At 44.5% G+C, this 144,179-nt stretch overlaps 1 pseudogene across 1 annotated transcript; it reads left to right on the top strand.

Annotated features, from left to right (window-relative positions):
• Positions 1–135,735: 135,735 nt before the first annotated feature.
• Positions 135,736–135,965, top strand: LOC307066191 (protein CEBPZOS-like; annotated as a pseudogene). The gene has a single exon. The product of its transcript is annotated as a protein CEBPZOS-like (transcript).
• The last annotated feature ends 8,214 nt before the right edge of the window (positions 135,966–144,179 follow it).

Below are 144,179 nucleotides of genomic sequence, written 5' to 3' on the forward strand. Positions count from 1 at the left end.
TTCTTTTTTTTTAAATGATGTAAAACAGTATTTGCTTTTATTTTTTTCATGTGCCAGGTTTGATTCTTTTAATTTACATACCTTCATTTGTTCCATAAAAGTAAAAAGCAAGCCTTCTTTCTGGTTGTTTGTTTTGTCATCATTCACAATGAGTAAGAATTTACAGAATCAGTATTTGGTTTGGTCCTCTAACTGGGAGAAGGTCATTTAAAAAAAATTTTAACATTATATCAATTTACTATCATTTTATTATATTATTTTTAATTAAAATAACAGACTTTCTTCTTGAAAAGTGAAAATTACCCATTCCCCATAGCACGTTCCATAGACTAAAGGGCAAATATCCAATTAAGGTCATTTTTTTGATAGATAGACATGGGAAGTAAAATTGATATGCAGGAGATGGGTAAATGTGATAATGTGGTCTTGAAAGTCTGTGAACTTTGGACAATTCCATTTACGTCTCTTCTTGGGACAGCAGAAAGTCCCTTTGGACAAATTCTTATAGGAGGGCATTTATTACAGTATCTGTTGTTGTAGTTTGTAGTGTATCCCCACGATTTGACACTTTGGGGCAGAAAATAGCGAGGTGTCAGAAGCCTCTTCTTACTCATACTGTGAACGCTCGGGTGTGTGCTAACAAACCCCCAGTGAAGATGGAATACATTAGCTCAGTCTTGGGATACCGTTCAAAGCGGCTTTCTAAAACCCAAAATGTTGGTGTTCTTTAAAGTTGCTGTTTTATTGTTTTTATTTTTAATTATAAAAATATTAGGTAAACAACAAGGTCCTACTGTATAGCACACGGAATTCTATTCAATATCCTGGGATAAACCACAATGGAGGAAAATACAAAAAAGAATGTATACATATGTATAACGGAATCACTTTGCTGTACAGCCGAAATGAACACAACATTGTAAATCAACAGTACTTCAAAAAAAAAAAAGTTTTAGGTGTTTTTCATATAAAGAAAATGAATTCCCCTTTAATGTTCCAAGGTAATGGTAAGAGACTTCCTGTATGTTTTTCTACATCTTTCTTTCTGCCTCTACATCTGCCTCCTGGCCTGGTGTGGTCTTTCTTTCTTTCTTTCTTTCTTTCTTTCTTTCTTTCTTTCTTTCTTTCTTTCTTTCTTTCTTCCTTTCTTCCTTTCTTTCTAACATCTTTATTGGAGTCTAATTGCTTCACAATGGTGTGTTAGTTTCTACTTTACAACAAAGTGAATCAGCTATACATATACATATATCCCCATATCTCTTCCCTCTTGCGTCTCCCTCCCTCCCGCCCTCCCTATCCCACCCCTCTAGGTGGTCACAAAGCACCGAGCTGATCTCCCTGTGCTATGCGGCTGCTTCCCACTGGCTATCGGTCTTACATTTGGTAGTGTATATATGTCCATGCCACTCTCTCACTTTGTCCCAGCTTACCCTTCCCCCTCTCCGTGACCTCAAGTCCATTCTCTAGTAGGTCTGTGTCTTTATTCCTGTCCTGCCCCTAGGTTCTTCCTGACTATTTTTTTTTTTAGATTCCATATATATGTGTTAACATACAATATTTGTTTTTCTCTTTCTGACTTACTTCACTCTGTATGACAGACTCTAGGTCCATCCACCTCACTACAAATAACTCAATTTCGTTTCTTTTTATGGCTGAGTAATATTCCATTGTATAGGGCTTCCCTGGTGGTGCAGTGGTTGAGAGTCCGCCTGCCGATGCAGGGGACACGGGTTCGTGCCCCGGTCTGGGAAGATCCCACATGCCACGGAGCGGCTGGGCCCGTGAGCCATGGCCTCTGAGCCTGCACGTCCGGAGGCTGTGCTCAACAATGGAAGAGGCCACAACAGTGAGAGGCCCGCATACTGCAAAAAAAAAAAAAAAAAAAAAAAAATTCCATTGTATATATGTGCCACATCTTCTTTATCCATTCATCTGTTGATGGACACTTAGGTTGCTTCTATGTCCTGGCTATTGTAAATAGAGCTGCAATAAACATTGTGGTACATGACTCATTTTGAATTATGGTTTTCTCAGGGTATATTCCCAGTAGTGGGATTGCTGGGTCGTATGGTAGTTCTATTTTGAGTTTTTTAAGGAACCTCCATACTATTTTCCATTGTGGCTGTATCAATTTACATTCCCACCAACAGTGCAAGAGGGTTCCCTTTCTAATTATTTACTTAAAACTGCTCCAAAGCCTGTTTCTAGCTTTGCACACCCCTTGCAGGTCCCTACATGCTGTTTTGAGCCTGTGTCATTTCATAGGGAACCATGGACAGGTTTCCTTTAACCTTCTTCATTTACGCTATCAGACAATTCTTTTTTTTTTTTAATTTCCATTTAATTTTTTAAAATTTATTTTACTGAAGACTGAAGTGATGCCATTTGCAGTGACATGGACGGACCTATAGAGCATCATACTAAGTGAAGTGAGTCAGACAGTTCTTATTACATGCCTACTATGTTCCAGTCCAGTGCTTCCTAAATTTCCAGACAATTACATCCACTGAGTGTCAATCCTGACCTGTTGAAACCATTCCATCCTCACTCACCCACTTGGAAATGTCTACAGGGTGGACTGGATCGCAATGCACATCAGCATCTGAGGTCTATTACAACTCAGTGCCCCAACCAAAACTTTTCATTAAACCCTTCTTTTGGGGGAAGCAATGCCTCCCCGAATTAACTTACAGAATGCCTGTTTGCTGAAAGCCTGTTCTCCAAGCGATCAAAATTTTAAAACATCCTAATTTGGTGTTTTAACCCAGGGTTTTTCTTAGCAAGTCAATCTGAAACATTTCACTTATTGGAATCAATTTCACTTAACAAATATTTGTGGGCATTTACTATCAGGTGCATTTCTAAGTGTTGAGATTAAAATAGTAAGACAGCAGACGTTCCCGTCCTTATGGAGCTCCCAGCCAAGTAGAGGAAACAGGCAAGAAGCGCATGCATAAATATAGAATACATGAGTGGTGTAGGTACTACATTAGGTGGTCATGAAAACATGTAGTGTGAGGTAGTGGGGAGAGGCAGACAATAAATAGTATAAAGTAACAAAACAGATGATGTAGCATAACATAATGATATATGACATAATGTCATATGTAACAATATAGTGTATAATAATTCAATGCAGGGGACTTCCCTGGCGGTCCAGTGGTTAAGACTCCACACTTCCAATATAGGGGCTGAGGGTTTGATCCCTGGTTGGGGAACTAAGATCCCACATGCCGCGCAGCCAAAAATAAACCAATAAATAAATAATAATAATTCAATGCATAATGTAATATAATGTAATTCATAATATAGTATAATATACTACAATGGAATATGTTTTATGTAATGTTATAATACATACTGATACAATGTATAAGGTAGCAGAATATAAAGTAATATGATATATGTAATATAATAACATAATACAATACAATGCAATAACATAGTATATAATAATGTAACAGCGTGATGAAATACGCCAGGTATCCAGAGAAGTAAAGCAGGCTGAGGGGTAGAGAGTGAGGTGCAGCACCATTGACGTGCGTGGCCAGGCGGCAACTGAGCTGAGACCTTTCGGGTGTGGTTCAGCCTCGAGAAGAGCAAAAGGAACAGCAGGTACGGAGGCTCTACATGGAGATTTCCAAGAGATGGGAGGGAGTCCAGTGCCGCAGGAGTGGATTAAATGAGGTGGATGGTCAGGGAGCCGCCCCAGACCCCTTGGGGTCTCGGGGGCACATGGGAGGGGTCTGGATTGTATCCTGAGCAGGCAGAGTTCGGATTCTGGTCTGAGCGCTGTGAGAACCTTCCTATGGTGTAACTCAGGGTGGGGATGCCTTACTTGCCTTTTGAGAAGGCAGCTCTGGCTGCAGTGCGGAGGGTCACTTGCCGGGGAGAGGATGCAAGTGTGCGAGCAGTTGTGAGGCTCCTGCAGTGGCCCAGGGGAGAGGTGGTGGCCCCTTGGGCTGGGATGGCAGCTCCTCCTTGGAGGAAGTGAGCGCTGGTTGGAACCCAGATATTTTGAAAGGAAAAGCCAACAAGACGGGCTATCGGTTGCCCTTGGGGGTAGAAGGAGAGAAGACAAGTCAGCGATGACTCCTGGGCAGGAGACCCAACAACGGGATGAGTGGGGTTGCTATTTACTGGGGTGGGAAGATCAGGGGGAAGAGCAGTGTGGGTTCGTCAGCTGGGCTGCGGTAACGAGATACCCCAGGCTGGGGGGCTCAAACCACAGACATTGATTTCTCACAGTCGTGGAGGCTGGGAGGCCAAGATCAAGGTGGCAGCAGATGCAGTTCATCCGGGAGCTCTCTTCCTGGCTTGCAGATGGCTGCCTTCCTGCTGTGTCCTCCCGTGGTAGAGAGAGAGAGCGAGCGAGCCCTGGCGCCTCTCTGTCTTCTTGTGAGGACAGTAATCCCATGGGGAGGACCCCAGCCTCACGACCACATCTAACCCTAATTACTTCCCAGAGGCCACACCTCCCAACACTGCCACACAGGGGCTTAGGGCTTCAACCAGCGAACTCGGGAGGGTTGGGCGGCACACAAACATTGAGTCCACAGCGCAGGGCTGGGAGGAGGTCAAGAGTCCCGTTTTGATTATATCCGTGTTGAAGTGTCTATGGGATACCCAAGTGGACATCGTAAGTGATGATAAGGTGGTTGTGAGCGTGTGGACCTCAGCGGAGGGCTGGGATCAGGAGGCAAGTTTGCGAGTGTTCGTTTCCTAGGGCAACAATTTACCCCACACTTGATGCCTTGAAACAACAGAAATGCATTTTCTCAGAGTTCCGAGGCCAGAAGCCCCAGATCAAGGTGTCAGCAGGGGCGTTGGGTCCTTCTGGAGGCTCCACCTGGCGCCCCTCTCTTAGCTTCTGGCATTTGCCCCCACACTGTTCCATCCGTGGGCTTGTAGCTGCACCACTCCAGTCCCTGCCTCCATCACCGCAAGGCACTCATCTCTGTGTGTCCTGGGTCTGTATGTCCCCTTTTCTTACAAGGACACCCGTTATTGGAGTTAGGCGTCCACCCTACTCTAGGACGACCTCATCTGAACTAATCACATCTGCAGAGACCCTGTTTCCAAATAAGGTCACGTTCTGAGGTTCAAGCTGGACATGAGTTTGGGGGTGGGGGGAGGACCCTACTCAACTCAGTACGGTGAGTAATGGGCATAGGCTTAATACTGGAAATGATTGGTCTGGGGAGACCACCCGGTGAGTGGGGGTAGGTAGAGAAGAGACGAGAGTAGAGGATGAGCCCCACACACCCCTACAGGTTGAGGGAGTGAACAGGAGGAGGGCGGGTGAAGAAGACAAGGAGCAGAGAGGTGCTCCTTGTCTCGGGGGGAAGCTGGAGACGCCAGGGTCGGGAACCCAGGGAGGGGGGCGGTTCCACATCATCACGCGTGGTCATGAGATTGGATGGGATAAAGACGGAGAACCAACACTGGTTTCGGGCAACTGAAGGGTCCTGGTGAATTTGACAAGAGTGAGTCACGTAGGCTGGAGGAAAGAGCCTCGTACCAGTGGGTTCAGGAGAGAATGTGCAGGCAGGAGTGGAAAGATGCTTTGGGGTCAGGAGATGGTGCAGAAGCCAGAGAGGGATTCAGGGTCTAGAGAGCACTTGTTTGTTTAAGACGGGAGCTATCGCATCACGTCTGCATGCTAGTGGAAATGACTTAGTGCCGAGGAGGACAGGGCACGGTCCATACAGAAGAGAAAAGATGTGGAAGCAACGACCCCAAGCAAAGGCGACAAGCAAAGGATGCAACATTTCAGGGAGGCGGAGGGGGCGCGGGGGGCGGGGTGGTAGCTGGAAAGGGAGTTTGCTGAGTCGGTGATCTGCAGAATTATGCATTCACTGTCAACTAATTTCTATTAAATATTTATGAACATGACATCGAACTGTGCCACATGGCACGAGTCAACCTCAAGGGTAATTTTTTTTTTCCCTTTGCTGTTTCGGTTTCACTTCGATCGAAACTAATTTCGGTTTTGCCCTAGTTTTTGTTTCAGTTGGGCAGGTTTATCTCAGCCTCGTAGCCTGATCTGCAGATCCAGCTCAATCACCCATCAGATGCGGGCGTGATTCTCAATTGAGCCACAGAACCCCTCTCAAATGTTTAAAACATGTCAAAAATTTATGTGATCGTGCTGGGTAAAACATCTGTATATTAAGAGAATTTCAAACGGCAAAGACAGTCACAAAAATAAGTTGGATGATAGAAACCTGTTCTCTCCTTTATAACACCCTTGACATCCCAGACCCAAGGAATACTGTTGGTTGAATCACAGAGATTCTTATTTTAAAATATAAAAATCCTCAGAACACACTAAACTTTCATTTGGCCAAGGCGAAACAGCTGTAGCCAATGTAAATATGAACTCAAACTCCACTACCCTAAAAACGAAACTAAAACCTCAAATCATTCAAAGGTCACAACCATCCCCAGAAGCTCTCTTCCAAGTGAGATTGCTGTACGGTCAGAAAGAGTTCAAAGAAACACACGTTTTGTTGTTGTCGTTAAGTAGATAAAGCTGATAAATTTGGCCATTTTAGGGAATTAGCCATGCAGCAAAAATGGTCATTTGGAGAACTGATTTTCAGTCAGTCTGAAACGTGAGATCTGGTAGAGTAAAAATAACATGTCCCATAGCTGTGCTTTAGTTTTATAATTGTCTTTAAAACGTCCAGATGCATCTTCTCATACATTCTTCTCTATGTGTGATGTATTTCACTGTAAGATAAGGAAAGAAATTCCCATGGCTCATAAGGAACGGAAACGGGATTTGAATTCAAGTTGTTTGGGAAGAAGCTGGTGGGCGTCGAAACAGGAGATTTAGAATTAAAAAAAAAAAAAATTCTCCTTACCAGATGCTATCTCTGCCATGGAATCCTGCCCCAGGGTACAGACAAGTTGTCATTCCAACAATACACACAGTGCAGCGAAGTCAGGCAAAGGAATGAAGTTCTTGAACACACAGCCCTGTGCTTCCCCCTTTGCCCTGCAGCAAACAGACTTAATACATCATCCATTTGCCGACACTAGCCATGCAACATTTTTTTCTTTCAGCTTTTTTCTTTGTAATTTTTGTAAACCTTTTCTTTTCTTTCTTACTTTTTTTAAAACAGAAACTTGTGTTTGTTTTTGTTTACTCATGGGCTACCTACAATCTTCTCAAATTAATTGATAGACCCTTTGTATTGCATAAAAGGAAAAGCATCACGTTTTGTTTCTTCTGGTTCTGGTTACAAAGGTTAAGAACTTTCTAAACAGAATCTGATTTTATTCTTTAATAGGGAGGTGTTTCGTCTCACAGGATGGCCACCTGAAAAAAAGACAGTTAATACACAAGAGTTGGTAAAATTTGATTATTGATTCTTAAAATCTGATAACTCCAGTTGTGTTCCTCTGTTTAGGACTTCTGATAGTGTGTGTGTGTATATATATATCCCCTTGATTTTTTGGCTTTTATAAACCGTTCAAATATTTGGGGACCTATTTTTTTGTATCTAGAAACAGGAAGAACTTTCAAGACTCCCCATGTCTGTGCCATGGGGCCCCCTGTGAATTGTACTAGCAAGTTCCAAATGAAGGTATGGAGAAAACACCAAAAGAAAGTAGCTCAGCCTTTTTTATTCAAAGGCAATTAATTGGCTCTATGTGTAAATAGATTTATTCTAGACTTTTGTGCTTCCGCTTTTAATTTCGGAATAAACGCAAGCTTGTTGTAACAGAACAACAAAATAGAGGTGTCTGAAAACCATGCTGTATCCCTGCCCCCTCCACCACTATCCCCTGATGCAACAGTATGAAAAATGTTTTGCATTTCCTTTTTCTTCCTGTAGAATCACACACCAGCCTCATTTTATGATCAGTTTTATCCCAGTTCTTTGCCAACACTAATCTTATACGGATCAAAACTAATAAATTTTTTTTGTTGTTTTGTTTTTTTGGTAAATAATCACCGACCGCCCAGCATAAAAGTTTTCCATGTTAAATGTTTCCTTCCAGGTTTTAATTTGTATCTTCACATGGTTACAGTAACTGCTGACATTTACAGAGTGATTATCATGAAACAGGCACTGTGCTAAGCACTAACAGGCGTTCTTTTATTTATTCTTCCAAAAAAAAATTGCTGGAGGTAGATTTACTCTCCTTTCATAGACGAAGAAGCTGAGATTCTGAGGCATGAAATGACTTAACCCAGTCACACAGCTAAAATACAGCAGAGTTGGGATTCAAACCCTGATTTGCCTGTACGGACGCAAAATGGAGTGTTTTGGCTGTGCTGTTTCAGTTTGTTTCAACTTTTGTTTTTCTTAATAATACCTCATAAGCATGTTTCCATTTTTTAAATACTCTGTTAATTTCTTCATTAAAACAAGTATTGATTGGGAATTCCCTGGCAGCCCAGTGGTTAGGACTCTGAGCTTTCCCTGCCGAGGGCCTGGGTTCAATCCCTGGTCGGGGAACTAAGATCCCACAAGCTGCGTGGTGAGGCCAAAAACAAAATTATTGACTACAGGACTACTCTCTGCTAGGTATGAAATCTAATCAACACAATGGCTACGTGGCTATTGAGGGGACCCGAATACGCCACCCCAAAACATGCCTCTTTGGCATATGGATTATTCTGAGTTTAAAGCCATTGAGAACCAGCAGAAGCAGGAAAATCTCCTAAATCAGGGCACGAGTTTTCCTGTCTCCCTCTGCATAGCTCATATTAAGATGTCTCCCTCTTGATAGCTCTTATCAACAGAGGAGACTTCAACCTAAATCTACATAACATAAGGACCTACTACTGTCTAGCTCAGGGAACTCTACTCAGTACTCTGTAATGGTCTACATGGGAAAAGAATCTAAAAAAGAGTGAACATATGTATAACTGATCCACTTTGCTGTACACCTGAAACTAACACAATATTGTAAATCAACTATACTCCAATAAAAATTAACTTTAAAAAAATCTACGTAACAACCTTACTAAACAACCCTTGTCTGCGATACTTTCCCTGGTCACCTTGGCCATAACTAGTTCCGCCCCACCCCCCACCCCTGCCAGAAGCCCCAAACCTCTTTTCCTTTGTTGGTATTTAAACCCAGGTTCTAACCCTCCTCTGGGTTACCCATCCATTCCCCGTGCTTCTATGTGTACACGCACGATGCACTGCTCTTAAACGTCTGTTCGTTTTCCTCTTGTTAACCTGCCTTTGGCCAGTCTCATTTACAAAGCCCCAGCTGTAGGTGGGAACCTAACGCGGGTAGCAGAAGGATTTTTCCCTCCCCTATACTATAGAGCGTAGGCCCCTCTGATTTTGGACACTCAGTATTCTCAGTGCTCTGGGGGTGCACCATCCAACACGGCAACCACGTGCCCCGCGTGGTTCTTGGGCACTTGACCTGTGGATTATCAGACTTGAAATAGGCTCCACCATAAATACAAAATGCACATTAGATCCAAAGACGTATCATGACAAAAATAATGTAAGGAACCTCAGTAATGTCTTTTATGGTGATGACATATTGAAATTATACTCCTTTGGAGACGTTGGGTGAAATAAAATGTATTCTTTAAATTAATCTGACCTGTTTACCTTTATATGCATACATATTTTCTCAGCTGCACCGCGTGGCATGCGGGATCTTAGTTCCCTGAACAGGGATGGAACCCATGCCCCCTGCAGTGAAAGTGCAGAGTCTTAACCACTGGACCACAAGGGAATTCCCTACTTTTACTTTTTTTAAAAATGTAACTACTAGAAAATTTAAAATTTAGATGTGGGGTTGGCATTATATTTCTTTTGGAAAGCCGTGCTATGACTTCTGACTTCTGTTACATTTTTCTCCTCAGAAAAAAAAATCCTGTGGAGTTTTTTTGTTTTGGGGGCGGTTTTTGCTATGGGGGGATATCGCTATAGAATTGGGATTTTCTCTAAAAAGTTAGAGGAAATAGCCCACCAACGTGTAACACTCACCACAGTGTGTGAGAACTCCAGGTTCACAGCCTTCTTGCCTACGTAAGGTTTCCTACTGTTTTTCGGGTTTGAAGTACTTCCGGGGGGAGATAGAGTTGATGTTTGTGGGAGAACAATTCAGTGGTTTTTAGTAGATTCACAGAGCTGTGCAGCCATCAGCAGAATCCGTTTTTTAAAATTTTTTTAATTTTTATTTTTGGCCTCTCTGTGCGGCTTGTGGAATCTTAGCTCCCAGACCAGGGACCAAACCTGGGCTCTCGGCAGTGAAAGTGCCAAGTCCTAACCACTGGACCACCAGGGAACTCCCACCAGAATGCATTTTAGAATATCGTCATTGCTAAAAAGAGAAACTCCATACCTTTAGCTGTCACCGATTATCCTTCTACCCTCCCGCCCTCGGCAGCCACTAATCCACTTTCTGTCTCTGTAGGTTGGCCAATTCTGGACCTTTCATACAAATGGTTTCATATAATATGGCATCCTCTGGGACTGGCTTCTTTTCGGACTTAGTGTGATGCTTTTGAGGTTCATCCACATTGTAACGTGTGTCAGAACTTCGTTACTTTATATGGCTGAATAATATCCCATTGTGTGGATAGACCACATTTTGTTCATGCATTCATCCGTTGATGGACATATGGGTTGTTTCCACCTTTTGGTTATCGTGGATAATGCTGCGAGTGTGCATGGACCAATTTTTTGTTTGAACACCCGTTTTCAATTATTTTGGGTGTTTACTTTTTAGTGAGACAGAGAATGAGGAACACACACACACACACACACACACACATGCATGCACACACACACACACCTTGTCTGTGAAAACTAGGACCCGAAAATTAATTGGGTTAGGTTCTGAGAGGTAATACCCATGCGTGCCCAGTTTATTTGCTAACCTACTTTGTACTGGCTGTGGATACAACAGTGAACAAGACAGAGAAGGGACCCAGCCCCAGGAAGCAGACCTTTCAATGGAGAAGGTCAAGGATAACGGTGTGGCCGTGAGGAATGTGACTTAAGACAGTGATGAGGACGGTGAAGGAACTGCACTGTGGCTGAGGGGGGCGGGGCGGGGCATGGGTGTGGGGTCAGCGATGGTCTCTCTGGGTTGTGACTGACCCCTGGGGTGAGGCTTGAGTGCTGAGGAGGCAGGGATGTGTGTGTGTGTGTCTGTTTCTGTGTGTCACTGTGTGTGTGTGTGTTTGTGTGTGTGTTTCTGTGTATCTCTGTGTGTGTGTCTGTGTCTCTGTGTGTGTCTGCATGTCCGTGTCTGTGTGTGTCTCTGTGTGTGTTTGTGTGTCCGTGTCCGTGTGTTTGTGTGTCCCTGTCTGTGTGTGTTTGTGTGTGTGTGTGTCTGTGTGCATCTCTGTTGTGTCTGCATGTCCGTGTCTGTGTGTGTTCGTGTGTCTGTGTGTTTGTGTCTCTGCATGTCCATGTTTGTGTGTGTATCTCTGTGTGTGTCTGCATGTCCGTGTCTGTGTGTGTCTCTGTGTTTGTGTGTCCGTGTCTGTGTGTGTGTGTGTGTCTGTGTGTGTCTGCATGTCCGTGTCTGTGTGTGTCTCTGTGTGTGTTTGTGTGTCCGTGTCTGTGTGTGTGTGTGTCTCTGTGTGTGTTTGCATGTCCGTGTGTTTGTGTGTCCCTGTCTGTGTGTGTTTGTGTGTGTGTGTGTCTGTGTGTGTCTCTGTTGTGCCTGCATGTCCGTGTCTGTGTGTGTTTGTGTGTCTGTGTGTGTTTGTGTCTCTGTGTGTGTCTGCATGTCCATGTCTGTGTGTGTATCTCTGTGTGTGTCTGCATGTCCGTGTCTGTGTGTGTGTCTCTGTGTGTGTTTGTGTGTCCCTGTCCGTGTGTGCTCTGGGGGAGAGCACTTCGCAGGTGTGTCACGCAGGGCCCCGTAGGCCTCGGGAAAGAGGATGTTCTCAGCCCTAAAGCAATGGGGACCTCCTGGTCCAGCTTCCCTTCAGAAGCCTGCTGCTCCCACGGGTGGGGTACAGGGGAGGGCAGAATCGGGGCTGCTGTCACCTTCAGGAGAAGAGAGGCTGGTGTCCGGGAGGATGAGGCGCTCACAGATGCCGGTGAGCTGAGGACAGGGGAGCGGCAGGCCCCGAGCCCTCGTGTCTTCGGGGTGTGGAGCTGTGGAGGGGCTTAGCGGGGCTCCCTGAGGCTATGCCCTCACCCCAGCTGCTGCCCCTCCCTCTCTGGGGTGGCGGGGAGTGGGGCAGGGAGGCAGGGGGACAGGGGCCCTGAGCAGGCTAAGCTGGGGAGGAGGGAGGAGGCTTGTGAAAACAATCCTCCCCTGGCGCAGCCATCCTGCCCCAGCAGCCATCTCCACCCTCCCCAGCCCCCACCCTCACCCCAGCGTTCCTCCCGTCTCAATGCAGCAGGGGTCCCCGCAGCTGCCAGCTGGAACCTCACACTGCACGGCCCTAGTCAGGTCTGAGTGTTACTTTGGGGCGCTGTGACTCCCACCTGGAAAACAGCTTTGCCCCTGGGGGGCCTCTGGCTCAGCCTTCCCATCTCTGCCCCCTTGTAGCCACTCACGGGCAACACCCCGCGGCAAGCTCTCCCGCCACCCGCCCCGCCCCGCCCCGCCCATTCCCTCCTGCTCGCTGTCCCACTACCCAGCACCCCTGCTGCCAAATCCAGCTGCAAGTTCCCTGCCCTCGTGTCCTACTCAGCTTCTCAGTGTTGGAAAAACCTCACCACCCGCCCTGGTTAGAGAACTCTTCACAGCTTTACATCTTTCTTCTGTGACCCCTTCCTCCTCATCCTCCCAGCTCCTTGTGTAACCGAAAGTGGCGTCAGGCCGCTCACTGCTCAAAAGCCAATAAAGAGGCCAGGTTGGTGGAAAGGAAGTTTGCTTTATTCTGGATGCCGGGTTGTTTCCATTTTCTTTGAGGCAAATTCTCGGAATGGCAGCTTATGTCATGGCCACAGTCTGGTCATCATATAATTAACTTCTTCTACCTGGTGGGGTTTCAGTATCTATAAGACAACTCACAGGATATGGCTCAGAATATTATCTATAGCCCTTGAGGAGGAACTAAAGGTCCTTGACTTTGCTTAATGACTAAACTATTATTATTTGGTCTCCGTCTGTTTTCCTTTGTTTCTGCGTTTTCTCACTTATCTGATTAAACTTATTCTTTGGCTTAAGTTTTTTCACACGCAAAAGGCAGGCCGAGGACATGGGGGGATGGGAAGGACCATAGGGTGCTGCTCCGTTTCACTTGGGCCTCCTTGCTCATGGACCTGGGCTGGTTCCTTCTGCTTGACCTGACCTCTCTGAAAGGCTGTGTCCTGGACCTTCCACACCCTCTCCTCATGGCATTTCATTTGGCCCTGCGGCTCTGTGTGCCACCCATATGCCCCGTCTCCCCATATTGACATCCTACATGCTCCCCCATCTCACCTATCCACCCACCGACTTGACAACCTGATTTCTGTCAAGTGTGTGACCCTGCAGTGGCCAGCCTCCAAGGTGGTCCCCGAATAGCCTTGCCCTCTGCATTCCTGTGCTCATGTGGTCTCCTCCTCCCTGATCTTTGGGACCGTGGGATCCTGTGAAAGCAACAGTGCATGACTTCTGGGGCTGGGACGTAAAGTGCTCAGCTGCATCTGCTTTGGTTTCCTGGAGCACTTGCTCTGAAGGAAGCCGGCCGCCAGCTCATGAGGACACGCACGCAGATCCAGGAAGAAGCCCAGGTGGACAGGAGCGGAGCTTTCCCTCCCAAAGTGAGCGCTACCTTGACAGGGGGCAAGCCACCTTGGAAGCAGATCCCCCAGCCCATCAAGCCGTCTGATAACCGCAGTCTCACGAGGCATCTTTGACCGACCCACAGAAACTTTATTGTTCCAAACCACCAAGTTTTGGGGAATTCGTTTTGCTGTAATGCGTAGCTAATACACAGACCTACCACTTGTAAAGTGGAACTCTTGCATCCTCACCAACCCCCAACCAAAACTGCAAATCCACCCGACATCCACATCAAAGTGCATCTGATTTATCTGCCATAAACCCAGTTTCTCCAGTCAGGAACCTATGATTGTTTTTTTTCAATTAATTTTTATTGGAGTATAGTTGCTTTACAATGTTGTGTTAGTTTCTACTGTACCGCAAAGTGAATCAGCTATACGAATACGTATATCCCCTCTTTTTTGGATTTCCTTTTCATTTAGGTCACCACAGAGCACTGAGTAGAATTCCCTGTGCTATACAGTAGGTTCTCATTAGTTATCTATTTTATACATGGTATCAGTAGTGTGTATATGTCAACCCCAATCTCCCAATTTCTTCCCTTTTATTTTATTTTATTTTTTAAATAAATTTATTTATTTATATATTTTGGGCTGTGTTGGGTCTTCATTGCTGTGCTCAGGCGTTCTCTAGTTGTGGCGAGTGGGGGTTACTCTTCGTTACAGTATGCGGGCTTCTCATTGCAGTGGCTTCTCTTGTTGTGGAGCACGGGCTCTAGTCACACAGTCTTCAGTAGTTGCAGCACGCGGGCTCAGTAGTTGTGGCTCATGGGCTCTAGAGCATGGGCTCAGTAGTTGTGGCGCATGGGCTTCGTTGCTCCGCGGCATGTGGGATCTTCCCAGTCAGGCCTCGAACCCATGTCCCCTGCATTGGCAGGCGGTTTCTTAACCACTGTGACACCAGGGAAGCCCCCTTTTATTTTAAGTTGGCGTTATGTTGTGTAGCTCTTATCCCTTCACTGAAGGTGAATCACAACATGACAGTGTATGGATTTACCCTCTTTCATATGCCCAGTTTCCTCGTGAAGACATTTAGATTGGTTCTAGGTTTCAGTATTGCAAATGAGGCTGCATGTCCCCAGGCTGCACCTGTCACACAGGTGACACTCAAATAAGATTTATCAAATTTGGGTACGTTGCAATGAACACTCTTCTCCGTGTCACCTTGCCCAACTGGGGGGAGTTTCTCTAGGGAATGGTCTCAGCATGAAATTGCTGATGGGGGTTGGGAATGCACTCTTTTTTTGTTGTTGTCTTTAATTTTTAATTCAAGTACAGTTGATTTACAATGTTGCATTAGTTTCAGGTGTACAGCAAAGTGATTTAGCTATTTACATATATATATATATATATTCTTTTTCAGATTCTTTTCCCAAATAGGTTATTATAAAATATTGAGTATAGTTCCACATGCTATATAGAGTAGGTCCTTGTGGATTATCTATTTTATACATAGTAGTGTGTATCTGTTAATCCCAAACTCCTAATTTATCCCTCCCCCCTGCCACCTTTCCCCTTTTGGTAACCGTACGTTTGTTTTCTAGGTCTGTGAGTCTATTTCTCTTTTGTAAGTAAGTTCATTTGTGTCATTTTTTTAGATTCCATGTGTAAGTGATATCATATGATATTTGTCTCCATCTGACCTACTTCACTTAGTATGATAATCTCTAGATCCATCCATGTTGCTGTAAATGGCTTTATTTCATTCTTTTTTATGGCTGAATAGTATTCTATTGTGTATACATGTACCACATCTTCTTTATCCATTCTTCTGTTGATGGGCACTTAGTTCGCTTCCATGTCCTGGCTATTGTGAATAGTGCTGCTGTGAACACTGGGGTGTGTGTGGGAATGCACTCTTTCACCTTTCTAGATATTGTCAAAGTGCACTGTCAAGTGGTAGTTTCTTTGTGCCTGTTTCTCCCACTGAAATGGAAGTTTCTGGAACACAGTAAACTTGTCTTTCTTCCTAGCCCCCCCCCCACTGTATTTGTCTGTTTCACAGAGTTCTTGGTGCACAGAGCTGCTCAATAATACTTGTAATCCTGTGCTGTCCAATATGGGAGCCACCAGCCACATGTGGCCAGTGAGCCCTGGAAATGTGGCCAGTGCCACGTGTTGAAATGATCATACCATGAATAGGTTGGTTTAAATGAAATAAACCATTAAATTTATTTTTACCCGTTTCTTTTTACACTTTTAAATGTGATGACTAGAAAAATTTTAATTATGCATGTAGCTTGCACTACATTTCTATTGGACAGCTCTAGATTATGTATAAGTGAATGAATAAAAGAAAGAATGGATGGATGAATGTACGATTTTGCCTCGAAATTGGGATTCGGGTCTGTATTGGTGGTTCTCAAGCAAGGGAGACTTTGCTTCTCTAGAGGATACTTGGCAATGTCTGGAGACGTTTTTCTTGTCACAACTGGGGAGGTGGGTGCCACTAGCATATGCTGGGTGAGACCAGGGATGCTGCTCAACAGCCTGTAATGCACAGGACAGCCCTCCCCCACAAAGAATCATCTGGCAGTCAACGTCAATAGCATGAACATTGAGAAACTGCTGTGTAAAGGCTTATATCCTGATTTTTCTCCCATTAAATATATCATGATACTAAATGTTCTTCAAAAACAAATTTTCTTTTTAAAGGAAGGCACTTACTTTTTCTGACAGTAAAACACTACCTCATATTCACACTTAGTGTTCTTGTGCATGGTTATATATACTTTTTGCCCCCAATCTTCTTGACCTCATGTTGCATTGGTGCCCTACAGACATGTCATACTGTAAATATTCTTGTAGTCCAGAAGTGGGCTTGTATGTGTTTAGCTCTGTCTGTCCTTAACTCTGATACGTATTGTTCTATGTTCTCCAGAAAGGCTTGTGCCAACCACACATATACCCACCAGTAGCCTAAGGCTTTTTCTGTTTCTCCACGTCTCAGCAACTCTGGGTGTTGCTGCTTTTTTCATCTTTCTCAGTCTGATGGGAGTAAACAACATCTCATTTTGGATTAGATGTCCAGTTTTGGGTCCCAAGTAAGGAGGTGTTTTTCAACATTTGACTTTTCTTCCCTCCTTCCTTCTCCATCTCCTCCTCCTATTTCTTCTCCTACTTCTTCTCTTTCTCTCCCTCCATATCCTTTGCCTACATTTCTTCTATTTTGAGGTTCTTTTTTCCCCCTTTTGGACCTCTTCACACTCTGAGTTCCTTGTGCCTGTGTAGATATGCTTTGAATATATATTTTGTGACATTTTTGCTCAGTTGTTCATTAAGTCTTATTCATGAAGGAGTTTCCCCATTTCTAATTTTTCAGTTTGGGGAGACAGACTTATTAATATTTTCTTTTATATTCGCTGGCTTCTTTGTTAAGTTTAATGGGACGTTCCTGCATCCCACAATTATAAGAATACATATTCACCTATTTTATCTCATGCTGAGGTGAGCAAAGGAGCTCTTTACCTGCTCTAAATACTTCCTTCCATCCTCAACTTAGACATACATGCCATGTCCTTCAAGAACCAGTTGCTAAAAGCAAGATCTGGGGGCTTCCCTGGTGGTGCAGTGGTTAGGAATCTGCCTACCAGTGCAGGGGACACGAGTTTGAGCACTGGTCTGGGAAGATTCCACATGCCACAGAGCAACGAAGCCCGTGCCCCGCAACTACTGAGCCCACGTGCCGCAACTACTGAGCCCGCGTGCCACAATTACTGAAGCCCTCACCCCTAGAGCCCATGCTCCACAACAAGAAAAGCCACCGCAATGCGAAGGCTGTGCACCGCAACGAAGAGTAGCCCCTGCTCACCACAACTAGAGAAAGCCCATGTGCAGCAATGAAGACCCAATGCATCCATAAATAAATAAATAAAAGCAAGATCTGGACCAAAAACTGAACACAAAAGGAGGTTCCATTAGAGGTGATGATTTCTCAGAAAAAGCAAATCATCTCTGAACACTAGCCGTTAGGATGTCAGCTTGGTCCCAGTTGCCAAATAAAATGCCAGGGCAGCCACCCACCATGGAATTTCCCCTGATTAATGACCTACAAATGCCAGGCTCAAGTCCAAGCTCCATATACATCGACATCCAACTCAGGACAGGAACCGTTTTCCCAGAAACTGCACAAATGCCCAGTATTCTGGAGACGTCCATTTCTAAACCATAAAAATACTTAACATTAGCCATCTGTTTATAGATTATATCCCTGGGTCATGTTCATAACTGGGTTTTCTCTGGCTTTCTGGGGTGAAAAATCTTGTGTCCTTGTTTTGAGATGAGTTGAGTGTTTCTTCCAAATGCCCTTGGTGGCCCATGGTCCACTGTTTTCCTTATGGATGATGGTTTTAAATGTTGGCACATAACGGCAATCTACTTCCAGGTGTGTTTGTTGAGCTAAGGTACATAAACATTGGGATAATAACTCTAACAGTGTGTACATTTTCACTCCTATTCCTCTGTACCTCACTTTATAAATCCCTAAATACATGCATTCAAAGGAGTTGTTTGCTTTCTTTCCAAGGGCCGTCTTGTGTAACAGCGAACATCATTGTGCAAACACCCCTGCAAGGCAGGTCCCTGAGCCGCCCAGCCTCCAATCTTGCCCCCCTTAAGCCCCTTCTGTGTGGAAATTCCAGAGTTCCCTCTATTTGTAGTTCCTCCGAGCTGGGTGTGCATCTGCAGAGCAATGGCATCTGCTGAGGTGTCCTTATGTGGGGACATGATCCGATTTTCCTTTCACACATCTACTCCTTTGTTTTGACATTTGATTCTCCAGTTTATTATTATAATTTATGATATAAGTGTCTCATTGAAGAACCTCTATAATTTTTTTCTATTATTTTTAAAATTCTTTTCCCATTTAGTTTATTACAGAATATTGAGCAGAGTTCCCTGTGCTATACAGTAGGCCCTTGTTGGTTATCTATTTTAAATATAGCACTCTATACATGTCAGTCCCAAACTCCAACTTCTCCAAAGAAGACGTGCAGATGGCCAAGAGGCACATGAAAAGATGTTCCACATCGCTAATTATTACAGAAATGCAAATCAAAACTACAATGAGATGTCACCTCACACCAGTCAGAATGGCCGTGATCAAAAAAAATCTTCAAACAATAAATGCTGGAGAGGGTGTGGAGAAAAAGGAACCCTCCTACACTGTTGGTGGGAATGTAAATTGGTTACAGCCACTATAGAGAATAGTATGGAGGTTCCTTAAAAAACTAAAAATAGAGCTACCATATGATCCAGCAATATGACTCCTGGGCATATATCCTGAGAAAAACATAATCCGAAAGGATACATGCACCCCAATGTTCACTGCTGCGCTATTTACAATAGCCAGGACATGGATGCAAGCTAAGTGTCCATTGATGTATCTACTCTGATGCTTGTGAGGAACATAAACTGAAGACCAGGGATGGTGGATGCAGGAAACCAATGAAGAGATGGCTGGGGACACAGGAGAGAGAGGACAGAGGTGTGGCTGAGATGGGACCATCGGGAAGATGGAAAGATGTGTCCATGGTGAGGTTCTACTGGAGCACGGCCACACCCATCTATTACTATCGTCCACGGCTGCTTTCATGCCCCAGTGGCAGAAGTGAGTGGTAGTTGAGTCAGAGACCATATGGCCCCAAAGCCTGAAATATTTACGATGTGACACTTTGCAGGAAAAGTTGCCCCAGCCCACGAGTCGAGTCTAATGATTCAGAACTCTGCGTGGACCCAGCTTTGAGGAAAATTCCACAGAGCCCCTTCCCACATAGCTGGTACCCCCAAATTCCTCTAAAGAGAGAATCTGGGGTCCCTATAGCTTGGAGACTGTTCTGAGGAGGGTGGAGTTTATCCTAAGAGCAACAGGAATCAGCTGAAAAGCCCAGCGGGTGGTGGTTTGGCCAGATTTTCTTTGAGAAGGAAGAAGAGTTAGGGTTGTTTCTGCAGTCGCTTAATAGAAAGATAAATAGGGTGGGATGATGAAAACCCTATTTCTGAGGCAGAGTCAGCAAGATTTGGGGAGCATTTGGCTTCAGGGCCGTGAAGAGGGGAAGTTAGCATTGATGTTCCAGTTTTTTTCGAGGAGACATGAGGGACCGTTCTCAGGCATGGTGAGTGAAATAAAATAGATTACTAGGACTTCCCTGGTGGTGCAGTGGTTAAGAATCCGCCTGCCAATGCAGGGGACATGGGTTTGAGCCCTGGTCCGGGAAGATCCCACACGCCATGGAGCAGCTAAGCCCATGCACCACAACTACTGAGCCTGCACTCTAGAGCTCGCGAGCCACAACTACTGAAGCCCGAGTGCCTAGAGCACGTACTCTGCAACAAGAGAAGCCACCGCAATGAGAAGTCCATGCACTGCAACAAAGAGTAGTGCCCGCTCGCTGCAACTAGAGAAAGCCCGTGTGCAGCAATGAAGACCCAATGCAGCCAAAGTAAAATATAAATAAATAAATAAATTTATATTAAAAAAATATATTACTAGCATTCATTTTAACTTCCTTTTTTTTTTCTCAAAAACATGGGTACTAGAAAATTTTAACTTATATACACAGCTCGAATTATATTTCTATTAGACAGCACTGGTCTAAGTAGAATCATGACCTGACTTTCTGATCCACTAGGTTTTTTGTAAATGATGCGCCCAAGTGTGAAATGTGTGGAGTTTGAAGTTGTGTTTTATAATTTTTTGGAGGTGGAATTCACATACCATAAAATTAACTATTTTAAAGGGAACCATTCAGTGGTATCTGGTGCTTTCACAATGTTGTACAACAACCACCTCTATCCACAACCAAGATATTTACCCCAAAAGGAAACCCTAAACCCACTAAGCAGTCATTCCCCATCCCCCCCACTTTCTCCCAGCCCCTGGCATTTGAGTGTATGAGGAGCTTAGCAGGAGGTTTGGGATGGAAAGAAATTGGAGGCATCAGTAAGCAGATGTGAGTGTGGCAGGGAGAGTGCAGAGAGTGAATATCCCTGGGCTTAATGTGGACAGAATTCCAGAGACCGGAGAACTCCATGTTAAGGTCTTTCATTAATAATGGGATAATAACAGGGAAAATATTACCAACCCCGATAGGTGTCCATCAGTAGTACAGACCAATGGTTCTCAAGCTTGAGGGAGCATCAGATGCACTGGTGGGTCCATGAAAGTCCGAGGAGAGGCCCCCCAAATTGGATTTCTAACAAGTTCCTAGATGCTGCTGCTGCTGGTGGCCCAGGGGGCTATGCTCCATTGTATAGACAGATGACAGTTGGTCCATATTTCACTCATCCTCCCCATTTATCCCTCCATCCTCCCCATTCATTGCCCACCTTTGCCCCAGGAGAAATAAATTCTCCAAATCATGCTTTTTTCACGTGGCTAGGATTTTTTAGTCGACAAGAAACTGCTCTGAGGGAATTCCCTGGCGGTCCAGTGGTTAGGACTCAGCACTTCCACTGCAGGGGGTGAGGGTTTGATCCCAGGTTGGGGAACTAAGATTCTGCAAGCCGCATGGCTCACCCAAAAGAACAAAAAACAAAACAAAACAAAAAAACCCAAAAAAGCAAAAAAAAAAAAAAAAAAAAAGAAAGAAAGAAACTGCTCTGAAAAGAAAAAAGAAATGATCGTTATGCTATGTGATAGAGGTGTTAGTTAACAGGACAGTGGTGATCCTATTGTAATCTATAAATGTATCAAATCGAAATGTTCCATGCCTTAAACCTACACAGTGTTACATTTCAATTCTATCTGAATGGAAATTTAAAAAAAAATTTATGTCAAAAAACCCAAAAGCTGCTCTGGAATCCAGAAACAGCTGGTCTCGAATGAAATCGGTTCTGCAGAGGGAGTCTGGGAGGATCCACAGCTTGGGGGATGGTGAGCATCAGGCCTCCGGAACTCTTCCCCATACCCCACCAGGCAATTTCATTAGCCGGAGCTCTGCTTTGTTCTCTCTGCGTACCTGCAGTTACAGCGGCAGGCTTATCGGTTGCCATGGAAACTGCCGGCTGGGTTGGGAGGGGAGAGAGCGGTGGAACAGGCAGAGAGCTTCCGAGGCTGGAATTTTCCAGGCTCTAGAGGTAAACATGTACGGGTTTAAGAAAAACGCCAGCATATAGTTGTCACGTCTATATGCTTCTTGAGGGAGGGAACAACAAATCTAATTACGCTAGTAGAAAAAAATTCTCCACGGAAGGTTAGAAATCCCCGGAGTGGACATCAGATTGCAGCAGACATTCTCTCCTTAAAGCTGCCCTTGTTAATTGAATTATGGCTGGTAGAACTCTAAACAATAACCAAGAGCTGTAAACACTCAAAGAAAGAAGATCGATGGATGGACCTAGAGGTGATCATACTGAGTGAAGTAAGCCAGATGGAGAAAGACAAATATATGATATCGCTTATATGTAGACTCAATAAAATGACACAAATGAGCTTATTTACAAAACAGAAATAGACCCACAGGCATAGAAAACAAACTGATGGTTACCAAAGGGGAAAAAGGGGGTGAGAGAGGTAAATTAGGAGGTTGGGATTAACATATACACCCTAATATACAAAACAGATAATCAACAAGGTCCTACTGTATAGCACAGGGAACTATGCTCAATATTTTGTAATAACCTATAAGGGAAAAGAATCAAAAAAGAATATATATATATATATATATATATATATATATATATACATATAAATATATACACACACATATATATGTATAACTGAATCACTTTGCTGTACACCTGAAACTAACACAACATTGTAAATCAACTCTACTTCAATTTAAAAAAGAAAAAGAAGAAAAGGGGGGGAAAAAACAAAGAAAGAAGATTGTTTCAAACAAGTGCAATGGGGAAAGTCATTGGGAAAGGTGATTGACAGCTGCCATTGGTGGCATCATGGCATCGTCTTGGGACTTCTTTTCCTTATGCAGTAATCATGTTCCTGACGTATATTCATATGGAAACTTGGCTTTGGTTCATTCATTCAGATGGCTGTATAGTATGTGAATACACTTTGTTTTGTTTTATATATCCATTCTTTTCTTGGCACACATCTTTGTCAGATAAATAACTGTTGCAATGTTCATTCTGGCATTTTCTCATTGCTCACATGTGGAGAGTTTCTCCAGGATGTTTGTCCGGGAAGGGAATTAGTGACTAATGGGAAATTCATGGTTTCAACCTATCTATACAGTACCAAATTGCTGTCCCCTTGGGTAGTTTGTTTTCTGTTTCTCCCATTAAAAGGAAGCCCCAAGAGTGCAGAGACTTTTTCTGTCTTTGGTCTCCATGATGTTCCTGGGATCTTTCAGAATACCAGGTATATAGTAAATACTCAATACAGTTTCTAGACAAATGGTGAATATGTAAATAATGAATGTGTGAATTATTTTTTGCCCAAAATTGGGATATGTGAGTTTTAATTTTTTTCATATAACATGCTCTCATGATATTAAGTATTCTTGAAAAAGTTGTTTTTAAAGAGCTTACTCCAGACATCCTTGGGGATATGTTATATGTACTTGTTTTTAATTTTTTGCATTCAGAGTCAATGCTGTCATAACCCCCATGTGGCTGGGTGCTTTTGTGGGGATTTAGATGAGCAGGGACAGATTCCCACAAGTGGAATTATTGGATCAAAGGATATGTGCATTTTAAACTTGTATAATTCTTGCCAAAACGTCTGCTGGGAAGGATGAACTAAACTGCTCTCTCCCAAGGCCAGCCTGTGAAGATGTCCATTCCTTCATTCTCTTGTCATCCTTGGGTGGTATCAATCCTTTCATCTTTATTTGCCTGATAAGGAAGAAAATGATGTCTCATTTTGGTTTCAACGTCTGGATTTGGGGACATAAGAGAGGTGTTATTGAAAATTCGACCCGGAGTAGATCCAGGCTTAGTGGGGTCTGAAGTTTGACAATTTTGGGGGTGGGGAGTCTCTTTGAGGAAGAGAATACAAAAATGACAAATACGAAAACTTGATACACAAGTGAAAATGTACTCAGGATGAGTATAGAAACAACAAAACCACTCAACATGCAACGAGATGGCTCAAATACCATAACGTTATCACAAAGTCAAAAGTGACATAAAGTGTTTTATTAATTAACTGCCTGACACACCTCTGGAAGGCTTTTCTCCTAGGTATTTTGTTTGTTTGTTTGTCTTGGCTACATACTTGTCCATTACCTCTTTTTATGAAAATAATTTTGCTCTAGAGTGGTTAAACAAAAGAGACAACAGCTGTATGATCCCACTTATATGAGGTCCCTAGAGCCGTCAAGTTCAGAGACAGGAAGAAGAATGGTGGTTACTAGGGGGTGGAAGTAAGGGGGAATGGGGAGTTGGTGTCTAAAGGCTACAGAGTTTTTGTTTTGCAAGATGAGAAGGTTCTGGAGGTTGGCTGCACAACAATGTGAATGTACCTTAACACTGCACAACTGTACACTAAAAAGTGGCTAAAATGGTTAACCTTATGTGATGTGTATTCTACCACAATTTAAAAATTTTTTAAGTGGGATGAACCCCAAAAAGAAAATACGTAACAGTTGCAACACATGGAGACAGTCAGCAACCTCAGACCCTGTAAAGGCAGCGCTTTCTCTGCGGAGATTAAAGGGAATGAGTGGCATAGGATACATTCCTGCAGATTTGCAGATTTATCAGTGTTTGTAAAGGGAGTTGCTGCTTTCTGCTTTCAAATTTCTGAACAGCTGCAACTGTCACATACCGACCAAGAATGCTGTTCGCGGTGGATCACAGCCGCTCAGAACTTGTTTGACTTTGTTGAATAACATCTCAAAGAGATGGCTTGCAGCAGGCAGAAACGCTCCCCACAAAGTGTCTCATAGGTCTCCCCATGATAACAAACCCAAGTCATCAACGTCTGAACAGTCCCCACTACATTCAGCGCAGAATCGTAAAAGTATAGTCGTTATTTGGCATCTGGCCTGGAGCGTTTGATTTGCCGCTTTGTTTTGTAAACATTTTCCCCATTATTTAAATTAATTCTTTACATAGAGTTCTGTTTAAATAAAGCACATTTGTTTTCTCACTTTGATTTCCACCCCCCCAAGTGCACAAGATGAGTATAATAATAACTCCCATGAAATTCATTTAAAGAGTTATTTGAAAAGTAAATAATCCTTCTTGTCTGGTCTAGTGCATTTGTGTTTGAATAATGTATCATCTGAGTAAACACAGCCTTCTGTGCTCTATGTAGAGTCTTTGTCACGTTGCTGGGCTTGCTATATATTTACCTCGTTTGAAAACCCGTTTGATGCAAGTAATGCTGTTCTGGTTGAAAACCATTTACAAACAAAACGATATGCAAACTTTAGTGTTCAGAAAAGCTAGCCTGGATCTCATAATAGACTATGTATTGTCACTGCATATTCAGTGGATTCTTTGTAACTATTACTGAGATCATGCTTTGGGGGGAAAACACCCAAAACCAGTTTTTCAACCATGTTGAACGGAATATCACTCATTACAACAGGTCATAATGAAAGCTCATGGTCCTTATTAAAATGAGCAAATTCTATTGAAATGAAAATCCTGCCGACCTCTTTGCCCATTTTTTGGTGACCCACAAATTATGGTTTTTATTTGCTATTATTTCCATTTTTCCTTCTGCTTTTAATTTCCTGTTTGGAAGAGTCCTGTGTTCTGGTAATGAGGGAAAAAATGCCTTCTGCAGTTGTTTTCATTACATCTATCTTTTTGGCTGTCATAACTCTGTTTCTTATCACTATGATTTTTGTCTAACAGCATTTTTAGTTATCTTCATATTTTGAAGCCCCTGCCAGACTTCTTTCTTTCAGACTGCAACTTGGCTTCCATGAACATACTTCATTTTCTGGTGTATTTGAATTCTGATGTGATTGATAATTCTGGAAAAAAAAATAGAATATATATATATATGTATACAAATATGATCTGAAATTAAATCATACCCAAGAGCAGTTCAAATGCTTTTTTAAATTGCCATTATGTTGTATTGGGTGGTGCTGAAAAACTGTGCAATCAGATTACTGTTTCCCTAGAGCAATTGATGGAAGGACTGATGAATGAATGTGTACAGGAGTTGGGTCACTGAAGCATTTCCTTCCTCAGTTCACTTCTCTGCTTCGGAGGGAATTTTATGTGACATTTTGGCTAGAACCACCAGGCTTCCTTAGGACCAGATGTGTCAGACACACATCTATACATCTTCACAAACGGTCTTACTTGCTGTCTGTCCATCAGGTTTGACCCAAGGAAAACAGGGATTCTGCTAAAATCTATATCACAATTTCCCAAACTGTTATCACCATAAACACTGCCCTAAGGAGTTAATTGGTGACAGGGAATGATTTGTGTCTTGGCTAGGTGTTAGTGACAACTGAATCCTCCACTTACAAATTTACACTTCTCCACAGACCAGCTTCCGCTTTGTACATTTCAAACCTTATTTCTTCCCCACAGTTCTCAAATTTCTGGCGCCCTGCACTACAAGACACGTTTGTAGCATGAGAAGCATCTTCACAAACTGATGTAGGGTTAGCAATTCTCCTGGAGCTATTCTTACACCAGGATGGTAACTAATAACTCTATAGTTATTTATCTATAACTATATATTATTATATATGATATATATAAACATATGCAGTTACATAGATATAACCTTATCTATAGCCTTATATGTATGTGTATATATAACCTTATAACAACAAATAACACAGAAATAGGGTTGCCTGATAAAATTTGAATTTCAGATAAGCAATGAATCCTTTTTTAGTATAAGTGCATATACTATATGTCTCAACTATTGCATGAGACATACTTGTACTAAAAGTTATCCATTGGGGCTTCCCTGGTGGCGCAGTGGTTGAGAGTCCGCCTGCCGATGCAGGGGACACGGGTTCGTGCCCCGGTCCGGGAAGATCCCACATGCCGCGGAGCGGCTGGGCCCGTGAGCCATGGCCGCTGGGCCTGTGCGTCCGGAGCCTGTACTCCGCAACGGGAGAGGCCACAACAGTGAGAGGCCCACATACCGCAAAAAAAAAAAAAAAAAAAAAAGTTATCCATTGTTTATCTGAAATCCAAATTTAACTGCATATCCTGTATTTTTATTTGCTAAATCTTGCAGCCCTGCACATACATATATTCCACTAAATCTGCCCCCACTCAACTTGCCTTTAGTCTCAAAAATGCCCAGGACCACTTCAATTCCATCCAGTCTGAGGGTTCTTTTCAGGAAGGAGACATCAAACTAGAAACAAATGGTGATTTCAACCAATTACAGTTAAAATATCTCACTTCTGCTGCCTTTACAGAAACACCTTGCTAGGCTTTTGGAAGGGGCAAAAGAGGAAGCTTGAAGCTTAACCTTCATTGGAAATCTACATACTGTGAACAGACATTTCAAGTGACCCCACCTTTTGCCTATTTTGCTGTTTGTAGTGGGTCATATGGTGTCCTCCACAAAATTCATGTCCACCTAGAACCTTAGAATGTGACCTCATTTGGAAATAGGGTCTTTGCAGATGTCGTTAACTAAGTGTCTCAAGATGAAATAATCCTGGATTTATGATCGGCCCTGGATCCAGAGACTGGGGTACTTAGGAGAGAAAAGAGAAGGAGGTTTGGAGACACAGAGACCCAGAGGAGCAGATGGCATGAAAATGGGGGCAGAGATTGGAAAGACACGTGTGTAGGACAAGGAACGCTGGGAGGATTCTCCCCTGGAGCCTCTGGAGTGAGCATGGTCCTGCTGGTCCCTTGATTTTGGACTTGTGGCCTCCAGAGCTGTGAGAGATCAACTTCTGTTATTTTAAGCAACACAGTCAGTGGTCATTTGTTACGGCAGCCTTGCAAAACTAAGACAGAGTACCTGTTTCTTATTGATCTGTCACTGAAATGTATATAACTAGCAATTAGTGCTAGGGATTCGATTGTCAGACGTGCTGGGAAAAGTTTTACCTAGTGAGCCATTTAAACACTTCTCATGGTGACTGTGTAGGTTTCCCAGAGCTGCCCTAACAAAGCACCACAGACCAGGTGTCTTAAACTCCAGAAACATTTTATCTCCCGGTTCTGGAGGCTGCAAGTCCGAGATCAAGGTGTCAGCAGGGCCGGTTCCTTCTGATGCCCTGAGGGAAGATTCCTTCCAGGGCTCTGCCCTTGGCTTATCGATGGCTGTCATCTTCCTGTGTCTTTTCACGGCCTTCTTTCTGTACCTGTCTATCTGCAGATCTCCTCTTCAGATCTCTCTGTTCTTTTTCCCTTGGCGGGGCAGGAATTTTGCTGTACCTGTCTGTCTCCAAATCTCTTCTTTGTCAGGACTCCAGTCATATTGGATTAGGGTCCACCCTATGATCTTATTTTAATTCGGTTACCTCTGCAAAGACCCCCCCTCTCCAAATAGGGTCACATTCTGAGGTCCTGGAGGTGAGGATAGGTGATGCTAATTATCACTGGAACTTGTGGGAGGTTTGTGATCTCTAACGGGGTGTGCCGAGACCCCACAGAAGCCAGTTTTGTTTCCTTTTGCAAAGACCCTGTCTGATGATGCAGGTTTTTTCATATACGTATGCTGTGCCTGAGACATCACCTGGGGACTGTCTGCTGGACCCTTCCCCCAGGCCACCCCATCCCCCAGCCAGGCTATGTTGTTTTAGTTGCTTTGCTCTGTTCATCCCTCAAGAGCTTTCTCACTGCAAGGGGCTGGCTCCAGCTGTTACCATGGAAACTGTAACTGGGCAGAAGAGCAGGGCTGTGGAGATGGAGATAGAGCCGCAGAGTCTGGGATTTTCTGGCCTCTAAAGGTGAACACATGTGGCTTCAAAAACGTCTCCACACACTCTAGACCTGGGGTGTCCAACATGGTAGTCACTAGCCATCTGCGCGGCTAACCAGACACTTGAAATGTGTCTTGGTCCCAAATATCATATGATATCCCTTACATGTGGAATCTAAAAAAATGGTACAAATGAACTTATTTACAAAACAGAAATAGAGTCACAGAAGTAAAAAACAAACTTATGGTTACCGGGGGGAAAGGAGAGGGAGGATAAATTGGGAGATTGGGATTGACACATACACACTACTATATATAAAATGGATAACCAATAAGGACCTATTGTATAGCACAGGGAAGTCTACTCAATACTCTGTAATGACCTATATGGGAAAAGAATCTAAAAAAGAGTGGATATATGTATATGTATAACAGATCCACTTTGCTGTACAACAGAAACTAATACAACATTGTAAATCAACTATACTCAAATAAAATTCTTTATTTTTTTTAAAAAGAAATGTGTCTGGGTCAAATTGAGATGTACTGTCATTGCAAAACACTCAATGGATTTCAAGAAATTAGTACAAAAAATTTTCTAATACCTTGTTCAATACATTTTATTGATCAGTTTCGCCTATTTTATCATTTTTTATTTTTGATGAAAGCGGTCACTAGAAAATGTAGTTACATATATGGCTTGAATTGGGGTCTGTTATGTTTCTATTGGACAGAGCTCTTTTGGAGTATATGTAAGTGAATGAATGAATAAAATATCTTTGGTCAAAACTGGAATTATCATATACTGTTTTCCATCTTGCTTTCTTTCTCAAACAATTTATTTCTTAAATAGGTAATTAAATATCTTAGTGGAAGAGTTTATAGATATAATTTTCAGTAGTGAATTAAAGTGGGAATTAATTACAATTTTCCAACCCTGGCATTAAAATACCATTTATATTTTTAAAAAGGAGCCACCTGCTCCTGACTGTAAAACTCTCTGTTGTTGCGGCAGTTGACACCCTTGTGGGTTCATCCTACGCACCGGCTTCTAATGTCGTAATAGCCCCCGCATAGACAGGCAGACCTTCCCGATTTTCATGTTGACCAGATTCCCAGAAACAGGATTGCTGAGTCAAAGGGCATCCCCAAACACCTGACGCTTTGAGAGACCTGTTGCTGGAATGCTCCCACAAAGGCTGTGCCCACCAGCACCTATTCCCACCGGCCTGATCTAAAGGGGTCTATTTACCCTCCACTCTTGCCAGGTCTGGGTGTCATTGCTTTGTTCATCTTTGTCAGAGCAATGACATTTCATTTTGGTTTTGACTTCTATGTTTCTTTTTTTCACTTTTTTATTTCTTCCCATTTTATTGAGATATAATTGACATATAGCACTGTATAAGTTTAACGTGTACAGGACAATGATTAAACTAGCATACCTCATGAAATGATGACCACAGTAATTTAATGAACATCCATCATCCAATATAGATACAAAATTAAAGCAGCTGAAAAAAAAATTTTCCCTTGTGATGAGAAACACAACACACAGCAGTGTTATTTATATTTATTATGTTGCACATTACATCCCTAGTACTTATTTATCTTATAACTGGAAGTCTGTACTTTTTGACAACCTGTGTCCAATTCCCCTTCACCCACCCTTCACCTCTGGTAACCACAAATCTGATCTCTTTTTCTCCTGAGTTTGTTTGTGTGCTTTTGAAGCATAACTGACCTACAACAACACCATGTTAGTTCCTGTTACACAAAATAGTGATTCGATAACTCTATATATTTCAAAATGATCACCATGCCAAGTCTAGTTACCATTTGTCACCATACAAAGATATTACGTAACTAATTGTGGTAGAATAACCATAATATAACATTTACCCTCTTAACCATTTTTAAGTGTACAGTTCGGTGGCATTAAGTACATTCACATTGCTCTGCTGCCATCACCACCATCCATCTCCAGAACTCTCTTCATCTTGCTAAACAGAAACTCTGTGCTTATTAAACAATAACTCCCCATCTCCCCTCCCCCAGCCCCTGGCAACCACCATTCTTCTTTCTGTCTCTATGTGAATTCAACTACTCTAGATACCTCATATAAATGGAATGCTACAGTATTTGTCTTTTTTTTTTGACTGGCTTATTTCACTGAGCATAATGTCTCCAGGAGTCCTGTACAATGTGGTATGTGTCAGAATTTCCTTCCTTTTTAAGGCTAAATAATATTTCATGTATATAGTACATTTTGTTTATCCCTTCATCCGTTGATAGACACTTAGGTTACTTCCCCCTTTTTGGCTGTTGTAAATATTGACTCCCAGTTTTGCATTACAAGGAAATTGGAACACCGTTTCATGTTTCTCTCGAAATGTTTGCATTTTCTCTTTCAAGAGCTGCCCGTTCAGGTCCCTTTCCTGCCTTCCTATTTTGATGTTCAACTTTTCCATCTTGACCCATTAGCCATCTTTGGGTATTAGCAGTGGAATCCCTTCAATTTTATGTGATGCAGTGATTTCACCCAGTTGGTTATGTTGATGAAAAATTAATCAATAGTCGATCTAAGGAAGAAATGAAACATTTTATTCGAGCCAACCTGATGATTATAACCCAGGAGACAACCTCTCAGGAAGCTCTGAGAACTGTTCCAAAGAGGTAATAGGGGGTGGCCAATGCTTATGGGATTTTGGAAAACAGGTATGTGCAACCAAGCACACATCTCAGGAGAAGGTTGCAGCTAGTCACGAGGAACAGATATCTCAGCTAACAACTTTAGTGCTTTTCCAAGTATTATGAGAAGATGCAAGAATGTGGGTTCATAAACTCTCCTGAAAACATCTAACTGAGGGCCTGTGCTGTCAGTTTTCTCAGAGCACAAAGTGCCTCATGCTGATCTTCACCCTGGATTCCTTTCAGGGTGTGCTGTAGGTCAGCGACTGCCGTGGCTCATGACTTGTTGTTTGTAGAGCTCAGTGGTGGGCAGCATTCTTTATTTCACAGTCACTTCCCTTTCGGTCTTAATTTCAACCAAGGCTTAGAAGGCGTTTTGTGACCAGTTTGTCCCCAGGGTGGTAGGAATGCTCATTCCCAGGTCTAGAGAGGATTTCGATGATAGGCCACTCAATGTGCTGTTACTGGACTAGGCCCTGTTAACAGTAGACAAAAGCCTGTGGACCACCTGTCTTATGTGGTCCAGGTTCCCTCTTGTTGTTTCTTCCCATATCTAGGGTTACTATATATTACAATCCTTGATCTTACAGAACTATATGTTTGGTCCATCGTTTCAAGTTGCCTCATCATCATTAATTTTATCAGAGGCTCAGTCACACATTTGGTAATGTAAAAAAGAATAATTTTGTAAAATAGGCAGAATACAAGTAATATAGCTAGTGACACTAATAAGGTCACAAGTAAGTATTTGAGCTAAGATCTTCTGTTAGATGTGGCTCAGTATCTCCCCAGGTCATCTGACCAGTCTGTTCTGTACCAATTGCTATCTTTATGGGAAATGATATATTGGCCTTGTACATAACATTCTCCAATGTCTGCACATACAAGGCAAGTGGTGGCTCATCTTGACCCCTTACAGGGCTGAGAAAGGAATGTTATCTTCTAAGGAGTCACATGGCTGGCTCCAGAAGGAGAAAAATTGATCCTCATGGTTGAGCAGGTATTTCTGCCTTTGGGGAGGTCAGGTTAACACATAACAAAGATGCACAATGCATCTTAGTGGGAAGGCAGGAGGCCAAAGGTCAGAGAAAAAGCTTTATGTTTACATCTTTCTTGCCTTGCCTTACTTAAAATGTGAGTTTTTATTGCATCAGTCATTAAACCTTATTTGTGATAGGGGTTTTCGTGTTCTTGCATTTTTGGTGTTTATGGAATCAGGTTAAATACTTTCTTTTTGTGTTTGTTGAAGTTTGGATTTTCTTGAATAAGTTGTCTCCCACCCCACGATTACAAAAAATATCCTCCTGTTTGTTTGTTTGTTTTGTTTTTTGCCTGACTAAGGACTGAACCCATGACCCCTACAGTGGAAGCTCGGAGTCCTAACCACTGGACCGCCAGTGAAGTCCCTCTCCTGTACTGTACTGTGCTGGGCTCAGAAAAGAACCCTCTCCCTGTTCAGAAACAGTCCCCCCGCCAACACCCAGAAACTCTAGCCTTTATTAAGGATCCTGGATCTCAATGTTACAGGAGGGATTTGGGCCAGATCTGAATTCAGTTGGGAGACACATGTCTAATTGGTAACTTACAGTTACCAATAAACTCTGGAAAAGAAGGAGTTTGGATGTTGCTTCCTGGCCCAATCCTCATTATATTTTAGTTCAAAGGCTCACCGTGGTTCATTAGCTCAGTGCTCGGCTAGAAACCAAAAAATACATACATTGCGTCCTTAGCAGGAAGTGGTTGGATTTCTTGGAAACAACTCAACGCTGACCTCTGTTCTAAAGACATGGGTTTCCAAATCATGAAAATATTTAACACTAGCCATCTCCTTTCCAGACCATATCCTTTCATGTTCTTCTTTCTTCACTTTTCCCTTAGTTTTCTGGGGCGAAACCCCAGCCTCCTCATTTTCTGATGGACTGGGGGCCTTGTTGGGTCCTGGCCCCAACACAACTGGTGCTTGTGGGCACACACTGCAGATTTTTATACACAATAGCCATCTGGTTCCAGATATGCTTGGTTAAACCAAATTACACAATGCATGGCAGTCATGGCTGGGTCAATGAGAAGAATTTCACTTGTGTTCCTTTGTATACACACACATAAATGTATGCACATATATTCAAAGAAAGCGCTTGCATTTTCCTAAAAGCATCCTGTGAGAGAGCGCATTCCCCCACCACTTCTCCAGCTCTGCTTTGGTAGAATTTCTGGAGGAGTGCCAGCTGCTTGCATACCGTGGTAGGGAGCTGAGTGTTTGCTTATTGAGCAAAGGGATTCCACCAACGTGATTTAAGCAGAGATACGGTCATACTTTCCTTTGGGACATGTTATATCTTGGGGTGGGAAAAGGAGAGGAAACATTTATATTTATGCGTGTGTGTGTGTGTGTGTGTGTGTGTGTGTGTCCAATAACTGGTCAAAGAGAATGAATATATTTAGGGCTCTGGACTTCAGTGACCAAATTTTCTTCCATAAACAAGACAGCCCAGTGAAAAACATTGGTTATATTTTGCTGCATTTTCCAGTCTTTTTTCTATGCACATCTCCACATGAAGTTTTACATGAGATTGACGTGGTTCTTTATTTTCAGTCTAACATCTCTCTTGTTTAAGCATGAGCATTTTCTCATGCCATGAAATCTACTTTAAAGTATGACTTTAGGGGAATTCCCTGGCGGCCCAGTGATTAGGACTTGGCACCTTCACTGCTGGGGCCAGGGTTCAGTCCCTGGTAGGGCAACTAAGATTCAACTAGCTGCGCAGCACAGCCATAAACAAACAAAGAAACAAAAAACAACAAAGAAAATATGACTTTATTTTGAGAGAGAAAAAGAGCTTGGTTTTTTGTTTCTTCCCTCTCCCCCCTTGGAAATTTCATTACCTTATTTTATTGTGGTTAGAACACTTGAGATCAGCCCTATTTTTTTTTTTTTTTTTTCTGTACGCGGGCCTCTCACTGTTGTGGCTTCTCCCGTTGCGGAGCACAGGCTCCGGACGCGCAGGCTCAGCGGCCATGGCTCACGGGCCCAGCCGCTCCGCGGCATGTGGGATCCTCCCGGACCAGGGCACGAACCCGTATCCCCTGCATCGACAGGCGGACTCTCAACCACTGCGCCACCAGGGAAGCCCTGAGATCAGCCCTCTTAACACATTTTTAAGTGCACAATACAATGTTGTTGACTGCAGGTACAATGTTGCACAGTAGACACCTAGAGTTTATTCATCTTGCTTGACTGAAATGGACAGCTTCTGGTTAGAAAAATGCTGCCTGGTCATTGGATTTACCGTCCTGGTGGGGATATTTTGCAGACCCACCAAAACAAGGCTGCTCAAATCTCCGTTATATAGACACTGCCAGTACATTTGGGCGGGTTCTCGTTGAGGATAAATTCTCAGACATGGAATTGAAGAGTGGGTCAAAGAAATGAAATTTCGTGCAAACTCCCAGTCCATCCCTGGACTGGGAGTTTGGGATTGGTAGATGCAAATTATTACATTTAGAATGGACAAACAGCAAGGTACTACTGTATAGCACAGGGAACTATATCCAATCTCCTGGGAAAACCATAATGGAAAAAAATGTTTTTTTAAAAAAAGAATGTGTATATATATAACTGAGTCACTTTGCTGTACAGCAGAGATTGGCATAACATGGTAAATCAACTATACTTCAATTAAAAAATAAATAAAATACAAAAAAATAAAGCTTTTTATTTTTAAAAAATTGAATCATACAGGAGCAAGAAGAGTGCAGTGAACACCTACCTATCTGCTCAACACTTTGCTTCAACACCTGTGAACCTGTAGTCGCATATGTTTTAGCCATATATACGTGTCTATTTCAAAGTTCATCATTTTGTCTAAACATTGCAGCATCTCACTCCTAAGTACTTCAGAGAATAAGAGCAGCCCCCTGTATGACCCCCAATACCATTTTCCCACCTAAGAAATTGTCATGCCCTATATGAATGAATGAAATGAACACATATAATATTCTGCTCCATCATTTAGAAGAGGACATGCCTGGATGCTGGCTTTTTACTTAAAGTTTTTAGTTTGAGATGATTATAGATTCACAAGCAGTTTTAAAAATTTTTTTATTTTATATTGGAGCATAGTTGATTAACAATGTTGTGCTAGTTTCAGGTGTACAGCGAAGTGATTCAGTTATACATGTACAGGTACCTATTCTTGTTTGAATTCTTTTCACATTTAGGTTATTACAGAATATTTAGTAGAGTTCCCTGTGCTGTCCAGTAGGTCCTTGTTGGTTATCTATGTTAAATACAGCAGTTACGTTCACAAGCAGTTTTAAAAACCCATGTACACTTTACCCAGATTCTCCCAATGGTGACATCTTGCCAAACCATAGTACAATATCACAACCAGAATACTGACACAGATACAATCCAGCTGTCTAATTCATATTTTCTCACTTCTTGTGTGTGTGTGTGTGTGTGTGTGTGTATTTAGGTGTATGCGATTTATCATACACGCAGTCTCCTACATCTGCCGCCCCATGTGAGATGTGGGTCAAAGTTAATTTCTCTGCCCGTGGATGTCCGATTGCTTCTGCACCATTTGTTGAAAAAGCTTCACTTCCTGTACTGGATCATTCTTGTGCCTTTGTCAAAAATCAGCTGGGATCCAGACAATGGAATATTATTCAGCACTAAAAAGAAATGAGCTATCCAGCCGTGCAAAGACATGGAGAAACCTTAAAAAATTCATATTCCTAATGAGAGAAGCCAATCGGACAAGGTTACGTGCTGTAGGATTCCCACTACTTGATATTCTGGAAAAGGCCAAACTATGGGGACAATAAACAGATCGGTGGTTGCCAGGGGTTGGGGGGAGGGAGGGCTGAACAGGTGAAACTGTTGTGCATAACACTATAATGATGGATACAAGTTGTTATGAATTTGTCCAAAACCATATAAAGTACAACACCAAGAATGAACCACAATGTAACCCACGGACTTCAGGTGATAATGACGGTGTCCCTGTAGGTTCGTTGATTGCAACAAATGTAACCCTCTGGTGGGGGATGTGAGTGCTGGAGGGGGCTTTTGGGTACGTGGGGACAGGGGGTGTGGGAAATCTATATCTTCTGCTCAATTTTTCCGTGAACCTAAAACTGCTATAAAAAATAAAGTCTATAAAAAAATCAATTGGGCATGTTTGCGTGTGGCATGGTTTTTTAACCCAGTTTTCCCCTTATGCCTATTTCCTAAAGGGTATAAGCTTGAGTGTCTGTCTCAGGGCTGAGTCACAGTTATTACTCAATGACCTATTTTCTTTTAGATTCTTTCTATCATCAGTTACTCTAAAGCTGTGGTTCTCAAAGTGTGTTCCTTAGGCTAGCTGCATGGGTATCACTTGGGAACTGGTTAGAAACGCATGTTCTATTGGTCTTACCCCAACCTACTGATTCAGAAATTCTGGGATGGGACCCACCACTCTGAGCATGAACAAGCCCCTCTAGGGGGTTCTGATGCCCTCAGGTTTGAGAACTGCTGGTCTAGATAATAGCCTTTCTCTACTGGGTTCCTCATGTGAGTCATAGAATTCTGCAAATGGTATTTCAATCACTATTTCTCAATTCTCCCAAGGATGTTACTTGCCTAAAAGCATTCTAGGTGCAAAAAGAAAAGCCAATTGGTTACATCCAATGGACAGAAAATCAGAGGAGAAAAAAGTAAAGGACTGTTTCATAGAAAAAGAGATCAGATTTGTGGTAATTGGGGGTAGGGAGTGCAGAGGAGGAATTGGATGAAGGTGGTCAAAAGGTATAAATCCCAGTTATAAGATAAATAAGTACTAGGGATGTAGTGTACACATGATCAATATAATTAACACTGCTGTATGTTATATATGAAAGTTAAGAAAAGTAAATCCTGGGAATTCCCTGGCCATCCAGCGGTTAGAACTCCCCGCTTTCACTGCCGAGGATGTGGGTTCAATCCCTGGTCAGGGAACTAAAGTCCCACAAGTCGTGCAGTGTGGCCAAAAAAAAATTAATTAATTAAATTAATTTTTTTTTTTTTTTTTTGCGGTATGTGGGCCTCTCACTGTTGTGGCCGCTCCCGTTGCGGAGCACAGGCTCCAGACACACAGGCCCAGCGGCCATGGCTCACGGGCCCAGCCGCTCCGCGGCATGTGGGATCTTCCCAGACCGGGGCACGAACCCGTTTCCCCTGCATCGGCAGGCAGACTCTCAACCACTGCGCCACCGGGGAAGCCCTAAATTAAATTTTTTTAAAAAGGAAAGTAAATCCTAAGAGTTCTTATCACAAGGAAAATATATTTTTTCTTTTTCTTTTATTTTATGTCCATATGAGATGATGGATGTTCACTAAACTTATTGTGATAATCACTCCATGATGTTTGTGAGTCAAATCATGATGATGTCCAGCTTAAACTTATACAGTGCTGGATGTCAGTTATATCTCAATAAAACTGGAAGAAAAAAATTAAAACAAAAGAAAGTAAAAGAGAGTCATCCGTGGCATAAGATATGTTCTAGAGACAAGACTCATTTTATTGTCCACAAAGAGATGGATTTTGAAATCCATGGAGCTGGAAGTTTAAACACACATGTGGTGTGGAACATGGATGGAATTCAAGAGAGAGGTCTGGGTTGGGAAGAGAGACATGGGGTGGGGAGAGGATGACCTTGTTAGGTGAGAGTAAAGAGAGAGGGAAGGGCCAAGGACTTTGGTTGAAGTTTGGTGGAACTCAACATGAGCGTCTTTCCTACCCAATAGGAAGGTGTGACATGATCGGGGAATATTATAAACCCAGAGTCGTTCCCCAGTGGAGTACGTCAGTGCTTCACCACCCTTATGGTGCCCATCAGTCACCTGGGAGACCTTGCAAAAATTCGGATTCTGACTCAGTGCATGTATTAGTCAGCTCAGGCTGCTGTAACGAAACACCACAGATGGGGTGCTGACACAACACACTTATTTTCTCCCAGTTCTGGAGGCTGGAAGTCTAAGACCATGGTGCCAGCAGGCTTGGTTTCTGGTGAAGACTCTCTCCTTGGCTTAAAGAGGTTGTCTTCTTGCTGTGTCCTCATGGCCTTTCCTCTGTGTGTGTGCTTCGTCAGGGGGAGAGAGAGAGAGAGGTCTCTGGTCTCTTCTTATAAGGCCACCATCCTTTTGGATTAGGGCCCCACCTTTATGACCTTATTTAAACTTAATTACCTCCTTCAACACATGAATTTTGGAGGACACAACTCAGTCCATAACAGAAGTTCTGGGGTGAGGACCTGAGATCTTGCATTTCTACAAAGCCCCCAGGGGCTGCCCAAGCTGCTGGTCTGTGGACCACAACTGAGCAGTAAGGTCCATAAGGTAAGGTAGTCAGGGTTAAGATTGGTCATTCTTGAAATGTTAGGTATGGACCACTTGAAGCATCCTCTGGGAGCCTGTTAGAAATGCAAATTCTCAGGCTCCACCCAGATGTAACTGCATTGGGAACTCCAGGTGACTCTGATGCACACTTAAGCCACATATCTCTCAACCCCACCCTTCATTTCCCACCTTAACCTCAGAGAATCAAATTCCCCCAAGTCATGATTTTTTCCTTGTGGATGGTGTTTCCAGCCATCGAGAAGCTGAAAATGAGGATGCAGACATGGTTTCAGATGAAGTCGATTCTGAACAAGGGATTTTGGCACCCACCCCTGTTGGGGGTACAGTGGGTTCCAGCCCACCCTGAAGTCCTCAGCTTTTTCCCACTGGAATATTTCATGGTCAGGAGCTCTGCTCTGTGCAGCAGGTGAGAGAAGCAGGCTCAAGCTGTTGTCATAGAAACCACAGCTCCAAGGTGGGGCTGGGGGGGCTGAGGAAAGAGCTTCTGACACTGGAATTTTCCAAGCCCTGCAAAAACAAATACCTGCAGGATCAAAAAAAAAACCATCCGGGCACAGAGTTGTGGCATCATCTATGCCTTTTTGAAGGACGGATAAGTGTATCCCACCCGGCCCCCCACCATAAGTCTATCTGTACATAATAGAAAGTTCTCATTCCAGAGCAGACATCAGTTAAGCATCAGATTCTTTTTTTTTTTTTTTTTTTTTTTTTTTTTTTTTTTTGCAGTACGCGGGCCTCTCACTGTTGTGGCCTCCCCCATTGCGGAGCACAGGCTCCGGACGCGCAGGCTCAGCGGCCATGGCTCACGGGCCCAACCGCTCCGCAGCATGTGGGACCCTCCCGGACCGGGGCACGAACCCGTGTCCCCAGCATCGGCAGGTGGACTCTCAACCACTGCGCCACCAGGGAAGCCCAAGCATCAGATTCTAAGCAACTGCTCATTTAGTTCTGGTTATTTCAAGTCAGTGAGTGGATAACAAAGAAATAGGAAGGAGAAAGGAAAGATGGTACTCTCAGATGATGGTAGAGCAATGAAGAAATTAAACCAAACCATGACATAACAGTGACCGTCTTTGGGGTGTTATACCAATAGTGTCATGTGTATGAGGTCTATGGCAGCCTCCTGATGGCCTGTGGGGTGTCAGACCAATGGTGTCATGGGTATGAGGTCTATGGCAGCCTCCTGATGGTCTGTGGGGTGTTATACCAATGGTGTCATGGGCATGAGATCTATGGCAGCCTCCTGATGGCCTGTGGGGTGTCAGACCAATGGTGTCATGGGTATGAGGTCTATGGCAGCCTCCTGATGGTCTGTGGGGTGTTATACCAATAGTGTCATGTGTATGAGGTCTATGGCAGCCTCCTGATGGCCTGTGGGGTGTCAGACCAATGGTGTCATGGGTATGAGGTCTATGGCAGCCTCCTGATGGCCTGTGGGGTGTCAGACCAATGGTGTCATGGGTATGAGGTCTATGGCAGCCTCCTGATGGTCTGTGGGGTGTTATACCAATGGTGTTATGGGTATGAGGTCTATGGCAGCCTCCTGATGGCCTGTGGGGTGTCAGACCAATGGTGTCATGGGTATGAGGTCTATGGCAGCCTCCTGATGGTCTGTGGGGTGTCAGACCAATGGTGTCATGGGTATGAGGTCTATGGCAGCCTCCTGATGGCCTGTGGGGTGTCAGACCAATGGTGTCATGGGTATGAGGTCTATGGCAGCCTCCTGATGGCCTGTGGGGTGTCAGACCAATGGTGTCATGGGTATGAGATCTATGGCAGCATCTTACAGTTTGCTGCCCCGATCAGTATCCTATTCTTGAGATTTATCCATGTCGCTTCAGGTGACGTTTGCTGCAGTGTGGTAATCACCATGTGACTACATCATCATTCATTTATTTATTCTCCTCTTGATGGGTGTTTGGGCTGCTCCCCATCCTGATTTTTTAATCTTTTATTTGCAGTATCCACAAATCACAGTCATTCCTAATATCTTGCACAGTGCCTGATGCAAACATATATTGAATGAAAGAATGTTGCAAGTAATATACTTTTATCATTGCCTTGCCCACGGGGTGGAGAATTTCTCCAGTTCAAATAGATATGGGTGGAGCCATAGGGAAAACACAAATTCTGTTTTTAATAGTGCCAAATTTCTGTCTAAGGAAGTATTTTCTTTGTTTTCTCTTGGCAGCTCCATAATCAAGGACCTGCCTTGCTTTTGTTCTTCAAAGTATCCCCAGCAACTGGTGCAAAGTAAATCCTCAGTTGGTGTATCTCAAATATGGGTGAGTAACTGAATGGATTATTTTTCTTAAAATTGGCATCGAGGTGTCTAGACATCTATTTATCCTACCATTTCATTGAACATGTTACCATGACATTAAATGTTCCTCAAGAAACGAGATCTCTTTTAGGAGGAAAGAGTTTATTTCATTTTGATGATCACGTGTTGTATCATGATTGCAGATTAATACCTTTGTGCGTGCGTCGTATACACTTGTTGCCAACTTCTTGCTGTCACAGACAAAGACAAAGCTGATAACCGCTCTGTAGATTTCTGAATATTTGTGAATGTTCGTGGACATTCGATTCCCAGAAATAGACTTGCTAGGTCAAAGCACACACACTTTTTAGACTGTGGAACCTATCACCAAGCACATACTCAGCCACCAGCATTTGAGAATGTCCACTTCCCTGCAACCTTCCTAACTTTATTATTCTTTTTTCAGCCTTGTCACTTCAAAATATCACCTTCCCTAAACCTTTTGATTCAGGTGTCTGTTCTGATATTAAAAGTGTAATGGCATATCTTTTTTGTGTTTATTGCACATGCAAATTTCCTCCTGTAAATAGTTGATTCACATTCTTTGCCCGTTTTTCTATTTTGGTGTTCAGCTTTTCCTCTGACTTGACCCTTCATGTATTAGTGAAATAAAGTCCTTGACTATGATCTCTATCTCTACATATTTGACCTGGGATGACCATTTCAGTCTTATTTATGGTGGAGGTTCCCCTCATACGTACGGTTTCAATTCTTGTGGAGTCAGATTTATAGGATTGTTGTTATTGTATGCTCATTGACTTTTTGCTGTGTTTAGTAAATCCTCCTTCATCCCATAGCTTCAAAAACATTCCCTTCTGTTTCCTTGCCATGACTATGAAATGGAAGCTATGAGTCCTCTCCCCTGCCCCAAACACTGCTTTCCCTAGTCAGACAAAACTCTAGGGCCGAACTGTTCAGGGGAATAGCCACTGGTCACTTGTGGCTATTAAGCATTTTATTTTGTTATCATTTTGTTTTTCTTTTTGGCCGCACCACACGGCATGTGGGATCTTAGTTCCCCGACCTAGGATCGAACTCTGGGCCACGGCAGTGGAAATGTGGAGTCTTAACCACTGGACCCCCAGGGAAGTCCCTACTAAGCATTTTAAACGTGGCTGGACTGAACTGAGATATGCCACACGGTGGGTTTCAAGACTTGGTATGGGGCTTCCCTGGTGGCGCAGTGGTTGAGAGTCCGCCTGCCGATGCAGGGGACACGGGTTCGTGCCCCGGTCCGGGAAGATCCCACATGCCGCGGAGCAGCTAGGCCCGTGAGCCATGGCTGCTGAGCCTGCGCGTCCGGAGCCTGTGCTCCACAACGGGAGAGGTCACAACAGTGAGAGGCCCGCGTACCAAAAAAAATTAAAAAAAAAAAAAAAAAAAAAAAGACTTGGTATGAAAATAAGGATGTAAAATATCTCATCAACAATTTTTACATCCATTACGCGTTGAAACAATAGCATTTTTTGATATACTGGGCTAAATGCAATGTATTAGTAAAATCAATCCCACCCATTTTTCAACAGGGAATAGAAAACAAAGATGGTGAATGGTAATGGCTAATAGAAAACTTTAAGTTTCAAGGCAGCTCAAATCGAATCCTCTGGCATCGCTCTAGGGTCCTTGAAGACAGTGTCTGTTGCCTCAGGAAAGATTTGTGCCCAACCTAAATAAATAGAAAAGAGGTTTCGATGGCAGAAGCCTTTCTGAGTGGAGACTCTCAGTCCATGAGAAGTCGTTTGAATGTCAACATCTGAGCCAGTTGCCAGATAAAACCTCAGTTCAACAACCCACCGTGGAGTTTTTCCTTGATTAATGACCTCAATGGTGGACTGGAATCCAAGCAATATATATGTTGCCATCCAACTCAGGAAGGGACTGGCTTTCTCGGAAAGAGCACAACCCAGCCAGTGTTCTGAAGACCTCTATTTCCAAACCATAAAAATATGAAATGCTAGCCCTCTGTTTTGCAGACTGTGTCCCTGATTTTCATCCTTCCTTGGTTTCCTTCCCCCAAGCCCCTCTTCGTTTTCTGGGGGTGAATATCCTACCCTCTCATTTTCTGGGTTCCCGTTGTGAGGGTCTGTCAGGGGTCCTGGTGTGCAGAGAGTGGTTGTGTGTGGATATTTTACCTTGTGGTGCAAAATGCCAGCCTACCCCCAACTGAATAAAACTCTGTAATGCATTCAGAACAAAACTAAATACGTAAGAATACACTTTTTTTTAATGTTTTCATAACAGCTTTATTGAGATATCCTTCACGTGCTCTACAATTCACCCATTCGAATGGTATTATTCAAAGAGTTTCCGGAATATTCACAGAGTTGTACAACCACCATCACAATGAATTTTAGAACGTTCACTCCAAAAAGAAATCCTGGGCTCATTGGGGGTCACTCTCCATTTCCTCCCAACTTCCCCCAGCCCTAGGCAACACACTATTCTGCTTTCTGTCTCTATAGATTTCCTATTCTGAATCATACAATATATGACTTTTTGTGTATAGCTTCTTTCACTTAGCTTAATATCTTTTTAGTTCATCCATGTTGTAACATGTATCAGCACTTAATTCCTCTTCATGACTAAATATATTCCATTGTATGGATAGACCATATTTTATTTATCTGCTCATAAGTTGATGAACATTTCAGTTGTTTTCTCTTTTTGGCTATTAGGGATAATGCTGCTGTGAACATTTAGGTACAGGTTTTTGTAGGGAGTTATGTTTTCATTTCTCTTAGGTATATATCCAGGAATGGAAAACCTGGGTCATATGGTAATTCAGTCCTTAACCTTTCAAGGAGCTGCCACTGTTGTCCAAAGCAGCTGTGCCATTTTACTCATTGTGGTTGTGATTTGAATTTCCTTGATGGCTAATGATATCGAACATCTTTTCATGTGCTTATTGGCCATTTGTATATCTTCTTGGCACAGATGTCCATTGAGAACCTTTGCTCCTTGGTCACTCTACACCCATCCAGTTTTGGAACAACTGGTCTACCCATGACCGGTTAAAACTTTGAATTTCTGTGGCTGCAGTGTAATTGGGGAAAACAGAAAGTGTACAGACTGATTTAGGCTGTAACCAGAGAAATTGTTTAGAGACAGCCTTAACTGGATCTGTTGATGGATGAGTTTTGTTGTACAAGATGGGGTCAATTTTGAATTTTGTTGAGGCTGAACCTCCCAAACTAGTAGAGCTCGGAAAGGTTCCCAGTTAAGGCTGCAATGTTGAACGGTCACTCTGGCCTCAGGGAAGGAGGCGGGAGGAGGAGAAAAAAAGGGGGCAGGGAGATACCAGGGGAGCTGGCCGGGGCCACTTCCACGCCAGGAAATAAAGGAAGTAGTTAATTCTTCTAAAGTACTTTTTTTTTTTTTTGTGGTACGCGGGCCTCTCACTGTTGTGGCCTCTCCCGTTGCGGAGCACAGGCTCCGGACGCGCAGGCTCAGCGGCCATGGCTCACGGGCCCAGCCGCTCTGCGGCATGTGGGATCCTCCCGTACCGGGGCACGAACCCGCGTCCCCTGCATCGGCAGGCGGACTCTCAACCACTGCGCCACCAGGGAAGCCCTGAAATACTTTTATAATATGAATTTATTTGTAAAGAGTATACACAGAAAAATGTTATGTGCAAAATAAAACTTAGAAAATTTCCAGAGTATAAGATAAAATAAAAATAGGAGTTCCAGTCATTTATTTCTGCACGTGACCACGTTTGAGACCACTGATCTAAGCACCACACTGTGGAGCGAGCCCAGGGTAACGGCAGAGTTTTAGGAGAGGATGAGGAGGATTGGGGAATTATTTAGGGGTGAGTGGAATGGCTGAAGATACGTTTTGGAGGGCGATTTGATCTGATGTGCGGATGGACTCGGTTTCTCATTTCTCATTTCTCACGTGATCCATTGTGAACGGACCGAGATGGAAGTGCCAAACCTCATCTGATTTGCAATTTATCTGCAGCTCCAAAGAGAGGTCTGGGCTGTGGGGTCACTGGGCTGGGCATCGTGGAGAAACAAATTGTTAGGTGTAACCAGGGGAGAGGAGGAGATGGCAGTGAGAAGAAAGAACCAGAGCAAGAGCCAACGCAAAGTCCTAAAAACTCAACCTGGAGATATGCATCTCAGTCTCTAGCCTTCCTTGAGAGTCTGGGATCTACCCAGACCCTTTCAGGACCTCCCTTTCCCGTGGAGGCAAGACACAGTTCATTCCTGTTGAGGCAAGAATTCTTATTCAGGGCCTCCCTGGTGGCGCAGTGGTTGAGAGTCCGCCTGCCGATGCAGGGGATACGGGTTCGTGCCCCGGTCTGGGAGGATCCCATATACCGCGGAGCGGCTGGGCCCGTGAGCCATGGCTGCTGAGCCTGTGCATCCGGAGCCTGTGCTCCGCAACGGGAGAGGCCACAACAGTGAGAGGCCCGCGTACCACAAAAAAAAAAAAAAAAAAAAAAAAAGAATTCTTATTCAGAAAGCAGTGGCTCACACGCCCTATGGCAACCTCCTCTCTAAAGAACTCATCCAGTGAGTATAAGGCTGTTTCATCAATGGTAGATGACAACTTAGAAATCATGGATAAATTTATGTATTTTTCCTTCAGAAACATCTGAGAGACTTATTGACAGGATACCATGTTATTTTCCCAGGTGTGTGGGTTTTTTTTAAATTAATTAATTAATTTGGTTGTGCCAGGTCTTAGTTGCGGCAGGCATGTGGGATCGAGTTCCCTGACCAGGGATCGAATCCAGGACCCCTGCATTGTGAGCGCGGAGTCTCATCCACTGCGCCACCAGGGAAGTCCCCCCAGGTGTGTTTTTAATTTTGAAGATTTTAAGTTTTCATTTGTAAAAACTTCATTATAAGTTATATGTGTGTCTCTCATTTTTGTTAAGCCTTGTGTATTTTATGAAATCGCTTTTAAATGATCTTCAAAAAAAAAAAAAAGAACTCATCCAAGAACATATTTTAAAGTATACAAAAACCATGATGTGAGCACTGGTGGAGAACACTGCAGGCTTGAGCCGCCTCCCCCATCCGTTTCAAGAGCTTTGATCTGCTGTGATTGGCAGGTTCAAGCTCCAGCCATTGCTGTGGAAACCAAGGCTGCAGAGAACGACATTTGCTAGGGCTCTGGAGTCAGCTGTCTGCAGGTTTAAGACCCCAGCCTTGGGCTTCCCTGGTGGCACAGTGGTTAAGAATCTGCCTACCAATGCAGAGGACACGGGTTCGAGGCCTGGTCCCGGAAGATCCCACATGCCACAGAGCAACTAAGCCCATGTGCCACAACTACTGAACCTGTGCTCTAGAGCCTGCGAGCCACAACTACTGAGCCCACGAGCCACAACTACTGAAGCCCTCGCGCCTAGAGCCTGTGCTCCACAACAAGAGAGGCCACTGCAATGAGAAGCCCCTGCACTGCAAAGAAGAGTAGCCCCCACTCGCCGCAACCAGAGAAAGCCCACGTGCAGCAAAGAAGACCCAACACAGCCAAAAATAAATCAATAAAATAAAATAAATTTATAAAAAAAAATTAAGATCCCAGCCTCGCATACAGCAGGCAGTTAAGCTATGTTTGTAGCGGGAATAAATCTTTGTCTCCTCCACCCCCAACATTCTGTACGGTAAGAATGATCTTCTCGTCATGAAACAAATATTTGGAAAGCTGAAATTAAAAAAAAAATCCTTCAGGTTGTTGAGGTATGATTTACATATACGACGATTTGCCCACTTTTACTGTATAGTTGTTTTTTTTTTTTTTCTGTACGTGGGCCTCTCACTGTTGTGGTCTCTCCCGTTGCAGAGCACAGGCTCCGGACACGCAGGCTCAGCAGCCATGGCTCACGGGCCTAGCCGCTCCGCAGCATGTGGGATCTTCCCGGACCGGGGCACAAACCCGTGTCCCCTGCATCGGCAGGCGGACTCTCAACCACTGCGCCACCAGGGAAGCCCAACCGTATAGTTTGATGTGTCTTAGGGATGGTACTCAGTCATGGAACAGCCATCACAATCAAGACAGAGAATTTAAAGGACTTCCTTGGCGGCCCAGTGGTTAGGACGCTGACTTTTTTCACCCAGCATAATGTTTTTGAGAGGCATCCATGATGTTACAGATTAACGTTTTGTTTAGTTACATTAATTATTAAATAATTAATGTTTTATTCCTTCTTATTGCCCAGTAGTTTTCCATAATATGGATATACCACAATTTATTTATCTATTTTCCTGTTGATGGATACCGATAGGTTGCTTCCCATTTTTGGCTGTTATGAATAATGCTGCTACCAACATCCAGCCTCTCTATCAGCATTTCAGGATTTCTCCCAGGTGTTTGCAAACCTAAACTGTTGTACTTTTCTTTCATTCTTGCCAGTTGCATAGAGAGAGAAACGATCTCTCCTTTTGAGTTTGCTGTCCGGTTTTTGGATTACAAATGAGATGGACCACCTTTCACTGTTCTTTGCATTGGACTTTCTGTTTTATGTTCAGATCCTTGCCCATTTTTTCTATTTTGACGTTTGACTTTTTCTCATTGACGTGTAATTACAAACTGTGAAGTAGCATATGATGCCTTTGACAGTCTTGTATATTACAGAGATTTCCCCATTTTCTTCTGACTGGTTTACGTTTTTCTCCACTCTGTGTGTAAATTTTCAGCTGTTCTGGAGCCACATTTATCAACATTTTTGTTTACGGGTTTTGGTTTTAGCATTATAGGTTGTGTTGCCCCATCCACCCCAAGGTTATAGAAATATTCCCCCATGCGGGCTTGTGATGCGTGAGAAAGGAAACCACTGGCCCTTCTCCATCCCAACACTGCCCTCCTACCCTGCTCAGATAGACGTTCTAGCCCTCCAGGGACACTCCAGACTCCCAGTGCTCAAGGAGGAATTTGGGCCAAACCTGAACAGAAAAGTGGGTCAGAAGGGAATGACATTTCTGACTCAATGCCCACAGTCCCTGAGAAGATGCAGTTAGAATGTCAACTGCCAGATGAAACTTCAGTTCAATGACCCACCATAGAATTTTCTCCTTGATTCATAAGCTAAATGCCCAGCTGGAATCCAAGCAATGGAGATGTTGCCATCCAAACTCAGGAACAGAACGGTTTCCTCAGAAACAGCACAGACCTGGCCACTGTTTTGGAGACCTCTATTTCCAAACTGTAAAAATCCTTCATTCTGGCTGTCATTTTACAGATTGTGTCCCCTGGTCCTGTCAGGAATCATTTGGGGGCAGTTTTTTCCCCCTTCCTTATTTTCTGGTTCCATGATGTTCAGCTATGATTCCAGTGTAATCCTGAGTACACTCATGGAAATAAATTTCTATAATTGGTTCAATTCAAAACCAGATCAATAAGAACTTACTTTTATTACTTCACCTCCCTGTGTATGTGTAAATTAAGTTCACACACACACACTTCTCTCCCAGGGTTTGTCTGCCTTTTACATAACTATTATGCGTTCTATTCTAACTATGATGCCTATTTTGCATAATAGTTAGTAACTTTGTGGAAACACAGCCTCACAGCAAATGACCCATTGCTTCCTGTTATGGGCTGAATTGTCTCCCCACAAATTCATATGTCGAAGTTTCAGCCGCAGCACCCCAGAATGTAACCTTACTTGGACAGAGTGTCTTTACAGAGAGAATCACGTTAAAATGAGGTGATTAGGGTGGGTCCTAGTCCAATAGGGCCAGAGTCCTTATAAGAAGAGGAAAATTGGGACTTCCCTGGCAGTCCAGTGGTTAAGACTCAGCGCTTCCGCTGCAGGGTGCTCGGGTTCCATCCTGGTACTGAGGGAAGACCCCATGAAGACACAGGGGGAAGACGTCTTGACAGCTTACAAACAAGGAGAGAAGCTTGGAACAAATCTTCTCTCATGGTCCTCACAAGAAACCAACCCTGCTGCTGCCTTGATTTCGGTTATGGACCCTCCAGACCTGGGAGACAATGCATTTCTGTGGCTGAAGCTGCCCCATCTGTGGTACTTTGCTCTGGCAGTCCTCGCAAATTAATACGCTTCCCCAGTCAGAGTGTCCCCAGCCCCCTCCCATGTAGGAATCCTGGAACTTACATTGTTTGCAGATGATGGTAAGGAGCTGAATCTTTATCTAAAGAGCAACATGAATCCATCGATGTGTTTGAACCCAAAAGTGGACATGGGTGTCTTTTCTTCTAAGAAAGTCCACGTTGGCTCCAAGGATTAGTGGATGGAGGACCCCCCACGAAGAGAAGACTGATTACAGGTCATAGGAGGAAGGGGATGGAGACCTGGATGGTGGGGGTGGGTAGAGGGAAGGTGGGAGACGGGTCTGACCTGGTGTTGGGCAGAGGCAGGTTTGACGGGCCCGGTAACCGATGGGCTGTGGGGCGTGGGGAGCCCGGGGCCAGGAACCGTGATAGTTTATGCGGCTGCTTGGCCAGCCTCCAATCCCCAGTATTCAGTCAAACTCCCATGAAGGCCTTGCTGTAAAGGTGTTTTGTAGCTGTGAGTAGCGGAGACAGTCAGTTGGCTTTAAATAAGATTTTCCTCGAGAATGTGGGTGGGGCCTTTCTGCCCAGCTGAAAGGCCTGAAGAGCAAACACTGACGTTTCCTTGAGGAAGAAGAAATTCTGTCTCAGGTCTTCCGCAACGGCTCCTGCCTGAATTTCCAGCCTGCGGGCCAGCCCTGCAAACTCCGGACTTGCCAAACCCAGAATCATGGGAGCCAGTTCCTTGAAAGGAGTCCCTTAAAAAACTCCAAAACAAGAAACTAACACAACATTATAAAGCAACTATACTCTAATAAAAATTAATTTTAAAAAAAGAGAATACTAATATTTAATTTTTAAAAACCCTCCAAAACATATCTGTCTACCTATTTTTCTATCTCTCTATCAGTATAGATATAGACAGCTATAGCTATAAATCTGTGTATGTATATACATATATGTACACATTTATCTATCTACCTATTTACCTATCTCTCTATCAATATAGATATAGATAGCTATAGCTATCAATCTCACCTATCTATTTATATAGTACTAGTTTACCCTTTATTAGGGTGTAGTATTATGTAGCCACTTATTAGGGCTGCCATAATGAAGTACCACAGGCTGGGAGGCTTAAACAACAGAAATGTATTTTCTCCCAGTTGTGGAAGCTGGAGTTTCAAGATGAAGGTGTGGGCAGGGCCTGTTCCTCTTGAGGCCTCTCTCCTTGGCTCGGAGATAATGATCTTCCCACTGTGTCCTCACATGGTCGTCCCTCTGTGTGTGTCTGTGTCATAATCTGCTCCTCTTATAAGGACACCAGTCAGATTGCATGAAGGCCCAACCGTATGACTTCATTTAACTTTTTTTTTTTTTTTTTGCGGTATGTGGGCCTCTCACTGTTGTGGCCTCTCCCGTTGCGGAGCACAGGCTCCGGACACGCAGGCTCAATGGCCATGGCTCATGGGCCAAGCCGCTCCGCGGCATGTGGGATCCTCCCAGACCGGGGCACGAACCCGTGTCCCCTGCATCGGCAGGCGGACTCTCAACCACTGCGCCACCAGGGAAGCCCCCATTTAACTTTTAATCACCTCTTGGAAGGCCCCGTCTCCAAACACAATCACCTTCGGAGGTCCTGGGTGTTAGGACTTCAATGTATGAATTGGGGTGGGGGACACAGCTCAGCCCAGGACACCAATGGTTCTGTTTCTCCGGTAGAACTCTGACTGATACCGGAATATACACCATTTCTGCTTTAGGGAACTGGGCTGGCACCCTCCCCTTCTGAGAAAGGGAAGGATTTGGAAGTATAAAGGGTAGAGACCTCCTAGGAAGAGGAAAGAGCTTGGTCTGCCTCTGTGATGGGAAAATGTTTTTCTAACATTTTACTCTTTCAAAAAAAAAAAAAAAAAACCGAATGCCCAACCTCCATTCAGATCTGTCTCTGTGTGCCTCATTAATTCCCTAGAAAGAACTTCTGCAAGTCCAATTACTGGGTCAAAGGGGATGCAAGGTCCTCGTGATTTGCTTGTATTCCTGAATTTTATTCCCAGCTGGGTGGCTCAGCCATAATCCCTGTTTATTTGTTGTTTGGTGTTTCTGTTTAGTCATGTTCCGTGCACAGACGGGCATAGTATTTTGCTTGAAATTGAGGCTATTGGGAATTTCCTGGCAGTCCAGTGGTTAAGAGTCCGAGCTCCCAATGCAAGGGGCATGGGTTTGATCCCTGGTAGGGGAACTAAGATCCCGCATGCCGCACAGCACGGCCAAAAAAAAAATAGAAATTGAGGCTATCTATAGTTTCGCAGTTTATCATCCGTTTTTTTCCACTGATGAGGATGTCTGCATGCTGTGAAATATTTCTTCAGGATTTTGATGGCATTTTCAGAAGGAAAGGGATTCGTTATTCTCTCTTGATCACCACAGTGCTAAGTTCTCATCTGTTATGCCGTTCTTGTATGTTAAGGTCTTGTTTCTAATTATTCCATCTCACCAACATGCTGTGACCATCCCCTTCTGTCTACATCTTTGTGCACTTGGGCTGCTGTAATGAAGAATCAATCCTTTGAACTGGATTAGTGGGAAGACCAAACCAGACGTATTATGGCCTTGACGTGTACAATACTGACGAGCCATCTGTCAGAAAGGTCACTCTCTGGCTGATCGGTGGAGGAGGGAGTGTGGAGGCCGGGGAACAGAGAAATGCTGCATGATTCACCTGGGGTGGGAGGAGGGAGAGGCTGTGACAGCCACCCAGGAGTCTGGCCATGGATGCTTGGGCCAGCATGGTGGCAGGGATGTGGTCAGGAGAGCAGAGAGGGGGCTGACATGGAAAGCGAAAATGGAGGGACTTCCCTGGTGGTCCAGTGGTTAAGACTCCGCACTTTTGATCCCTGGTCGGGGAACTAAGATCCCACATGCCGCTCTATGCAGCCATAAAAACAAAAAAAAGTGGGAATGGAAAATGGGAATCGTGCAGTGAGGGGAGATCTTTACCCCTGGGGAGAAGGTTTTAGAGTGTCCAGGGACCAGATGAAACCTCACACAGCAATCTTGGAATGGTCCCTGATCTGTGAGATTAATTCCTGGCTGTAGTGCCAAATATATATATATATATATATATATATATATATATATATATATATATATATATATATATATATATATATATATATTTCTATTTCTATGTTTGGGTTTTAGGGGTTTTTGTTTTTGTTTTTGTTTTTTTTTGCGGTACGCGGGCCTCTCACTGTTGTGGCCTCTCCCACTGCGGAGCACAGGCTCCAGACACGCAGGCTCAGCAGCCATGGCTCATGGGCCCAGCCGCTCTGCGGCATGTGGGATCCTCCCGGACTGGGGCACGAACCCGTGTCCCCTGCATCGGCAGGCGGACTCTCAACCATTGCGCCACCAGGGAAGCCCTTATTTATTTATTTATTTATGTTTTGTTTTTGTTTTTTTGGGAGGGGTTTGGCCGTGCCACGCAGCATGTGAGATCTTAGTTCCCCAACCAGGGATCGAACCCACGGCCCCTGCGGTGGAAGCACAGAGTCTTAACCACTGGACCTCCAGGGAAGTCCTCTATTTCTATTTCTTTATAAACATATATCTCTTATACATATATATTTCTATATAAACACATATATCTTATATATAAAAAATATATAAATATACATATGACATATATATATATATTTTTTTCTCATCTATATAAGGAAGGAGAGAATTTCTTTCCCCAAAGAAGCACACTGTAGATGCTACTCCAGAGATATCCATTTCTAAAGCACACATAGTTTTTTTTTTTTTTTTTGATAGTCACTCCTCTTGTAACTGTTCCAAAGTTTTAATCATAGAGAAAAGGAAAGAACACTACCGTGAAGAGCAAGATATCCACCATGCGTTCAGTAATTGCTTCACTTGTCATGTTCGTCTGCCTGTCTGTTTATGTCTCATTTGCGGGGGGCTGAGGGGGACAGATCTATTTTCAAGTAAATTTCAGACTTCCAGGCCCTTTATCCCTGGACACATCAGCATGCACCCTCAGATAACAGGAACCATCTCTTATATAAATACAATGCCATTAGCTCCACTAAACAAAATTAACAACGTCCCTCTATGCAAACACAGGTTATATATCAACCAGCTCTTTGGGAGATAGGAGGCTTAAATCCTGTGTTTACCAAGTTTTTCTCAATTTGTAGGAAAGGCTGATAATCCTATATGCACAAATCTAAGTAAATATGTGGGTGTTTTATCCTGAAGGGCTGTCACAGATCTGGTACACAGTAAATGCTCAATAAATAAATAAATACTACCTGGATTCTGCAGTGCAGCCCAAGCACGCTCAAGCAACATGAAGCGTGTCCATCTGTTAATTTGTGCCCTGACACAGCGTACATGTCAGCACATATGCACCGCCACATCTCCACACACACACACATTCGTGGGCATGGCAGCGCCTGGCGTTTTAGGGTTTAGAACTCTTTGTGAACAAGCCTGCCAGAGAAATCCTGCTAACCTTCTCCCAGCAAGCCCGCCTCCCGGTGGCCCCTCCTCTAGGAAAATTCTGAAGCTCTCACTTGCTGTAGGCCTCCCTATGGGGTTGGGGCTCATCCTAAAAGCACCAGCAGCACGACTCAGAGAGGGGCCAGGCCGCTTGTTTGTTTGTTTGTTTGTTTGCGGTACGCGGGCCTCTCACTGTTGTGGCCTCTCCCATTGCGGAGCACAGGCTCTGGACGCTCAGGCTCAGCGGCCATGGCTCATGGGCCCAGCCGCTCCACAGCATGTGGGATTCTTCCGGACCAGGGCACAAACCCACGTCCCCTGCATCGGCAGGTGAACTCTCAACCACTGCGCCACCAGGGAAGCCCCCAGGCCGTTCTTAACTTGGGGAAGGAAGCAGGACCACAAGGAGGTTATTGCAGGAGATGAGAAAGAGATGGTCAGCAAGGACACACGGAGTGTTCTGCAGGCAGACACGGCGAGACATAGGGATTGACAGGGTTCCCATGTCTGGGAAGGAGGCCGCCAAGGCCTCATGCTCCGAATGAGAGACAGGGGACTTCCCTGGTGGTCCAGTGGCTAAGACTCCGCACTCCCAATGCGGGGGGCACGGGTTCAATCCCTGGTCAGGGAACTAGATCCTGCATGCCGCAACAAAGATCCCAAGAGCCACAACAAAGACCCGTCGCAGCCAAATAAATAAATAAATAAATAAATAAATATTTTTTAAAAAGAAGAAGAATGAGAGACAGAATAGATAGAGGTGTTCATGGTTCTCACAGGTCCTGCGTGTGAGATAAGAATTACAAGTACATGTAATCAAAGGGGCCGGGACCTGTTGGTAGGAAGAAAAGACTCATATGGCCTGAGCACCTCCCTCACACTGCCCTCACCAGATGGTCTTCTTTCCACCCTCATCAGCACCCCCAGCATCTCTTCTGTGGACAAGACCCACGTCCCCACTGTTCTCCCAGTCTCCATGCTTCTCATCCTCATCTGTACTTAGGCTGATCTTTTGCCTCCTGGGTGTCCCTGAGCCATGCCAGGCCCTGCAAGATAAGTGAGCCAGCCCAGCTCTGTGGTGATCCACTGTCTTAAAATACAGATTTATTATTATTCAGGTATGGCCAAGCCAGCAGACCAGGAGACGACTGTCATCGAAAAGATAACTAGGGACTTCCTTGGTGGTCTAGTGGTTAGGACACGGCGCTTTCACTGCCGTGGCCCCAGGTTCAATCCCTGGTTGGGGAACTAAGATCCTGAAAGCCTCGCAGTGTGGGAAAAAAATATATATATATATATATATATATATATATATATATAAAATTATCTGTTACTCACAATTCCCAAGAGGAGGGGGCACAGCCCACACACGACGCAGGGCCACACGGGAAGCACCAGGGTCCAGCAGGAGGCAGAGGGAGTGAGGGGCGACGGTGGGCAAAGCCTGGAGTGTGGCTTCATGGGGAGGAATGGACAAGGCAGGGTGAGATGACTCCGGATGGGCTGGTTCGCATCATTTCGGCGGGTTCTGGAGCGTAGGGGCTGCCCCTTGTCGGGTACATGCCCTGGGGAGATGGAGCAGGTGGATGGTGGCTGGGGAGTGTGAGCCTGACACGAGGTGGGGGGTGAGGGCTCTGGGTGGGTCGCTTTGCATATAAAAGGCACACTGCCAGGCCAGTAGTTCGCACTCTCTAGGAACTGGCCAACCTTAACAGAGTCCATCTATTCGGGGTCAGAAGGACCCCAAGATGCCCAAGCATCAGAATGTAGAAAGAAGAGGCACGGTTAGTACACCCGGGAGAGGACCGAGGCAGCCCCAGGGCCCTCCGTCCTCCTACTGGGTGGTGAGGGTTGGGGGTCAGGGACGGACAGAGCTGAGGGTGAGGCAGGATGCTGCCCGGTGAAGCTTGGTCCCACCAGCCTCCTCTTTCCTTCTCAGCTCTGCCTAATCCAAAGCAGAGCTTCTCAAATTTCAAGGTGCATTCAAATCCCTGGGGGGAGCTGATTGAGTAAGTCTTGGATGGGTGCCCATGATTATGCATTTCTAACAAGTTCCTGTGGGTTAAGAGTGCTTGACCTTACTTTGAAAACAAACTTAGGGTTACCAAAGGGGAAACGTGGGTGGGGTGGGAGCGATAAATTAGGAGCTTGGGATGAACATACACACACTACTATATAGAAAATAGATAGGACAGGGAACTCTACTCAGTGCTCTCTAATGACCTATACGGGAAAAGCATCTGAAAAAGAATATATACATATATATATATATATATATATATATATATATATATATAGCTGAATCACTTTGCTGTACACCTGAAACTAACACAACATTGTACACCAACTATACTCCAATATAAAATAAAAAATTAAGTTAAAAAAAAAGTGCTTAGGGACTTCCCGGGGGTCCAGTGGTTAAGACTCTGCACTTTCACCGTGGAGAGCCCCGGTTCGACACCTGGTTGGGGAACTATGATCCCACAAGCCACGCGGCATAGCCAATAAATAAATAAATAAACAAAAAACATTAAAAAGAAAAAAAAGAACGTGCTCAACCTTACTGGTTGGCTGGGGCCCTCAGTCTTGGCTGGATCCCAGGGAACCCATTGGCCCCAGGCAAACTGGAGTGGTTGGTCGCCTCACCAGTGATGGCAATGGCCCAGTGGCACTGGTACCTGGGCCCTTGTTTGAGCAGCAAAATCCTGTCTGAACTTGCCTTCCTTCCCAAGACAGTTGCTCAGAGATGACGGGGAGGCGACATTCTCCACTCGCTCTCAGCCCATTTCTCTCTGGGTTGACCTTTCCTCCCGGTGGGCACTGCATCTTCTCCTCCTAGAGTGTGGACACACTTGGGTTTTATCCTGATGGATAGTTCCTACCCATCCAGACACATTTCAGCGTGACCCATCTCAGGGTCAGGACTCACCATCTGTAAACATGTAGAGTCATTTGCTGTTTTCCAACTGCCCCAAGGCACAGTCTTCGGCTGCTTTCGGTCCACACCCTGTACAATAGCTAACCATTAACCACCTGAATCCTCTTTTCTATTCGTGCTGAGCCCCAAATTCTTCTGCAGCCACCAGAGCCCGGAACCGTCTGCTCACCACAAGGCAAACAGGGAGAATATTTTAAAAAGCGTGTGGTATGAAACATCTCCCTAAGGAACAGGGCAACAACCAGTACACATAAAAGAAGAGATGGGTAAATATGACTCTGTATATATTGAACAAACACATAGGTAACTGGGGAGAACATACTACACACAAAAATAATTGAACAGAGAAGCTGCCAGAAACAGATGCAACATAGTCAAAAATTATGCGATGAATATACAAAGACTACAGACAGGTCCAGAAGACAAAAATGAAGACCAAAAGAGGTTGGGAACAGTCAAATTCCCTGGCAGTCCAATGGTTAGGACTCCGTACTCTCATTGCTGAGGCCCCAGGTTCGATCCCTGGTTGGGGAACTAAAATCCCACAAGCTGCACGGAGCAAAAAAAAAAGAAAGAAAAAAGAAAAAAAAGAGGTTAGGAAGAAGCTGCTTAGTACAAGAGAAAATTCAGATTATGAAGAACTGTGAAAAGATATTCCACTTAAAGTCTGACAAAAAATCAAAACATGTCACTTTCCACAATTCAGACAGAAACAGATGGAAAAAAATTAGTATGTGGGGAGGGTAAGGGCATGGCAAGGGGAAACGGATGCATTCACAGGCTGGTGTGAAAGTGTAGGTTGGTGCTACATTTCTGATCCATATTTTAGCAATAAGATTGAATGCACTTTCATATATCCAGAGAAAACTGTAATTCAAAAAGATGCATGCACCCCAATGTTCATTGCAGCAGTATTTACAATAGCCAGGATGTGGAAACAACCTAAATGTCCATCAACAGAGGAATGGATAAGAAGAAGTGGTGGGACTTCCCTGGTGGCGCAGTGGTTAAGAATCCTCCTGCCAATGCAGGGGACCTGGGTTCAAGCCCTGGTCTGGGAAGATCCCACATGCTGCAGAGCAACTAAGCCCGTGAGCCACAACTACTGAAGCCCACATACCTAGGGCTCATGCTCCACAGCAAGAGAAGCCACCGCAATGAGAAGCCCGCACACTGCAACGAAGACCCCACGCAGCCATAAATAAATAAATAAATAAGTTTTTTTAATGGTACATATATACAATGGAATATTACTCAGCCATAAAGAATGAAATAATGCCATTTGCAGCAACATGAATGGACCTAGAGGATATTATCCTTAGTGAAATAAGTCCGACAGAGAAAAACAAATACCATATGATATCACTTATATGTGGAATCTAAACCTATCTATGAAACAGAAACGGACTCACAGACTTAGAGAACAGACTTGTGGTTGCCAAGGGGGAGTGGGGAGAGGGAGGGAAGGATTGGGAGTTTGGGATGAGCAGATGCAAATTATTATATAGAGAATGGATAAACTACAAGGTCCTACTGTATAGCTCAGGGACCTATATTCAATACCTTGTGATAAGCCATAATAGAAAAGAATATGAAAAAGAATATATATATATATGTATGTATGTATAACTGAGTCACTTTGCTGTACAGCAGAAATTAACACAACATTGTAAATCAGCTATCCTTCAATAAAATAAATTTTAAAAAAATGTTTAAACACCCTCTGATGGAGTAATTCCCCATCTTGGAACTGGGTCTTCATCAAAACTGAAAAAGAATACACCAGCAGGGTCTGCTCCAGCAGAACAAACCCAGGCAAGGTCCCTTCCCACAAAGAATTTCAGTTAAGTAGGAGAACAGATAGAAAAAAATACAAAAGAGGTAGAACAGCGATTTGTCAGTGTCTGGAAAAGCTGGAAATGTGCTTTCTCTGTAGCCATTTGTTCTCTGGGGGGGGGGTGATTTTTGCCTCTTCCACCCAAGGGGGTATTCGGCAAGGCTTAGAGACATTTTTATTGTCACAACCTGGGGGAAGGGGTGCTATGGTATACAGTGAATAGAGACCAGGGATGCTGCTAAACATACTACAATACACAGGGCAGCCTCCCACGCCCCCCCAGAAAAAGAGTAACTTGCCCAAAATGTAAACTGTGTTGAGGTTGAGGAAGCCACTGTATAGCCCAGCCATTGAGCTTCTGGATAGATGCTGCAGGGAGGGGGGGGACTTGCCCCTGTCCGCCCCCCACCAAGTATAAGAGTATACCCATTGCAATATTTATTCAGTGCTATTTGTGGACAAAGCACTGTCCTAGGGAGGGGGCTATTTATAGTCTTTGTAGTGAAATTTAATGTCTACCGATAGGAGTATGGATCAATAAATTGTGGTTCATCCCTACAGCAGAATACGATGTAGCAGATTAAAGAATGAGGTAGTGTATCCATCTAGATAGTGATACATCTCAGCCGGCGAAAGCAAGTTGCGCTAGTCGGACAGCCCACCTTCAGCCAGCCACACCCTGTGGGATCTAGTTCCCTGACCAGGGCTCGAACCCATGCCCCCTGCATTGGGGAGAGCAGAGTCTTAACCACTGGACCACCAGGGAAGTCCCCAAGGGTTTACAGCTTTGAGTTAGCATTTTGAGTTCCCATCACCATTCAGTGAACAAAGACCACAGGGCAATCACACATAGACACACAGATTTCTCCCCTGCAGAGGGGAGACAACTTTCCCCAGACATCTGTGGACTCAGGTAGGAGCAGAAGGGGCACATCATTCATTCGACAAACATTTATTATGCACCTAAGGTATGCTCGCCTGGCATTTTGAACACCCCCACCATCACCACCACACACACACTGGGACATCAGAACCTGGAAAATTCCAGTCTCGGTGGTGGTGCGGTCCCCAGCCCCCTCCTTCCCCTGTTCCAGCTGCGGTTCCCATGGCAACAGCCTGAGCCTGCCTCCTTCTCCAACAGGTAATTGCTCTTGAAGGGAAGGGGCAGCTTGGGGAATGGGAAGGCTCAACCCACAGGCCTCCTGCAGTGGCCTGTGCAGGACCTCTGTGCCCCTTAAAATACACCCTTGAATGGGAGCTTTGCAAAAAGATCACCAATTTGCCTGTGAGGGCCTGCCCGTGGACCCGGTGAGAAATCACACACGTCGTTTAAGCACCAGTGACATCAGCTATCGTTTCTTCTTTGCTTATTTATGTATTCATTTATTCAACAAATATGGATCAACTGTGCTGGGAGCTGGTGGGATGAGAAAAAAACAAACAAACACTGGGAAAGGCACGCTCTTTGGCCTGAGAGCCGAGCTACCAGCGATATTCGTTCCTTCAAACAAGACTTTTTTAGGTTCATTTAGCAAAAGTTTATGGAAGGACCACCGCATGCCAGGGGTCATAGGAGGCGTAGGGAATACATCATAAAGAAAGAACGTCAAAATCCCTGCCCAGAATGCCTGGCACTTAGTAGGACCTTCAAACGTTTTTAGAATATGAATAAATAAACAAATGAATGGATTCTGTTCAGCTCAAAAATTGGATTCTGGTGCCTTTATTCATTTAACACGATGGCATAGCATTAAGTTTACTTTCTTGGATGGAGGGGCAGTTGGTTGGATGCTGAATACCCTAGAATTTGTCTGAGTCGGAAGCAAGAGGACAACATTTGGGCAGGGAGAGAGCTGGTGGCCTTCAATTTTCTGCTCACCAGCAGAAAGCTTGAGTGAATATTTTCTTATAATTTGAGTGGAGAAAAGGCTCGGTAAACACAATGCTAGAGCTTACAACCACAGAAAGAAAAAGATAAATTAATCTGACTCCATAGGAGCTGAAAAAGTAGGTACAGAAGAAATCAAAAATAATATAAGCCAAAATAAAGTGACAAAATGGGTAAAACTACTTGCAACCCAATGAGAATCAAAGAAGTTACATCTTTCACATGTCAATTGTATTTACAAGAAATGAATTAAAATCATGGGAGAAAATGAACTTCAAAATACAGGATTTCAAAATGGACAGAAAGGCTTTAAAGGAGAAAACTGAAATGTTAAAAAAAAAAAAAATGACAAAATGACATTCCAATCTTTGTACTCCAAGAAAAAAAACAAAAAAGGACATGAAAACCAAAGTGGCAAATCCTTTTTCCATTTGTAAGGTGGACGAAGATGAAAATATAGACAAGGAGAATTGGTGATTGTATGAAAAATGGGCGCCTTCCCAGGCTAGTGGGGAGAATGCAATTTGTTATAAACTTTCTGGCAAGTTCTTTTGGCAGAAGGCATCCAGGTTTAGTATGTGCATGCCCTTTGACCCAGCAGATCCACCCCTGGGAATCTCCCCCCTGCAGACACTCACAAAAGTACACACACACCCACACGGTGCTCAGGGCAGTTTTGCTGGGGGAGTGGCTGATGGAAAAGTCATAATATGTGTGGCATGTAAAAAGTGCCATAGCAGCAGAATCTTAGAGCCCAAAGACAAATTTTTTGCGTGATGAAGAAACTGTGTTTTGAAGGCTATTGAATGTTACCATTCTATGTTACGTAAACAAGAGCTGTTTTAAATACTTGTATATGCATCATTATCTAAATGTGAGCCAATATAACCCACTCGCCCACATATTCACCTCCTAGAAACATCTCTTGAATACCTGTGGTGTGCCAGACACTCCATCAGGGAATAATGGACAGCAGAAAATGTGTCTATTGTCAGAAAGTTTGGGATTAGCAGGTGCAAACTATTACACATAGAATGAATAAACAATAAGGTCCTACTGTATAGCACAGGGAACTATAGTCAATTTCCTGGGATAAACCATCATGGAAAAGAATATGAAAAACAATGTATATATATGTATACCTGAATCCCTTTGCTGTACAGCAGAAACTAACACAACACTGTAAATCAGCTATACTTCAATTAAAAAAATTTTTTTTCTACGCAAGTCCAAGGCCATCTTGGAGAGCAGTTTGACAATATCTAGAAGAGCTGGTGATGTGCGTTCTCCTACCACTCAGAAAATCCACTTTGAGGTCTGTGCCCTAGAACTCACACGTATGGAAGGAGACCAGTTCACTGTGACACTCGCTCATCTGACAAACGTTTATCGAGCAGAAACCACGTACCAGGCACTGCTGTGGGCCCTGGAGACCTCCAGCGGGGCTTGTCATAGCGAGGGGAAAAAAGAAAAACCGAATACAACCTAAATGTCCACCAGCAGGAGAATGGGCGCATTAACTGAGGTCCGTTGACCCCACGGAGTATGATGACCAGTTGAAAGGCAAGCAAGGGAAAATGGGCACACGCAGCTGAATGATTCGTTGACCGAAGACCCCCCCAGTCGGTCTCTCTTCCTCCCTATTCCACTTCTTTGCTGCCTTCACATTCTCCAAAATGTTTTCTCTCCTCTCTCTTTGTTTGCCACTTTTAGCTGGCGTTATTTTGGATTCGAGGACAGGAGTCCTCTTGGAAGGTGGGCCGCACGTGTGTGGTTGTCCTCAGAACACAGGGCAATGAGGAGTAAATCCTCCTGGTTCTGACAGACTTGGGGAGGGGGTGTGGAGCCCATCACTGCCACAGCAGACTTTGAAGAAGCATGACACACACGCACACAGACGCACACACACGACTCTATATAAAACAGAGAACTAACCAGGACCTACTGTCTAGCACAGGGAACTCTGCTCAATCCTCTGTGATGTAACCTGACACCAATACAACAATGTAAATCAACTGTACTCCAATATAAAGTTTAAAAAAAGAAAAGGAAAACAGAAGCACCTGCCTCGTGCTAGCCAGGCTTTCGGATGCCCACACCGGCGAACTTCAGGACCGGAAATTTCCAGCTGCGTGTCCCCCGCCCCCTCTCCTCTCTTCCACCGCCTGATCAGGCTACAGTGTCCATGGCAACGGCCTGAGCCTGCCTCTGCCCCCCACATCAGGTGACAGCTCTTGAGGGAAAACAGATGACAAAGACGAAGCCCCGGTTGGGAGGCGGGGCACGGGGCAGGGGAGGACTCACACCTGCAGCCCCTGCTCCCCTTCGCCGCCGGGTCAGGCCTGTCTTTTGTGTACGTTTACCCGCATCTTTAGACGGGGGTCACGGCAGAAGAAAAGGAAGTTGGCTCTTTGGGTCTCTGCAGTCCTTATATGACTCACAAACCTCCTGCAAGCGCCGGGGACGTTGTTCTTAGCTTTTCAACATTCAACATATTGGTCGAACCCCACTGTGGCGGCCGCTTTCCCTGAAGCCAGGGATGCAGTGGTAGGAAAAAACAAGCGGTGTCTGCCCAAGACCCTAATGTCTGAGGCACCCATTCATCCGACACATGCATTTAATCATCTGACAAATAGGTACCGAGGGCTCACTCTGTGCTGGGTAACAGACCAGGGGTGTGGATGCAACAGAAACAGTCAAACATCTCTTCCTTGGGATTGACAGGTACACACTACTATACATAAAATAGATAATGAATAAGGACCTACTGTACAGCACAGGGAACTCTACTCAATACTCTGTAATGACCTATATGGGAAAAGAATCTAATAAAGAGTGGCTATATGTATATGTATCACTGACTCACTTTGCTGTACACCTGACACTAACACAACATTGTAAAGCAACTGTGCTCCAATAAAATTTAATTTCCAAAAATAAAAATAAAATTAAAAAATGCATTCAGTGCCTATTAACAACAACAGCAAATCTTTCTTGGAGCTTTTGTTGTAGTTGGGTTACAAGCGGTGAAGACTAGAGCCCTTAAAATCACGTTGTGACGAGAGCACGAAGAAAAAGTAAAGGGGCGGTTGGGTAGGGAGTGATTGGGGGCCGCTGCTTTAGCAAGAGGACCCAAGAGGGGGTGGGAATTGAGCAGATGTATAAGTGAAGGGAGTGGACAGAGTATGAAGGAAGAGCAGCAAGAGCAGGAGCCTGGAGGCGAGGGCTTACAGGGACTTTGCAGGGGAGTCCAGGAGCCCCTGAGCAGTGCGAGTGAACAGAGCACGAGAGATGAAGACACGGGTGGAGCAAGCGCAGGTCGACACGGAAAGCACTTTGGGTTGTTTTGGTTTGTTCTTCTTGAAAGTCCATTCATAAAACTTTGATTCCACTTACATTAACTTAATACATATGTTCTTACAATTTAGTCGGTACTGGAAATTTTATAAGAAATTAAGTAAACCTATCCTTCATCTCAACTTATTTCTCTATTTTTTTTTTGCGGTACGCGGGCCTCTCACTGTTGTGGCCTCTCCCGTTGCGGAGCACAGGCTCCGGATGCCCAGGCTCAGCGGCCATGGCTCATGGGCCCAGCCGCTCCACGGCATGTGGGATCTTCCCGGACCGGGGCACGAACCCATGTCCCCTGCATCGGCAGGCAGACTCCCAACCACTGCGCCACCAGGGAAGCCCTATTTCTCTATTTTTAAAAAATTTTTATTGGAGTAGAATTGATTTACACTGTTGTGTTAGTTTCTGCTGTACAGCAAAGTGAATCAGTGATACATATAAATATATCCATTCTTTTTCAGATTCTTTTCCCATATAGGTCATTACAGAGTATTGAGTAGAGTTCCCTGTGCCTAATAAGTAGGTCCTTATTAGTTATCTATTTTATATATAGTAGTGTGGGTATGTCAAGAGATGGAAAGCACTTTGGATTGTATGTTTTGATATAGACAATGTTATTTGCATCCATGGTGTCCATCCATGACTCAGAGATGGAGGTGTCCATCCATGACTCAGAGATGGAGGTGTCCATCCATGACTCAGAGATGGAGGCGTCCACATGGCTCAGAGTCCACTGGGAGGGAGGGGAACCACACGGATGAGTGCACAGAGGAACTTCAGAAGGACGGACCGTTTACTCGGTGACCATTCTGTGCTGCGTGGCCACAGCGCTGGATGCCAGACACCTGGAAGTGAACAGGACAAGATCAAGGCGGTGGTGTGGAGGGAATTCCCTGGAGGTCCAGTGGTTAGGACTCAGCGCTCTCACTTCCAGTGCCCTGGGTTCGATCCCTGGTCAGGGAAGATCCCGAAAGCTGCAGGGTGCACCCAAAAAAACCCCAAAGAATAACAAAAAACAAAGACAGTGGCGTGGAGATGGCCACAGAGAGAGGCATCAGGGATGGATTTGGGATGGGACAGGACAAGTGCATCGTGTAGAGCTGTCTGTACCACAGTTGGGAAGGGACCAAAGGTGGTGACCATGATGGTAATAGTGGTAACAAAATACTTAACCCGATTGGCTGGCTGTGCTATGCTAGGCACCTGCTGTATGCCTTCCATTCACTCCCCTTAGCACTCCACAAATGTGAGTGGGACTTTCCCTCCCAGGTGACAGATGAGGTCCCTGAGGCTCAGGGAGGAACACAGGAGGTCATCTGGCGTCTGGTCAAATATGGGGACGCTGGACTCAGATTTGCTTAGTGCTCATCCATCTTGTCCTTCCTGTGTCATCACTGGAGCCTCCGTTTCCTCATCTGGTCAAGAGGGCCCTTGAAGCCATAGAAAACCCTTTGGGTTTTATTAATGAGCCACTGTAAGTATCAATATAGATAATATCATTGATCTACGTGAACAGGGGTTATAACAGAAACAGAGGCAACAGGAACTCCTGACTCCCAGAGGGACCTGAGACTAAATTTCACGTGTGAGTTTATGGCTAGCATACAGGAAGCGCTCAGTACACGCAAGCTAGGTGTTTGCAGCAGGGGAAGTCAGAAGCTTTTACTTGCCTTGCTAAAGATTGGAAAGTGTGGCCACAGGACTTCAGCGTATGGCTGGGCAAGCTGTTCACTGCACAAGGGGACAAGTGAGAGGTTTGGAATCCAAGCTGTGCCTCGTGGCACGAGGTTGCACCCTCCCAGAGAAGCAGCATTTTTGCTACTTCCCACAGAGACCAAGATCCAGGGGAGCCTCCCAGGAACTTGGGACAGCAGATCAAAGAGATGCCGGTGCTTGACAGCCAGCATTCTTGGCAGTGAGCAATAGAAACCACTATGATAGACTCCAGCTGTTCAGAGAGATGCTGAGGGGATAGCGGGTAGATCTTAGAGAAGCCAGGGAGGCTTTAGATTCCTAGGTGAGTTTCTGGAGCCAGACTCATCTTCAGAGACTGGCCGCAGGACTGGCCCAGGGAGGACACAGATGCCGCCGCTCCCGGACTCAGGAATTCACTGCTGCTTCTGCTGCCTCTGGGAATGAGCTCCCATGATCTAGAAGGCGTCCTCTGCTGTTCCACTAATGGGCATGCCTTTACAAGAAGGAGGAGGAGGAGAGAGAGAGAGAGAGAGAAAGAAAGAAAGGAAATATGGAGGTTCCTTAAAAAACTAAAAATAGAACTACCATATGACCCAGCAATACCACTACTGGACATATACCCTGAGAAAACCATAATTCAAAAAGACACATGTAGCACAATGTTCGTTGCAGCTCTGTTTACAATAGACAGGTCATGGAAGCAACCTAAGTGTCCATTGACAGATGAATGGATAAAGAAGATGTGGCACATATATACAATGGACTATTACTCAGCCATAAAAAGAAACAAAATTGAGTTATTTGTAGTGAGGTGGATGGACCTAGAGTCTGTCATACAGAGTGAAGTAAGTCAGAAAGAGAAAAACAAATACCATATGCTAACACATATATATGGAATCTAAAAAAGAACAAAAAAGGTTCTGAAGAACCTAGGGGCAGGACAGGAATAAAGATGCAGACATAGAGAATGGACTTGAGGACACGGGGAGGGGGAAGGGTAAGCTGGGGGATGAAGTGAGAGAGTGACATGGACTTATATACACTACCAAATGTAAAACAGCTAGCTAGTGGGAAGCAGCCACATAGCATAGGGAGATCAGCTCGGTGCTTTGTGACCACCTAAAGGGGTGGGATAAAGAGGGAGGGAGACACAAGAGGGAAGGGATGTGGGGATATATGTATATGCAGAGCTGATTCACTTGGCTATACAGCAGAAACTAACACACCATTGTAAAGCAATTATACTCCAATAAAGATGTTTAAACAAAATAAAAGAAAGGAAGGAAGACAAGCAGGGAGGGAAAGAAAGAGAGAGATAGAAAAAGAAAGAAAGAAAGAAAGAAGGAAAGAAAGAAAGAAAGAAAATGAGAATGAAAGAAAGACCAGGGATTCATTTCACTATGTTTCTGTGGATGGATTTACAAATACATACACAAAAAGCAAGTTTACAAAATCATAAAGATTTTTCTCATTTATTATCTGCAAGTAGTATACATCTATATCCCAGTCATTATAATTATTCTTGTTGATCTTTTACGTTAATTCAACATAATACCAAATGTTGGAAGTGGGCCATAAATGCTCAATGCCTGCAAGGTCCCAATAAAGTCACTGGGAACAGGAATTGAAACCATCAGAATATTAGAATCAAGATTTTTTTAACTCCAGGAAAGTAGAGAGAAACTCATTTGTAACTGGCTCCAGGGATGTAATCTACAGAACAGACAACTAGTCTTAAATATGTTTATGGTTTGGGAATGAATGTCTCCAGAATACTGGCTACGTTTTACTGTTTCCGAGAAAGTCGTTCCCTTCCTGAGTAAGAAGGCAATATATACAGAGCTTGGACTCCAGTCTGGCATTTAACTCATTAATCAGGGAAAATTCTGAGGTGGGTTGATTTAACTGGCACTCAGGCTGAATGCTGACATTCTCAGAGCTCCGTCCAAAGGGCCCTGGGTTTCCGGGAGAAACTTGTCTCCCATATGAACCGTCTTTTCAGTTTAATTCTGGCTCAGATTCCTCTATGAGCAACTGCAGCCAGGACCATGTGGAAGAACAGAGTTTTCTCTATGTGGGCATAGTGTGCCCCAATGGTCTCCTCTTTTCAGCTCCACATGAGACTGTGTAAATGTTCTTATCATCATGGACAGGGAAGGACTTGTTAACCAGTCACAAAAGCACACAAGCGTGAAAGAAGAGAGATACGTAAATCTGACCACATAAAAACAATGAGATGCCACCTCATACCCATTAGGAGGGTAACTCTTTCTTTTTTAAAAAATTTTTATTGGAGTATAGTTGATTTACAATGTTGTATTCATTTCAGGTGTACAGCAAAGTGAAACAGTTATACATATATCCACTCTTTTTTTTCTTTAGATTCTTTTCCCATATAGGTCATTACAGAGTATTGAGCAGAGTTCCCTGTGCTACTCAGCCATAAAAAGAACAAAATAATGCCATTTGCAGCAACATCAATAGACCTAGAGATTGTCATACTGAGTGAAGTAAGTCAGACACAGAAAGACAAATATCAGGTGATATCACTTATATATGGAATCTTAAAAAAAAAGGGTACAAATGAACTTATTTACAAAACAGAAGTAGAGTCACAGATGTAGAAAACATACTTATGGTTACCAGGGCATAAGGAGGAGGAGGGATAAATTGGGGGATGGGGACTGATATATACACACGACTATATGTTTCTTTAAAAAAATACAGAAAACACAGCTGGCCCTCTGTATCCGCAGGTTCGGCATCTGCAGATTTAACCAACCACAGATGGATTCAATCCCCGGTTGGTTAAATCCATGGATACCAGAGGGCCGTATGTAAGGGACTTTAGCATCCTCGGAGTTTGGTACCTGCGGTGGTCCTGGAACCAATGCCCTGCGGATACTGAGCGACCATGACAAGTATTAGAGAGGAAGTGGAAAGATTGGAACCCTTGCACAATTTTGGTGGAGATGTAAAACTCTGCAGCCACTATGGAAAACAGTACGGAGATTCCTCAAAAAAAAATTACAGACAATAACTATATGATCCCAGAATTCCACCGCTGGGTATACACCCAAAAGAATTGAAAGCAGGGTCTTAAAAAGATATTTGTACACCCGTGTTTATAGCAGCATTATTCACAGTAGCCAAAAGGTAAAAGCAACCCAAGTGTCCATCAGTGGATGAATAGATGAACAAAATGTGGTCCATCCGTATGGTGGAATATTATTCAGCGTTAAAACGGAAAGAAATTCTGACACAGACTGCAACATGGATGAACCTTGAGGACATTATGCTCAGTGAAATAAGCCAGCTGAAAAAAGACAAATCCTGTATGATTCCAATTATATGAGGTACCTAGAATAATCAAATTCATAAAGACAGAAAATAGGATGGTGATTTCAAGGGGTTGAGGAAGGAAAGAATGGGGAGTTAGTGTGTAATGGGGACAGAGTTTCAGTTTTGCAAGATGAAAACAGCTCTGGAGATGGATGGTGGTGATGGTTCCACAACGTTATGAATGTATTCAATACCGCTGAACTGTATGCTTCAAAATGATTAACATGGTAAATTTTATGTTATGTGTATTTGGGCACAATTTAAAAATTTTTTAAAATAGTGTGTATGGCTATGTACAAAGGAACACCACAGTTAACAAAGATTGGAGGAGGGAAAATCAACAGGTTAAATTCACTGCTGCAGACGTGGTAGTCCAGGGAACGTAGATCACTCCTATATAAATTCTGTTTCGGTGAGTAAGAGTTGAACATGAAAATAGAAAAACAGGACAGAGGATCTGAAAGGGTGTTCACAAAGCAAAAAATTGCAACGTTGGACCTACGTTAGTTAGTGAAAATCTCACCTGACTTGTGATCCAAAAATTGGAGACCGTGGACAAACTGAGACGGTTCCACCACACCAGGTGGGCAAAGATGAAAGTTGGGAGTGTGAGGTTGACACTGGGCTGGGGGAGCAGGCTCCTTTCTGCATGCGGGCGGTGGACACATCTGCCCTGGCAAGCGTTTTTGGCAATGTGTCAAAGTCTAAAATAGGTTCGCCCCCACCCTTTTCTTTTTTAAATTAATTAATTAATTTATTTATTTTTTGCTGTGTTGGCTCTTCGTTGCAGTGCGTGGGCTTCTCATTGCGGTGTGTGGGCTTCTCATTGCGGTGGCTTCTCTTGTTGCAGAGCACGGGCTCTAGGCGTGCAGGCTTCAGTAGTTGTGGCATGCGGGCTCAGTAGTTGTGGCTCACGGGCTTAGCTGCTCTGCGGCATGTGAGATCTTCCCAGACCAGAGCTCGAACCCGTGTCCCCTGCATTGGCAGGCAGATTTTTAACCACTGTGGCACCAGGGAAGTCCCTCACCCCTTTTCTAAGAATTTTTTTTATTGAAGTAGAGTTGATTTACAAGGTTGTGTCAGTCTCTGCGGTACAGCAAAGTGACTCAGTTTTACGCACATAGACATTCTTTTTGTTTGTTTGTTTGTTTGCGGTACGCGGGCCTCTCACTGTTGTGGCCTCTCCCGCTGCGGAGCACAGGCTCCGGACGCGCAGGCTCAGCACCCATGGCCCACAGGCCCAGCCGCTCCGCGGCATGTGGGATCTTCCCGGACCGGGGCACGAACCCGTGTCCCCTGCATCGGCAGGTGGACTCTCAACCACTGCGCCACCAGGGAAGCCCCACATTCTCTTTTTAATATTCTTTTCCATTATGATTTATCTCAGGATATTGAATATAGTTCCCTGTGCTATATGCAGGCTCTTGTAGTTTATTCATTCTCTATATAATAATTTGCATTTGCTAACCCCAAACTCCCAATCCTTCCCTCCCCAACTCCCCCTCAGCAACCACAAGTCTGATCTCTATGTCTGTGAGTCTGTTTCTGTTTCATAGATAGGTTCATTCGTGTGATATTTTAGATTCCACATATGTGATATCATATACTTGTCTTTCTCTATCTGACTTACTTCACTTATGCTGATAATCTCTAGTTGCATCCATGTTGCTGCAAATGGCATTATTTCATTCTATTTTATGGCTGAGTAATATTCCATTGTATGTATGTACCACATCTTCTTTATCCATTTATCTGTCTATGGACATTTAGGTTGTTTCCATATCTTGGCTATTGTGACTAGTGCTGCTATGAACATAGGGGTGCATGTATCTTTTTGAATTATAGTATTGTCCGGGTATATTCCCATCAGTGGGATTGCTGGTTCATATGGTAATTCTATTTTTATCTTTCTGAGGAACCTCCATACAGTCCTCCAGAGTGGCTGCACCAACTTACATTCCCACCAACAGTGTAGGAAGGTTCCCTTTTCTCCACACCCTCTCCAGCACTTATTGTTTTAGATTTTTTAATGGTCGCCATTCTGACTGGTGTGAGGTTGTACCTCATTGTAGTTTTGATTTGCATTTCTCTAATAATTAGTGATGTTGTGCTCGTTTTCCTGGGCCGACTGGCCATCTGTATGTCTTCTTTGGAGAAATGTCTGTTAAGGTCTTCTGCCCATAAAATATGTTCACCTTTTGACCGAGCAATTCTGCTTCTGGAGCTCACCAGAGCATGCATGCCTACCTTGTGGTCATCGCGGAGATGTTTACGAGGCAATTAATTAAAATAAGTGATGTACAATCTGTACCCTGACATTGTAAGAAAACACAACTGCAAGTATAAAAGCTTTCAGTGAAAAATAAAGTAAAATAAGTGATGTGGGGGCTTGCGGTCCAAAGAAGAAAGCCCTTTCCTATATACAATTTGCATCTTTGAAGAATTCTCAGTGCCCTGTGTGTTGGGGTCCCCAAGCCCCGCCCCCCTCCAGGTTCCACGTTTCACTGGGAGAACTCAGTGTACAGTTGTGCTCACAAGTCAGTCCTTAACTATCACACCCTGTTTTATTTTCATCATCAAACCAGGAGATGACATTAGTTCCTTTCTCCATTAGATATTCATGCTTTGAATAACACTCACCAAAATCCATTTAGCAAGGAGTACTAGGCAGCACAAGTCTCCCCAGAATCAAATGCAGGTGGCCTTGTAAGGAGGAAACCTGTCTCACGGCACAGGGAGGGTGGGTGTGCATATAGGTGTCAAACGAATTATGTTCTTTCCACACGCTAGTGTTGCATGGCAAGGGCGCTAAGATGTTCTTGAACCCACACACCCTTTCCTGGAGAGACCAGACATTTCCACGCCCCGAGGCTCTCTCTCTGTCTGTCTGTCTGTCTGTCTGTCTCTCTCTCTCTCTCTGTACCAGCAATTCTGCAGCCCCTCCCCTCCCCTGCCCAGTGCAGTTCCCATGGCAACAGGCTGAGCTGGCCTTTGTCCTGCACACCAGGTGAGAACAGCCTGCAACAGTGGACAACAAAACCAACCGGTGTGGGGAGGGCTCAGGCCTGAGGGACGTCCCCCAGAGGCCGGGGTGTGTTCTTTCCTCGCAATTGAATGGCACTCTTGGACGTTTGTGGAGTGTTAGATGTCCTAAGTCAACTGCAAGCCCATGATGCATTATCTACTTTAATCATTCATTCATTCTTTCATCCATCCATCCATCCATTCATTCACAAACTATGCATTTTACCCCAACAGCCGTGGCAGACCCTCTTCCAGGAGATGGGGATCCAGCAGTGGTTTTCAACGGGGGGCAGGGGGAGATTTTGCTTCCCACAGGGGTCTTTGGAAATATTTTGGTTACCACAACTTAAGGAGGGTGGGTGCTATTAACATCTAGTGCATAGAGGCCTGGGATGCTGCTAAATAAGCATCCTACAATGCACAGGGCAGCCACACGCATGCGTGCGCGCACACACACACACACACACACACACACACACTCAGAATTATTCAGCCCCTAATGTCAGCAGTGGAGAAGTTGAGAAACCCTGGGGAACAACGATGTGTTACAACCAGCCTGGAAAATCCTCCCAGCACTTAACAATCCAAGGGAGCACACAGACCCATCGACGAAACACGATTTGTGTGCTGTGATAAAGAACTCAGGGGTTCAGGGGGGGAGTTAGTAGGGGAGAAAGAGAGCAGGGTGAAAGTGTTGAGTGGTTGTGATGACCGAGGACAGAGATGGATAAAGGCAGGGAGCTAGTCACGGGAAAGGAACATTCCAGCGAGCGGACACAGCACGTGCAAAGGCCCGTTGAGTGCATTCAAGGCAGGACCAGGAGACCAGAGCAGCTGAAGAGCTATTAGGTGGTGGGGGCCAAGGGTTGGATCAAGAAGAGCCTCGTAGATGATAAGAGCTTTGGGGCTTATCGGTTAGCTACTGAAATTATTAATATTGCCGGTGTCGTCAATTTGGAACGCGTAGTCCCAGCCAGGCTTTCTCTGGGGCCCAGAAGGGGACATGACTCAGAGGCCACTGGGAGAGGGAGAAAGAGATCAGGCAGTCGCACAAAAGTAGAACAAATGTTTACTCAGTGACTTCACCAGGCCAGGGGCTGGGCCATGCACAGGACAGGGCGCCTCGATCAATGTGACGGCCAAGGGAGAGGCAGAAGTGGACATATTTTGGATGGCAGAGCTATTCACAGAGATGAAGAATCCTTGTATCTTTAGAATCAGCATTTTTAGATTTGGATGGAGCCAACGGCTGCTGTTACACCATGGTCACTATCCTTATACAGTAACGAGCATTTCTTATGCTTATCATGTGCCAGGCACCATACTAAGTGCTTCCTGTTGAATTCCCACCCAAAGGTGGGTGATATTAACTCCCCACTTTACAGATGAGGCCCCTGAGGCACAGCAGAGAATGGGTGGTCAGCTCTCATTCTAATTGCAGAGTTAGACACCCGCTCCTTCCCCCCTCCTGGGGTGGGGGAAATCCATCACATCACAACTCTCGGGGTTGATGTGAGGATTGAGAGAAGGAAAGAATCATGGGCACACAGCAAACTCAATACGTAACAGCACAAAACACATAGTCTTCAAGTTAAGTAGTATTTTAACATTTGAAAATATTTTTGAAATTTTGGAAAAAAAATTGAAAAAACATTAATGCAAAAAAATCCATGATGAATGAAATAATAAAATTTTAAATACAGAAACAATCTGACCATATTTTGTGCCACGTCATATCGGAGTCTGAGGCAAAAGGAAACGTACACTGTTCTATCCATGCTTTTGTGTATTTTTTAAAGGTAAACTGTTTTCCAGAAGTAGATTTTGAAAATATTATTGGGAACTTCCCTGGAGGTCCAGTGGTTAAGACTCCACACTTCCAAAGCAGGGGGCACGGGTTTGATCCCTGGTCAGGGAACTAAGATCCCATATGCCAGACGGTGCGGCCATAATAATAATAATAATAACAATAATAATAATAATAATTTTTAAAAGACCATCCTTTAAAAAAAAGAAAATATTATTGATCAGTTTGCTTCTGTTAAAGCCAGGAAAGTAGAATTATAGTAAATGCTGGAGTTTTTTCTCTTTTGTATAATTAAAATATTTAAACATAAGATAATGTTGTGAGTTTTAACATGCCTACTTTTCAATTTTAACATGCCTACTTTTCAATATTCTGGAAAAATTAATCCTTAAAAAATTACATTTAAACACATTTATAGGGGCTTCCATTTTCTTTTGCTTCAAGCTTCAATATGGCTCAGCACACACTGGACTTTAAATTTTTGATATTTTTTCCTTCCTTTTGTTGGCATTCATGTTGATCTTTAAAAAAAATTATATTAAAATATTATTTATCTTGGTGATGAGGTTTTTGATGCCTCCTTCAAGCTCACCTCATCCTGGTCCCAGCTCTGCCTTTGAGAACGTGACCTTTGAGCTGAGATGTGAAGATTGAGGAGGAACCAGCCATGGGAATTATGAGGAAAGAGAATTATTATGAGAGGAAATGCAAAAGTCTAGGTCAGGGGGCAGAGGAAGTTTTCAGGGACAGCAGGAAGGCAGGGTGGTGAGAGTGTGGTGACCAAGGATTGAGGGCTGTGCTATGAGCAGCTGTTGGGGGCCAGGATGCCAGTGACCTTGCAGGCACTTCTCAGTCTAGGCAGGGTGGTGAGAGTGTGGTGACCAAGGATTGAGGGCTGTGCTATGAGCAGCTGTTGGGGGCCAGGATGCCAGTGACCTTGCAGGCACTTCTCAGTCTATGTGTGTTGCGGGCCCACTGACCAAGGCTGAGTTGGGAGGGGTGACATGATGTGACTTGTCTGCAGAAGGTCTGGGGCTTGCTTCATGGAGGATAGACTGCTCTGGAGCTGGAAGGACCAGAGCCATCAGGATGTCACGGTTATCCAGGGAGAAAGGGTGGCGCCCAGCTCGAGGTGGATGCAAACAGAATGGATCCTGTTGTGTCTTGAAGGTGGAGCTGAGGCAGGGTTTGTGTTGGCGGGATATGTAGTGTGGACAGAAGGAGAAGACTGGGGCACGGCTTCTTTTTTTTTTTTTTTTTTTTTTTTTTGCGGTACGCGGGCCTCTCACTGCTGTGGCCTCTCCCGTTGTGGAGCACAGGCTCCGGACGCGCAGGCTCAGCGGCCATGGCTCATGGGCCCAGCTGCCCCACGGCATGTGGGATCTTCCCGGACCGGGGCACGAACCCCTGTCGCCTGCGTCGGCAGGCGGACTCCCAACCACTGCGCCACCAGGGAAGCCCTATTTTTTTTTTTTAATTGAAGTACAGTTGGTTTACAATGTGCCAATCTCTGCTGTACAGCAAAGGGACGCCTCCTACACTGCTGGTGGACGTGTAGGTTGGTGCAGCCACTATGGAGAACAGTATGGAGTTTCCTCAGAAAACTAAAAATAGAGCCGCCATATGATCCAGCAACCCCACTCCTGGGGATATATCCTGAGAAAACCATAATTCAAAAAGGCACATGCACCCCTATGTTCATAACAGCACTATTTACAATAACCAAGATATGGAAGCAACCTAAATGTCCATCGACAGATGAGTGGATAAAGAAGATGTCATATTGAAATACATATATACAATGGAATACTACTCAGCCATAAAAAAGAAGGAAATAATGCCATTTAAAGCAACATGGATGGACCTAGAGATGATCATACTAAGTGAAGTAAGCCAGACAGAGAAAGACAAATATCATATGATATCACTTATATGTGGAATCTAAAATACGACACAAATGAGCTTATCTATGAAACAGAAACAGACTCACAGACATAGAGAACAGACTTGTGGTTGCCAAGGGGGAGGGAAGGATTGGGAGTTTGGGATTAGCAGATGCAAACGATTATATATGGAGAATGGATAAACAACAAGGTCTTACTCTATAGCACAAGAAACTATATTCAATATCACATGATAAACCATAGTGGGAAAGAATATTAAAAAAAAAAAAAGGAACGGCTTCTATTTTTTGTCTTTCTGTTTTGAGTTTGGGTTTTGGGGTGGAGAGTGATGCCTTTTATAGAGGCTGGGAAGACTGCAGGTGAGGAGTAGATTATAAGGGAGATTGAAGATTTGTCCTGGGACACGTTAGCTTAAGACGTCAATTTGACATTCCCGGAGCAGTGTGCAGGAGGCAGGAGTTCAGATGCAAAATCAAGGCTGGAGATACAAATTAGCTTGGAGGCAGTTTTTGTAAAGGCAGCTCTGGATGAGAGAGTAGAGGGGGTGTGGAAGCCAACCCCTGAGGTGGTCCCCAGCCTCTCAGTACTCACTCCCCTGTGTGGTCCCCACCCCCAGGATGCTTGGGGCTGACCAGTGCAGCCAGCAGCAGATTACAGAAGTGTCAACGTGTGGTTTCCAATGCCGGAGTGTAAAAGGCACCTTGCTTCCTTCTTGCTCTGTCTTGGCTCTGGGGGAGACCCATCGCCCTGTCACACGGGCACTCAAGGAGCCCTCTGGAGAGCCCCACGTGGTGAGGAACTGACACCTCCTGCCAGGAGTATGAGTAAAGCACCTTGAAAGTGGATCGTCCAGTCCCAGTCAAGCCATCAAATGACCACAACCATGCTCAACGTCTTAACGGCAACCTCACGAGAGACTCTGAACCAGAACCACTCTGGCACTGGGTGACATAATAAATGCTTGTTGCTTTACATCTTGGGGTAACTTGCTATGCAGCCGTAGGTGACTAATGCAGATGGGGAAGGTGAACGTAGACCCAGCCCTGGAGCCCTCTGATACTTAGGGGTGGGGCAGAGGGGTCGAACACCTAGGAGCACCTGGGGAAGCAAGACAAAGGCCGGAGGGAGTTTAGTGACCCCCGAGGGCAACAGAAGGAAGGAGTGAGCAGCTCAAACCTGAGAGCAGGACAGGGACGCAGGCATCGGACGTAGTAGGAGCCAAGAGGTCACTGGCACATCGACAGAGCAACTGCTTGGAGCAGTGTGGCGAAAACTACGTTATGGGGAAACGAGGGATCAGGCAGCGGCCAGAGTGAGTGTAGCCGAAGACTCAGAACGTACACATGCGTGTACATCGGGTTACAAAGCACAGCGTTCAAAGTCGTCTAAATTCTTTCCAGTTACACGTTGGGCACATTTGGGGAATTCCGTTCAGCGGGAATCTGTTGCGGAGGAGGTGACAGACTCAAACCTTAAAAACAAGACTTGGCTGTTCGTAAGGAGTTCAGCGCGGGAAGGAAGGAGAGGGCTGGGAGGCCCAGAGGCTGGAAACCCCACACCCGATGCCTCGAATGCATCAGAATGAGAGGCTTTCTCCTGGGCACTCAGAGCCCCCGACACACACACACACACACACACACACACACACACACACACACACACACCAGTCCCAGGAACTGCTGTGCTCTCCGCAGGGCAAAGAGGGCAAATCAACGGACTCCGAAAGTGTAAACTGAAAATGTGCACTCGAGAAGAGGCCCAATGTACGTCTGGAAACAAGAGAAGGCACAAGGCACAGTATGTCTTTTTCTGTGGGGCCAAAAGGGAGAGTGACACTGAAGGTCTAAAAGGGAGTGAGGAAGTGGGTTCAAGGGAGGGAACCATCAAGGATGTGTCTGTTCATCGAGATTTTTTTTTCAAATATGGGACCTGAAGGGATTTTTTTCAAATTGCAGGGACTTCCCTGGTGGCGCAGTGGTTAAGAATCTGCCTGCCAAGGCAGGGGACATGGGTTCGAGCCCTGGTCTGGGAAGATCCCACATGCCACGGAGCAACTAAGCCCGTGTGCCACAACTACTGAAGCACACGTGCCTAGAGCCCGTGCTCCACAACAAGAGAAGCCACCCCAATAAGCCTGCACACCGCAGTGAAGAGTAGCCCCCGCTCACCATAACTAGAGAAAGCCCAAGCACAGCAACAAAGACCAAACGCAACCAAAAATAAATAAACAAATAAATTTTTAAAAAATTGAAGTATAGTTGACTTACAATGCTGTGCTAGTTCCAGATGCGCAGCGAAGTGATTCAGTTATACATATACATGTATCTATTCTTTTTCAAATTCCTTTCCATTATGGTTTATTACAAGATAGTGAGTATAATTCCCTGTGCTATACAGTAGGACCTTGTTGTTTACCTATTTTATATATAGTACAGTCGTGTGTATCTGCTAATCCCAAACTCCTCATTTATCCCCCCCCACCTTTGCCCTTTGGTAACCATAAGTTTGTTTTCTATGTCTGTGAGTCTGTTTCTGTTTTGTAAATATGTTCATCTGTCATATTTTAGATTACACATATAGGCGATATCATATGATATTTGTCTTTCTCTGTATGGTTTACTTCACTTAGTATGAGCATTCCTAGGTCCATCCCTGTTGCTGCAAATGGCATTATTTCATTCTTTTTTATGGCTGAGTAGTATTCCATTGTATATATGTATCACATCTTCTTTATCCATTCATCTGTCGATGGACATTGAGGTTGCTTCCACATCCTGGCTATTGTAAATAGTGCTGCTGTGAACATTGGGGTGCATGTATCCTTTTGGATTATGGTTTTCTCTGGATATACTCCCAGGAGTGGGATTGCTGGGTCAAATGGTAGCTCTATTTTTAGTTTTTTAAGGAACCTCCACACTGTTCTCCATAGTGGCTGCACCAATTTACATTCCCACCAACAGTGTAGGAGGGTCCTTTTTCTCCACACCCTCTCCAGCATTTATTATTTGTAGACTTTTTGGAGATGGCCATTCTGAACAGTGTGAGGTGATAAGGAACAAGTTCTTTTGAATTCAGCTAAGAAACATGAGAAGGTTGAATAGATGGGGAGCTGAGGTATAGCGACGTTCCAGGCTGATGCTGTGGAAAGCAGAGAGTCAGGGAACGGGCTGGTCCCTTCCTGGAGACCAGGATTATATTTAAAATTATTTGGATGAGCAGATGTGTTTTAGAAGGAGGGGAAGCCAAGTATAACCACTGTGTGGCTGGAAGAAGGGAAGAATAACAAAGTCCCAGCAGACGGGTCTGGGAGAAATGCCCAAACATCTCTCCCTCTCAGAACCCCAAGTTCCCTTTTTTTCCCCTAAGTTCCCTTTTAAAGAAGGACTACAGTCCTGAGAAGACAAAGCTGGGAAGAAGACAGGATTGGGGTCCCAGGGGAAAGAGACCAGAGCAGAACTCTGTTTTTAAAATATAGGTTTTATTATTATTCAGAAATGGGAGTGTCAACAGATCAGGAGACACATACCGTTGAAAAGACAGTTTATAGTTCACAGATCTCAAGAGAAATGGGCGTGCCACACCATGCAGGGCCACATGGGGAAGCACCATGTTCAATCCGGAGGTGAAGAGGGTGCACAGATGTGGGCAAGAGCCTTTATGGTGCTTTCCCTGGGGAAGGAATGGGTGAGGCAGGGAAAGAAGGCTTGGAATAGGCTAGTGTGAATAATTTCAGTGAGATCCAGAGACAGACGCTGTCTCTGGTTGTCTGATACCTATCCTGAGGGATTAGGCAAGTGGAGAGTGGTCCAGAGTGTAAGAGCCCCATAGAGGAGGTGGTTGGAGGTGCTTAGGATGATTTGGTTTACATGTGAAGACCACACTCCCAGGTCAGTTATTTCCTATCTCAAACCATTGACCAGCCCTGGGAGGGGCAGTTTCTCCAGGATCAGCAGGGTCTCAAGATGTCAAAGCATCAAATTTATTATTTTTTAAAAAAAACTTTAAAGAAGTTGATTTTTATTGAATTAGTACCTATTATTTTTAATAACCTGTTTTTCACCAATATAGAGTTAACTTATTTTTAAATGTAGCGTGTACTGGGATTCCCCTCTTTCATTATTAATGGAAAGTCTTAGAAAACTTAAAATATTAGATATGCCTATTAGCTAAATATAAAGTTTTTATTCTTTTTCATTATGGTTTATTACAGGATATTAAATATAGTTCCCTGTGCTGTACAGTAAGACCTTGTTGTCTATCCATTCTACATGTAATACTTTACACCTGCTAATCCCAAACTCCCAGTCTCCACCCCCCCTTCCCCTTGGCAACCACCAGTCTGTTCTCTGTGTCCATGATTCTGTTTCTGTTTCATACATAGGTTCATCTGTGTCATATGTTAGAGTCCACATATAAGTAATAGCGTATGGGTATTTGTCTTTCTCTTTCTGACTTACTTCACTTGGTATGATCATCTCTAGGTCCATCCATGTTGCTGCAAATGACATTATTTCATTCTTTTTTATGGCTGAGTAATATTCCATTGTATATATAAACCACGTCTTCTTTATCCATTCATCTGTTGAGGGACATTTAGGTTGTTTCCATGTCTTGGCTACTGTAAATAGTGGTAAAGGATCAAATTTAAAAACTAGAAAGCATGGTTATTACAAACCTTAATAAACAGTGACCATCAACTGGGAGATTGGGATTGAAGTATACACACTACTATATATAAAATAAATAACTAATAAGGGATATATAATAGCCCTTATTATATATATATTATATATATTATATTAATATATAATATCCCTTATAATATATATAATATATGTAATATATATATTATATTAATATATAATAAGGGTATAGCACAGGGAACCCTACTCAATACTCTGTAGTGAGCTATATGGGAAAAGAATCTAAAAAAGAGTGGATATATGTATATGTATAACTGACTCACTTTGCTGTACATCAGGAACTAACACAACATTGTAACTCAACTATACACCAATAAAAATTTTTTTAAAAATAGTGACCATCAGTGCAAAACTGCACAAAGTCTGCTCTCTTGCTGGCATTTTCAGTCTGTACATCTGATACATTTCTTTCACTGTTTAAGCCAAACTGAATTGCATTTCTTGTCTCTTGGAACCAGATGCATCCTGACAGAATTTTTTCTCTATTTTAAGTCCCCCCCTTATTGAAGGTAAGCTCCATGAAACCAGGAACTGGTGCTTGGTTATTCTTTTGCACCATTTCCCTATGGTCTGGCATCACTAAGGAGATGCCATGTTTGCTGCTGTTGGGACGTGGTTTGTGTAATTAATGTCTAACCCACAACACACCTATAATCACCTTGAGAGATGGTGTGGTTTGCTTACCACCCAATTCTCCGGCCCTCAGCACAGTGCCAGGCACAGAGTGGACCCTTGGGAGGAACTTATGGAATAAATGACTGAATTAGTGTGTTCTAAGTTCCATGAACATGGAGACTGGGTCCTTTTTTTTCTCATCGTTTTACTTCCAGAACCTAGCAGATTGTACACACTCAGTAAGTACCGTGAGGGGATGAGCATATAAACAAATGATTAAACAAATGAAGAATGGATGGTGGGAGACAGATGATATTTATGCCACTGGCACCTGCAGCTGCTGCTCGACTAAAAACTGAAAGTCTGCAGAAACCCCAGAGCCATCCTTTTGCCCATCTGCAAAGACTTAGGAAGCAATTTGAAGGGCATAAAAGATGCACGATTACTGGTGGGAATGTAAAATGGCACAGCTGCTGTGGAAAACAGTGTGGAGGTTCCTCGAAAAAATTAAGCATAGGATTACCGTATGATCCAGCAATGCCCGTTCAGGATATATGCCCAAAGAATTGAAAGCAGGGTCTCAAAGAGATGTTTGTCCACCCATGTTCACAGCAGGATTATTCACAATAGCCAAGACATGGAAGCAACCCAAGTATTTATTGAGGATAAATGGATACGTGACATACAGTGTGTCCATATGATGGAATATCATTCAGCCTTAAAACGGGAGGGAATCCGGATGCATGCTACCAATGCTGAAGACATACGCTAAGTGAAATAAGCCAGTCACAGAGGGGCAAACATCATATAATTCCATTTATGTGATGCACCGGGATGAGTGAAAGCTACAGGGACAGACCGGTGGTTGTCCGGGGCTGGGGAAGGGGAGAGGAGGGGGTTAATACGGAACGAGCGCAGGATTTCTGTTCGGGAAGGTGGAAAAGCCCCGGAGGTGGAGGGTGGTGATGGTTGCACAACTGTCAGTGTGCCTGGCACACAGGAAGTGCTCAATTAATGTTTGTTGAACTGAACACCTGAGCTGCATCCCACATGTAACTCTGAAGCAGCCAGAAGGATTTCACTGGGTCACATCACAACCGAATTTGCACGTATGTACACACCCGTGCACAGGTACCACTCGCTGTCTGTAAAAGGCAGGATTGCGTCGTCACCGTGAAAGGAATACCGTCGCGTCTTCGGGGTGTAGTCCATACGCCACATCTCTGGAGTCATCTCTGGATTTCATCCACACTGAAATTTGGTGGCCACCATCGCCTGTTGGATATGGTGCAGAGTGATCCTTACTCTGTGACCATAGGGAATCCATGGATTTTTTTTTTTTTTCAGGGAGCAAAATGGTCAAGTTTTCCTTTGAGAACATGTAGGAAGAGAGGAAAGCCAACAGAGGAGGTGAAAAGATGGGCAATGTGGTCTGATTTAGCAGCTCTCTTACAGGAGGAAACTTTAGGACTTGGTCGTGTTTGCAGGGGTGTGGAGGAGGAGAAGGCAACATGGACGTCCTGGTTTCATCCCTGTGCAGCTGGGCAAAAGATGGCACCCTCTCCTGAGCTGGGATCGTGGATAAAAGTATCCAGATGCAACGCTGATCTGGAGACACGTTTTGTGTTGAAGGACACCTGTCTTAGTTTGGGTCTCCCCCAAAGCAGGCCCTGACACGTGGTTTTACGCGCAGGTGGTTTATTTAGGAGGTGGTGCTGGGAAATACTGGCAGGGGAGTTGGGAAGAGTGGTGAGGAAGGGAAGGCAGCTAACAGAGGCTGTAGAGTACTTGAGCTACGGAAGAACACATTGGAGCTCACCCCAGAGGGAAGCTCTAGGAAACTGTGTAGAGTACAAGCCCGAGCATTATCTCACCCAAAAGGAGAAAGATCCTGGACTAATTAAACATCAACCCCCGTTATCATGGGTAGGTGGCCTCCTGGTTACCTGGGCCCCTTTTCTGCCATTTTCTACCCATTTTTACCCTTCTGCTCCTTTCACTTCAGCCACATGGCCTCCTTGCTGTCCCTAAGCTGTGCAAGCATGCTCCTGACTCAGAGCGTCTGTTTTCTGTTCTCTTGCCTGGAATGCTCTTCCGCTCTGATATTCCTTTGTCTCCCTCCCTTTCTCCCTCCCTCCCTCCCTCCCTCCCTTCCTTCCATCCTGTTCAAATATCACCACGCCAGAGGTACTCCTTGGCCATCTGATCAAAAACAGCTCACTCCCATTTGAGTTCTATCCCCTTAGCTTTCTTTATTATTCCTCACGGCAGTCATCACCAACCAACACTGCAGTGTGTTTTTGTTTGTTGCCCATCTCACCCACTAGAATGTAAGCCCTATGGGAGTAGGGAGACAGTCTTTCTTGTTCTCTATTCTTTCACTAATGCCTATCACCATGCCTGGCCCCTGTTAGGCACTTAGGAAATATTTTAATGAAGAGAGATGAATTGGATAGACTCCGAGTTCCTTGCAGGCAGAGTTTGTGACTCTTGCCCACCATGTCCTGCTCACGTGGAGATGGGAGCTTGGCACACAGTAGGGCTCCTTCAGTGTGTGCTGGAAAAATGAACAGCGGGAACAGATTACAAGCACCGATGTTTCCACGAGAAGTGTGGTTTCCGGCACGGTCTGCCGAGACTCAAGCAACTAATTATTTTCCTCCAGCAAAGATCCTTCACGTTCAGAGACATTTTTAAAAATTATACTCAGTTCACATTACGTACAGTTGAATTCACTCTTCTCCATGTAGAGTTCTACACGTTTTGACAAACGCACACAGTCCTCTAACCACCCCCGCAATTAATTCACCACCTTCAGAAATTCCCTCGTGCCCCTCGGCAACTAAGCACCCTCCTCTCACCCCTGCTGATCCATCTCTTGTCCCTATAATTTTGCCTTCTGCGTATTGTCAGGTAGATGGAATCACACCACCTCGGAGGGTGATGTGGCTCATCCTCTTATTTCACGTCTGCTCAGATATTAGATCCTCCCTCATCCCTGAACTGCAAACAGCCTGCTCCCCTGCCGCCATGTTATTCCCCATCCCATTCTCCCACCTTCGTTTTGTTCCTAATCTTTCCCACCCACTGACTTGTTCCCTGTTTCCCCCACTGGAGTGAAGCCTCTGGAAGGGCATGGTCTTTGGCCTGTTCTCACCCGAATCCCGTGCGTAGCACAGCACCTAGCCCACTGTGGATACCCTCAATACTTGTTGAAGGAACAAATAATCTTCTGATTGCCTAAGGCCCGGGGGGGAGTCCATTTGGTGCCTGTTTTTACTTCCCCTTTGGGTCCCTATGCCTAGGACAGTGCCTGGCACACAGTGGGACTCAGGTGGTGTTTGTTGACTGACTCAATGAGTGAGTGACGAGGACGGGTAACGTTCATACTGCCGGGGCTTGCGGTAGATTAACGGTTCCTTTAAAAAGTCTACAGAGGGAGTTCCCTGGCGGTCCAGTGGTTAAGACTTCGCCTTCCAGTGCAGGGGGTTTGGGTTCAACCCCTTGTTGGGGAGCTAAGATCCCACATGCCTTGTGGCCAAAAAAACCAAAACATAAAATAGAAGCAATATGGTTAACAAATTCAATAAAGACTTTGAAAATGGTCCACATCAGAAAACTCTTTTAAAACAAAAGGCCTGCTGAGCCAGACTGAATGGCCGTTCCTCCCCCCACCCCCGTTCCCCCACTGTTCTGCAGCACTCTTTTTCATTTTAATGCGCGCAAGGGACTTAAGTGGACCACTGCTGTCCAGCCTTCAGCCTGGAGAGTTTCTTATAGTTCTCCCGTCCCCCCTCCCCAACCCTGCCTGGAAGTTCGATCATCCAGCCTGTGCTTCTTGGACAGTGACTGGCTGAGGCTGTTGCCATGGAGACTGCAGCTGGAGCTGGGGAGCCTCAGAGACTGGAAGTTTCCATGATTTGGCTAAAGATTCTGTGTGGTTTAAGAATGGTGGTGGTCCAGCAAATAATAGGAACTTAAGAAATGTTTGCGAATGAAGAGATAACTGCATCTCGAGGGGTCACCTAGTGGATGGTGGAGGGACGGGCATCACGTACCTCATTTCTACTTGTACTTCGAAAATCTTCTCATCGTGGGGCTGGAAATCTATATAGTCAGCGTTTGAAGTCATCCATCCATCCACTGACCCATCTGCCCCCCCCATATTAATTATGTTTTTTATTTTCTGTATCTTATGATGCTTTGACATCTCCGGGGGGGGCGGGAGAAGCTGCTCAGAGACCCCGGGGGAGACTGCCCCTTGAAGGGCTGCCTAAGCCCTAAAGATAATAACATCTCGCCTACAAACATCTTTCATATGCAGACCAACAAATCCAAAGCCTATAGCCCCAACCATCTTCTTCACCTGACCCTCACACATCAAGCCCCTGTTTCCTGCCCTGAATCATCCCAGGGCCGGCTACCAGGCACTAGAGACCACCCGCTACAGCCCAAAGCCTGAGGAATTATTCAAACTAGCCAACCGTAAGCTGTTCATCCTCTCCTGCTTTGCCTTTCCCATGGAAACCCCAGTGAAGGACCTGGCTAGACCTTCCCCTCCTTCCTGCCTTCTCCTGGACCCTGGGGCCTCCCCTGTTGCCCTGAGTGGCTCGCCCCTTCCTCTAGGGAATGTAAGTGATAAAAATCTTTCAATGGCATTAGGCTCTCTGTAGTCACTCAGTGACCCACATAAATCAAACCTCCCCTGGGTACCAGTGAGAACAGCCCCCAACACCCACCCATCCCCTCACCTGCTGAGACCTTTACTCTGGTCTTCCTGAGATTTTCCCATAATTTGGTCCCCCCTTCACGCGGGTCTTTGCTCCAACATCACTGCCTATGACCACCAGAGCTAAACCAGAGCAGCCCCTCCCTTTCCCTCTCTATTTTTTTTCACCCCAAAGCCTTGCTTCCCCTGACATCATAATATTACTATTTATCTCACACGGTAACCCATCCTCTGTGTCAATATCCGTCTGCTTCTGGCTGCGGGGCACACAGACCCTCGTCGCCAGAAGACAGTGCTTACATCAGCACCTTTCTAAAACGTGTGATTTCTTTCAGAATCCACAGAGACCCAAAGAGTAAAATTTTGACACTGTCCCAAAATACATTTATTTTATTTTTTTAAACTTTAGTTATTATTTTTAAAAGTTTATTTATTTTTTTATTTTTGGCCATGCCAAAATAATCTTATTTCCCGGACCAGGGATCCAACCCGTGCCCCCTGCAGTGGAAGCGCAGAGTCTTAACCACTGGATCACCAGGGAAGTCCCCCAAAAATGCATTAAAAAAAAAGACAACTTAACTGTTGTATTAGTTACATAAAACAAAATGCAGCCGTTGCCAGTGTACAACCAATGGGTTTTGACAAATGTACGCAAGTGTGTAATCAACCCCACAATCAAGAGGTATGACATTCCAGGGGCTTCCCTAGTGGCACAGAGGTTAAGAATCCACCTGCCAATGCAGGGGACACGGGTCTGAGTCCTGGTCCGGGAAGATCCCACATGCCGCGGAGCAACTAAACCTGTGCACCACAACGACTGAGCCTGTGCTCTAGACCCCGTGAGCCACAACTACTGAAGCATGCGCTCCTAGAGCCTGTGCTCCACAACAAGAGAAGCCACCGCAATGAGAAACCTGCACACTGCGACGAAGAGTAGCCCCCACTCGCCGCAACTAGAGAAAGCCCACATGCAGCAACGAAGATCCAACACAGCCAAAAATAAAAATAAATTTTAAAAAATTTTATTTAAAAAAAAAGATGTAGGACATTCCATAGATGCATTTTTATGAAGAATAAACAGTCCATGTGTCACTGGTGAGGCACTGGTTATCTGATGAGGATTGACCACCACCCACCGCATCATCTCCTGGAGGGGTTGTGTCTCTCTCTCTCTTCTAACATAGTGTCCTGCTCAGGGTGGACCCACCGTGAATATTTGTAGGATGAATTGTCAGATGGAAGTCTCTTCAAGCAGACCCTAATCCCTACAAGAAGAAAAAAAAAGAAGGGAGGAAAATAATTTTCTCTCTACCCTTTAAGTTCTTGACTTAAAGACCCCTGTAATAAAAGATTAACAACAGAAAAACAGAAGTTTATTAACATGGGAGATACCCAGGGGAAAATGAATAACTCCCTGAGGTGGCCTAGAATTGGGGCTTAAATACCATCTTAATCGGAGAAGTGGGGCTGGACGGAGTGAATGATTTTCAGGAAAGATGAATGGGCCCTTAGAAGAACAGACAAGCAGTATGACAAGATAGTTTGTGACAACGTTTGTCTGGGTGTGGTGTCTGTGTTGAGTCTCCTCTTTGTGATAAGAAGTAGTCTTTCTTGGTTGACGAAATGTCCGGGAGGGGATTTCTGACAAGTGAGTTACCTTTGGAGGATCTGTCTTTAGGCAAATAAGGGAGTTCAGAGAAAGCTTGTCTCTGCATTTGCTGTTTTCAAGTGCCTGCAGCTCAGTGAACTAATACACCAAAGTCCCATTTTTGGGGGTGGCATGTCCTGAACTCCCACGGTCATATTTTGGGGTGGCCTGTTCTGCTGTCCTCCAACATCATGTCAGTTTTTCTCACCAGGGCCTGGCACATTGACTTACCAGAGCAGATACCCAATAAATATTTGTTGAATGAATAAGTGAAAGAACGGATGAAAATATAGTGAGGACACTGAATGTTTATGTCACTGGCCACAGCCAATATAAAAATGTGGGGTTTTCTAGATTCTGTGAGGCTCAGGACCACCTTCTTGCCCTTGCACAAAGAGTCAAAGGACAAGCACAGAGATGTGGGGAGCACCAGTGATGGGGGTGGACTGCAGGCTGAGAGCCTCCCCTGGCACCACCACCCCAAACCCCCCACCATCCCTCACTCAGGCTGGTTGCACAACAGTCACACCAGACTGCTTCCTCCTCAGGGCTGGCAAACTCAATCTGTTGCCATGGAAACTACTGTTAAAAGGTGAAAGTGGAGGTAGCTGATAATCAGCAGAGGATGGAATATTCCAGAATCTTGTATCAGACTGAGTTTACATTTAAAATCCCAGCCTGGAGTTCTCTAGTTTCACATTCATTATTTGTGAATAAATAAAAATGTGTGTTCTTCTCTTGAGTACTGCTGATGGGAATGTAAAATGGTGTAGCTGTCATGGAAAACAGTACTGAGAATCCTCAAAAAATTAAACATAGAATGACCATATGATCCAGCAATTCCACCTCTGGGTATATGTACCCCAAAAAAATTGAAAGCAGGGACTCAAAGAGATATGTGGGCATCCACGTTCATAGCAGCCCTAGTCACAGTATCCAAAAGGTGTAGGCAACACAAGTGTCCATCAGTAGATGGATGGATACACAAAGTGTGGTCTATACATGCAATAGAATATTTATTCAGCTCAAAAAGGAAGGAAATTCTCACACGTGCTACATTAAAGGTGAACCTTGAGGACATTATGCTGCATGAAATGAGCCAGTCACAAAAGGGCAAATACTGCATGATTCCACGTACATGAGGTCCCTGGTGTAGTCAAATTCACAGACAGAAAGTAGAATGGTGGGTGCCAGGGGCTGGGTGGGGGGGTGGGGGAGTTTTCGTCTAACGCAGACCGAGTTTCAGTTTGGGAAGATGAAAAGAGTTCTGTGGACGGACGGTGCTGGTGGATGCACAACACTGTGAATGCACTTAATGCCACTGAACTGCACACTTAAAAGTGGATAAGATGGTAAATTGTATGTTACATGCATTTTCCATAATTTAAAAAAAGAATATAAAAATGTGCGTCCTCGGCAGGTATTTCCGTCTCTCTGAGCCTTTCTTAGTCGAGCTTCTTATTTGTAAAGTCAGAATGTTAATCAGTCCTACCTTGTAGGATAATAAAAACACGGCGTCAAACACACGGCCCAGCATCTGATAAACTAGAATTTGGTAAATAGGTGGTTATGGGGTGACTTTGGAGAACTTTCCTTAAAAACGAAGGTTCCGGGACTTCCCTGGTGGCGCAGTGGTTAAGACTCCGTGCTCCCCAATGCAGCGGGCCCGGGTTCGATCCCTAGTCAGGGAACTAGATGCCACACGCATGCTGTAACTAAGGAGCCCGCCTGCCACCACTAAGACCGGCACAATCAAATAAATAAATTAAATATTTTTTAAAAATAAAAATGAAGGTTCCACTTATCAAGGTTATTTTTCCTCCAACACCATGTATTCCTCCCCCACACACCCCAGTTGCTTTCTTTGGAGAAGAAACCCCTCATCATCTTAGCACATAGACTTCTAACACTGGGGTCTGTGCCAACTTGTGTGCAGGCCCTGTAGACACGGCTTTCTAGTTCTGGACTAAAACGTGGTTGACGGGAGCATCCTGACGAGGTGAAAAGCATGGACCATGGAGGCCAGATGGCTTCCATTAAACCCTGCCCGTTCTAGATGTGTTTTATGTTTATATATATATATATATATATACACACACACACACACACACACAGTGGAATAGTACTCAGCCATAAAAAGAAGGAAATAATGCCACTTGCAACAACCTGGATGAACCTAGAGATTGTCATACTAAGTGAGGAAAGTCAGAAAGAGAAAAACAAATACCATATGATATCACTTACACGTGGAATCTAAACTACGACCCAAAGACTCTATCTATGAAACAGAAACAGACTCACAGACAGAGAGAACAGACTTGTGGTTGCCAAGGGGGAAGGGGGTTGGAGGAGGGAAGGATTGGAAGTTTGGGGTTAGCAGATTCAAACTATTACATACATGATGGATAAACAGCAAGGGCCTATTGTATAGCACAAGGAACTATATTCAGTATCCTGGGATAAACCATAATGGAAAAGAACATATATATGTATAAATGAGTCACTTTGCTGTACAGCAGAAATTAACACAACATTGTAAATCAACTATACTTCAATAAAACTAAAAAAAAAACAAACAAACACCCTGCCCCTTCTAGGGGCATAATGTTGGACAGACTGCTCAGTCTCTCTGTGCCTCAGTTTCTGCATATCCAAATCAGGGATAATAATGTTATCTACCCTATAGGCTTGTTGAATTTCTTGTAAAGAATTTACAACAGTACCTGGTACATCATAAGGACCCAGCTGATTTTAGATACAAGAATTGTCCATTTCTGTTCACTCATTGCTCTGAAGCCATGGAGCCTCCTTCAGCTCAGGAGATGGCAACACCGTCCCCCCACAAAGTATGTTCACTGTGTCTGCTTCCACGCCCATCACCCATCATCCATGACTGGCTTATTTATCTGGGGATGCCCACCCCGGATGGAGACCACAAGCAGGGAGAAGGTACTGAATGCTTATTTGATGTTCCTGAAAAGCATTTATCAAGGAACGAAATTGTGTCATTTGCAGAGATGTGGATGGACCTAGAGTCTGTCATACAGGGTGAAGTGAGTCAGGAAGAGAAAAACAAATATCATATATTAATGCATATACGTGGAATCTAGAAAAATGGTGCAGATGAACTTATTTGCAAAGCAGAAATAGAGACATAGACGTAGAGAACAAATGTATGGACACCAAGGGGGGGAAGGGCGGTGGTGGTGGGTGGGATTGACATATATACACTATTGATACTATGTATAAAATAGATAACTAATGAGAACCTACTGTATAGCACAGGGAACTCTACTCAATACTCTGTGGTGACCTAAATGGAAGGAAATCCAAAAAAGAGTGGATATATGTATACGTCTGGCTGATTCACTTTGCTGTACAGCAGCAACTAACACAATATTGTAAAGCAACTATACTCCAATAAAAATTAATTTTAAGAAAGGAAAGGCGTTTATCTTTTGATGATCTGATTGATATTCATAATCTCCTAATAACCACGAGCTCCGTGAAAGCAGGGAGCTTGTCTGTTTTGGTGCACCTAGCTCAGGGCCTGACTCCTAATAGGAACCCAATTAGAATAAATAGTCATCATTGATTAAGAAAGCCCAGTGTTGGGCTTCCCTGGTGGTGCAGTGGTAGGGGGTCCGCCTGCCGATGCAGGGGACACGGGTTCGTGCCCCGGTCCAGGAAGATCCCACATGCTGCGGAGCCGCTGGGCCCGTGGGCCATGGCCACTGAGCCTGTGCGTCCAGAGCCTGTGCTCCGCAACGGGAGAGGCCACAACAGTGAGAGTCCCGCATACCACAAAAAAAGAAAAAAGAAAAAAAGAAAGCCCAGTGTTTCATGAGGCTTTGCATAAGCTGGCTGCCATGTGGACCTCGCCTCCTAACACTCCATGTCCCTCGCTGGCTGCCATGGAGTTCCTTGCACATGCCTTGCATGTTCCTGCCACAGGACCTTTGCACTTACCATTCCCTCTGCCTAGATCTCTCTGCTTTTAAAGAGTCCCGTGTTTCCTTGACCTTATTCAGCTTTCTGCTCAGATGTTACCACTTCCTTAGCATGCGTGTAAAACAGCTCTTCCCTTCAGAGATCTCGTCAGACTTTTATTTTATTTTATTTTTATGGGAGTATAGTTGATTCACAAAGTTGTGTTAGTTTCAGGTGTACAACAAATTGACTCAGTTACACATATACATATATCCACTCTTTTTTAGATTCTTTCCCATATAGGTCATTACAGAATATTGAGCAGAGTTCCCTGTGCTGTACAGTAGGTTCTTATTGTTATCTATTTTGTATATAGTAGTGCATATATGTCAATCCCAATCTCTCAGTTTATCCCTCTCCCCCCACACCCTGGTAACCATAAGTTTGTTTTCTACATCTGTAACTCTACTTCTATTATGTAAATAAGTTCATTTGTACCCTTTTTTTTAGATTCCACATATAAGAAATATCATATGATATTTGTCTTTCTTTGTCTGACTTACTTCACTCAGTATGACAATCTCTAGGTCCACCCATGTTGCTGCAAATGGCATTATTTTGTTCTTTTTTATGGCTGAGTAATATTCCACTGTATGTATGTACCACATCTTCTTTACCCATTCATCTGTCGATGGACGCTTAGGTTCCTTCCATGTCCTGGCTATTGTAAATAGTGCTGCAATGAACACCAGGGTGCATGTCTCTTTTCGAATTATGGTTTTCTCTGGGTATATGCCCAGGAGTGGGATTGCTGGGTCATATGGTAGCTCTCGTCAACCTTTGATGTTATATGTGCGTCTCCCTTGGCACCAGTGCAGCCCTCACAATGCAGAGGTTTGGCCCCTCTTCCTCCCTGCCATTTCCCCAAAGTCTAGGATGCTACCTGTCTCCTGGAAGAGGCACATCATCCTTGTTCAATAAAGGACCTGACGTTGGGGATGAATGAACATTTCTCCTGCTGGGACAAAGCACAGGGTAGTGGCCTCTTGGTCTGACATTTATTCTCTGCCCAAAGACAAGGGCTTGGCATGCAAAAGAGCTCGATGGATATTTATTGAACTACCTGATGAATTCTGAGGGCGGATAATGCTCTTATGGCTGGAGGACTGCGGGAGACACATGCGTTCCGAACAACTCTGCAGAAACTCTCACATGCGCGTTTTTGTTCTACCGCAGACCCCCTCACATGAGCATTTTTGTTCTTCCGCAGACCCCCATTCAAAAGCGCCTAAAGGTGGTTGCAGCAGCCTGTTCTGAATCCCCCACCTTGCTCCCCTGATGCCCACCGCCATCTCTCAATGAGATTCGTCCACCGGTGTGGCCCGCTCCCTCCAAGATAGCTGATCTGCCCTTAGCAACAGAGAGAGGCTCAGACCATCACCATGGAAACTTCAGCCACGAGGAGAAGGGGAGGGGCTGAGGAAGGGACCCGGGGAGCCCAGCGAACCGGAATTTTCCAGTCTTTGGAGTCCGTTGTGAACCCTGACATGGCACACAGTGTGCCTTCCTTAAATATTTGTTGAAATAATGAATGGCTGAGCCACAAAGCATATGGTGGGGAGTTCCCCACATTCCCACTGCCCATTTAAGCCCCTTTACAGTAAACAGAAAGTTGGAATCAGTGAGATCTGCATTTATTGAGTCTCTTCTTGGTTCGGTTTCCATCTTAGTGAAACTCAAAACCATCACAGTCAAGTGTTAACATTTATTAAGCAGGCTAAGGGCTTGCTGTGGACTGAATGCTTGTGTTCCCCCAAATCCACATGTTGAAGCCCTAATTCCCAGTGGGATGGTGTTTGGAGGTGGGCTTTGTGGAGGTGATGAGGTCATGTGGGTGGAGCCCTCGTGATGAGATTAGTGCCCTTCTGAGAAGAGACACTGGAGAGATGGTTTCTCTCTCCATCAGCTGAGGACACTGGATGAGGGGAGTAAACTAGAGTTTTCCCAGAACCCAACCAGGCGGGTACCTGACCCAGGACGTCCCAGCCTCCAGAACTGTGAGAAAGGAATGTCACCCAGCCCATGGCATTTCGTGATGAGAGCCCAGACTCAGTTCTGCAGACCCTCAGCCCATGGCTCTTTCCTACAATCCCCACACCGCCCCCCTAAAGCCAAGCCGAATTCTGAATTCCGTACTTGTTACCTTGTAACTGAGGAAGAGAATGGTTGCCATGGACACAGCACAAGGTGGTCAGTGTCCTGGAGACCCATCCATTTGCAAACCATAGGCTATTTAAATGCTAGCCATCTGTTGTGCAAATTGTTTCCTGGGATTCCATTTTTTCACCAGTGTTTCTTGAGCTTTCTTCCTCTGAGAGGCCTCCCTCTAGTCACCCTGATCAGGTCTTTCTGTGTAGTCTTTATTTTTGCCGCCTTTTACCTTGAAAAAAATCCAGTCTAAAATGCCCTGGCTTTTGTCGTCCTAACAGTAAGATAGGTATTTGAATTAATCAAATGTTGTTTTTATTTTTTTGAGGCTATGGATTTTAAGGTGCAAATTATCACAGGCACCATTATAAAAGAAAAATGCTGTCTACTAAATTATGGCAAAAATGTTAAAATCTGAAAAATATACCTTAGAATAAATGAGACCTTCTCCTCCTCCTCCTCCTCCTCCTCCTCTTTTTTTTTCTTTTCTGAACATTTTCTACTTCTTTTTTTCTTGTCTAGGGCATTGCTGTGTGATTTTGGGTGCTACGTGGTCAAAGCTCACTCTACCACCTGATGCTTACTAGAGCATCAATAGATAATGGCTGAACGAGTAGATGAATGAAGGAATAAATTTTGCCTCTGAAAAACTGGGGTCATAATGTTTTTATATTGTTTGCCTTCCTATCTTTCTCTCTCTTTCTCTCTCTCTCTCTCTTTTTAAACTTAATTATAGCATAAACATGTCCCAGAGCATTAGGTGGCCGGTCACTCAGTAAGCATTTAACAAACATTTGTGGTCATTATTATCATTATTGTTGCTGTTACCAATATTTAAGGTTGCCAGATTTAGCAAATAAAACTACAGGATGCTAGTTAAATTTGAATTCAGATAAACAACAAATACTTTTTGAGATTGCATAATTGATTACATTGCTACAATGAACACATACACAATGCAGAACTTTACAGTATCAAAACTTACACAAGAATTTTGTCAAAAAAACAAAAAAAAATTTCATCAAAAGATCAGTGCCCAGAATCACAGTGATGTTCTTTCATTTATTCTAAAACGTTATCTCTTTTTCAGATGTTAACATCTTTGCCATAATGTAGCAAATGGTAGTTTTCTTTTATGATGTTGCCCAAAATAATTTACCTCTTAAAATCCATGGCCTCAAAACAAACAAACAAAACGAAGTGAATTCACTTCTGCAATCGCTGCTGCAGACATAAAAACATATTTTAAATGTCTTCAGAATATAGACATACAACTCTTTAAGAATGAATTCTTTACTGCAAGAGATGTAAATATATCAGGAAATTTTCTTTTATGGAGTAATAATAGTAAAAATATATATCATTTTTCAAAAGATTGGCCTAACTAGTAATCTATGATTTAGATAATTCTGTAATAAATTCATTTATAAATATTTTCTGAAAACCGAGGGCTTTTAAGTATAAAGAAATTTCTTTACATTTCCCCACCACTGGCAATTAATACACCTTGTAATGAACCCATTAAAACAAATAAAAAACCCTAAGAATATATGCTATGAATCAAATCTGAGTAATTTAGGGGAAAAAATCGGAAAACTTGTATTATATTTTTACTTTTATAATTTTAAGTTATAGTGCAAACCTTACTACATTCTGTCACTGGTTATCTTGCATCTTCATACAAGAAACTATCTCTGCACTTGGATAAACACAAAATATGAATGATTTCACAGACTGATGTTCTGTGTTACCCCACATAGGAAATACCCTAAGCAAAGCCAGCAGGGCTCTTTTTCAGGCCCCAAGCAATCTGAACAAGAACCTTTAGCCTCAGAATAATGAAAGATGTGTGTCCATTTCAGAAAATGTCAGAAAAGCTGCAGGGGGAAAGATGGTCTTAGTTTTTTTCTTCATAAATGCAATGCAGTGTTTCAAGGTTTTACACTGTCAAGTTTAAAGTTTATTAACTCTAATAGTGCATCTGGAAGCCAAACTAGAAACTGACATCTCACAGCTGGAAACACTTAGGGGAAATTACTACGCTGGCTAGTTTTTAGTTGAAAGTGTAAAGATGAACAGGAACGACTATGTTGAACCAGTCTGGAGGTCGGTATGTCCCCAAGATGTGTCTTTATAAGCAATTCTTCAAGATTTAAAAAAATTTTTTTTCTTTTAAAAAAATGAGGCACATTATTTTCTTTTCGGACTGAAAATGCTACACATTCACTTTATAAACGTCAGAATATGCTTCTTACACAGGCCAGAAGCCTCAGCCCAAGCCCCAGCACTCCCTCTCCCCATCCTCCTCCTGTCTCTGAAAAGTTCCTGTGCATCCTACTGTCCGACTGCAGACCTCAGGCCCTCCTGTATGGGAGAGATTCAGCCGAGATACAGCGCCATCACCCTCTGCTGAACCTTGGAACGATGAGCAGAAACCACCCTGCCCCCTCCCCGGTGAAGGTTCCCTGCAGCTAAGAGGTCTGAGAAAGTGGGGAGGAATCCTCGGCGGGGGGACTAAACATCAGGGAGTGGACCTGGGCCCAGACCTATCCTTCACCTGTCAGGTGAGCGCACATTGGATGGGAGGAATGAGAGAGGGGGCTGGTCTGAGTCTTCCCTGATTCAAGAGATACCCTCGAATTCCCCCTACAGTGAGCCTAGAGAAATTCAGAGAGACCCTGCCCGTAACAGCCAGGGACTCAGGGAGTGCTCTGGGATGCTCACACTTCACTCATCCATTCATTCATTCATTCATTCATGCAACTGATATTTATGGAGCCAGGCACTGGGAGGACAGTGGTGACCAAGACAGGAGAAATGCCCTGCTTTCATGGGGTTTATACTCCAGCAGACCAGAAGTCCATCCACATAGGAGCAAATACAAAAAAGAGGAATTTCTAATAGGAGCCCATGCCACAAAGAACAAAAAGCAAGCTGATGTGGTGTTTGTTTTTTTTGTGGGCCGCACCACACAGCATGTGGGACCTTAGTTCCCCAATCAGGGATGGAACCCATGCCCCCTGCACTGGAAGCAGTGTCTTAACCACTAGACCGCCACGGAAGTCCCTAGCTGATGTGGTGTTGGTTAGACTCTAATGTCAGGAAGAATCCAGCCACGGGAAGCTCCAGAGAGAACAAGTATAGCAAGAAACGGGGAGAGCAAAGGCCCAGAGGCAGGAAGAGGCTTTGCACGTCTAAAGGACAACAAGAAGACGGCCGCTGCACATGGACAGCCGAGTGTAACAGAGGAGTCTTACCACGAGAGATTGGCTGGAACAGAGGCACTCCGGATATTTATTGGATGCATTAGTTTAAAAAAAATTTTTTTAATAAAGATCTCTCCCATAACACAGATGCAAGCACTGTACTAGTTTTCTAGGGCTTCCATAACAAGTCACCACAGATGGCGTGGCTTAAACAACAGAAATCTATTCTCTCATGGCTCTGGAGGCTGGATGTCCGAGATCAAGGTCTTGGTTTCTCCTGAGGCCTCTCTGCTTGGCTTGTTCATCTGGTCTTCCCTCTGTGCGTGTCTGTGTCCTAATCTCCTTATTCTTATAAGGACACACACCCATTGGATTAGGGCCCACCCATAGGACATTGTTTTAAGTGAATCACCTCTTTAAAAACCTGGCTCCTAGTACAGCCCCATTTGGATGTACTGGGGGTTAGGATTTCGACATACAGATGGGGAAAGGGAGCTGACTTGCCTTCCATAATCGGGTGTTGTTGGTACCTCCAACTGTTCCTGGCACAACAGGCAGGACCTCAAAGGGCATGTGGAGGGAGTGGGTGAGTGGTGAGAACAGACAGTGCTGGTATCACTGGCGCTGGACCGAGGTGCGATTTCTAACCATCTGCAGACACCTGCCCAGGCTCAGTGACATCCTTCTGCAGGTCTTGGTTCAGGATGTGTTTCAATGTTCCCTGAGGGGCGCGTGTCCCCCCCGCACCCCTTGGAGGGCCAGCGAGCTTGAGTCGGCCTCCCAGTCCTCCCCTTCCATCCCCACACGAGCTCCCACTCTTCGAGGACCACAGAGGCAGCTCAGGCTGTCGCCATGGAAACCGCAGCAGGATGAGGAGGGAACAGAGGGAGACGGAGATTGGAATTTTCCAGAATCTAAGGGTTCCAACCGTCAGACCGCCCGGCACACACGGGGTGCTTGAGAAACGCTTGTGGAAAGAAGAAATGCGCGTCTCTCCAGGCATGTCCCATCCCGAGGGAACCAGTGAAACAGAGGACGCGGGGATTAGCTGAGCACAGATGCAGGGAGAACCGTCTTCTCACGTCCGCTCTGTCCGTGGGAATTTCTTGGCGAAACCAGGACTTGAAAATCTCAGAACTAAGCAGTTTCAGCATTGACTAGGTGCCAGGCAGCTGTTTAAGACTGAGTGCATGTGTTCCATCCGTTCCCACAACAGCCATGGGTGTGTCCTGTGTAGCTGCAGGGGAAGCTTCTGGAAATTGTAAGCAGGGAGTGGTGGACGGATGAGTTAAGAACCCAGGAGATCTGCCATCGGGCATCGCGCCTGTGGCCACAGCACTGTGCGTTGTACTTAACACCTACCCAGAGGGCAGCTCTCCAGCGAGGTGCTCTTCACACACATGCACACAAATAATAAAGATAATAAACGGGCAGGAGGAACACTGGGGAGGTGATGGATGTGTTTATGACCTCGATGGTGGTGCTGCTTTCATGGCCGTATACTTAACCCCAAACTCACTGAGTTGTGTATATTAAATAAGTGTTGCTCTTTACATGTCAAAAGAAAGAAAAAAAAGAACACAAGTGACAAAAGCAGGCAGGTCTCCTGCAGCGTCACCCACCTGCCACCTCCTCCCACACGACCTCACCTCTCTGAGCTTGTTTCCACCTCAGATGCAGACAAGGATGCCGACTGTCCCATGTTACCCGGTTGTCGGAAATAGGCAATGAATTTATGTGCAGGAAAATGCTTAAAATTGTGACGACGCATATGTATTACTATGTCATGTCAGAAAGTTCTTAGAAAGTCCCGTTTACACCAGCATTCACACGTGCTTTCAGAAGAGCTTCCTAGTTAGGGAGTTTGGGATTGACATGTACATGCTGCTCTATGTAAAATGGATAACCAACAAGGACCTACTGCACAGCACAGGGAACTCTCCTCAATACTCTGTAACAACCTAAATGGGAAAAGAATTTGAAAACTAATAGATACATGTATATGTATAACTGAATCACTTTGCTTTTCCCCTGAAACTATCACAACATTGTTAATCCACTATGCTCCAAGACAAAATAAAAAGTTAAAAAAATAATAAAAAGAAGAGCTGCACAAATCTGGAGACCATCCTCCCCTCCCCTCTGTCCCACCCCTGACCCTTCCCCCACCTGCCCAGCCCCTTCTGCAGAGACAGGGATTCAGGCCAGACATTCCAAGGCACAAAGACCCCTCTTCCTCCCAGCCAGCTGCTGCCACCTGGCCCAGATCAGGGAGCCAGAGCCTCTCAGGAGGCCCAGATCAGAGGGGCGGTGAATTCTGCTCTGTGCAGACTGAGGTTCTTTGTGACCAAAGAGTTCTCTCTAAGACCTGAGATTCAGTGTGCTGCGGACTGGGTCTAACTCCTTCCCATACTGGGCTTATCAGCAGAGTTTAGACGAGACGCAGAACAGTATTCTGTGGTATGTCAGAGGTACGCTGGAGCCGGCTCTCGCAAGATCACAAGAGCAGAGATCTGTCTGTTGCTCCTTTGCTGTCTCCACCAGGCTTAGTTCAAGTTCTGCTCTCAGTAAATATTGTCTGAAGGAAAGGATGGGTGGTGAAATAAATGAGGGTGTGGGAAGCTCTCTCTGCTAACGGTCTCTCCACTCCTGGTAGGCAGAGAGGAGACTCTTTTTCAGTCACCATTTTATTCTCCATGCCCCTAGCGCACAGTCCAGTACACAATGGGAGCTCAATCAGTATTTCTGACCAATCAATATTCTGAAAACATGAAGTGCTGGGGCACTGCAGAGAAGATACTCAGGATTTCTAGCCACGTCCATAGAACCTCCCGACGCCAGCCTTCCCCTCTGCAGAGCCACTGTGGATGGTGACGCATTTCATCATGCGCAAAAAGCGCACATACACCCAGGATGCAAAGACCCTGTCAGACCAGGCCCTCCCCCGCCGGCCTCATCCCTCTCCTCACTTGGGTCCCCCTCACAAGGGCACTCACTCTCCCCTGAAGGATGCGGGAGCTCGGGCTGTTGCTGTGGAAACTGCAGCCGGAGTCAGGGAGGCGAGGGGCTGGGGAAGGTGAGGACGGAGCCGCAGGGTGGAATTTTCCAGGCTCTGCAGTAAGACTGTCGGTTCAGTCCAACGACCTCATCTACATTTCTGCTGAACCCAAGTCTCCCGCAGGGTCCACCACCCCTTTTCCTTTCTCTTTAGCCGTCTAGAGGTATGGTCTCCCTTGGAAATACTCTGCCCTTTCTCTTTCCTATTCTTTAGGCAAAACACCAACCCTGGACGATTCCGCCTCCCAATCCACCAGCCCCCTCAGTCTGCCCCCAATGTGTAAAATACACAGAACACACACTTCGCCCTCCTAAGGACATTTTTAGTCCTTTTTGTTTGTCTTTTTTTTTTTTTTTTTTTTTGGCACGGCAGGACATGTGGGATCTTAGTTCCCTGACTAGGGATCGAACCTGTACCCCCTGCCGTGGAAGCACAGAGTCTTAACCAATGGACCACCAGGGAAGTCCCTCACCCTCCTAAGTACATTTTTAAGTGTACAGTACAGTAGTGATAAATACATTCACAGTGCTGTGCAACCATCACCGTTATCCATGTCCAGAACTCTTTTCATCTTGCAAAACTGAAATTCTGTACCCCTTAAACAATAACTCCCCATTCCCCCCTGTCCCAGCCCCAGCAATCACCATCTTACTTTCTGTCTCTATGAATTGGATGTCTTAGGTACCTCATGGAAGTGGCATCATAGAGTAGTCATTAGTCTTTTGTGATGGATTTATCTCACTTAGCATAACATCCTCAAGATTCATCCATGTGGTAGCACGTGTCACAGTTTCCTTCCCTTTAAGGCTGAGTCATATTCCATTGTATGCATTCACCACACTTTGTTTACCCACTCATTCATCAGTAGACAACTTGGGTTGCTTCCACCTTTTAGCTATTGTGATCAAGGCTGCTATGAACATGGGTGTACAGGTATCATTTTGAGACCCTCCTTTTAATTCTCTTGGGTATATACCCAGAAATGGAATTTCTGGATCAAATGGTAATTCTATTTTTAATTTTTTGACGTATGACCGTACTGTTTTCCCCAATGGCTGTCCTCCCCAGGTCCCCGATTTTAACCACAATAACCAACTTGACTGGGATGGGTTTCCAACTCTGCCATTTGTCATAGCAGTACTTTGGGTGACTTTTAAATTTTTATTTATTTGTTTGTTTGTTTGTTTGTTTGTTTATTTATGGCCGAGTTGGGTCTCCGTTGCGGCACGCAGGCTCAGTAGCTGTGGGGCGTGAGCTTAGTTGCCCCGCGGCATGTGGGATCTTAGTTCCCCGACCAGGGATCGCACCCTTGTCCCCTGCAGTGGAAGATGGATTCTTAACCACAGGACCACCAGGGAAGTCCCTTTTGGTGACTTTTGAGGGAAACTTTATTGCAGGCCTGGCAGTGTTCCCACAGTTTCCAATGTTGAAACCACTCAATAATCACAGAAATTATGCATTATGCTCGGTTTAATAACCAATACAGTAGCACTTACACTATGCCATTCAGTCCTCTGAATTCTTGCTTCAGAAAGGCTCGTTTGAGATATGTTCTAATATTATCCCACTATTACATACAAGGAGATGGCAGCTCGGGGCAGGCAATACATTCTGGAGGTTCACACAACTAGCAAGTGGCAAAACCAGGATTCGAACCCAGGCAGCCAGAGTTTGTCATCTGGACTCTTCACCCCGGGGGTTATGTCCTTGCTTGGTAGATTTTTAAGGGCTGCCTATGCTCTGACGCCCATTTTAGAGCTGAGGCAACTAAGGCACCAACCTAGGATTTTCAAAGTGAGCTGACCACCCTCTGACTCAATTTCCCTCACTTGTTTCAGTAGTAGGATTTTCCACACAGAGCCACCAAGGAGCCTTAGCTAGCTATTGACAGATTATATGCTACTGCAGCAAGGCAGTGTATAGATAATAAAGCACTCAAAAGAAATAGATCATTTCAAAAGGTGAAAGTAAAAAAAAAATAGAAATAAAATGTCTTAAACCTTTTCTCACGGTGCTCCATTTTGGACACCATTGGTCCACTGGCAAGAGAGGAGGTGGCTTAGAATAGGGTGGTGGCTCTGGAAAGTGGGAAATCTGGGAGGACTCGAAAGATACGCAGAGGAGAAGTGGCCTGGGTGGAGCTATATCTTGGGAATTCTTGAACTGTTGCTGGTGGGCTGGGCTTGTTGATGTTTAGATCAGTCCTGAACTTGCACCGTTCGTACTGAATGTCATCCGAGGGGAACGTCCAGTTGCTGGGTGGACATCTGTTTCTGAAGCTCCTGAGGGAGGTCTGGGCTGGGGAAGCAGATTTGGAGATCCTGCCAAATGCACAGAGTCACTGGAGATCACAGGGTTGTACACTGCACAGCTCCAGGGGGCGCCATCTATGTAGATAACACTATGAGTGGAAATTTCATCTGCATCACCCAAGGAGAGTGGGGCAAGAGAGGGGCATTCAAACCTCTACCGACTGATCAGAAAGATGGGACATGATGATGAAAATATTACCCACTCCCACAGGTGTTTGCACACAAAGGGGAGGCCACCTTTCAATTACCCTTATTCATTCACCACTGCTTTACTTCCAAATATCTATTTTTATGTATATATACCCCAAAGTCATGATCTTCACAGATGAGTGGTGTAGACAGAGATCAAGGGAGACTTCTAGAATTCAGAATTGACCCTTGGAGAAGGAAAAAATTATCTATTTTACTTGTAGCACCCACCCAACAAAACATTCATTCATCAAAATATCCATCCATCCGTCTACCCATCCATCCATCCATCCATTATCCATCCATCATCCATCCACTCATCAGTCCTTACACTCACCCACCCATTAATCAATCCTTCAATCTATCCAACCATTCATTTATGCATTATTCTAGCCATCATCCATCCATCCAACGATTAATCCATCCATTGATCTCTCCAATCATTTGTTCATTTAAATATCCATCCATCCATCCAACCATCACCCATCCATCCATCAATCCATCATCCATCCATCCATCCAACCATCATCCACCTAACCATCACCCATCCATCCATCCCCATCTAACCATCATCCATCCATCCATCCATCCATCCAACCATCAATCATCCATCCATCCAACAGAGGAAATATATCTCTAAGAAACAAAAATGTGAACACCTCAATGATAAATTTAGCTATGTGTTTATTCACTAAATGTAAGCCAGAAGGCACTGCATGACTCTTCCCAGCTCCCCATCTGAATCCACCCCCATCTAATTTCTTCCTCACTCACTCCCATCACACACCCTGGCTTCCCCGCTGTTCTTCAAGCATGAGAAACATGCCCCATCTTCCAATGTTTCCAGGTGCCGTTCTCTCTGCCCAGAATGGTTGTTTCTCTAACGAGCCCAAGGTTTGTGCCCTCCCTTCATTCAGGTCTGCTCAGATACCTCCACCTCCAGGAAGATCTCCTTGATCAGCTAAACGGTCCCCTTCCTTCACTCTCCATCTCCTCATCCTGTTTACCCTTTATAGAACTTACCATCATCTGGTATTTAAGTTACATTTATTGACTGTTATTCTCACATACATGAAAGATTCTTAAGGGGGGCTGGAATCTGTCTTGGTTTCTACTTCATGCATCAGGTTTAACTCAGTGCTGACCCATAGTGGGACCTCAATAAATACTTGCATAGTAAACACATAATTTGGGAGGTGAAGGAAGGAATGAATGGTCTACCAGCAGTCAGAAACTGGGCCTTATGTCTCACCGTTTCATTTTCCAGATCTAGAATAAAGCATGTAAAACAGGCAGTAGCTCCATGAATACACATAGGTGTGTATATCTAATTTCTCAGTTCACATGCAATACGAATATGTACTAAATAAATGAATGGTGAAAACATAAAGTGCTGTGTCACGGCTGCTCAGAACAGATTCAAAACTTCACTCGGAGTCGGTGGAGGCTCCGGCAGACGCTTTTTTTTTCTTTTTCCTTCTTTTTTTCTCTTTCTGCGAAGATGGTACCACTGACGCATTTCAACCCGCGCAAAATGTGCAGACGTGCTGCTGACGTGGAGGCTGCGCAGCGAGCCTAGCCCTCCCCCTCCCAGGTGGTGCGAGTCTGATGCGCGCCCCTCAGCTCCACTCCCAGAGCAGGAGCCCCCACGTCTGCGGTGACGCAGGTGGGCTCAGGCAGTTGCCATGGAAACCGTAGCCACAGTGAGGAGGGAGGAGGCGGGACTGTAGAAGGGGCCCTGAATGTCTCTGCCTCTGCAGGGAGTGTGTGTGCACAGAATGCAAATCCCAGCCTGGTACACAGTAGGCCCTCAAGGCAGGTCGGCAAGGCCAATGTCGGTGCCCCCAGAAACCCCAGGGATTCCATCCATCATCCTGGAATGTGTTCTTTTTTGGCTCCGTTTCTGGCGAGAATTAATATCCCAAGTCTTTGGATCTAGGAATGGTGGCATGCGTTTAGTCCTTTCCCTCACGAATTCTGTGCAAGCAACTGAAATAGGGTCCAGCACTAGCCCCCGGGAAACAGCACGGGCCACGCCGGAACGGCCCCACCACAGCGCCGCGGTGACAAAGGGCTCTTCCCCCCACACCCTCCGGCTGACTGAGGAGGGACCCCGGGCCCAGCGGGTGGGGCACAGGCAGCTGAGCTCTTCAGGAGCCGGGGAAACAGTCAGAGAGGACCTCGCGAGGCTGTTCCAGGCAGAGGGAACAGCCAGTGCGAAGCAGAGCCAGCTTCCTCTTTGTAAGATCACAGAGAGGCCAGACTGAGGTGGTGGGGGGAGGACAGGGGGCTGAAGAACCTGCAACCAGGCCCACATCAGGGGTCCCTGTGCTGGGGCTCAATGCTCTGAGGTCACCATCATGAAATTCCTTTTTGTTTGTTTGTTTTGTTTTTGTTTGTGTGTTTTTGGCCACATGGCTTCTGGGGTCTTAGTTCCCGGACCAGGGATTGAACCCAGGCCCACAGCAGTGAGAACACAGAGTCCTAACCACTGGACCACCAGAGAATTCCTCTTCTTTTTCTTTTGATGAAATTGTTAATTTTATCTTTGACGTTGAGTTTTGGAAGTGAAGTCCCACAGGACAGGGATCTGTGTCCGGGGCTGGGAGTCCTGCCCTCCACTTAGTCCTGCATCCCTGGGGCAGGTTCTGGGCAGTTCAGAAACCCTCGCCTCCAGGAACCCTCGCTGCCTCTGCCCCACCAGGAGGGGGGTTCAGGGCACAAGCCTGGGGAGGGTTAGGGTCAGGTGGGCTCAGCCCCCGTGAGGGTCTGCGCTCGCCCCCCAGCAACCCCATGTGGCCGAGGGAGCATGACACTGAATGGCAAACAGAAAACACCACTGACAGGTTGAGGGTAAGACTGCGGAAGAAAGGAAAGAGCCTTTTCCTGCCTTTTTGAACCAGAGGCCTGCATTTTCCTTTTGCACTGGACCCTGCAAGTTATGCAGCCGGTCCTGGCTGGAGGGGTCCGCCCAGGCCAGGTGGCCGAGACCCCGTGTGGGCCGTGCAAGGGGAGCGCATTTAATTGTGGGAATTATCACGTACACGGGGGAAGATGCTATTTAACACGTTGTATTCGCTTTCAAGGGGGAAGGAGCCGTTGAGGGAAGGGAAGGAGTAGACCATTAGGAGGAGGTGGTGGCTGGGCTGGGGGTGGCAGAGGGCAGGGCCAGCGGTGGACTCAGAGGGACGGAAGGCAGGGGTGGAAATGGTCAAGGAGAGACGGAGGGAGGGGCCTTCCTGCTGCATCTCCCGCTGCCTGAGGGGAAGCAGATGTGGAGTCTGACCTTGGCCCCAGGACCTCTGAGCCCCCTCCCCAAGGCAGCAGTCCCCCTGGAGTGAGCCGCGGTCCTGCACCCAAGGCCCAGCTGGGGGCCCCACCAGAGACACAGCCTCCAACCAGGGAAGAGGGTGGTTCTCGTTGCACCCACAAGCCTCGTTCAGAGACCTGGAGCTGCCCATCTCCTGACCGTGGTTGTGGTTTACGTACCAGTGTCTGTGCAGCTGTAGGCTCACTCTTGGTGTTGTACACTCTGTGGGTTGGGAACAAATGTGTAACGACATGTATGCATCATGTGGCATCGTGCAGAGTATTTTCACTGCCCGAGACTCCTCTGTGCCCCGCTCCATCCATCCTCCCCTCCTCCCCACCCCTGGCGACCACTGATCTTTCTTCTGTCTCCATAGTCTTGCCTTTTCCATGTCACGTAGTTGGAACCATACAGCATGGAGCTTTTTCAGATTGACTTCTATCACGGAGTCATGTGCGTTTAAGCTTCCTCCATGTCATTTCGTGGTTTGATGGTTCTTTTTTTTTTTTTTTTAGTGCTGAATAATATTCCATACTCTGGACATAAATGGATTTGGGGGTGAAGGTGTCTCCCCTGATAGTCCCTGGACTCTAGTCGGGGCACAGACCAGGCCCTTCCTCCACCCTATTTTATTCTGGCACACAGGAGGGGCCCCGTCAATGTTTCTGACGGAATTCAAGGAGGAATACTGGTGTTCAGAGGAGACTGGCGATTCTATCCACATCTGCAGAGGCCCCGTGTTCCCTGCTGCAGAGAGACTCGGCCTGTGTCGCATTACGTGCACAAAATACCATATGAACCCGCGATACCCAGACTGCGCAGGGGGCGGGTGGGGGACCTGCTCTCCCCAGCCAGGCTGGTCTAACATCTGTCCCTCCGCCCTATCCTCCCTGGGAGACCACGGTGTTGCCATGGAAACTGCGGCTGGAGTGGGGGATGGGAAAGGCTGGAGGGGGTTGGGGCAGGGAGATGCCAAGGGCATTGGAGTCAGCCAGGGTGGGGGGCTTAAAATCAGGGCCCAGCACTTAGTAGGCCCTTCATATGCAGACTTAACGACTGTGCCTCCAAACATGACCCTGAGGAATCTCTACCAGACAACGTTATCCAGACAGAGAATTTGCCTCTGTCTGGGGACAGAAATTTGTAAGGTCTTATATGCTCATCCCAGAAGCATCCTTATTTCTGTTTATCACAAGAATTCTGCAGGTACAAGGCAGACGGCAGCTAAACACACATACATTTGTTTGTTTGTTTGTTTGTAGCAGGATCTTGAGCTAAGAATCTCTCTCGTGGGTTTTGTAGGCGTATCTGTAGGAATCCTCAGAGCGTCCTTACGGGTGTTATTATTCTCGTTTGCTAATGAGTGAACTGTGGCCCAGAGAGTTTAGGACATATTGGGACTGGACAGGGCCAGCCGCAGAAATATGCTCGGGGAGACCATTTCAGGAACCAGGGACAGCAAGTGCAAAGGCCCAGGGCACATGAACTCTGTTCTCTTCAGAGAGCAGGACAAAGGTCAGTAAGAAAGGAAGGAAGTGGGCTCGGGAACCAGGACGGGGTGGGGCGGGGTGGTCAGCAGGGTCCTCAGGAGGTAACACAGTGGTTCTAAGAACAATTGATTACATCTGAGTTATAGGTGTGAAACACCTCTTTGGCTACTTAGTGGAAAACAGACTGGAGGCCACAGTGGCCTCGGGAGTCTTTTTCTGTCCGACAGATGGGAAGGAAGTGTATGGAGAGCTCCAAATGGGTTAACTGCACAGGACTCTCTTAGCAACCTTCCTCAACCCCTCTACCCTCCCTCCCCGGCTCCAACAGTCGTTTCCATGGCAACAGTCTGAGCCCACCTCGTTCCCACCAGCAGGGGGGAGTCCCTGTAGGGTGAAGGGGGATGAGGCAGAGGCACAGAGGTCATAACAGCCCAGCTGCAGAGGCCAAGGCCTGGCGGGGCTCAGGTAGCATCCCCCACCCCACCCACGTGAGCTTTGCGCACAGTGAAATGCATTTGGGGATGAAATTTTTGCAGAGGGGCAGAAAGGTGGTTCTAGAAATCACACGTCGTCTCCCATCATCTCCCACAAGGATCGGTAACATAAGCAGATCTCTTCCCAGCATGAATTCATTCATTCGTTTACTCACTAACCCAACAAATGTTGCCTGAGCCTCCGCTGGGCACCCGGCCCTGTTCCCAGGTGGGGAAAACAACAGTGTACAATAAACAGAGATGAGGTCCTGCCCATCTGGAGACAGGGTGTGATGGATGAGGCATTCATTCTTCACGGGCTTTAGTCATTGATTGATCCTCCACAAGTTTGCCGAGTGGCTACGTTGTGGTGGGTACTGCCTGGGGTAGAGAGGGAATCCAACAGACAGATCCCTGACAAAGGCTCTCTCTTTGGCCAAACTCTGGCCAGGCTCTTCTGACCCTCTGACTTTTCAACCAGGTCTCAACTTCCGGACTTCTGCATCTATTTCTGCATTGTTCAATTTGAGCAAGAATCTTGCTTCAATTCGTTTAGCTAGAATCTCCCACCCTGCGTGTCTGGTGGCCCTCAATATCTGATCAGGTTTCTCACCACCCCCACCCCATCATCCCCTGGGTGACGTTTGATCACCCTGCCCTGCCTTCAGCAAGGACTGGGAGATGCCCGTCAAAGGGCACAAACTTCCATTTAGAAGATGAAGAAGTTCTGGGGGTCTAATGTACAACATCGTGGCTAGAGTTAACAGTATCATATTATATACTTGAAAGAGACTAGATCTTAAACGCTCTCACCACCAAAAAGAAATGAGCAGAGTTCCTGATCAATATCATGTAACAATCTAACTGGGAAAATAATTTGTAAAAGAATACATACATGTATACGTATAGCTCAATCACTTTGCTGTACACCTGAAACTGTCACAACATCATTAATCAACTATACTCCAATATAAAATTAAAAGTTTTTTAAAAGTAGGAAAAGAAAGAAACGAGCATTACGTGATGGCATGGAGGTGCTAGCTAATGCTAAGGTGGGAATCACGTTGCAATATATCAATTGCGGCAATTTAAGTGTCTGTACGGCCTGAAAACAAACAGTCCTGCATCACTGGCCACATTGGGTGGTTCCCAATATGCCACCCTCTTCCTAGGTCCCTGCTCATCACTTTGGGGAAATTCCATGGTGGGTCGTCAAGCTCAGCTTTTGCCTGGTGACAGGATGTTCTTTTTTTTTTTTTTTCAATTGGAGTATAGTCGATTTACAATGTTGTGTTACTTTCAGGTGTACAACAAAGTGATTCAGATATACATATGTATATATTTTTTTCTTTTTCAGATTCTTTTCCATTATAGTTTATTACAAAATGTTGAATATAGTTCCCTGTGCTATACAGTCGGTCCTTGTTTATCTATTTTACATACAGTCGTGTGTATCTGCTAATCCCAAGCTCCTAATTTATCCCCCCCCACCTTTTCCCTTTGGTAACCATAATTTTGTTTTCTATGTATGTGAGTTGAGTCTATTTCTGTTTTGTAAATAAGTTCATAAGTTCTGTTCTGTAACTAAGTTCATTTTGTAAATAAGTATCATTCTTTTAGATTTCACATATAAGTGATATCATATGATATTTGTCTCTGTCTGACTTACTTCACTTTGTATGATAATCTCTAGTTGCATCCACGTTGCTGCAAATGGCATTATTTCATTCTTTTTTATGGCTGAGAAATATTCCATTGTATATATGAACCACATCTATTTTATCCATTCATCTGTCGAAGGACACTTAGGTTGCTTCCATGTCTTGGTGACTGTAAATATGCTGCTATGAACATTGGGGTGCATGTATCTTTTCAAGTTAGAACTTTCATCTTTTCCAGATATGTGCCCAGGAATGGGATTGCTGGATCATATGGTAGTTCTATTTTTACTTTTGTGAGGAACCCCCGTACTGTTTTCCATAGTGGCTGCACCAATTTACATTCCCACCAACCACGTAGGAGGGTTCCCTTTTCTCCACACCCTCTCCAGCATTTATTATTTGTAGACTTTTTGATGGTGGCCATTCTGATTGGTGTGAGGTGATACCTCATTGTAGTTTTGATTTGCGTTTCTCTAATAATTAGTGATGTTGAGCATCTTTTCATGTGCCTATTGGCCATCTGTATGTCTTCTTTGGAGAAATGTCTATTTAGGTCTTCTGCTCATTTTTCGATTGGGTTGTTTGGGTTTTTTTTATATTAAGCTACATGAACTGTTTGGCAACAGGACATTCTGACTGCATCTCCTTGGGCACCATGGACTGATGTCAGAATGTTTCTTCCATCTAGATCTCCTTTCCCATTCAGGACTGGATAAAACCCCCTATTCCGCACTCTTGTGAGGTGTGTGGAAGTGTTTAGGGCGGGAGAGAGGGTCCTGGCTTCTTTTACTGAATAGATTCTAAGGACCCCCAAGGTCTCCACCTCCTGGTGTTCACACCCCTTCCCGATGAGTGCAGATGGGACTTGTGATCTGCTTCTAACCAGTGGGACATGGCAAAGATGACAAGATGTCACTCCCATGATTATGTCACATTATGTAAGACTCTATCTGGCCAGCACATTGGGTCTAGATTCTCTTTACTGCTCATAAACTGACCATGTTGGGAGAAACTCAAATGGCAAAGGATCCACAGGTGGTCTCCAGTTGACAGCCAGCGAGAAGCTGGGCCCTCAGCCCTACAGTCCCAGGGAAACAGGCTCCACCAACAACCTGAGTGAGTTTAGAATCAAATCCTTCCCCATCAGAGCCTCTGGTTCTGATGAACACTGCGCAGCTGCCACCTGGAGCACAGCCTCTTTTTTTATTTTTAATTTAATTTTATTATAGCTTAATTTTTAATATTTATTTTATTTGTTTATTTACTTAATTTTTATGACTGCATTGGGTTTTAGTTGAGGCATGAGGGATCTTTCGTTGCAGTGCACAGGCTCTTCATTGCAGCGTGTGGGCTTCCCTCTAGTTGTGGCGTGCCGGTTTTCTCTTCTCTAGTTGTGGCGCGTGGGCTCTGTGGTTTGCATCACTCAGACTCTCTTGTTGAGGCACAAGAGCTCAGTAGTTGTAGCCTGCGGGCTTGGTTGCCCCCCGGCATGTGGGATCTTATTTTTTAATATATAAATTTATTTATTTTATTTATTTATTTTTGGTTGTGTTGAGTCTTCGTTGCTGCGCATGGGCTTTCTCTAGCTGCAGCGAACGGGGGCTACTCTTCGTTGAGGTGTGTGGGCTTCTCATTGTGGTGGCTTCTCTTGTTGTGGAGCACGGGCTCTAGGCATGGGGGCTTCAGGAGTTGTGGCACGTGGGCTTCAGTAGTTGTGGCTCAAGGGCTCTAGAGCACAGGCTCAGTAGTTGTGGCGCAGGGGCTTAGTTGCTCTGTGGCATGTGATGAGATCTTCTCAAACCAGGGCTCAAACCCTTGTCCCCTGCATTGGCAGGTGGATTCTTAACCACTGCGCCACCAGGGAAGCCCAGCATGTGGGATCTTAGTTCCCCGACCATGGATCAAACCGACGTCCCCTGCATTGGAAGGTGGATTTTTTACCACTGGACCACCAGGGAAGTCCCAATCACAGCCTCTTGACACTCTGAGCAGAGGACCCAGTTTATCCATGCCTGCATCCCTGATCCACAGAAGTGGTTGTTGTTTTCAGCCACTAAGTTTGTGGTTATTGTGACCCAACAATTGAAAACTAATGCATTCACCCCAGGAAAAGATGATGAATGTCTTTATAATCAAAGGGTGCAAGAGGTCATGTTAAACATGACCCAAAACCATCAGCATAAAAAGTAGATTAATGAATATGCCACATACGATTTGAAAATGTAAGTGCCAGGTGCGGTAAGGGCAGGGAGGGACCCACCATAAACAAGGTTGGTGATGAGCCTTTCTCAAGGGCCACCTGATCATGACAGTATCCAGCCCACAGCCCCCACAGATCCCAAAGTTCATGTGACAAAGGGGAAGATGGTGTCCTATGGGCAGTGTGGGCCACAGAATCTCCTCTTTAGGGGAACTTGGGGGAGGCACCATTTTGCAAGAAGTAGGAGGTTAAGAATATATCTTGATTTTGCAGTGACATGGTTGAACCTAGAGATTGTCATACTGAGTGAAGTCAGACAGAGAAAGACAAATATGTGATATTGCTTATATGTGAAATCTAAAAAAAAATGGTACAAATGAACCTATTTATGAAACAGAAACAGAGTCACAGATGTAGAAAACAAACTCATGGTTACCAAGGGGGAACGAGGGGTGGAGGGATAAACTGGGAGATTGGCTTGACGCACACACAGTGCTATACATAAAACAGATAACTAATAAGGACCTTCTGTGTAGCACAGGGAACTCTACCCAGTACTCTACAATAACCTATATGGGAAAAGAGTCTCAAAAAGAATGGACGTATGTGTACATAGAATAGATTCACCTTGCTGTACACCTGAAACTGTCACAACATTGTACATCAACTATACTCCAATAAAAAAATTAATTAAACATTTTGAACAAAGGAATATATCTTGTGGCTTCATTTGCTTTACCTTCTTGACTTTCATGCCACACTGTTGCAAGGAAAGAAAGCAGAGGGACTTCCCCGGCGGTCCAGTGGTTAGGACTCAGCACCTTCACTGCGGGGGGGCTGGGTTTTGCCCCTGGTTGGGGAGCTAAGATCCCGCAAGCCTTGCAGTGCGACCAAAAAAACCCCCAGATAATATTATCATTACCGTGTGTTTATATATATACTTCTACATGAAGTTACAAAATAAGAAAAACGAGACTCCCTGCCCCCACTTGTTTTATACTTCTCATGTAGCTAGGGGATATTTTTCAGGCAATTGGAGTGAAGGGGGTTTATGGATCACTAATTATGTGCCAGGCGTCGTCATCCACATCAGTGACTCAAAACCGTTACATTAGAAAATGAAAGAACAGATTTTCAGCCTTTGAAAAATCCAGGAATAATTGTAGCCAGCAGTATCCATGGAAACAATCAGCAAAACAATCTTAATGGATTTGAACACCTTTTTTTTTTTTTTTTTTCCCCCACCGTTTGGAAAAGGGCATCTCTTGAATAATGAGCATATTGTGCTGTTTCTGAGAAACCTATCTCCTTTTCCTGTTCATTAAATGGCAAGTTATATACATATATGGACTGGGCCCCCAATAAGCACTGATCGTGAATTTGGGGAGTTTTACGTCACAATATGGGCGAAGGTCCCCTGGGTACACACTTGGTGTGGCTTCTACTCAAGAAAGGAACTTAAGCCCCAAAAGTCTGGCCTTATTTGGAACTTTTGCCATCCCAGATCATGTATAGCTCATTGACATCCATCAGCGGAGGCTCTCTGTCTCCATGGCAACCCCCTTTAGTCTCAGGTGCATCCTCTCTCCCTAGACTTCCCTATCTCCATAGCATCTCTCTGCTTGAAATCCAGACGCGTACCACCCTCTCCATGCACAGAGCAGCCTTTATGTCCTCCCCACTCTGTCACCATCCTCGAAACTCTGCCCTCAGCCGGTACATTTACCTAACATCCATGGTTTCACTAGATTACTCAGAAGTGGAGAGTTTTCTCTGCCAGAAATTTGCCTCTGATGGAATCGCTGCTGTTAGGAGATAAACACCTTTGAAGGACATCTCTCGAATAGGAATCATGCTTCAGTTACCTCATAACCTAAGCACGAGGTTTTTCTGGTTAAATAACCTCTCCCCACTCTGATCCACTGCCTTGAACTTTCCACGGTATTTGTGTGAGATTGGGCTCTAAGTCAGTCAATGTACAACCTGCCAGATTTCTGTTCCTTCTGGGTTAGAAAGCTATTGGTTTTCTTCTGTGGTTTGCTGAATTGATCTTACTTCTTGGTTGTTCTTTTTTAAACTATTTATTTATTTTATTATTTATTTGGTTGTGCCAGGTTTTAGTTGTGGCTCACGGGCTCCTTAGTTGCGGCATGCATGTGGGATATAGTTCCCTGACCAAGGATCGAACCCGGGCCCCCTGCATTGGGAGCACGGAGTCGTACCCACTGTGCCACTGGGAAGTCCCCTTCTTGGTTATTCTATCTCCTATCTTGAGTCCTTCTGTGTCCTGAAATTGGAGCTTTCCTTCCCCCTTCACCATAATGCTACATCCTTGAAGATAGCCAGCTCATCCCTTTAATTTTTCCCCTTAATTTTCATCGCAAAATGAATTCACACACATCATTCATTTTCTGAATCAAATAACATTGATCTGTGCGTATGTGAAGTAAACAAGGGAAAAGGGGGAAATCTTTCATTGTGTCAGAGTGCAACCGATATTTTAAAGACATTTTCAGACACGGATGGACCTAGAGATTGTCATGCTGAGTAAAGTTAGTCAGACAGAGAAAGACAAATATCAGATGGTATCACCTATAGGTGGAATCTAAAAAATGGTACAAATGAACTCAACTCATCTACAAAACAGAAATAGAGTCACAGATGTAGAAAACAAACTTATGGTCACGGGGTGTGGGGGGAAGGAGGGGAGGGCTAAATTGGGAGATTGGGACTGACATATACACACTACTATACACAAAATAGATAACTAACAAGGACCTACTGTGTAGCACAGGGAACTCTACTCAATACTCCGTAATGACCTGTATGGGAAAAGAATCTAATAAAGAGTGGATCTATGTATATGTATAGCTGAATCACTTCGCTGTACAGCAGAAATTAACACAACATTGTAAATCAACTATACTCCAATTAAAAAATGATTTTTAAAAGACGATTTTCAGTAGTTTTCCTGGAGACCATCCCCATCAGAACCAGCATGCGGGCTGGTTCAAAATGCAGGAGACCCAAGGAAACAGAAGGTCTGTGGCTCAAGTGACCTCCTACCCTTCCCCTCTCTGCTCTCCTTCTCTTTACCGCAGTTTGTTGTTTTTGTCACGGTCATCCGTGACTGAGCTCATCCGGTTTATTCATTTGCTCACTGGTTTATCATCGGTGTCTGGGTGACAGCATCAGCCCCTGAGTCCTGAGATTCTTGCCTCTCTGGTTCACCTCTGCCTTCCCAGGACCTGAATGATGCCGGATCATTGCTGATGCTCAGCATACGTGTTTCGAGTGAATATAAGATGTGTCAATTGTTATCTCAAATGTGCACATGTCCTTTGAACCAACAAGGTTACTTCTAGAATATATCCTGCAGGCAAACCTGAACATATGCCAAATACAATACAGACAAGTTTCTTTTCTGTGGCTTTTCGGGAGCCAGGGAAAAGAACAGAAACAACTCACTGTCCGTGGGAGGAGAACAGCTTAAATCAACCTTGGTGTCTTCACACTGTGAACGATCCTGCTACAATCAAAAGAAAATAAAGAAACTCTTAGCCTACTGACAGGGAACCATGCCCAAGATGTATTGTCACACGAGGGACACATGTCTCAGAGTATATACTGTCATTTTCTATGATGTACAGATAAATGTATGCATAACAACACATGAGGATATAATGATGCATAGTAACAGATGCATAATAATTCTGTTAAAAAAAATGTATGTAAAACTTGGCACTGGATGATACAGAAGAAGTTGATGTTATGGAAATTGCCACCGGAGAAGGGAGAGGTGAAAGGAAAAACAGTGAGAGGCGGAAGAGAGATTTCTTTTTGTTCTGTCTGATGAGTGCTTTTGTGTTCTCTTCGAAATGAATCATTCAAGAAGCAAGCATACTAGAGACAACGATTTGCATGATATTAAATAAGAGGTCTATTTTACGAGGTGGGCTAGATGTTAACATGTATTTGACGTGTGCACTAAGGATTTCCAAACTATTATAACACAGTCAGGAAGGAAAGAAAAAGATTAACAAATACGATAAAATTATTTAAAGCTTTAAGTCATGGAAAAATGTAAACAAAATTTAGAAGGTGGTCAAGAAACAATTGGAAAATGAAAATTTTTAAATAAGGATTTCATTAAGATCCAAAAATATGCACTACCTAGGGTAAATGTAACAGAAGATAACATTGCTAAAAGAAATTAAATAAGACTCAAATAAATGAAGAAATGTATGATGCTCAGAGATCAAAACTCTTGGTAATGTTAGGTTGGCTGTTTCCCCAGAGTTGGTCTAACAATACCAGTGTCATTTTTTTGTAAGAACTGACACTTTGATTCTAAAGTTTATATGAGATTTTGGTGTCAGGGGAGGGATAAATTAGTAGTTTGGGATTAATAGATATACACGACTATATAGAAAATAGATAAACAACAAGGACCTACTGTATAGCACAGGGAACTATATTCAATGTATTGTAATAACCTATAATGGAAAAGGATCTGAAAAAGAATATACATATATATATATAAGTATATATATATACACATGTATATATATATATACACATATATATAAGTATATATATATATACACATGTGTATATATATATACACATATATATAAAACTGAATCACTTTGCTGTACACGTGAAACGAACACAACATTGTAAATCAACTACACTTCACTTAAAAATGAATAAATTTTATATGGAATAACAAAGGATCTAGAATTGGCAAAAAAAAAAAAATCCTTAAGAAAAACAAAAAGGAACAAAGGTGGGGGATTTAAACTATCTGATTTCAAAACTTCATTAATACATTCACAAAATAGGAAACTCAAATGATGTAAGAGGATAATTATTGCAAATTTCCCTTCCATCCTCCATTCCCCAGCTACCGAATCCCCTTCTTTTGAGGCAACCAAGGTTACCAGATTTTTGGTGTATCGTCACAAAGATTCTATGTATGCAGAACAAATATGTTTTCTGTTTTTCCCATATTAACACAAAACGTGATGCTCTGTCAAGTTTTGTGTTATACTTGTTTTTCCACAAAATGATGCATCTTAATGATTGGTCTACAGCAGTGCACAGAGAGGTGCTTCATCCTTTTTCGAGGTTGTATAGTATTCCACAGATTAATGCACAACAATTTATTTAAGCGAGTGGGAACTTAGAGTGTGTCCATTCTCTTGTTACAAATTCTGCTGATGTGAATACACTTGTCGGTGACCATCTAGGGCTGGGCTTGGCTGTGCAGGGAGATGCTTGCCTCAGGCATCCAGGTCTGGACAGTGCAGAACCCCCACGCTCTGTGCATTTGACAACATCAGCCTGAGTCGTCTCAGGAATTCCCAAATGTGGCTGGATCACTGCTTCCTGCTTATAGTCCATCTCCAAACTGTTAATAATAATAATAATGATATGGCCTATGTCCCCCTGATTCTGAACTGTTTTTAAAAAGTAAATGAAAATATATGGGGCTTCCCTGGTGGCGCAGTGGTTGAGAGTCCACCTGCCGATGCAGGGTACACGGGTTCGTGCCCCGGTCCAGGAAGATCCCACATGCCGCGGAGTGGCTAGGCCCATGAGCCATGGCCACTAAGCCTGTGCGTCCAGAGCCTGTGCTCCGCAACGGGAGAGGCCACAACAGTGAGAGGCCCGCGTACCGCAAAAAAAAAAAACAACAAAAAACAAAAAACAGAAACAGACTCACAGACTTCGAAAACAAACTTATGGTTACCAAAGAGGAAAGGGTGTAGAGGGATAAATTAGGAGGAGGTTGGGATTAATATATACACACTACTATATATAAAATAGATAACCGACAAAGACCTACTGTATCACACAAGGAGCTATACTCAATGTTTTGTAATAATCTATATGGAAAAAGAATGTGTAAAAGAATAGATACATATATATGTATAACTGAATCACTTTGCTGGACACCTGAAACAAACACAACATTGTAAGTCAACTCTAATCCAATATAAAATAAAAATTAAATTTAAAAAAAGGAGAGCTTAGTCAGTATACTGAGAAGAAAATATAATATTTGATAAAGCAGATGTTGAAAACCTCGTGTGCTGTTCCGTCAGCCTCTCTCCTGGGTTGCGGAGGTGGCACGAATTTTCCATCCCGCTAATGGCTGTTTTAACTGCTCCATTCTGGGCTAAGAGGTTGACATTTAAGCGATAAATGTCACGTCTCAAAACCCAGCACAAAAAGACATTTCTACAGAACTGCTAAGAGCCCTTTTCACTTGCAAATTTCCAACCTCAGCCCATCTCCGCGTTTTTGCATTATTCATATAATTTGGAAAATGAGTCATCATTTCTGAGTCGTGATTCTCTGCAGGGCACAGCCTCAAAAGGTGCCACGAAGCAAGCTCTCTCCAGCTTTTAAACAAGACAAATATTCACCTTTTTCTTTTTCTTTCGTGTGTCATGGGATTATATTTTCTTACAGCAAGCGATTGCTCACACATTTTTAAAAGTTTCCATAATGCTTTTCACTGCGAGGTATAAAATACAGAAAAAAAGGTGCCTGGAGCTCATCTGCACAGGTTAACACAGGATCGTAACTATTTCCCAGGTAATAAAGGAGCCCTGGCTCCCCAGGAACCACCCCTCCCACAGATAAACACCATCCCGGCTTTTATAATAATAGTTTCTTTGCTGTTCTTCTTAGTTTCACTGCCTGAGCAAGCCATTGTTGACTTTGGTTTGTAAAACAACAATCCTTTTATTTGTTAAAATTTTGGTAATCCTTGTTTTGTTTTCTTTCTTTTCTTTTTTTTTTAATTAATTAATTAATTTATTTTTATATTTATTTTTGCTGTGTTGGGTCTTCGTTTCTGTGCGAGGTCTTTCTCTAGTTGCGGCAAGCGGGGGCCACTCTTCATCGCGGTGCGCGGGCCTCTCACTATCGCGGCCTTTCTTGTTGCGGAGCACAGGCTCCAGACGCGCAGGCTCAGCCGTTGCGGCTCACGGGCCCAGTGGCTCACGGGCCCAGTGGCTCACGGGCCCAGTGGCTCACGGGCCCAGTGGCTCCGCGGCACGTGGGATCCTCCCAGACCAGGGCTCGAACCCGTCTCCCCTGCATTGGCAGGCAGATTCTCAACCATCGCGCCACCGGGGAAGCCCCTGTTTTCTTTCTTTCTTTCCCCACTCCTCCACACCTCCCTCTTCCCTTCCATTTATGGCGGATGAAACCGCTGGGTTTTTTTCCTCCGTCATTGTAGGGATTCAAGTTCCTTGCTCTGCCTTTCTCTTCCTAAAAACACTTAATTGTGGTGAAATACACATGAAGTAAAAGTTGCCCTCAACCATTTTAAGTGAACAGTTCAGTGGCAGTTAAGTCCATTCACGTTGTTGTGCAAACATCAGCACCATCCGTCTCCAGAACTCTTTTCATCTTCCCAAACTGATATTGTCCCCATTAAACACTCACTCCCCGTTCCCCCTCCACCAGCCCCTGGCAATCATCATGCTATTTTCTGTCTCTATGAATTTGACTCTCCTAGGGACCTCATAAAAGTAGACTCATACAATATCGGTCCTTCTGTGACTGGCTTACTTCACTGAGCATCATGTCCTCAAGGTTCATCCGCGCTGTTGCATGTGTCAGAATTTCCTTCCTTGTTAAGGCCCAATAATGCTCCACGATGTGTATATACGCATTTTGTTTATCTGTTCGTCCCTTGATGGACACTGGTGTTCCTTCCACCTTTTGACTACTGCGAATAAGGGGTCACTCACAGTTTTGTTCCTGGGACACAGAAGAGTGAATAGCCCATAATTAATTAATATTATGAAGATATTAATCAGGGCCTTCCCTGGTGGCGCAGTGGTTAAGAATCCACCTGCCAATGCAGGGGACACAGATTTGAGCCCTGGTCCGGGAAGATCCCACATGCCGTGGAGTAACTAAGCCCGTGTGCCACAACTACTGAGCCTGCGCTCTAGAGCCCATGAGCCACAACTACTGAAGCCCGTGTGCCTAGAGCCTGCGCTCTGCAACAAGAGAAGCCACCACAACGAGAAGCCCATGTATTGCAACGAAGAGTAGTCCCCACTCGCCACAGCTAGAGAAAGCCCGCGTGCAGCAACAAAGACCCAATGTCCCCCAAAATAAATAAATAAAATAAATTTATTAAAAGAAAAAGAAGATATTAATCAAGATTTGTATAATGAGTGAGAGAATGAAGGAGTAGATTAGTGACCAACACAGTCCTGAGCCACTGATTGAAGTCTCAAGTCCGTTCCTCCCCTTTGGACCCCCAGTCGGGCCAACTTTGGGGTCCCTTATCCCAGCGTCCATAGTCCCTCCTAGAGCTTTCACAGCTGCAGCTGATGAAGGCAGGCTCAGGTCGTTGCCACGGAAACCAGCACTCTCCTGACCTGATGAATGATCTCCAAAATTAAGTGTAAAATCCAGGCCTGAACTATTACCGTGAAAGTGCTATTATTTGCTGCAAGAAGAAAAAAGAATTGAGGTTAGCAATAAACACACATACTCAAAGAATAGCTCTGGAAGGACACAAGAAAATTGTTTATGGGAGGGGGTGGGAAGAGAGGGAGAGAGGAAGAAAAAGTGAGCAGGTGTGGGAGGTATATTTGTCTCTAATCTTTCTCTCCTGTTAGCATGCAAATGGTCACCTTTCCTAAAAGTTAAAAATAACCCAAGCAAGAGCATCCAGAAAATTTTAGCCACTGATATAAAGTTCAGTTAGAGGCCAGAGTTTCAGCGTACACCAAAATAATTTGAAATAAAGGCAGATGCTATGATTACTAAAATAAACAAAGAAACAAACAAAAACAACAACAAAGTGTTACTCCTTGGGAAAAATAAACCAAGGAGTGACTTAAAGTAGTGAACATAATCGAAATATCCATTGTAAGCCATACTGGAAACAAACGACGAATTGCCTTAATATATAAAGAACCCAAAAGAAGTAATAAAAGAAAAAGGTGGGACTTCCCCGGTGGTCCAGCAGTTAAGACTCTGAGTTCCCAATTCAGGGGGTGGGGCCCAGGTTCGATCCCTGGTCGGGGAACTAGATCCCGCTTGCCACAACTAAAGATCCCGCACGCATCGAAGGTCCCACATACTGCAACTAGGACCCAGCACAGCCAAATAAATAAATAAATATATTTTTTAAAAAATCAATAAAAAGGTAACTATCTCAAGTGAAAAATAAACTACAACAATTAACAAGTGAACATAAGGAAAATGCAAAAAGAAGAATGGGAGATTACTCAGCCATAAAAAAGAATGAAATAATGCCATTTGCAGCACCACGGATGGGCCTAGAGATTATGATCGTACTAAGTGTAGTTAAGTCAGACAGAGAAACACAAACATCATATGATAGCATTTATATGTGGAATCTAAAAAAATGATGTGAATGGACTTCTTTACAAAACAGAAATAGACCCACAGACATAGAAAACAAACTTATGGTTACCAAAGGGTAAAGGGGTGGCGGGGGAGGGATGAATTAGGAGCTGGGGATTAACAGATACACACTGCTATATACAAAATAAATAAATTCAATGTTAAATTTAGGTTTAAATGTCTAAATGTTTTAGATGTATATTTACTAACATGGAAAGGTAACAGACCATTCATTATATGCAGTATAATTATGAGAACTGCTATTGAAATAAGTAGGTTATATATGGAGGTCTAGTAATTATCTTTTTTTTAAACCTCATTAAGTGGTGGGGGGGTGGAGTAGGCAGGCTCAGCAGTTGCCATGGAAACCCCACCTAGAAGGGGGAAGGCGGGGCTGAGGAAGGGGCATGGAGGGCCTCAGTGAGCAGGAGGTTCTGGGCTCTGTGGTCAGACAGGGAAGGGGGTTCACAGCGGGGACCGGGAGTGACTAATGCAACGCAGGGTCCGTGGTTAGCGGCCTCCTTTACCGCAGCAGCTCAAATGGGGGGAATAATCTTTTCTAGCTCATTGGTTTGTTGCAAATATCAGACAATGTTTATACAGCCTGTGCGCATTTCTGGGGTTTCCATGGCGACAGGCAGACACACAGCAAGAGGATCACCTGTGTAGGGAGTGGACTTGGTGAAAATGCAGATTCCTGGGGCTCACCTCAGTCCAGCGAAGAAAATCTCTTGGTTAGAAAACTGCACATCCTCTCACAATATAACAGGAAACTCTCTTAGCCTTCTGTCGGTTATCTATCCATCCATCTATCTATATGAATACATATGATTTGTTTCACTGTTTATTACTAGCTGAATTATCTTTTTAAATTATTCTCCTGTTGACTGTCATCGTCTGCCCACTCCAATGTGTCCCATGAAAGCAGAAGTCTTTCCATCTTCTTCCTTCCTTTAATTCATGGAAAACCATTGTTATGGATTGAATGGGGTCTCCCCAAGATTCATGTATTGAAGTCCTAACCCCAAGTACCTCAGAATGTGACTGTGTTTGGAGACAGGTTTTCAAAGAGGTGATTAAGTTAAAATGGGGTCATTAGGATGGGTCTTAGTCCAATCTGACTCATGTCCTTATGAAAAGAGGAGATTAGGACACAGACACACAGAGCAATGACCATGACCATCTACAAGCAGAGACGCTTCAGCAGAAACCAAGGCTGCTGACACCTTGATCTTTTTTTTTTTTTTAATATTTATTTATTTATTTGGCAGCGCTGGGTCTTAGTTGCAGCACTCGGGATCTTCATTGCTGCGTGCGGGATCTTTAGTTGTGGCATTCAAACTCTTAGTTGCAGCATGTGGGATCCCTGACAAGGGATTGAACCCGGCCCCCCTGCATCGGGAGTGAGGGATCTTAGCCACTGGGCCACCAGGGAAGTCCTGCTGACACCTTGATCTTGAGCTGCCAGAATTATGAGAAAATAAATTTCTGTTTGTTAAGACCCCCAGTATGTGGTACTTTGTTATGGCAGCCCTAGCAACCTAACACAATCACCCTTTTTCTTTTTAAGTTGTGTTTAAAAAGCAAGAAACAGTCTGAAAAAAAGTGCATATAATCGATTGGAAAACAATTGCTTAACATATTAGAACCATCAAAAAGTCTACAAATAGGGCTTCCCTGGTGGCGCAGTGGTTGGGAGTCCGTCTGCCGATGCGGGGGACGCAGGTTCGTGCCCCGGTCCAGGAGGATCCCACATGCCGCGGAGCGGCTCGGCCCGTGAGCCGTGGCCGCTGAGCCTGCGCGTCTGGAGCCTGTGCTCCGCAGCGGGAGAGGCCCCGGCACTGAGAGGCCCGTGTACCGCAAAAAAAAAAAAAAAGTAAAAAAAAAAAAGTCTACAAATAATAAACACTGGGGAGGATGTGGAGAAAAGGGAACCCTCCTACACTGTTGGTAGGAATGTAAATTGGTACAGCCACTATGGAAAACAGTATGGAAGTTCCTTAAAAAACTAAAAATAGAGCTACCATATGATCAAGTAATCCCACTCCTGGGCATATACCCAGAGAAAACTCTAATTTGAAAAGATACATGCACCCCTATGTTCATAGCAGCACTATTTATGATGGCCAAGACATGGAAACAACCTAAATGCCCATCGACCAATGAATGGATAAAGAAGATGTGGTGCATGTATATATAATGGAATATTACTCAGCCTAAAAAAGAATTAAATAATGCCATTTGCAGCAACATGGATGGACCTAGAGATGATCATACTAAGTGAAGTAAGGCAGACCGAGAAAGACAAATATCATATGATATTGCTTATATGTGGAATCTAAAAAAACGTGATTCAAATGAACTTATTTACAAAGAAGAAACAGGCTCACAAACTTAGAGAACAAGCATATGGTTACCAAAGGGGAAAGGTGGCGGGGAGTGATAAATTAGGAATTTGGGATTAACAGATACCCACTACTATATATAAAACAAATAAACAATAAGGACCTACTGTATAGCACAGGGAACTCTACTCAATATCTTGTAATAACCTCTAATGGAAAATAATCTGAAAAAGATTAGGTATATATAGGTGTATATATGTATCACTGAATCAGATTGCTGTACACCTAAAACACTGTAAACCAACTATACTTCAATAAAAAATAAATAAAAGATGAGAATATATATATTAGAAACTCTTTAAACAAAAACATCAGAGACCTCAAAGTGAAATCTGGACTTTGGAGACCAACAGGTGAATTTCGACAGAAATGCAAACCTATAAAATGCATCTGTCGCTCTTGGTATTTAGTGAGAATCCCATCCAGTTGTCCCCTGATAGTGTGGGCAGCAGGTCAAGAGGAAATCTGTGGCACCATCCTCCTCCTCACTGGGCCCCCCACTTCCCCTGCAGCCCCTGGGCATTCCACGCTCCCCAGAGGAGCCAGAGGGAGAGTTCTGAATCCTCAGACTACGCTACCCAGACTTACATCTTTCCCGTGGCCTCCAGTGGGCTGAGAACGAAATCCCAAGTCCTCACCCTGACAACACCCGGGAGAAGGAATTTGCAAACATCTACAAAATTCACATGCACATTTTCCCTCCAGCCCGGAGGCCATTGATCGGTACTTAATCTAAACCACAAACGCACACAACCTTGAATCTGCAATGACTCTCTGAGTTCATCCAAGAGTCAGAGCAAAATTCGGGTGAAATAACATCTGTGTGATTAGATTGTTCCCTGCTCCAGGGCGTTAACCTTATTATTTCTGTAGCAGACACGCAACAGAAGTGTGTCAGGAAATCGGCTCATGAAATTATGGAGAATCCACAAATGGAACATTGTAGGGTCTTTAAGAATGCAGAACGAGGCCTCCCTGGTGGTGCAGTGGTTAGGAATCTGCCTGCCAATGCAGGGGACACGGGTTTGAGCCCTGGTCTGGGAAGATCCCACATGCCGCAGAGCAACTAAGCCTGTGCACCACGACTACTGAGCCTGCGCCCTAGAGCCAGCGAATCACAACTGCTGAAGCCCACGGGCTAGTGTCCCTGCTCCGCAACAAGAGAAGCCACTGCAATGAGAAGCCCGCGCACCGCAACGAACAGTAGCCCCCGCTCGCTGCAACTAGAGAAAGCCTGCATGCAGGAATGAAGACCCAACGCAGCCCAAAATAAATAAATAAATAAATTGATTAATTAAAAAAAAAAAAAGAATGCAGAAAGTCTTTGTGCATCCATGCAGGGTCGTCACCAAGACACGGTGTTAAGTGCTAAAAGCAAAGTGGTAAACAATGCAATGCCAGCCACACTCTGTGTCTGTGAAAAGAGAAGAGCGTGAACATAAGCATATATGTTAACGCTGATGTACGTACAGAACACTCTGCAGGGAGACCTAGGAACTTGCAATAGGGTTTGTCTTGAGAGTAAGGGACGGCGAACGTTTCCTCTAAAGGGCGACTACTCAACTCTGCCATTGACGGGGGAAAGCAGCCACAGACAGTTGTAAGGAATGGGCACAGCTGGGTTCCAATAATATTTTATTTACAAACATAGGCAGAGACAGATGTGAGCAGATGGAGGGTTGTTTTCTTCTTTGTTTTTAATTTATTGTATTGAAGTATAGTTGATTTACAATGTGTTAGTTTCTAGTGTACAGCAAAGTGACTCAGTTATATATATATATATATATACACACACATATATATATACATTATTTTTCATATTCTATTCCCTTATGGTGATAACAGGATATTGAATATAGTTCCCTGTGCTATACAGTAGGATCTTGTTTATCCATCCTGTATATAATAGTTTGCATCTGCTCATCCCAGCTTCCCACTCCATCCTTCCCCCAACCCCCCGCCGCCTTGGCAACCACAAGCCTATTCTCTATGTCTGTGAGTCTGTTTCTGCTTTGTATATAAGTTCATTTGTATCCACTTTTTTAGATTCCACATATAAGTGATATCATATGATATTTGTCTTTCTCTGTCTGACTTACTTCACTTAGTACGATCATCTCTAGGTCCATCCATGTTGCTGCAAATGGCACTATTTCCTTCTTTTTTATGGCTGAGTAATATTCCACTGTATGTATGTACCACATCTTCTGTATCCATTCCTCTGTTGATGGACACGTAGGTTGCACCCATGTCTTGCCTATTCTAAATAGTGCTGCAGTGAACATTTGGGTGCATCTTTTCGAATTAGAGTTTTCTCCAAATATATGCCTGGGAGTAGGATTGCAGGATCGTATGGCAACTCTATTTTTAGTTTTTCGAGGAACCTCCCTACTGTTCTCCATAGTGGCTGCACCAATTTACATCCCCACCAACCGTGTAGGACTGTTCTGTGGGGTGGTTTTCTGATCCCTGGTCGAGAGCGTGAAAACTGGGGCACGAGCATCAGGACAGAAAAAGAAACTCATCAGCCCTGTTCCCTTCCATGCAATTCATCGAATCCTCCAACAACGCCTACGGGAGAGGAACTGTTTTTATCCTCAATACACAGCGTTGGAAACCACTATTAAGAAAGGTGCACAAGAACCCAGCTGGGAAGTGGAGGAGCCAACACGCACACCCACACTGACTCCACAGCCGGATGCAGCCACGTGGTACTGCCCCGCCGCCACCCAGCAAGGGCTGGCCACCCGAGGCCCACGGAAGCCAGCACTATGGCACCAGCTTTTGAGAAGAGAAGGAGCCTTACTGCAAGGTCCACCAGCCAGGAGACAGGAGGCAAGACTCCCCTTCTGTCTCCCCAGTCCAGGGTTGGAGTGAAACCCAAGGGGTTTCACCCCACCTGCTTAAGGGGTTCGGGGAATTTCAAACTTGGAAGATGACTGGCTTCGTCTCAGATCAGTCCATACAAGCTACTCAAGCTACTGGATGTCAGGTTTTCCTTATTGAAGGACCTCTCACTTTGGAAAGGGCTCTGGCTGCAACGGTTCTATTCTTCGAGTTCTGTAGACTGAAGATTCTTGGTTCTGGGGTAAACCTGAGGACGCGGGTTCCCGTCTTGCACATGTGCAGGGCTGTCTGTAAAGTAACTCCAGGTTTGATCAGTCAACAGCCTGTTTTAAGGGAGCAAAACCAGCTGAAGCGGGTCAATGTTTCAGGTGTCGTCCCATCACCTTGAGGGAGGCACTGTGTTTCTTCCCTCTTTGATGCATTTTGGAGGGAACCAAAGCACAGAGAGGTTGAGTAAGCTTCTCCTGGAGGCACAGCTCAGGTCTCACTTTAAAACCCACTTATGTCGACAGACACGGTCTATTTATATCCTCAGGTGTCTTGAGTGTCTCCTGATACCCCATCTCCATTGACCCTCCCCTCTTCAGTCCTTCCACCAATGTGCAGCTGGGGCTGCACAAACACAGGCTCACTCCATCTGTTCAGCACCATCCCAGAGTTATAAGGAGGCCACTGGGGGCTTCCCTGGTGGTGCAGTGGTTGAGAATCCACCTGCCAATGCAGGGGACACGAGTTCGAGCCCTGGTCCAGGAAGATCCCACATGCTGTGGAGCAACGAAGCCCATGAGCCACAATTACTAAGCCTGCACTCTAGAGCCCACAAGCCACAACTACTGAGCCTGGTGCCACAACTACTGAGCCTGTGCACCACAACTACTGAGCCTGTGCTCTAGAGCCCACAAGCCACAACTACTGAGCCTGTGTGCCGCAACTACTGAAGCCTGCATGCCTAGAGCCCGGGCTCCACAACAAGAGAAGCCACCGCAATGAGAAGCCCGCGCACCACGATGAAGAACAGCCCCCGCTCACCTCAACTAGAGAAAGCCCGTGCATAGCAACGAAGACCCAACGCAGCCAAAAATAAATAACTAAATTTATTTAAAAAAAAGAAAAAAGAGGCCACCGGACTACAAAGGCCTCATCACCCCTGACTTCTTTCTGTCCTTCCCTCTCCACCCTCTCCATCACCACAACCTGTGGGCACCGCTCCCGATCACCTCAAGTCCATCTGTCTCCGTGGCAGGGCCACCACCTCTCCCTCTGATGAGTGGAGCAGCCTCCTGGTGGATCACTCTGCTCCCATGTCACCCCTAAGCTATTTTCTTTGTAAAAATCTTCCTACATTTTCACCTAACCCAAGGAATCCAAATATTACCGCTTCAAAACGTAATCCACATTACAATGAAAAATTACATGTTATATCCCCGGATTTCTTCTGCGTTTGTCTCGTGTGTGTTTCACAGTTATGGCACTGCTCCATTTGAAAGTTAAATCTGACCAGATACACTTGACGTGTATCAACGTTTCATACGATCTACGGTTGCGAGAGAGGCTTCGAGCAGCCGCATTGTCCACACACACCTTGAAACCTTCTCCGGTTTCAGAATTGAAGTTACGCTCGTTAAAATGAACCCAATGCAAAACTCCCGTCCTGTGTGTTGTTGAGCTGCATCTCATAACGGGAATGGGCCATGTCACGGTGCGGATGGGCCACCGGTTGTACGTGAAGGACCCTGGAGTCCCATCCAGCTTTTGGCGATTCTGAGTGTAGGGCTGCTCTAAATCTTTGCATTCACGTTTTTCTCAGTGTAAGTCCTTTTTTGTAGATTAAATAGCTCAGAGTGTGCGTTTAATTATAAAAGAGATGGACAAACCGTTCTCCTAGTGGATGTGCCGTTCTGTGTCCCCCCGGCAGTGGTGAGAGTCGCAGCTGCCCCACACCCCTGCAGCCCTTGGTATGGTCAGGGATCCTCCTGTGGCTCCCAGTGGCTGTGGGGCGTCTCAGCGCATTGAATTTCAGTCCCCCCCGGGATGGTGATCCAAACTCTTTTCAAGAGTGTCTCCCTAGATCCTCCTTGGTGAACTATCTATTCAAGTCTTTTTTTTTTTTTAATACTAGTTATTTTATTGTATGCTGCTACCAGTGTGTATAAAATAATTACCCTTGTGAAACAGAAGTTCATGAAAATTCAGAGAGGTAGGTGTTGAGGACTGAGAAGTACATAAAAGTGTGTGTAGTGTGGCAGGTGTTGTAGAGATAGGCTTTGGTACAGGCTTCAAATGTAGGTCTCCTTTGAATATTCACTGGTTCATGAAAAGTGGTTTAGAAAACCTTGCGAAGATTCCTTTTACTACAAAAAGGAACAGACTTTCTGGGGTCTGACAAGTCTCCTTTTTAAATTTTTGGTTTTTTAATAAAAATTGTATATATTTAGGGACTTCCCTGGAGGTCCAGTGGTTAAGACTTGCTGCTTCCACTGCAGGGCGCCCGGGTTCGATCCCTGGTCGGGGAACTAAGATTCTACAAGCCACATGGCACGGCCACCAAAAATAATTGTATATTTAAGGTGTACAACGAGATTTGATGCACACATTCATAGTGAAATGATTACTGCAGTCAAGCTAAATAACATACCTTCTCACATAGTTACCATTGTTTGTGTGATGAAAGCTCCTGAAATCTACTCTCTCAGCAAATGTCCAGTATTCAGTACAGTATTTCTGTTTTATTTATTTTTTATTGAAATACAGTTGATTTGCAATGTTGTGTTAGTTTCAGGTGTCCAGCAGAGTGATTCAGTTATATATGTGTATATATATATATATATATATATATATACACATACACACACATATATATATATTCTTTTTCAGATTCTTTTCCCATATAGGTTATTAAAAAATGTTGAATATAGTTCCCTGTGCTATACCATGTGTCCTTGTTGTTTATCTGTTTTATATATAGTAGTGTGTGTATGTTACTCCCAAATTCCTAATTTATTCCTTGTCCCATCTTTCCCCTTTGGTAACCATAAGTTTGTTCTCTATGTCTGTGAGTCTGTTTCTGTTTTATAAATAAGTTCATTTGTATCATTTTTTTAGATTCCACGTGTAAGTGATATCATATGATATTTGTCTTTCTCTGTCTGGCTTACTTCACTCAGTATGACAATCTCTAGGTCCATCCATGTTGCTGCAAATGGCATTATTTCATTCTTTTTCATGGCTGAGTAGTATTCCATTGTATATATGTACCACATCTTGTTTATCAATTCCTCTGTCGATGGACATTTAGGTTGCTTCCATGTCTCAATACAGTATTATTAACCACAGTCACTGTGCTGGACACTGGATCTCTAAGCTCCCTCATCCCTCATAACTGCAATGTGTCCACTTTGACCATCATCTCCCCATTTCCCTACCTCCCCACCCTGGTAACCACCGTTCTACTCTCTGCTTCTATGGATTTGAGTTTTTCAGATTCCACATATGTGAGATGGTGCATTTTTTTCTTTCTGTGTCTGGCTTATATCACCTAGCATAATGTCCTCTGGGTTCACCCATGTTGTTTCAAATGTAAGGATCTCTTTCCTTTTTAAGGCTGAGTCATATTGCATTATATCTATATCCGACAATTTCTTTATCCATTCATCTTTCTATAGACACATAGGCTATTCACGTCTTTTACCTGTTTTCTGACTGAATCATTTGTGTTTATCCAGAGATGTTTTAGTTCCTATCCCCTCATCAATTTTATGAGTAATGAAATGGAAGCACAGAGAGGTTAAGTGACTTGCCCAAGAATGCACAGCTGAGTACTGAAAGAGCCAGAAAACAGGAACCCAGGCCACCTGATTGGTGGAAAGGACAGCAGAGAGGCCCTCACCCCTCTGGACTGATCTTTTCAAACATACAGTCATCCTGTGTTCTGAAAAACAGCTCCAGGCAATATCCTGGAATAGGATTGTTCGAGGATCTCCAAGTGGACTGGCTTGTACCCACCTCAGGGCCTTTGTACCTGCTGTGCCCTCAGCCAGGGAAGTCCTTCCGCAGACATTCTCCTTCTCGTCATTCAGGTCTCAACTCCCACATCATTGCCTCAGAGGGCCGTTTCCAGAGTTGCTCTCTGAAACTGTAGCGTTGGTTTTTTCTTACTGTCTCCTCCTTCTAGGAGGATTTAAGTTCCATGAGGCCAGGTGACTTCTCTGTGCTGAGTCAGGCTTCTGCCTCATTTCTCAGCAATCCTTTCTGTGCCCCGGAACATTTTTTACTTCTTCAAACGTACCGCATTCGCTCGAAATTCTACCTAGCAGAAGGGACAAGTGACACGTACTTGTTGAATGAAGTAACGAAAATAGCAAACGTGAAATCTGGGAATGAACTGTTTTTGACAAATTGGTAACCAACAGATTAGCATCACAGAAATTGTCTTCTCCAGAGAAAACACATGCTGTTTGTGCTCGAGTTCTGCTCCTTCTCTGGTTTCAGGAGAAATCCCCTGTATGACATCATATTATTGAGAAGGGTCCCTCCAGACCCCAGCAACGAGACAGGGGCCAGGAGCCAGCCCCCCGGGTGGGCCCCTGTAACCCTGGCCAGCGGCGGTCCGTGGCCTTGTGAAGTAAAATTGACAACACTGCCACCACTCCTGTCTTTCCCTGAAATCCCCCTGAGCAGAGGTGGGAATGTGAATACAGTGACACCTCACTCCTGATCATGTTATGTTCTACGGCAGAAGGGAGATGACCCTGGGGTGCCTGACCTAATCAGGTGAGCCCTTTCTGAGCAGAGTGTTTTCTCGGGCTGGTCACCTGGTCGCAGAGGAAACCAGAGAGACACACTCCTGGTGGCCTAGAAGAGAAAGAAGCAGCTGCCATGGTGTTATTTCCTACAGGAGGCATGTGGGAGGGAGCTGGGTGTAGCCCCGGGGAACTCAATGCAATCCTCCACTGACAGCCAGAGAGAAAGCAGGGGTCTCAGCCACACAACTACAGGGAGCAAATTCTGCCAACAGGCAGTCTCGCTGTGTGTGTGTGCATGTGTGTCTGTGTGTGTGTCTATCTGTATGTGTCTATGTGAACTTGTGTGTATGTGTCTGTATGTGTCTTGTGTGTCTGTGTGTACCTGTGTGTGTGTCTGTGTGTGTGTATGTCTGTATGTGTCTGTGTGTGTCTGTGTGTCTGTATGTGCCTGTGTGTGTGTCTGTGTGTGTCTGTGTGTATGTCTGTATGTGTCTGTGTATGTGTGCATGCTTGGAACAGGACCTTGAGCCCCAGACAAGACCACAGCCCTGGATAATACCTTGACTTCAGCCTGGTGAGACCCTAAGCAGAAGACCCAGCTAACCTTTACCTAAATCCTGACCGGGGATTTTAAGCTGCTGAGTTTGTGGTGATTTGTGACACAGCAACAGAAAACTACCTTCTACTGGCCATTCTGCAAATACTTCTTGGCTGCGGGCACATGCTGGGCCCGAGGACCATGCACCAGGATGGAGATGGGTGGTCCAGTGGGTCTGGGACCATAGGCCCCTCACCCCCAGACTCTCATGACGGAGGCTCAAGTTTGTGAGTTAGAACAAACATCTTGGGGCCATTGAGCAAAGAGGTTAGTGTGGGGACCAGCCTGGTGTCACACACACCTGGTCCACAGCCTAGCTGTGCTCCTTCTAGCTGGTGTGAGAACCTCTCTGACCGCAAGCTATTCCTTCATAAACTGGGGGTAAATTCGGTGCTTTCCCTATGGATTCTTGGAATTAAATGACTTGATCCACTTCCAAAGCACTTGTGCACTTGCCACAAGCGTATCGCCTGAATTCACCATACCCAAACCCTGCATTCATGTGTCTATAAACGTGTTTATAAGGGCACATGCAACGTATTGTTAAATGTCACACACACACACACACACACATGCACAACAAGACTCCCAAACAAATGGAAACCCTCCTCGTTCTAATTCATATAACAGTGGAATTTGTTCAGTAAGCATTTAACGGACACCCACTGGCTTCAAGACACCATGAAGGGTCCATAGGGCAGAAAAACGACTTCCTTTGCAAAATAAAGTCGCGAAATGACCAATTCTAAAATCATAGAGGAAAAACTGCTTAGAAACAGAATGTGGTGAGAATGATTTGCCAAACAGATGGTTAGCATTAAAGCTTTCTCTCGTGTTTTGGAAAGGGCTGTCTCCACCATGCCGTCTGTACCGGGCTGCGTCCCAGAGAGCTGTTCCCATCCTTACTTCCACGGATGTATATCCTGCTTGGAACTCAGCCTGGCCTTGAGCTCAGTGGAAAGTCCATGGGATTCTGGAGAGATGAGGGTCCACCCTGGCCACTTGGCCGCGTGTGAAAATTCTAACAGCTCCTTCCCATCTGTCTGCATTCATGGGGGCCGGTTCCTGAGGGAAGTGACTGAGGCTCTCAGCTTGGGTATAAAATTTAAGTGTGGGGGTGACAGGAGTGCAAACATCTCAGTAATCAAAGAGACATAATACTTTAATGCAACGTGTCCTTAAAATTTCAAAATTGGACTTCCCTGGTGGCACAGTGGTTAAGAATCCGCCTGCCAATTCAGGGGACATGGGATCGAGCCCTGGTCCGGGAAGATCCCACATGCCGCGGTGCAACTAAACCTGTGTGCCACAACTACTGAGCCCGCGTGCTGCAACTACTGAAACCCACGTGCCTAGAGCCCGTGCTCCACAACAAGAGAAGCCACCGCAATGAGAAGCATGCGCACTGCCATGAAAAGTAGCCCCCACCCACCGCAACTAGAGAAAGCCCGTGCGCAGCAACGAAGACCCAACGCAGCCAAATAAATAAATAAAAATAAAATTTCAAAATTCATCGGAAAAATCAATGATGAACAAAATATCAACATTTTCACTCAAGACAGGATCTCACAGGGTCGAGACTAGGGTGAGGTGAGTCCTGCAAAGCTCAGGGTCCTATCCTGCCTGGAGTAAATATTTTGGTGTTGTATGCATCATGGATTTCTGGCATTATTTTTTATTTTTAAAAATATTGCATCAGGGCTTCCCCGGTGGCGCAGTGGTTGAGAGTCTGCCTGCCGATGCAGGGGACGCGGGTTCGTGCCCCGGTCCGGGAAGATCCCACATGCCGCAGAGCGGCTGGGCCCGTGAGTCATGGCCGCTGAGCCTGCGCTTCCGGAGCCTGTGCTCCACAACAGGAGAGGCCACAGCAGTAAGAGGCCCGCGTACCGCAAAAATAAATAAATAAATAATATTGCATCAAAATATTACCCTGATCCTACCGTATGGCACAGGGAACTATATTCAATATCCTGTGATAAACCATAATGGGAAAAAATATGAAAAAGAATATATATATGTTTAACTAAATCGCTTTGTTGCACAGCAGAAATTAACACAACATTGTAAATCAACTATACTTCAATAAAATTAGAAAAATATATATAAAATATTACCTTGAATATTGAGGTTTTCTGCTTTCTCTTAAATTTTACAACTGAGATGAATGCCTCACTTGCCTCACCATAATCACTCTTTCAACATCTCAGATCTTTTCTCCGTCCACACCGCAAACACCCTAGTTCTTTCTCTCATCATATGTGGTTTGCACAAGTACAACAAACTCCTAACCACCCCCTCTGTGTCCCAGTCTTGTCCATCTCATGAAATGTCGACGCCACTTCCCAAGCTGCCCAAGCTATAATTCAGGATTAATTCCTCTTCCATCCCTTTTCCCCAAAGCCTGCATCCCACCCAACCACGAGTCCTGTGTTTCCAAGAATAGGGGACCAATTGCACTGGTGTGATGTCATTTCAGATGGTTCAGCTTTAAAAACAATTAAATTCCATCATAAAATGCTATATACCCTTGTCAACTCTTTCCATTCCATTGCAGAGGAAGTTTCTCTTAGGTGCTGGTGTGCCTTCAACCTCTCCAGAGCACTTGCTAATTACTTTCTTAAAAAGGACAAAAACTGTAATTCGAAAGGATACATGCATCCCTATGTTTATAGCAGCACTGTTCAGAATAGCCAAAACTTGGAAACAACCTAAATGTCCATCAACAGATGAATGGATAAAGACGATGTGGTACATATACACAATGGAATATTACTCAGCCATAAAAAAGAATGAAATAATACCATTTGCAGCAACATGGATGGACCTAGAGATGATCATACTAAGTGAAGTCAGCCAGAAAGGGAAAGACAAATATCATATGATATCACTTATATGTGGAATCTAAAATATGACACAAATGAACCTATCTACAGAGCAGAAACAGACTCACAGACATAGAGAACAGACTTGTGGTTGCCAAGGGGGCAGAGAGCGGAGGAGGGCTGGATTGGGAGTTTGGGATTAGCAGATGCACTCTAGTATATATAGGATGGATAAACAACAAGGTCCTACTGTATAGCACAAGGAACTATATTCAACATCCTGGGATAAACCATCACGGAAAAGATTATGAAAAAGAATGTATATATAAGTATAGCAGAATCAGTTAGCTGTACACCTGAAACTAACACAACATTGTAAATCAACTATGGTCCAATAAAATAAATTTTAAAAAAATAATGGTAATTTTATGTTCACCCTTGGAAATGATCAGTGAGAGAGTGTTCTGACGGGATGTGATGCTCCCTCTAGATTGAGGGAGCAGCACATGCAAAGGCCCTGAGGTAGGAACATATGTGGTCTGTCCAGGGAGCAGCAGGAAGGCCGGTGCAGGTGGAGTCAAGGAGGTGAAGAGAGTGGTGGGAGGTGGGGAGGGCGTGGACGTGGGCCATGGCGAGGAGGGGGGCCACTTGCGCTTCGTGAAATAAGAAATTTGGGTGGGTTTCTAGCAGGGGAATAACATCAGGTTTGCATTTACGGAGAAGCCCTCTGGCTATGTCATGGAGGTGAAGCTGCACAGCAGAAGCAAGAAGACTTGTGGGGTCACCGTGCCACCCCTCCCCCGCCTCCCACCTCACCAGCCTCCTTCTCACAGGTAACTTCCCTTGGTCTCGGAAGAAGGTACAGGTTTGAACTAAAGCGTCAGCTCAGCCCTCAGAAGAAACAGGTTTCCATGAGGCTGCACCATGGTCCTCAACCAGGGTGGCTGTGCCCCCAGGAAACATTTGGAAATATCTGGAGAGACTTTTGGTTGTCACCAAATGGGGGCGGGGGGAGGATTTCTGCTGGCGTCTGGTGGGTAGAAACCAGGGATGCTGCTCAACATCCCACAGTGCATGGGATGGGCTGCCACAGCAGAGAACGATTCCATTCAAAAGGGCAATAGTGCCCAGGCCGAGGGTCTTCTTGCCCTTTATTTGAGGTTCGTGTGTGTGCCTCTGTGTGTGTGAGTGTAGTGACATTGTCCATGTATACCTTACATGGCATGTCTGCATCCCAGTTCCACCAACTGGCTGTGTGCCCTCAGGCCAGTTACTTAACCTCTCTGGGCCTGGGTCGCCACATTTTTAAATCAGGGATCATCAAATTACCTGCCTCACATGGTTGTTGGGAAGTGTAGTTAATAAGGAAAGTGCTTGTAAACAGGGCCTGGCCCAGAGAGGGTATTCAACAAGTGGCAATCATTAATTACCATCACTTTTCTCAATATTGATCTAGTCAGGAGATAGGTGTTACTAGCCTGGCTCTAAGGATTCTGGGGATCTTGTAGTGTCCTACTTGGTAGGACAGGGGCAGCCATGCATCCCACTAGGGGGAGGACTTGCGGCCAGACCACCATGGGGGTGGGGGGATCCTGACCCTACTGGGAAGATGGATCATATGACATGTAGTCTAAGGAGAGCACGGCAGTCAACAGCTGAGGCTCAGGAATTAGCACTTCCATCTTAAATCCTGCTTCTGCTCCACCCTGGCATTTGGACCTCCAATAACAAGTTAACTCCCCCGTGCCTCAGTTTCCCCATGGGGAATGAAGGCCTATCCTAGTATCAACCTGCTAGAGCTGCTGTAAAGAGCAAAGTGAGGGACTTCCCTGGTGGTCCAGTGGTTAAGACTCTGAGCTCCCAGTGCAGGGGGCCCGGGTTCGATCCCTGGTTAGGGAACTAGGTCCTGCATGCCACAACGAAAACCCAGCGCAGCCAAATAAATAAATAAATATTTTTTAAAAAAATCAAAGTGAGTGGGAGGGGTGGGGTCTGCCAGCCCTTGGGCCTCAGGATGGACCCACTGGCAAAGAAGATCTTTAAAGGAATTTTAGTAGCTGAACTTGTGGACATTTTTTGGAGCATATATTTTTTAAAAAGATGAACACAAGGCAAGATTTCAGGCAAAACATGAGCAAGAAATTCCCCTTCATCTTGGAAGTTTATTACAAATCCACTAAACACTCTGGAATGTATGGAATCAGAGAGCAAGATCAAGAAAAGTGGCTGAACAGCAAAAATTAGGAACTTGCTATCAATTAAAGTTTCATATTTCATAGTATCAGGCAAGAATAAAATTCCAAAGTTGACATGAATATTTAAAGTTAAATGTAAACTTTAAGTCAGAGGGGTTTTTAAAATTTAATTTAATTTATTTTTTGGCCACACAGCCTGTGGGATCTTAGTTCCCCGACCAGGGATGGAATCCCCTGAATTGGAACCCTCATCCCCTGCATTGGAAGTGAGGGGTCTTTTTTTTTTAATTTATTTATTGGCTGCGTTGGGTCTTCGTTGCTGCAGGGGGACTTTCTCTAGTTGCGGTGAGCAGGGGCTACTCTTGGTTGCCGTGCACAGGCTTCTCATTGAGGTGGCTTCTCTTGTTGCAGAGCATGGGATCTAGGCACTCGGGCTTCAGTATTTGCAGCACACGGGCTCAGTAATTGTGACTCGCAGGCTTCAGTAGTTGTGGCACGCAGGCTCTAGAGCACAGCCTCAGTAGCTATGGCTCACGGGCCTAGCTGCTCCACGGCATGTGGGATCTTCCCGGACCAGGGATCAAAGCCGTGTCCCCTGTATTGTCAGGTGGATTCTTAACCACTGCGCCACCCGGGAGTCCCGGAAGTGCGGAGTCTTAACCACTGGACCGCCAGGGAAGTCCCTAGAGGTTTCATTCTTGGACTAACTGTGAAGAAACTGATGGAAGGTTTGTATATTATGTTGTAAATGGAGTTTTGTTTACTACTCAAAATAAAGTGGTTTTCCTTAAAAAAAAAAACTCCCTTGTAATTCTGAATATATAAACCTTTCAAAATAGATAAAATAGTGAAACATCTATTTTTAATATTTAGTACACGGTTTTCTTTTCCATTGTAGTTTATTACAAGATATTGAATATAGTTCCCTGCATTATACAGTAAGACCTTATTGTTTATCTAATTTATCCCCCACCTCCTTTCCCCTTTGGTACCATGGGTTTGTCTTCTATGTCTGTGAGTCTGTTTCTGTTTTGTAAATAAGTTAATTAATATTTATTACATTTTAGCTCACACATTTAAAATAACATTATATAAAAATATATGAACTAGAAATATTGCTTTTATCTATTTTCACATTGCCTGAAACAATATTTAAACTCTACATCAATGTCTCTGGTACTACTAGAGCCATTTTGGAGTAAAATTCATCATAAAATTCAAAAAAACAGAAAGATCCAAGTTCAGTAAGACATCTAAAGCACACAACACACATTAGCTATTATTATTTTTGTTGTTGTTGTTAATGAGCTAGACTTTGAAGACAGGGTAAGGACGAGGCAGGTACATACAAGCGTGAAATGGAAGGAGAAACACAGCTTCCGGGATTCAGAGCACAGAGTGAGAGGTTCAGTGAGCCGGTGTCTTAGGACCGAGGTGAACACATATTGTCAAATCGCCAGCCAGAAATACCATCCTGACGGACAGTCCCACAGTGGCTGGGCTTCCCTGACCCACCCAACCCCCGATATTTTCATCCTCCTGAGCCTTTGCTCACGCTATCGGGACAACTGGATGTCGCAGGTGTCGTGTGCGATTTTCACTAAATACGAAGAATGACGCATGCATTTTCTAGGTTTACATTTCTGTCAGGATTCACCTGTTGGTCTCCATAGTCTAGACTTCACTTGAGATACCCGGATTTTTTTTATAATTTCTAATATATTGCATAATTATTTGTTTTAGTATCAATTATATGTGCATGATTCCAGAACATTTTTTGCTTTTTAAGCACAACAGTTTTTTTTAAGGAGTGGCTGTATTAGTTTGCAAGGGCTGCCATAACAAAGCACCAAAGGGTGGCTTCAACAATAGAAATTTATTCCCTCGCAGTTCTGGAGGCCAGAAGACTGAGATCAAGGTTTCAACATGGTTGGTCTCCTGAGACCTCGCTCTTTAGATTGTAGACAATTATCTTCTCCCTGTGTACTCACATGGTCATCCCTCTGTGTGTGTCTGTGTCCAAATCTCCTCTTCTTATAAGGACACTAGTCATATTGGATTAGGGTCGCATGACCTCATTTTACTTTAATTCCCTCTGTAAAGACCCCATCTCCAAATGCAGTCACATTCTGAGGTCCTGGGGTTAGGGCTTCAGCATCTGAATTTAGGGGAGACACAACTAGAGATACAACAGCCCAGAACCAAAGTGGGCGGGTAGTTGTAAGATGAGGCTGGAGGGCTTGGTAAGGCCACACCTGGAGAGATATTTTAGGCCACGGCCAGTGTCTTGGATTTCACCCTGAGTGCGGTCGGGAGCCCCCCAGGACATCAGGCAAGTGAAGGCCATGGTCAGACTTGTGTCTAAGCACCATGGCTCCAGCTGCTGGTGGGGCACCGGGGCTGGACTGGAGGCCACAGGTGACCATGGGGGAATCCAGGCATAGAAACTGGACATGGCTGGGGTCAGCAGGGTGGGCGGGCCTGGGCAGAGAGGACTGAGATTTGGACCCAAGTTACCAGGCATGGAAGTACATGCTGTCAACTGCATCTGTCCCCCTAGCGAGATGAAACACAGCACATAAGACTGCAGCCCTGCTCTTGACCATCTGTGGCCAAAAGCCTTTTCCTTTCTCAGGCCCTGCCCATTGGATGTGTTTCTCTCCAGTTGGATAGATTTTCAAGTAACTCTGTGAGGTTCCTTTTTTTTTTTTTTTTGTACTTTAAAAAATCGTGTTTGTTGTAGAAACTTTAGAAAATGCAGATGAAAATAAAGAAATAGAAACTACCTATAATCCCCGGCAGGCACAGAATCTGTTTCCAGTCCTTATTTTTCTGTTTTGTTTTTGTTTGTTTTTGTTCCTTCCCAACCACCTCTCCCTGCTTTTTTTAAATTCAGATACAGTTGATTTACCATATTATGTAAGTTTCAGGTGTACAACGTAGTGATTCACAATTTTTAAAGGTTATACTCCATTTCCGGTTATTATAAAATATTGGCTATATTCCCGGTGTTATACGATATAGCCTCCTAGTTTTTTGTTTTGGACGTAGTATTGGTAGTTCGTACCTGTTAATCCCCTACCCCATCTTGCCCCTCTCCGCTTCCTTCTCCCCACTCCGCTAGTTTGTTCTCTCTATCTGTGAGCCTGTTTCTTTTTTTGTTATATTCATACGTTTGTTTTATATTTCAGATCCCACATATGAGTGATATCATACAGTGTTTGTCTTATTTCAGTAAATCCGTGCTATTCTCATGACGCCCTCTGCTGGCCATTCTGTTCATCGTGTGATAATGGTTTCTCCCGAGCCATCCAGCCCCCGGGGGGCCGGCACCAGCCTCCTGGGTCTCTTAAGCCCTTGAAATGTGGCTGGTGCGACTTGACATGTGCCATAACGTATAACACACACTGGATTTCCAAGACTGCACGAGAAAAAGAATGTGAGATAGCTTGTTAACAATGGTAGGTTTTTTTAAGCATCCATAATTCTCTATATATTCAGAAACATGGACTATATTGTATTAACATTTTTTTTTTTTTGGCCACACCACGCAACTTGCGGGATCTTAATTCCCGGGCCAGGGATTGAACCCGGGCCTCGGCTGTGAAAGCTCTGAGTGCTAACCACTAGACCGCCAGGGAATTCCCAACAAAGCTTTATACTGATTACATGTAATATTTTGAATACGTAGTTGACCCTTGAACAACACAGGGGTTAGGAGTGCTGACCCTCCGAGCAGTGGGAAGTTAGAGTATAGCGAATAGTCAGCCCTCTGGAGCCGGAGTTCCTCCACATCTGTGGTTCCGCATCTGCAGAAGTGTAGTACTGTCCTATTTACTCTAGAAAAAAATCTGTGTGCACGTCAGCTGTACTGGGTTAAATAAGATCTGGCCTTAAAATTGATTTCACCTGTTCCTTTTCTATTTTTTTTTTCATGAGGATGCTAGGAAACTTTAAGTTATGTATGTGGCTCACGTTATATTTCTTTATTTCTCATTGGTCTGGACTACTATATATGTATGTGTATCTACCAGGGTCTCTCAGCCTTGGTACTTCTGGCATTTGGGGCCAAATCGTTCTTTGCCGTGGGGGCCGTCCACGTGTGCTGTAGGATGTTGAGCAGTGTCCTTAGATGCCAGCAGCCTCACCCCTTCAGTTGTGACAACCAAAAATGCCTCCAGACATTGACAAGTTGTCCCCCGAGGAGCAAAATCACCCTCAGTTAAGAACCATTGATTTATATATTTTTAATTTATAAATATATATTTTTATATATAAATCTATCTATACTATATATTGAGTTTATATACATAAAACACAGCTGACCCTTGAACAACACGGGTTTGAACTGCGTGGGTCCATTTCTCCCTGGATTTTTTTCAGTAGTAATTACTACAGTACTACATGATCCGTGGTCAGTTGGATCTGTGGATACCGAGGAACCACATATATGGAGGGCTGACTCTAAGTTATATGCAGATTTTTGACTGCATGGAGAAGCAGCACCTCTAACCCCCTCCATTGTTCAAGGGCTAACTGTATTCTGATTATTAATTATTTATTATATATGTTGAAATATGTACATATATTTATGAAGTGAAAAAATATATATGAAATGCAACTACACATGACACTTCCTGAGCCCCCATTACATGCAAGCTCTGTGTTCAGTGCTTATGTGATTTTCTCTTTCAATCCTCACAAGAACCCCAGAGGGTGGGCAGTATTATTATTGCCATTTTGCAGATGAGGAAAGTGAGGCACAGAGAGGTTAAGTGACCGGCCCTGGGGTGCACAGCTAATTGACCTGGATTCAAATTCAGGCATACCATTGGTGAGAGTGTGCCCCACACCCATGGGCTGACCTCTAAGAATCCAGGATCTCCAAGTATCGTACAGCAATGTGACTATAGTTACAACACTGTATGGTACACTTGAAATTTTACCGTAAGAGGGTAAATCGTAAGTGTTCTCACCACACACACACAAACACACACACACACGAAGAAGAACAAGAAGAAGAAGAGGAGGAGGAGGAGGGCAAGGGGGACGGGGAGGAGAAGGTGAAGGAAGGAAGGAGAAAGAAAGAAAGAAAAAGCAAGGAGGAAAGAAAGCAAGAAACGAAGGAAGGGAAAAGAAAAAAACAGTAACTGTGAGGTGGTGGATATGTTAATTAACTTGATTGCGATGGTTATTTCCCAATACATACTTGCATCAAATCATCATGTTGTACAAGTTAAACGTATACATTTTTAATTTGTCAATTATACTGCAATAAAGCTCAAACAAACAAAAAGACCCCAGGATCTCCATGGGGGGTAAAGGAGCCCGCCCATCGCTGTCCTGGGATCTGAGCCCTCTTGGTGGGAAGGAGTGTGAAGGAGGAGGAGCCAGGATTACAACTTTTTTTTTTTTTTGCGGTACGCGGGCCTCTCACTGTTGTGGCCTCTCCCGTTGCGGAGCACAGGCTCCGGACGCGCAGGCTCAGCGGCCATGGCTCACGGGCCCAGCCGCTCCGCGGCATGTGGGATCTTCCCGGACCGAGGCACGAACCCGTGTCCCCTGCATTGGCAGGCGGACTCCCAACCACTGCTCCACCAGGGAAGCCCCAGGATGACAACTTTTACCCCCTTGGGGGCCAGAAGAATCCAGAAACGATGCTCCATTCCAGTCACCTCCTATGAGACTGTGATATAACAGGAAAGCACGGTCATCCATCCATTTGTCCGCCCAAGTCTGGTTATCTGCACTGCGGACCTACTGTGGGCCAGGCGCTGCCCAAGGCTCTGAGGGTCCCCAGGTCACTAGGGTAGCACAGCTCTGCTCACAGAGATCCTGTGACCCTGCACAGGAGAGAGGACAGTACTGCACTAGCACAGACAAAACAAGACCGCAGACACAGCTCATTTGGAGAAAATACGACAGGACGAAAATGATTGGGGTGTGATTCTGGAAGATTCTAGAAACATTTTTTCTAAGCTAGAACCTCATAAACTGTGACGCTTGTCTCCATTGTGGAAGAGGGGCCCAGAGTGGGGGGTGGGGGAGAAGCCACTTGCTCAGAACCCCCTTCTCAGTATCCCCCCCCATGGACCCCCCTCTTGGAGTCCAGGGGAGGGTTTGAATACGCACGTACACACCGTCTGACTGCTGCGCCTGGAAAATTCCAGGCTCCGTGGCCCCACCTGCTCCCGTCGCAGCCCCCTCCTCTTCCCTGGCTGGCTGCGGTTTCCATAACAACGGATGTCGCCAGCAGACAGCTCTTGAGGCTGATAACAAGCCACCTGGTGGGGGGCGGGGGGATGGGGAGGATGGGGCAAGTGCTCCCCATTGGTAGTCTGCTCACGACTTTGATGCAATTAAAGTGCATCTTCAGACAGGGGGTCTTTGCAGAAGAGAGGTGGGGGGAGTTTATGCCGCTGTTAGAAATCCCAAGCCGCCCGAAAGCCAGCGAGACCATCAACCCCAGCTGCTCTCCAACGTGTTCATTCATTCGTTAAACCTCTTATTTATTCCACAAATATTGATTGGATTAAATAGATGATGAACATAGATAATTCTATTGACACATTAATTCTATACCGAGTTTAAGCTCCAGGCTTTGTTCTAGGGATACGGTGGAGGATGAAGAAAAAGCCCCAGTGCCTCCTTTAATGATGTTTAGGGCTGCATCTTAGATGCGGTGGTACGAACGTGGAAATAATATATCGTATGACGGCAGGCATTAAGTTCCAGGAAGACAAAGCTACCAGTATTATTTTCAAGTTAGTTTTTTTTTCTTTTTAATGGTAGCACATTTTATTATTTTTAAAATTTTTAATTGAAACATAGTTACTTTACAATATTGTGTTAGTTTCTGAGTTTCTGGTGTACAGCACAGTGATTCAGTTATATATATATATATATATATATATATATATATATATATATATATATATATATATATATATATATATATTCTTTTTCAGATTCTTTTCCATTACAGAATTGAATATAGTTCCCTGTGCTATACATTAGGTCCTTATTGGTTATCTATTTTATATATAGAGTCGTGTGTATCTGCTAATCCCAAACTCCTAATTTATCCCTCCCCCACGTTCCCCTTTGGTAACCACAAATTTGTTTTCTATGTCTGTGAATCTTCTGTTTTGTAAATAAGTTCATTCGTATCATTTTTTAAGGTTCCACATATAAGTGATAGCATATGATATTTGTCTCTGACTTACTTCACTTAGTATGATAATCTCTAGGTCCATCCATGTTGCTGCGAATGGCATTATTTCATTCTTTTTTATGGCTAAGTGGTATTCCATTGTATATATGGACCACATCTTCTTTATCCATTCATCTTCGATGGACATTTAGGTTGCTTCAATGATAGTACATTTTAAATGGTGGTTACATGTTAACTCTGTGGACTTAATAATCTTACGGGAAATGTTGTGTATTGAAAATTCGACCTTCCCGCCAGTCCCAAGCCACCCTGTACCCTTCGTGGAATGTGGAACATCATCTTTAATGAGTCCTTGTAAGCACATCACATTGGAAGCCCCCCCTTTAAAAACAGGATAGTAACTTTTGCACCCATTTTTCTGCAACTTGCTATTTCCTGCTTAATGTGAAGACAGCAGAGCTTGGTGGCTAAAAGCATGGATTGAACCCAGCTGTCTACGTTTGACCCCCAGCTTCTTCACTTGTTACCGTGGGACTCTGGGCTTCACCGCTTGGGGCCTCCATTTCCCCAGTTCTAAAACAGGGATTGTGGTGAGGGTTGAAAGAAAAACAGCCGGAGTGGTGCCTGTAATATCCATACACACATTAAATAAAATAGATAACTCGAGAGCTTTCTATACTAGGACTTCAGCAGATTACTCATTTTTCATACAAAGTATCCCACTGTATGGCTGTCCCACAGTATCTAACCATGGGTTTTGAGGTTGTGTTCACTCCTCTGTTATAACTAACGATGCTGCGGAGAATTCCCATACACCCTTGCTATTACATGCGTGTACAAGTGCATCTGTGCGATATACTTCTGGAAGCGGAATTGCTGGGTCAAAGGATACAAGCCTTCAGATTTTGCACTGATAATGCCAAATCGCCCACCATAAAGATCGTGACCGTTTACCAACCCACCAACAATGTATAAGTATTGAAGCGGCACTGAAATTCTGGGAGAATTCAACACAAAAACATGGTTTTCCAATATCTCTTGAAAATTCAGAAGATCTAGCATCGAGACTGGGCTCGATGTCACCCGTAC

The sequence above is a fragment of the Hyperoodon ampullatus genome (genome assembly GCF_949752795.1).
Source record: "Hyperoodon ampullatus genome assembly, chromosome: 18".
Taxonomy (NCBI): Eukaryota; Metazoa; Chordata; class Mammalia; order Artiodactyla; family Ziphiidae; genus Hyperoodon; species Hyperoodon ampullatus.